General features: G+C 32.0%; 3 protein-coding genes and 2 long non-coding RNA genes across 9 annotated transcripts; 4 read left to right on the top strand and 1 right to left on the bottom strand.

Moving 5' to 3' along the window:
* The first annotated feature begins 13,060 nt into the window (after positions 1-13,060).
* On the top strand, positions 13,061-25,242 carry LOC134711075 (uncharacterized). The gene is made up of 3 exons (XM_063571502.1): positions 13,061-13,404; positions 24,477-24,562; positions 25,004-25,242. Exons 1-3 carry the CDS (start codon positions 13,172-13,174, stop codon positions 25,240-25,242), a joined length of 558 nt encoding a protein of 185 aa, XP_063427572.1. The 5' UTR covers positions 13,061-13,171.
* Positions 13,956-23,737, top strand: LOC134712591 (uncharacterized). The gene is made up of 5 exons (XR_010106301.1): positions 13,956-14,352; positions 14,778-14,845; positions 15,227-15,502; positions 23,190-23,257; positions 23,639-23,737. It is a non-coding gene; the product is annotated as an uncharacterized LOC134712591 (long non-coding RNA).
* A 1,174-nt stretch (positions 25,243-26,416) lies between the features above and the next one.
* LOC134712590 (uncharacterized) lies at positions 26,417-75,608 on the top strand. 5 transcript variants are annotated; one of them, XM_063574300.1, is made up of 29 exons: positions 36,105-36,671; positions 40,489-40,574; positions 41,418-41,658; positions 42,169-42,297; positions 44,844-44,950; positions 46,569-46,661; positions 47,501-47,551; positions 49,889-50,016; positions 50,572-50,669; positions 51,678-51,793; positions 52,198-52,304; positions 52,720-52,803; positions 53,356-53,445; positions 53,734-53,869; positions 54,408-54,490; positions 56,176-56,214; positions 59,179-59,239; positions 59,542-59,604; positions 59,845-59,984; positions 60,749-60,835; positions 61,514-61,597; positions 62,009-62,083; positions 62,725-63,452; positions 64,354-64,383; positions 65,847-65,890; positions 69,056-69,170; positions 69,597-69,693; positions 71,899-72,070; positions 74,044-75,608. In XM_063574300.1, the coding sequence occupies exons 1-29, from the start codon at positions 36,361-36,363 to the stop codon at positions 74,229-74,231; spliced, it is 3,783 nt and encodes a 1,260-aa protein (XP_063430370.1). In that variant the 5' UTR covers positions 36,105-36,360; the 3' UTR covers positions 74,232-75,608. The 5 variants fall into 5 exon arrangements, with proteins under 5 accessions (XP_063430375.1, XP_063430370.1, XP_063430372.1 ...); XM_063574303.1 differs by having other exon boundaries at positions 36,107-36,671; positions 71,959-72,070; XM_063574302.1 differs by lacking the exon at positions 56,176-56,214 and having other exon boundaries at positions 36,106-36,671.
* A 9,993-nt stretch (positions 75,609-85,601) lies between these two features.
* On the bottom strand, positions 85,602-89,049 carry LOC134712588 (uncharacterized). The gene is made up of 2 exons (XR_010106300.1): positions 88,821-89,049; positions 85,602-85,816 (listed from the first exon to the last, which is right to left on the bottom strand). It is a non-coding gene; the product is annotated as an uncharacterized LOC134712588 (long non-coding RNA).
* A 6,184-nt stretch (positions 89,050-95,233) lies between these two features.
* On the top strand, positions 95,234-122,603 carry LOC134712587 (BTB/POZ domain-containing protein 7-like). The gene is made up of 9 exons (XM_063574299.1): positions 95,234-95,427; positions 99,955-99,994; positions 110,267-111,445; positions 112,159-112,367; positions 113,017-113,092; positions 114,361-114,671; positions 115,694-115,865; positions 117,270-117,634; positions 118,316-122,603. Exons 3-9 carry the CDS (start codon positions 110,317-110,319, stop codon positions 118,466-118,468), a joined length of 2,415 nt encoding a protein of 804 aa, XP_063430369.1. The 5' UTR covers positions 95,234-95,427; positions 99,955-99,994; positions 110,267-110,316; the 3' UTR covers positions 118,469-122,603.
* Positions 122,604-123,336: the final 733 nt, after the last annotated feature.

The following is a 123,336-nucleotide window of genomic DNA, read 5'->3' as shown; positions in this document are numbered from 1 at the left end:
AATGTAATTTAGACTAGACGACACCATGTTTGTTATGAGCATCTGCCATCTAAACTAACTATAAACTAGAGGCTCTCAAGAGCCTGTGTCGCTCACCTTGGTCTATGTGCATATTAAACAATGGACACAGATAAATGCATGACAACATTGTTGGTTTGGTGATGGTGATGTGTTTGTAGATCTTACTTAACTGAACATTTGTGTGCCACAATTATCTCTATTTAGACTGCACTCGTTCTATTTGAGAAGTCAAAATGCGTTGACTGTATATTTCTATGTCATATACAGTCACTGACCTGATATCACTTTTCCTCATCCTTTCTTTTGCAATTATTGGAAAAAACATATTCTATTTGTTAATATTTTTTGTTTGTAACCTATAAATAATTATGTTTTATGCTTATGGTTGATATTTAAGTCCATACTCAAACGATTTCGTTCACCATCGAGTGTGAGTTTCAACAGGTAAATATGTTCATTTCATTGTGCTGTATATTTCTCCGCGAGCATGATATGAGGCCCTTTTAAAGGAGATATTCCCCAATATTTAAATCAAATAAATAACCTTAACGCATTAAACAACTATTGAAAATGTTGTTTTAGATTGCAGTATAAAGACAATAATAGTGCATTGACTTGACATATCAACTATATAAGGATTCGGCCCGAAACGGGGAAATAGCTCTGCACAGCCTCGCATTTCCCCGTTTCTAAGTCTCATCCTTATATCGTTGATATGTCAAGTCAATGCACTATTATTGTCTATCTATAATGAACTTGGCCCAGTAATAACATTGGAAGATATTTTGTAAAAATTTACAAGAAATTATGAAAATTGATAAAAATTGACTATAAAGAGCAAAAAGATCTTCACCTGATAAACAATTTAACTCTCTGGTTTCAGAGATATAAGCCAAAATATACATTTTACCCCTATGTTCTGTTTTTATCCATGGCGGCCATCTTGGTTGCTTGGCTGGGTCATCGGACACATTTTTTAAACAAGATACCCTTATGATGATTGTGACTTAGTTTGGTTAAATTTGGACTAGTAGTTTCAGACGAGAAGATTTTTGTAAAAGTTTTCGGACGACGGCCGACGCCAAGTGATAAGAAAAGCTCACTTGGCCCTGTGGGCCAGGTGAGCTAAAAAGGAAGAGGCGGAAGACATTTGTCTCCCAAGAACTGCTTGCAGAGAAAAGAACTAAAGAACGAAAAAAGTATCAAGAATTCAAGATTTAAATTATTTGTTCCGCATGAATGCACACGGGTTTTAAGGGGATTATGAGAGGTGACCTTAGGTGACACCCTTCGCTCAAAAACAAGATAAAAGTCTATGGGGCGCTAGAAGTACATATTTGCCTAAACCACCAGGATATTCTACTAACACATTTATGCAGTCTGTATGTATGGTGTCTCTGACTGTTAAATGCAGTCTTTATATATGGTGTATGTGGTTATAAGATGTTGTCTGTGGTTGTTAGATGTAGTCTATTTATGCATGTTGTCTGTGGTTGTAATATGTAGTCTAACTCTTCATATATATAATGATGTCTGTGACAGTTAGTTAAAGTCTGTACATATATGACGTCTGCGGTTGTTAGATTTAGTCTTTACATGGTATCTGTTGTTGTTAGATTTAGTCTATATATGGTGTCTGTGATTGTTAGATTTAGTGTTTATATGGTGTCTGTTGTATTTAGATAAAGTCTGTATAGATATGATGTCTGTGGTTAGATTTAGTTTTTATATGATGTCTGTGGTTGTAAGATGTAGTTTTTACATGGTTTACATCTATTGTTGTTAGATGTCTATAAATGGTGTCTGTGGTAGTTAGATAAAGTCTGTATTGATATGGTGTCTGTGTTATGTAGATAAAGTCTATATATATATATTGTGTATGTAGATATAGGAAGATTTGGTGTGAGTGCCAATGAGACAACTCTCCATCCAACTGTGGTTGTTAAATGTAGTCTAATTATGGTATCTGTTGTTGTTAGATGTAGTCTATATATGGTGTCTGTGGTAGTTAGATAGTCTTTATATGGTGTCTGTGGTAGTTATACGTCTGTGTATATATGGTGTATGTGGTTGTTAAATGTAGTCTTTATATGGTATCTGTGGTAGGCAGATGTAGTCTGTATATAGGTGTTATACCACCAAATCATGGTACGTCGCATCCGGTTGCATACGAAAGTAGGCCTAAAAAAATATTCCCTTGAATTTGACAGTTGTAGAAAATTAACCCTGCATTTCAAAGCACTAAAATTTTTCTGAGTCTTAAATATGTATGTTGGAAGTCTGAAAGCATCATTATTTTTTTTATTTGATGGTCTTATAAAATATTTTGGAACGTTCTGGTTACATAGCTACCAAAGCAGGTAACCAGTAAATAACAGTGTAAAAATTTACTTCCCGTGTTGGTTACTTTCTTATATGCAATGAAATGTAGCGTGAAATGTTCACTGTATCACTGGAAAGGATTAAACTTTATACATGCAAAGTATTTCTTTGGTTGAAATAAAGGTAAATTCTGTACACTTTTTTTTAAAGTGCCAATTTAACAAAGACTAATAGGGAAAAATCAATGGTGGTATTACACCTATATATGGTGCATGTGGTAGTTAGATACAGTATTTATATGGTATCTGTGGTAGTTAAAAGTCTGTGTACATATGGTGTCTGTGGTTGTTAAATGTAGTCTTTATATGGTATCTGTGGTAGGTAGATGTAGTCTTTATATGGTGTCTGTGGTAGTGAGATAAAGTCTGTATATATATAAGTTGTCTGTGGTTGTTAGATGTAGTCTTTATATGGTGTATGTGGTTGTTAGATGTAGTCTTTATATGGTATCTGTGGTAGGTAGATGTAGTCTTTATATGGTGTCTGTGGTTATTATATGTAGTCTTTATATGGTGTCTGTCAACGTATAACAAAAAATAGGAAGATGTGGTGTGAGTGCCAATGAGACAACTTATATGGTGTCTGTTTTTGTTAGATACAGTCTGTATATGGTGTCTTTGGTTATTAGATGCAGTCTGTATATGGTGTATGTGGTGTTAGATACGGTCTGTATATGGTGTATGTAGTTGTTAGGACAGTCTCACTCTGTATTTGGTTTCTTCGGTTGCAAGATGCATTCCGTATATGATGTATGTGGTTATTAGATAATGTCTATATATAACAAAATAAAAGTAGAACATGTGGTATGATTGCCAATGACACAAACTCTCTAGGGGGACCAAAACAATGAAGTGTTACAACTTTGAAATCGTATAAGGGTAAACGAGGAGTGTAAACGTAATAGTAAATGTATGTTTTCAATTATTTAGTGACAAGGATTGACTTTTAAAGGTATGCAAAGGAAAGTAATTGCTTTTCATATGTTTATTATTTGCAATCAAGTCTATACGATATGGCAGCGAACACAATCATGATCATGATGTGATGTGATTTAAACCCACTAAAATGAAGCAACGCTGATCTTTATTTTTAACTTGATACTCCGAAAGGTTTTCGTGCAGAAGGACACAGGTCACCATACCAAGTCCCATTAACTAGTACGATTGGGCTGACCAATATTTTCCTATTGAACAATTACTTGCTTTGAATCGAATGTTTATCCATAGTACGAACATATAATATGATAATTGCATGTCTTTTGCTGCATGGACTTCTGATGCACGTAGTTTTACATTTATTTCAAGGTAGCACTGTACAGTTAGAAAAACATTAATTAAAATTGAACCACAAAATGTTTCATCATCCTCCATTCCTATTTTTCAAATACATTAACCTAACTGTTTGTGTTATACATGTTCAAATGTATCTTTCATAGATTTTATTTTCAAAAGTTAAAAGAGTGAAATATAACTCCTGTTTTGTGTCTCCATGGGAACATTTTGCATTAATTTACGTATTAAATTGCAAAAAGAAGAGTGAAAATGTCACATATTCCCCCAAAATTTGAATCAAACTAGAAGTTTAATGCCTTTCAGTGATACCTTTTCAGTAACTATTGACAATAATCTACCAAATGATCAAATAAACAAGAGGCTCTCAAGAGTCTGAATCGCTCACCTATTTTTTTTTGTTTAAATCTCTCATCAATGATTATTTTGGCTTTTCAATTTATTTAAATGTTCTTTGAATCGTCCTATTTTCTTCAAAAGCAAAAAAAAAATCATTTTCTCCTATTTCTATTTTAGCCATAGGAGCTATGTTTCTTGACATACAAGGAAATAAAATATAAAATTTATACTAGTTACTCTGAAACTCATTTAGCCTACGTTTGGCTGAAATTGATACAGCAGTTTCAAAGGAGAAGATTTTTTAAAGTAAGTCAACTTTTTTGATTGAGTTAAGTCTGCCAATTGATATTTTATCGTATGTTTTTCTATGTTGTGATGTTATGCTATTGTTTCAGAAAAAGGGAGAAGGTTTGGGCCCATTAAAACGTTTATTCCCGCTGCAAATGTTTGCACCTGTCCTAAGTCAGGAATCTGATGTACAGTAGTTGTCGTTTGTTTATGTAATATATACGTGTTTCTCGTTTCTCGTTTTGTTTATATAGATTAGACCGTTGGTTTTCCCGTTTGAATGGTTTTACATTAGTAATTTTGGGGCCCTTTATAGCTTGTTGTTCGGTGTGAGCCAAGGCTCCGTGTTGAAGGCCGTACTTTAACCTATAATGGTTTAATTTTTAAATTGTTATTTGGATGGAGAGTTGTCTCATTGGCACTCACACCACATCTTCCTATATCTATTGATGAAAAAAGTCTTTAAAGGGCAATAACTCCTTTTGTTCATATTGACTTATTTGTAGATCTTACGTACTTTGCTTAACATTTTTGCTATTAACAGTTTATCTATAATAATATTCAAGATAATAACCAAAAACTGCAAAATTTCTTTAAAATCATCAATTCAGGGGCATTATACCTGCAAAACCAGTTACCCGATTCGGCGGAAAATTTCAGGATAGGTAGACCTTGACCTAATAAATACTTGAACCTGTTGTCTTATTTGCTCTAAATGCTGGAAGTTTTGAGATATAAGCCAAACACTGCATTTTAACCTGTTTTCTATTTTTAGCCATGACGGCCATGTCTTTTGACAAAATAGAAAATAAAACACAAACTTTATTTTATACACTTTACTGATCATTCAGTTGAAGTTTGGTTGAATTTGGTTGAGTAGTTAAAGAGGCCGGAGAAGATCTTTTTAAAGTTAGCAAATATGATGAACAAATTGTGAAAAATTGTCATTTAAGGACAATAACCCCTTGAGGGGTCAATTGACATTTTTGGTCATATTGTAGATCTTACTTTGCTGATAATTTTTGCTGTTTACAGTTTATCTTTATCTATAATAATATTCAAGACAATGACCAAAAACTGCAAAATATCTTTAAAATTACCAATTAAGTGGCAGCAACCCAACAATGGGTTGTTTGATTCATCTGAAAATTTCAGGGCTGATAGATCTTGACCTAATGAATATTTTTACCTGTGTCAGATTTGCTCTAAATGCTTTCGTTTTTGAGATATAAGCCCTAAAGCTGCATTTGACCCCTTTGTTCTATTTTTAGCAATGGCGACCATGTTTGTTGATAGATCAAAACTTCGGATACAATTTATAAACTAGATACCATAAGGAACATTCATTTAAAGTTTGGAAGTATTTGACCTAGTAGTTTCAGAGGAGTAGATTCTTGAAATAGTTTACGACGACAGACGACGACGACAGACGACAGACGACGGACGACGGACAATGACGGACGCCAAGTGATGGCATTAGCTCACATAATTGACATGGCTATGCCAGGTGAGCTAAAAATGGGTGTCTCTCACCCCATTTTTGTAGCAAAATTAATCACAAAGTTCGTGCAACAAAAAGTTGTAAAAAAGATAACAATAATTGACAAACCATTGCCTGGTTTGGATATGCAAAGACAGACTGTCATACAGACAACAGCCATATTTCATACATTAAATACTCTTGATGCTCACTATGAAGGCTATTTTAAGCATCTTAATCATCAGCTATCCAAAAAAGAATTTTATTGAACACTACCTCTTATATTTGAAAAAGTGACCAAAATACGAATCTACACACCGAACTGTGGAGTGCTACCTAAATCATAGTTGTGGTTTAAATAGGAAGAACTAATGTACATGAATGTCGTGTATATCCAGTACTTAGTATATCACTGTATTGATCATGAGTTCTTTCTGTAAATGTATTAGTAAAGTGCGTTGCTTTCAGCTTAGTCCATTATTATGCAAATGTATTTTTTTTTAAACAAAATTTGACAAACTCAGTGGCAGATCCAGAAATTTTCATGAATGGGGGCCAATTGAATGCCTAAGTGGGGGCCCGCTCCGGTCATAATTCATTCATTTCCTGTATAAGCAAATACAATTTCTCCCAAAAATAGTTCATGCATGTAGGTTCTCAGATACTATCAGATACAATCTCGTAAATTTAAACCAAATCATTCTGAAAAGCACCTAATGTGTTACTCTCCTCCTCTTTTTCTTTTAACTGGCATTTAATTTCAGGTATTTTATAAGAATCATTTGGTAAAACACAAAAACACACTAATACATTTTAGTGTTTGGTACAGGTAAAATTGAGAAAGGAATGGGGAATGTGTCAAAGCGTTAACAACCCGACCATAGAGCAGACACCAGCTGAAGGCCATAAATTGGTCTTCAATGTAGAGAGAAACTCCAACACCTTAATGCGTCCTTCAGCTGGCCCCTTAAAAAATATGTATACTAGTACAGTGATAATGGACGTCATACTTAACTCCAAATCATACACAAGAAACTAAAATTAAAAATCATACAAGACTAACAAAGGCCAAAGGTAGAGTGTCGCTTTGCTACAGTTGAACATAGCACAGTTTAATGCTGAATAAAGGAGAGAACTCTTTTTCTTAGAAATATAGGTAAACATTCAAACAATCTGAACTGTGTCCACACTTGTTTCCCTAGTAAAACTTGACATGTGTTTTCTTTAATAAGTCTATAGATGGCTGCTTGAAGACGTAATATGCAGGTTGAAAAAAACATAAATAGTTAAAACGGCTTAAACAGACAAATCTATGTAACAATAAAGCAACATTAGGTAATATGACTCTAGGCATTTCATTTGCCAGGTTATTTCAATACCAGCTTTTATGTACTGTGTAACTACAATAACAGGCCCTAGATACCTTGGAATCGAAAGTGGATAATGGCAAAATCTAACGATTTGTTAGACTTCATACAACCAAAGTATGTTTTATTGTGCAGTAATATTAAAGAATTGACACGAATATTCACCATTCCAATGTTAAGGAAACATTTGAATAATTGGTCTTGCACTGATCTACCAACAGACATAAAACAACATAGATTCAAAGACGTTGAATTAACGAGAGATAAATCGTACTTTAGAAAAACAAAAACCCGCTCAAATCACAAATGAACATTAAATATCTTAAATTGATGCTATAAAGGTTTCTTAATTTTTGTTACGTTCGAAAGATGTGTTTTTCAATACTGCAGTAACCAATCGGCATTGTAATGAGAAACAAACGTGTTTCTCTTCTTCTCGACTTGTTCGTGCATTTACCTGTTTACATTAGCTTCTAAAGACGAATGAAAAGCAGCTCTACAGATATTTGTATCTCACTTAATAAGTCAAAGTTTGGTGACTATGTTACGTTGAACGCATTGATCCCATCGATCAGGAAATAAAAGGATAAAACATATATACAATTAAGTCTGTCTTATATCATAACTTACATCTTTGATTGACAATGAGGGTCGGTTAATAACAAATCTGTTTATTTTTACTGGTTTTGTATATGTTCAGCAATGTTAAATGACGTGTATTGTATCAAATCATATGAATACCCTGAAAAATACCAAGGGTTTAGACTCAAAGAAAACAAGTAAGATTACCCCAGTTTTTTTGTTGAATACAAGTAGGTGCAATTTGGGTACTGTGACGTTATATACCTTCCAAATATCGTGGTTTATGTGAAACCATGCCCCCTTTTATACTCAGTGACGTGAGTGACAGACATACTGTATCATACATGGTGTTTCTCTTTAATTTAGCTACACTCTGTCCAGTTCATTACGAATGAAACGGATTGGTTGAGTTGACAGCAAATAAGATTTGATTGTACTTAATATTTTGTTAATGTATGACACGTTAAACTCGATGGTCATTTTTAGGGAAAAGTGTTTGGTTATTGTAACAGATATGAAAAATGACTGAATGATACTCAGCTACATCATGAAGGAATAGACCAATATGGTATATTTAAATGTGACGAACTGTTATCAATTTAATGATGACTCAGGCATAGGAAAGACTTGTTAAAAGAAACAGTAGGCATTTATTCTTTGCTATTTATATAATACTTAATACAACAGAACATTTTCATTCAATATTTACATCGATTCTGACAAAAAAGAAGCATAATCAACGAAAAACAAGAAAATTAGTATGTACACATTATGCACTTCAATGTTGTTCTTTGCATCAACAGATCAAATATCTTATGCGAATATATATTCGGGTCCATATATTCGACAACATGGTGAAATAAAAGATAATTATCATGATGAATAAACGTTAAATCTGTAAATGTCTATCGATTTAACAAATGTTGTGATATTACGCCTGATAATAAGTTGAACAGTTCTTTGGCCTGTGTTGGAGTTTCAATGACATCGAATTCTTCGATATCTAAAAACGTGAGAGTATTTATTAATTGTCTAAATTCTTCTTTAGTGCCTCTAGGTAGAACAGCATCCGTGTATATATCAGTTAAGTAATTCAATACAACTATGTCGCACGGCAATTCATAAGAGCAGTCATATTTATCGTAAATAAAAGGTTGGTAGTACATAACGTCAGGTATACCATGTGGACATTCAACATTTCTTTGAGATCTTATTCTGTGTAAATTCCATGATTGTAGAAACATGTCTAAATGTCTCTGAATAAGTGGTAGGAAACAAAACCGTATGCATTCAAGATGCACAGGGTCGTCATTGTTGAGTATGCCTTCATCTACCATATCTTTAAACAAATTCCTCCAAAATGTTGTGAAATTTCGCATCAGAAAACTCCATAGCATTTCGATATTTTGGTTGGACGTTGATCTTCCTATTGAAACACTTCTATGTCCTGCCATGCTATCATTATGAAATGATATCAAAGCTATTTGAATACGTTCAACTATAACATTTTCAGTTCCTGCATCCATGCGTACTACCCTTGGAACCCTCTTGCTTGTCTTCAAATACTCAAGAAAATGTCCTGCAACTATACGGGGATTTTTATTTGAACTTGTAGCCTTCAGCCAAAGTATCTTTCTTGAAAAACCGTCGATTCCACCATGGACAGATATTCCAAACGGCTTTAACTTATCATATCCATCGACGTGGATGCAAAAGCTCGGTCCGTTACTTGTGTATCGTCTTCTTGTAAGCCTATGTCTTTGTATCCTTAAAACGCCGTCTCCGTCAATAGCTTTCAAAACTATCCTAACCGTGTGTTGTGAAGCTCTTACGCCTAGGCAGCGAAGTACATTCCATAAAGATCGATAACCTATATTGGTATATCCTGCATTTCTTAACTGTAAAATTTTTGTAACAATATCAGCAATAGCACTTTTAACTCCTCTTTTTTGCAATCTCAAACGTTTTTTAATTCTATAAAATGATCTTTCGCTCAGCATTATATGATGTATGTTTAGTAAAAACCCGAGTACTTCTTTTGTTGTAAACGAAAAACTTGTATAGTATACAACTAGTTCGTCTAATGATGCATCTATGTCTGGATATGGAATAGCACTGGCCTTGCAGAACAGGAGAAGAGCAAGTACCATCTGAAACATAAAGGTGTACAACTTAGAACTTTAGACTGCTATTTTATTGCATTTGTTACACTGAAATGGTCTTATCCGATGTATAGTAAACTTGGGGAAGATGTTCGGATAGCTTTAAAGATTAGATCAAAATGAATGTATGCAAAGATATTTATCAGTAGATAACTGTAATATATTTTAAGCTGCGACGGCAGCAATTCGCGATTGGATGGTCGCAAATTAACTTTACTGGCAACGCGTTGGCAGAGCCAGTAAATGGGTATTTGCGATCTTCAAATCACCAATTGATGCCGTGAAGCTTAAAATAAATATTGTTATCTTCATTCTTATGAAACTGAGAGAAAACTCAAATCATAAATTTAAAATCTGCCATGCATCGTATGCGCTTGTGTGTACATTATCATAACATCTGTCAATTGATGCCATGAAAATTAATGACGTTATCCTATCAAATGGAACTAAACTACTGAACTCCGATGAAAATTCAAGACGGAAAGTCCCTTATCAAATGACAAAACTCATCAAACGGATGGACGACTGTCATATTCCAGTTTTCAAATGAAGAAAATGTAGGATTGAACCTGGTTTTATAGCGTTAAACCTCTCACTTGTATGACAGTCGTATCAAATTCCATTATATATAAAACGATGTACATGTATGAACAAAACAGACATAATAGATCAAATAGTCACAATATTGGTATAGCAGTCATACTTGTGTCACAATCTCAAAACAAACAAATATTTAACAAAAAGTCACCTATCAAATTAAAAACCCGCAAAGGGTTGCTAGCGAACTCGTACGAGCTTTCTAAAAACTGTTTTTTCTTCAATGCCAATTTTATAGGTCTTATTTTGAGGTTAATGTTGGAGTATGTAAATGAATGTTGAAATATGCAAATGACTTAAGGTTAATTTTGTTCTACCGAACAGATCATATTGAAAATCTATCACGATGTTAATGTTGATTAAAGAAAGGTTTGTGTGGAAAATTTGGATTGTACTTTCCACCGTTTCTTAATCACAGTTACCTTCTTGACCAGACTAACATCCGCCCCTTTTTATTTTTGCTTATTTCTAACTTCCTCTGTGGTAGGTTTTTTGACATAAAAGTAATAATTAAAAACATTTTAAATTAAACCACGGAAAGTCATGAGCAATACAAATCTATTTCAAATAATTCATGCTCTTAGTAGTTCAAATGTAAAGAAACTGTATTTTTGCTCATTTTGATATGCATGCAAGGTGTATAAACTAAAGTTGATTATTGTCCTTTCTTCCTTTCAGGCTGAATCGGAACCAAACAATTTATTTAATCTATTTCCCTTTGGATCAGAAAGCACTACTAAAAAATATTTTTTGATGACACATGTAAAATTGTATATGATTTGATATGGTTAACCATATATGCCTGTTATAAACAGGTCGGGAACTCTAGATTTTCTGACGTGAGAATATTTTGCATAGTAAAATGTAATAACTTCCAAAAACAGAAGGCTGATATGGCCTTAAAATACTGACCAATCGACTCAATAAACTACAATGCATTGTAGGCTACTTCGAGTTTACTATGACTCGGAAACACGTGGAATTAGTAGGAAAACTGTCCACTATTATAGTTTCTCGGACTCTCAGAATAGATGGTGTTGTTCTGTGAATATGTCTAATGTAAAAAACATAACATAATATTCAATTTGCATGTTCAGATTAAAATAAGAATTGTTTACTAGCTTCACGATTCTATTTTCCTTTTCGCCTTGTAAAAGTAGTTGAACTGTTTTTTATACGCCTGTCAAAATTTTGACGGACCTATTATGGTATATAATTGTCGTCTGTCCGTCCGTTTTGTTCAGTGGTTTAGGTTGATCTTGCAGTTGCGAATAAGAAATGAATACCCGTTGATAAGGGATGGCAAAGTCCATGTTTTGTTATGGCAAACCCCAAAAAATATAAATTTCAATCAATATATATATGAAATAAAAGGTGCACAGAGGCATTATATTATAAAGAATTTGTGAAAGTTTTATTAAGTGATTACTATATCATGACCCCCACGTTTCAAGTGGGTGGTATAAAAAGAACAGACAGTAGCTATTATGTTAATACCATGAACTATTTACTTACCAAAAGCATTGTTCAGAATGAGGGGTAGCTTCCTTTGAATGTAGCCTTCTCTAGTCAAAAGAATTCATACGGGAGAAAATGGTCTGGTTGATTGGGTGTTGATCATAACGAAAATGGCCGTTTAATGGCTGCTCACGCTACATATGTAAATTGAAATGTGCTATCGCCATAATTATGATGACTTAGCTTTAACTTCCGAAATTTAAAGCGAAAAAAATCGTAAATCGCGTTAATTAAGTGGTACTGTTTTACAGAATAAAATCATCGCAATAACAAAGACGTCTTGTTGTTAGATATAACGAAATATTGCCATAAATAAGGCGACTTGTGGTATATATATAGCAAATATTGCGATAATTAAGTCTTCTTAGTGTTAAATTTAACAAATCATTGCGCTAAATAAAGTGCCTTGTTGTTAGATACAGCGAATTATTGCGATAAATAAGGCGTCATCTTGCAATATACAAAACATTATCGCAATAATTATCAAATATGGTTTAGTTATAAACAATTACACAAGGCAGCTCCAGGCTTCCGTAATATAAGACATCTCATAAACTATAAAATATATCTCATAAAACTAATTAAGATATCTTATAAACTATATAAGATATCTTATGAACTATATTAGATATCTTATAAGCTTTATGAGATATCTTACAAAGTTTATAAGATGTCTTGAAGTTATAATAAATAGTAAAACGGCTTGCCATCAATAAATTCAAAGTGCACATTTGTTAACAATCACTGTTTTACATCGCGTTTTTGCTGTGCCGAAGTTCTCACGAGAGGTCTTGTAGATAAGGTCACTGCATACGGTAAAATATGGGCGAAATAGAGTACGAGGAGACAATCATTAGTTAAAAACAGTCCATTTTTGAAGATTTTGATAAGATAACGCATTTTATTTCACTATAAAAACCACTTATAATTGTTCAAGTTATAGAAACACTTAGCCATTCAAGTATGTAATATTCAAGTATTATATGACATTAAACAATTGAGTATAAATTCACATAGTATTTCCTTATGGCATTATATAAAGGATTTAACCTGCACCAGAGATAAATAATTCAAATGATTTTATGTATCAGAACATAATTTATATCTTTACTATCTCTATTTGGACCATTCTATCTTGTAACACATATGTATATGTATGGATCACTGGGTTCTTTCGTCGTTTCTGCATCTTGGGCCATTGAAAATTACCAGTTTTCATTTTCGTGGGTATTTTTGTTGATAATTGGGTTGTCTGTATTATGGAAGATCAAGAATATTGTGCAAAACAGAATATATCGAGAGGAGATAAGAAATCACAGAAAACAAGCATTGGGACAGCGTGAAACAGCAGAATGGCTCAACTTTATTATAAATAGATGGTAAGAGATATTCAAAATATTGAAAAGGGGCGGATTCAAAACTTCTGTAACTCAGTGGAGGGATGAATCCAAGATTTCAGAGCTGTTTAATATATAATATGTATATAAGCAATTATGGGATATACTGTGGGTCGAGGGGGTTCAGGTCTTTTAATCTTTACTTTTTGACGTATTATTATATAACCTGTAAACCCCATTTGTATACCATTATTTAGAAATTGAAACAAGAAAAGTACATTTTTATTATATTATGTTACAAAAACAAAGAATTATTTGAATCAGGAATAAAACACCTAGTTTGCATAAGGACCGACGGTTTATCTAAAGATGTGTGTGATAAGAATGATTACTGTTATACTTTATCACCTATTATTGACATCAAACTTACATACAAGAGAACTGACTAGTTTAATCTGGGACGAATAAACTTTAAATTTACAAATTGATATAAGATAAAGGAAATCAATACGGTTGAAGTTCAATTGGCAACCTATCCACGATTGCCCCTCTCAACATACAAATAATGCATTCGGAATAAGATAAATGTGGTAGAGTGGAATTTAGCATATTTTTGTAAATGTAAATTTGTATATATTGATTAGATATATTGGAATAAAATGATTGTCATACTATTGATATTATTAGTTACAAATTGAATGGTATTTAATTTGTCTAGTCTGATTACTGTTAAACTGACCAGTGTACCTGTTTGTCTATGTTACCTTGATTTCTATATTTAGAATCTTAATTAAGGCTATATTTCTTATGGATAGTGATTTTGGTCACATGTTCTTTTTGGAGGGAAAATTCTATTGTTCTGGACACTCTTATTTCAACTGTCATAGTGAGAAGATAGATTTCACAATTTTGGAGTGTGCAAATGGTCTTATATGAATTATTGTATAGTTATTGCTGAATCTTTTGGGAATTCATATTACTACTTTACAGGTCAGTTGTATATACTTTTCTCACATTAATTTAATAGTTCTATAGTTTTTAACAGAGTATGCAAGATTTGGTTAGATTGATTGGATTGAATGGAGAAATGAATCTGTAGTATGAATATGACCTTTATGAATGATAAATACAATTAATTAACCATAACATGCTTTAAATCATTAAAGATTGATAAATGATTAAAATATTAAATAATTACTAAATAATAGGTTATAATAGAGCATGGGAGTGCAATTATATTAAATAGAAAGAAAGAGTTTTCTTGTGTATAAATTAGAAGTAAATTAAATAGTTAAATATTCATTTTAAACCTTTATTATGTTTTAGTATCTAAGGGAACAGATTTTCTTATTTTTGGTATGTGTTCATATTATAGACATGGAACACAGTAGTTATAAATTTATATTTATCTTCAGGTTAATATTTGATGTACATGTAGCCAATACACATATGAAGTCTTGTGACCTTCAAACTAGCACTTGAGGTAAGCAAAGAGTTGTATTATGTTGTTTTATCATTTGGTTAGTTATTTGCTTATTTTGCTTACTTTGCGTTGCTGAGTTGCTGCATGTAGATATTTTAATGTTTTACCGTTTTGCTTAGTTTATTACTATTTATGGAATTCATGTAGTATATATTATTTACATGGTAACAGAATATTTATTGCAATTAAGTTTATGAGATGCATAAACTAATACATGTAAGACGCAAGTTTATGTTGAGTCTTTGAGATAGAATTATAGCTGTGAAAGGGAATATTATTTTATTAAGGATGTTATACAGTGCAATGTACTTGTTCATAAACATGTCAGAGTTATCTATCTTTGCACCTGTATTTATAGTATTTTATAATTATGTTTTGTAGGGTCTTTATACGAGACAACCGTTTACTAAGACCTTTAATAAAGAATCCATAATACTACAACCGAGTCTTTATGATGCCCATTTCCACCCGGTTTCAATGGCGCCCAACGTGATTTAGAGCTCTTAGTGACAACGACATAAAAAGACATTCCCGGGATCAGCATACCGTTTCTAGGATTTACCGAATTTACCAACTTCCGGAAATCGAACAAGACGGCGGAATATATGAACTTTGCAGATTTATTGATAGTTTACAACCTTTTTGTGTCTTCAAAAGGTTTGACATTTACTCTATTACATTTGTATTATATGTTATTTGTGTTTTATGTATGTTTACTGTCATTTGTATGGAATATTGAGTGACAATAACTTTGTTAATTGAACGTAAACAGGTTGAATTTTTTGTGCAGAATTTGTGGTTGATTTTGTGACTAGTGAATTACAGCAAGTGTTGCTTATTGTTTTAAACATTACGCATCGATTATACACCACACTTGGGTAATTGTTAATGAGACTTGGAGACATTTAAAAAATTTAAAGTCACTTTGTAGATCTTTGTGGACTTTGTTGACATTCATCGATACTTGATCCGACCCCCCTTAGCGGACACACCCACACTTAAGTCAAGGTCACTGAACCGGAAGTAGCTTTGTTTACATTACACAGCTGTTTGTAGGGTATTGAAAACTTGGTACACATTGAAATTTCTTGGTTTGATAGGGTATACTAGATTGAGACTTGCAATTATTTGTTCGTATTCATGTGAATTATTTTCATAAAAGGACTTAGTTTCTGAAAATAATTTTTCTGTGAATATTTACGTATAGCTTCGTACATACATACACATTCACATTCACACACACACATTTAAATTTTTTTTATTATTTACATTACTGTTGTGTGTTGTCAGTATATATTGTGTAGTTAGTATTGTTGTATGTCATATGTATAACCGTACTCATTGTTTGTATGTGAATTTTGTACTGTAGTTTAGTTTATTTATCAGTTACATTGTACTTTGTCAGTGTTAGTGTGTAATCGTTTGTGAACACGATACAATTTATACAGGGTATATTATAAATATTTTGAAGGTATTTAAACATAAATAAAACTTAGTTTAAACTTACATAAATAATCTTGTAGTCTAAACTTGAACTTTATATATATAAAATAAAATTAAACCACTTTGACTGATTGAAAGTTGAGCGAGTCATATCATAATGCATGCATCCTACCCTGAACTAACATTTTGCTCTTGATAACATACCAAGCACACCCCACATACCTTATTAGCATTATTTATTTTCAGCTGGTGTTACTGTCTGTCAGTATTTTTTTTTTTTATTTTGGTGATCTTTGATTCTAGATTGAGTTTTCGGTTTAGGGTTTAGAGATTAGGTATCTTTGATTGCCCTAGGTCATTCAGTTGATAGTATTTCTTAGTCTTTAGTCTACATTGATATACAGATTGAGGTACTTGTATTTGTGTATATATATTTTATTTCAGATTTTGATTTCATCCGTTGTACATTTTGATTTGATTCGTCCGTATTATTTTTGTTCGGATATTTTTATACTACTCATCATGGCAGAGCCAGAGAAGATAAAAGAACAGTATGATACTATGTATAGCACTTTCCAAGCTATGGGTCTCAACCCCAAGGGAGATACTGCAGAGGACTTGGATAAATGGATTAAGGATTATATTGAGCACCAGAAAGAATACAAGTCAGTAGAAAATGTACTTTTGTCTCAACCACCTATTGCTGCATTGAAAACAGAAACAGGAGCAGTATTGAAAGTTGCCCCTAAGCCAACAGTTACCATGTCATCATATGCACCCAAGGTTAGGAACTTTTCTGGTGGAGATAACAAGGGCGAGATTGCATATGACATATGGAGATATGATGTGAAGATAGCATTAAAGGATCCCACATATACCAAAACACAGAAAGAGTTTGCCATCCGTCGTTCTTTATCTGGATCAGCTGCACGTATGATAATGTACCAAGGCTTGGATAAACCTATCAACGACTTATTGGAAATTTTAGACAGCGTTTATGGAAGTGTAGACAACAAAGAACAACTTCTGTCAGAATTTTACAGTGCCCGCCAGAAGGAAGATGAAGATGTAACAACCTGGAGCAATCGTCTTCAAGATATTTTAGGAAAAGGAATAGAAAAGGGTATTATTCAGTATCACGAGATGAACACCATGCTTCATGCCATGTTATGGACTGGACTGAGACAGGAGTTAAAGGATGTTAGTGGCCATAAGTATGACTCAATACAAGATTTCAACCATCTCAGAGTTGCTCTTAGACAAATAGAGAAAGATCATCAGCCTAAAAAACCCATCAAGCCTAACACTTCTAAGGCAGCTACTACTTCACCTGAATCAAAGGATGTTGAAGAATTAAAAGGTATGGTACAACAACTGACTCATCAATTTACAGAATTACGAGATCAACGCCAACAGGAACATGCACCATACAGAGGTAATGGTGGGTATAGAGGTTCTGGTAGGGGAGGCCGCAGAGGCTGGAACCAAACCTCAGGACAGAACAGCAATTGGCAAGGACAGAACAACAATTGGCAAGGACAGAACAACAATTGGCAAAATCGAGGAACACATGATCCGGTACAGCAAGATCCTCAACAACAACAACAAAGGAACGACTACCCTATAGTTTGTCATCGTTGTGGACAGGAAGGTCATATAAAGATAGGTTGCAGAACAAGAATGGACCATTCGAGGAATTTAAACGCCAGGAAACCTGTACAGAGGGGCCGGTATTAGGTTTGAGCAAGAGGAGTTATGGTCCCATGGTTAGAAACAACATTGTAAAGAGTATTACACCTTTAGGCATCTTTGGAAAACCAACTGAAGCTGAAATATTTTTAAATGGACACAGGTTACCAGCATTATTGGATACAGGTTCTACAGTATCAACTATAGCGGAATCATTTTATCAGGAATATCTTTCGGAATCAGCACCTTTAAAGAAATTAGACTCTATTTTGGAAATTGAGACAGCAGGAGGAACGCAATTACCATACGCTGGATTTATAGAAGTGGATATTAAAACACCAGGAAATAGCAACATCAGTAGTAAGCATGTATTGCTTGTAGTACCAGATAGCCGTTACAGTCAACATGTACCAGCATTAATAGGAACCAATATCTTAGATCACCTTATATTGGAACTTCAAGAACAACACGGAGCTAGATATTTACAGAATGCAGCATTGACAACTCCATGGTACCTGACATTTCGCTGCATATCAATGAGGGAAAGGGAATTGTCGAGTAATAACAACCGATTAGCTGTTGTAAGATGTCAACAGGGAATTACTATACAACCAAATACCATGAAGGAAGTAACGGGATATGTTGATAGAGAAATTCCATACTGTACAACACCATCTATCTTACAGTCAAGCGAGTTATCGAAGGAATGCAAAGATATCGACATTGAGCCAGCATTACATCAGTATGAGTACAAGCAGAATGGAGCGATAACCGTTAGAATGTCGAATACAACCACACGGACTTTCACCATACCACCGAAGTCGATTATATGTGAGATTCAACCAGTAACGATTGAGGAACAACCCAAACCAGAAAAAGATGATGGAAAAAGTTTATTAGAGCAAGTTGATATCACCGAAAGTGACCTTAACACTACACAGTTACAGGTAGGTAGACAGTTGATTGTCGGATATTCTGACATCTTTAGTAAAGGAGATCATGATGTAGGTCACACCGATAGAGTGAAACACCGTATAGATTTATATGAAGAGAGACCTTTCAAACAGGCATATAGGAGAATACCAGCATCCATGTATGACGAGGTCAGGTCACATTTACATCAACTGATGGACATAGGGATTATTAGACCTTCCCGATCACCTTTTTCATCAAATGTCGTCCTCGTTAAGAAGAAATCAGGAGCCTTGAGAATGTGTGTTGATTACAGGAAATTAAACAATCAGACAAAACGAGACAGTTATGCTCTTCCACGCATTGAAGAGTTGTTGGATTGCTGCCAAGGAAGCACGTTTTTCTCAGTTGTCGACATGAAGTCCGGTTATCACCAAGTAGAAATCCTGGAAGAACACAAGGAACGAACTGCTTTTTCTGTAGGACCATTAGGTTTTTATGAGTTTAACCGGATGCCATTTGGATTGACGAACTCTCCAGCAACATATCAAAGACTAATGGAGGATTGCTTAGCTGATTACAACTTAAAGATCTGTTGTATTTTTATTGATGACATTATAATTTTTGGAAAGACATTCGAAGAGCACTTGGAGAATTTACAGCTGGTTTTTCAACGCATCAGAGAGGCCAACCTGAAGCTGAGTCCAACCAAGTGTGATTTTTTTAAAAGGAAGGTAAAGTATATTGGTCATGTAGTATCAGAGAATGGAGTAGAGATTGATCAGGACAAGACGGACAGAGTAGTCAACTGGCCTAAACCAACAACACCGGAGGATGTACATAGATTTTTAGGTTTTGTAGGATACTACAGGAGATTTATAAAGGACTTCAGTAAGATCAGTAGGCCATTGACAAATCTTATTCCTACACCACATAAGAAGAACAAGAGAAAAGTCAAGAGTAAGAAGGACTGGATATGGAATGAGGATCAGGATAAGGCATTTCAGACTTTAAAGGACCATCTTGTTTCTGCACCTGTACTTGGTTTTGCTGATAGTTCGCTTCCGTACGAGATACACACTGATGCGTCTGGGGAAGCACTTGGAGCAGTTCTGTACCAGGAGCAGGGAGGCATGAAACGTGTTATTAGCTATGCCAGTCGTGGTTTGAACAAGGCAGAGAAGAATTATCCGCCACATAAGAGGGAATTCCTTGCACTCAAGTGGGCCATCTGCGACAAGTTCAAATACTATCTGTATGGCCAACAGTTCACAGTCCTCACTGACAACAATCCAGTAACGTATGTTTTGACCACCGCAAAATTGGATGCAACAGGACATCGTTGGTTGGCAGCACTTGCAGCATTCAACTTTGACATACAGTATAGACCAGGACGAAACAATGCAGATGCAGATGCTCTTAGCCGTCTTCCTATTAGCATTGAAGCAGTTCAAGCCATCTGTAATTCCATGGTTTCGAGGTCCCATATTGAAAACCTGACACTCAACCCAGAGTTAGTATTGGATGACTACGACCCAAGAGGAACAGGTACCGGCAACCTTATTGACTGGGAAAAGGTTCAACATTCAGATCCTGACGTACACCGTATAATTGAATACATCAGAGAAAAGAAGAAACCATCACGTAAAGAGGTTGGGCCAAACCCTTTACTCAAGCAGTATAACCACCTGAAGTTAATAGATGGAGTATTACATCGAGCAACATCTATAGATGAAGAAGAAAGACATCAGTTAGTATTGCCCATAGCACATGTACCAACTGTAATTCAAGCTATCCACAACGACATGGGTCATCCTGGTAAAGATAGGACCATATCTTTGATTAAAGACCGTTTCTACTGGCCAGGAATGTACAGTGATATAGTAACTTGGATTTCAGAGTGTGGTAGATGCATCAGAAGGAAGACTCCAACCACTCAGCGAGCACATTTAGTGAACATCACAACTAGTTCGCCACTAGAACTAGTCTGCATGGATTTTTTGACGCTGGAACCATCTAGAGGAGGGCATCAACACTTGTTAGTGATAACAGATCATTTTACTAGATTTGCTATGGCCATTCCAACAAGAAACCAGTTAGCAAAGACCACAGCTGAAGCATTCTATAATCACTTTATTCTCCACTACGGGATACCAGAGAGAATACATTCAGATCAAGGACCCAACTTTGAGAGTAAAGTTATTAAAGAACTGTGTAACATCACTGGCATGAAGAAATCAAGAACTACCAGCTACCATGCAATGGGCAATGGAATGTGTGAACGGTTTAACAGAACACTACTGGAAATGTTAGGATCCTTGGAACCACACAAGAAAGCTGCGTGGAAAGATTATGTCGCTCCACTTGTTCACGCCTATAACTGTACGCGTCATGACAGCACTGGACAGACACCTTATTTACTTATGTTTGGTAGAAATCCAAGATTGCCAATTGATGTGGTATTTGGCTTAAGAGAGAATGAGAAAGAACCAAGCTCAAAATACATCAAAGAGTTGCGACATAGGATTACTCAGGCACACGAGCTAGCCACTGCAGCAGCGGATAAGGCAAGGACCAAACAAGGGAAGGCTTATAACACAAAAGTTAGAGGTGGTACAATTAAACCAGGAGACAGAGTGCTGGTGAAGATAGTCGCCTTCAAGGAAGGAAAACACAAATTGGCTGACAGATGGGAGCATGACCCCTATGATGTCATCAGTCAACCCAATAGCGACATACCAGTATTTTCGGTGAAAAAGGAAAATGGTGAAGGAAGAATTAGAACTCTTCACAGGAACTTGCTTCTTCCTATAGGAGTAATTAGTGACACACCAACACCTGCTCCTAGGTTAACCCGAAAAAGACCAACACCTGCCAAGAGGAGAAAAAAACAGAAGGAACCGATCACCAGTAATGACTTCTCGGAGGATACAACATCTGATGAGGAATCAAACTGGGGATATGTCATCAGAGAGGAACAAGGAGACAGTGATTCAACCATCATTGAAAATTTACCCCTAGTTCAAGCTGATGGATTACAGAATACAGAGACAGGAGGGGACGCCCAATCTTCAGAAGACACAATTAGTGTTGATGAGGACCTGATTTCTGAAGATGAAAGAAGCGCTTCGCAAGATGAGATTGTTCAAGAAGATACACTTGAACAGGATACTTCTCAAACAGATACAGATGATGAAGATGAACTGGTTCCTGTACGTCGTTCAGCCAGAGAGCGGAGACCACCACTCCGGTTTACCACTGGTGAATTTGATATGGCAAAGTCTGCAATCACCACCATGTCTGATTGGGAAAAGAAGATCCAGTGTCTGAAAGCTATTTCAGACCAGACATCTTTACTCCAAGATTTACAGACAGAGGCAGGTCGAACCATTCTGGACATTTTGAAGTCATCTACCAATGCTTCTACGTAGCAGGAAATGCCGAGACGTCATTTTCCGGCTGGGAGGAGTATGTGGTAGAGTGGAATTTAGCATATTTTTGTAAATGTAAATTTGTATATATTGATTAGATATATTGGAATAAAATGATTGTCATACTATTGATATTATTAGTTACAAATTGAATGGTATTTAATTTGTCTAGTCTGATTACTGTTAAACTGACCAGTGTACCTGTTTGTCTATGTTACCTTGATTTCTATATTTAGAATCTTAATTAAGGCTATATTTCTTATGGATAGTGATTTTGGTCACATGTTCTTTTTGGAGGGAAAATTCTATTGTTCTGGACACTCTTATTTCAACTGTCATAGTGAGAAGATAGATTTCACAATTTTGGAGTGTGCAAATGGTCTTATATGAATTATTGTATAGTTATTGCTGAATCTTTTGGGAATTCATATTACTACTTTACAGGTCAGTTGTATATACTTTTCTCACATTAATTTAATAGTTCTATAGTTTTTAACAGAGTATGCAAGATTTGGTTAGATTGATTGGATTGAATGGAGAAATGAATCTGTAGTATGAATATGACCTTTATGAATGATAAATACAATTAATTAACCATAACATGCTTTAAATCATTAAAGATTGATAAATGATTAAAATATTAAATAATTACTAAATAATAGGTTATAATAGAGCATGGGAGTGCAATTATATTAAATAGAAAGAAAGAGTTTTCTTGTGTATAAATTAGAAGTAAATTAAATAGTTAAATATTCATTTTAAACCTTTATTATGTTTTAGTATCTAAGGGAACAGATTTTCTTATTTTTGGTATGTGTTCATATTATAGACATGGAACACAGTAGTTATAAATTTATATTTATCTTCAGGTTAATATTTGATGTACATGTAGCCAATACACATATGAAGTCTTGTGACCTTCAAACTAGCACTTGAGGTAAGCAAAGAGTTGTATTATGTTGTTTTATCATTTGGTTAGTTATTTGCTTATTTTGCTTACTTTGCGTTGCTGAGTTGCTGCATGTAGATATTTTAATGTTTTACCGTTTTGCTTAGTTTATTACTATTTATGGAATTCATGTAGTATATATTATTTACATGGTAACAGAATATTTATTGCAATTAAGTTTATGAGATGCATAAACTAATACATGTAAGACGCAAGTTTATGTTGAGTCTTTGAGATAGAATTATAGCTGTGAAAGGGAATATTATTTTATTAAGGATGTTATACAGTGCAATGTACTTGTTCATAAACATGTCAGAGTTATCTATCTTTGCACCTGTATTTATAGTATTTTATAATTATGTTTTGTAGGGTCTTTATACGAGACAACCGTTTACTAAGACCTTTAATAAAGAATCCATAATACTACAACCGAGTCTTTATGATGCCCATTTCCACCCGGTTTCATAAAGATTTGTTTTTAATAGTAAATCCTTATAGAATTAAAACATGCATATTTTGCAACTGCCGTCGTCATAAAGTTACACAAGAACTTGCACAAAAGTTTCCAGAGAAATTCTACATTCAATTCTATGTCATGTAAAAAAGAAGATGTGGTATGATTGTCAATGAGACAATTCTCATCAAAATGCCAAATGAAACAGAAATTAACAGCTATAGGTCACCGTACAACCCTCAACAATGAGCAATCCCAACACCACAAAGTCAGCTATAAAATTGCATTTGTTTTATTTGTTAAACAATTTAAACGAGAAAACTAATGGCCTAAGTATTCAATAAATTAATATGCATAAAAATCAATGAAAAACAAATATGCAAGACAGCAACAAATTACAACAACTGAATTTCCGGCTTCTTGTCCGGGACACACACATACATACAAAACTAGTTTACTGGTGTGTGAACTATTCCCATCATGACATGTGTACAGGAAATTAAAACAGAAGTACAGTAAGGCCCACATTTAATGTGGGGCAGGCCCTCCCCCTTTTTTGAGAAAAAAAATGGTTGACTTTATAGAAAATCACTGAAGCGTGACGGGAGCGGCCTCCCTCCTAGGCAGCCAGTGGGCCCACTTATGTAAATTTCTAGATCCGCATCTGGTGTGCACTCATATATAAATCATTTTTATTCAAGAGTTCCATGTGAAATGCATTTGTTAACTAGTTGATATATATTATACTTGTAGGTGGGTGTTTAATGCTGATGCTATTAAAGACGAAGTAAAGAGAAAACTTGACCGCATATTATATGCGAGTAAACCTTTTTATTTAGGTAACACCAATTATTTCAGATAGGGATTACAATCCGGCGGCGGCGGTGACGTTGACGGCGTAAACTTTAAATGTATTTGAACTAAATGTAAAAAGCTAAATTATTTGTTAAAAGCTACCTAAGACCTTCGGTTACTGACTTAATGTCTATCATATGTTGATTGTTCTTGATCTCATTTTCATGGTTAAGTTATTGTTAGAAAAACAATTATTTCGAGAGGTGAATTAAATACTAACTTATTAAGATGATAGATGTACTTGGTATATATATGGGTTCCTTCCCAGGCCTACATATCCGTCAGTTAGAGTTCACCTCGGCCTCATTTCATGGACCAGTGGAAAATGTCAAGTCTGTATTTCAGATCCTATTTGCAGAAGGTCAACTTTATTTGATGTATTGAACAATGTTTTGTTTTTGTGGTTAAAGAATCATATTTTACAGGTAAACTTAATTTAGAAGTCTTTACTTTTGGTGATCACACTCCCTCCATTAAATATGCCAGAACCTTCGAATACGTGAACGAAGTGACAGGAGTCCGAAACCCAGCTACATGGAGTAATATCAATAAGACACCTGAAGGACTTGGCAAACTGTCATCATATCAAATTGGCTGTGAGGTAGATACACAGAATCTATTTGACCAGTTCAAGATGGTTTTTGTCGCTAGAATAAGAATGTAAGAAAAAGTTTATTTAAATTCTCGTGTTGAATATTGCACTTTTTATAGTGTATCCATTTGTTTGCTCACTGTGTCCTTAATAGGGCAAGTGTTAGCTGTAAATTTGTTATTATTTGGCATCCGTAGTCTGTTGCCAATTCACGTTTACAAATTCTTTCCCTCTCAAGACTACTGGGCCATTGAAACATGACTCCGTGTCAGCAATAATTATAGTGAATCCTGTTTTAAAATTATCAGGCTTAATCCGTCTATAGATGGAACATAGGGATGAATACAAGTACATCTAATAAATTCTATCTTACAGATAGAAAATATCTGACTGGGGGGGGGGGGGGGGGGAGGGGGTCATAATTTCTACCAAACTGATAGACAACACCTCGTATAAGTTATCGGCTATAAACGACGAATTTTGACACTATTTTGCATTAAAGTCTTTACCTTGAAATTGAAAAGTGACTACAGTAGATCGAGAGCAACTTACAATTATACCAAGTAGAAATTCAAATGTTACTTTCATCAAATAAGTATAAATCGTTTAAAATGAATTAACCAAGATTTCGTATTTCTTATGACAAGTTCCAGTAAAATTACAAAATAATGGTAATAAACCAAACAAAGAGCTGGTATGAAGCAAAACAATATTGAATATGTTAGACGGTTGTACTTTAAAATGGCTGGATCGCAGCAACGACGATGCTTTATTCAACTATTTTTTTACTTTTAGCTTGAAAACTATATTGAAAAGAGAGAAAATTTAAAAGCTAAATTCACCAGCAGCCAAATTCACCAGCAAGACAAAATCAACTAATAATTGATCAAAACTGGCATGCCCTTAGATGACATTTTTTTGGAAAAACTGTACATTAATGTTCTTGTTTAAAATGTCTGGATTGCGATACAACTTCTTTTAGGAGATATTAATAGTTTAATAAATGTGTCTTTGACAAAAAATGTTTGAAATTGCATCTAAAAGAATTAAAATGAAAAAAAAGACAACATCCAATGACATAACTAAATCAGTTTTTTCTTGTTTGTAGTATATTTTGCTGCTATAATTCTCAACTGAATCTGGTATATACATATATCAGATTCAGTTGAGAATGTATATATATTTATTTACAGGGCCAGTTTAGGATTTAAGATATCAGTTGAACAGCTGAGAATGTCTGAGGTTGTTTTACACATGTCAAAAGACATTCCATTCCCTCACATATTAAAAGCTAGTTTGTCATTCATTGATAAGTAAGTATAAACATTAGTTATTGTCAAAGTAATCCCCCCCCCCTTTTCTACCAAAGGAAAAGATAGACTGGGTTATCCCTATTACGAAATATGTTTTGTTCCTTTCAGACAAGTCCCTTTTCAATTTCATAATTTTCGAATTTTTTTTGTACAGAATAATAAAAAAAATATTAGTAAAGAAAGATAATGTATTCTTGCAAGTCTAGCTTTCTTATGCAGTAACCTGTGACAATGGTACAACATGCAAATGCTACTAGTTGTTTCTATTTTAATGTTTATATTTAACAGGCTATTATTTGAACTTGGATTTATTTTTAATTATGGAATTTGAATAATTTCTTGTCTTTGAAATTTTTAATAAATTCCATGTTTATTTGGTATTATAATGTTTTGATTGGTTCATAACACTTTCCATACAATGTATTTTGGTTAGATAGTGTTGTGTGCAGCACAGTACATTCTATTGAAAATGAACTATCTTCTTTGTAATAGAAAGTGTTGTGCAAAGCACAGAACATTAAAGTACAGAATAAACATGGAATTTATTAAAAATTTCAAGCACAACAAATTATGCAAATTCCCCAATTAAAAATAATTCCAAGTTCAAATAATAGCCTGTAATTTTTAGTTTTGTTTTTAAATGGTGAGGAAAGGGGAACAGGCATATTAACTTGAGTTATTCGTATAATAAAAGAAAAAAATGTTTCAGATTTAAAATATGTAGTGTTTTTTTGTGTTTTTTTTAACTGTACCCTTTACCTGTGTACAGACCCAAAGTGCAGTTTAATCTAAATGTTCTGAACAACACAGTCAACCTAACAGACATACCAGGGTTAGAGAAATGGATATATGATAAAGTGGATGAAATAACTAAAGGTACATGTAACTTTTATGCTAAATTTCATTTATAATAGGCAATTAGGTATTGCAGATTCCAACAATAATAAATTCATCAGTCTGTCCTAAGTATGCATGTGACATGGTGTATTTTTCGTTCAAATTTAATTCTCAGGCACCAACCCCAAATACTAATATACATTCATTTATTAGAAAGAAAGATAGTTCCGAAAGTTCATAATTAAAATAAATTATTATTTATTTCTTCATTTACATAGAAAACTTTTCAATTTACGGCCCAAGATAAAGATTTATTTATATCTTATATAATAGGTTTTAAGTTAACATTTTGAAGCGTTTAAGACGGAACTAAGTTTTTATTGTATTTACTTTGAATCGGGATTGTAGATTCCTTACGGCTTATTTTTAATACTTTTCTAGAATTTTAGCAAATAGTCTTTGTCATGAGATTAACACTTTGACTCAAACCTATTTAGCTTTGGCAGATACAAACTTGTAGACAGAGATTTAATTAAGCTGCTATTGTTATCTGCCTGAAATGTAGGTAATTTCAATTAGCACTTTTGATCAGGGCACGCTATTTTAGGACCGCCCTTATTTTTAAGAAATGACAAATCCCCCCTATTTTTCTAAAAACCTAGAAATCCGATTGGTTAAACAGAAAATAATCCTAGAGGAAATTGAAATACTATTTCTTGGGAACAAATCACTTACTGATTTGTTTCCAATTTATAAACATCTATATTTCAAGTTTCTCTTGGATTGTTTTCAGGTTAGTGAAATTACATTTATTTTATTGCATTATGAAATTCTTTTTATATCTATTTAAAAGAAGTCTTGAGACATAGAAAAAGAGTTAGCAATAATTGTAAATAATGTGCGCTAGATATGTGTATATAGATCAATTAATTATCCTTCTTTTTATTGCGAATACATGTTCATTTTAATGAAAATTAAGAGTTCAAAGCCTATCTATAAATAGCTAGATTAAATCAAGTCCGATAACTCATTTCTGTTATGATAAAAATAGAAAAGGCGCTTTGTAAATGAAAGCAAGTTTTTACTTAGGAAAAGATGTTTAGAATCATGGTAAGACTTGGTTGCCTAAAGCCGATTGGCAGAATTTCTATAATATTATCTATAGCAAGGTTGTCTTAATATTCTATGCGTATAGAATCAGTTTTAGTCTAAATATTTGTGTAATAATGTTGGCCTACAGGTAGCCATTGTTTTACTCTGAACTGAAGCAATAGAAACTGTACTGTTATCAGCTGATATAAGAAAATGAATATACTATTTTATTCCTTCAATGTTTTATCCTGAATAGTTTCCCCAATGACAGATTAAAGAATAATAGTAATTTCATCCCATGTTGAAAATGATTATCTCCCCTTATTTTTGTTTAAATCATCAGTTGTAAATAATTAATCTAGTGTATATAGTGTGTAATGCATTTTTAGTTAAAGAATCATACTCATATCTATGTTATTCACAGTACACAATAACTTATCACCCTTTTAGCAGAATTTATACCTTACAAGACACCCATGCATAAAAGTATGATTATCTCCCCTTAATTAGAAATGTATCAATTGTCAAATAAGTACTTATCTTATGAATAGAATTTTAAATACTTTACAAATTATAAAATGTAGGTCCACTCTTATCCGAATTTTAATAAAGGAGCTAGTCCCTCCCTTATTTATTATACATGTATTTAAATCCAGAATCTTTATGATTGACCCTTCATGTTCATAGGTTATCTTTGCAAGGTGTGTCTTTTGTTTGTTTGTTGTAGATAGTTTTTGTTTTTAGTAAATTTTTATAATGAGGAATGTTTAGTATTTTAAATACCACCCAGTAAAGCTGAAAACTTATATTTTATTAGGTACGCATAAGTATGTTGCATTTGTTTCTGAATTTCACTTTATCGCTTTTTTTTCAGTAGTATTCACTACGTCTTAATGTTGATTGTTTGAGTTTCACAAATTAATGATAATGATGTGTATTACTATATAGATTTTGCTTTATACATCACAAATATGTATGTTTATATGGATCATTGATAATATCCATTAACCCATGATTTTAGTTTATAGCCTTTGTATTGTACTTGTATTACTTTTTATATATGAAGCACTTACTGATTTGTTTCCAATTTATAAACATCTATATTTCAAGTTTCTCTTGGATTGTTTTCAGAACCCCAGTGAAGGATCGCATTCGATTACTGGTATACCCAAGTTAACCCGACACAACACCCTTATCCATACAAACATCAACATCCGCAACAAACAAGCGAAATTCACACTCTGTCACATGGATATATCGAGATTTATATCACGCTTTTGTTTACAAAATATGAAAAAGCACTTCATATAAGAATACTAGTTATCGAGTCGATATTAAGAATTGAACGGTGGACAGTTAGTGCGGGAATTTTTCTTGCTACCTGATTGGAAGATATTACGAGACGTGAATAATCAAAGTTTATTGATTGGTTAGGACAATCCAAACCTAGTAAATGTCATTCAATCCCGTAGATCGGATTTGTCCTCTCTTTTTTGCAATTATATTTTGCCTGGTCAATAATCGTTCATACACAGGTAACTTTTATCTATAAATAGTCGAATCTTCTTGAGTTTCGTAAACAACAACGTTGAACGATATATACTTCGTCATAACGTGTGACCTCATGTGTGTGGTAACATTTGTTGATTGATGCACGTGGCTATTTCTAGTAAATGAATTAATCTACAAAGCGAGAGCACTTTCCATTTTCATCAGCTAAGAGTCGACTTTAGCCCTTTTTGAAAGGCTAATGCTTGTAGTAAATTATACATTAAATTTTACCTTTCAGACATGGTATATCCTGAAGAGTTATCTGTATCTTGTGCTGTTGAACAGTTACACGTGTGTCAGTCGTGTAGTCGAGAAAAATGATCGTGAAAGAATAACTAGTGTTGGTCAAACATGTTTACTTCAAAAATCTATGAATCAATCTGCCGTAGTTTTAAAAGTTGAATAAATCAAAGTACTGAAGTGCTGAACATCGGATGACCGCAAGTTCTATGAATCAATCTGCTGTTATTTCAAAAGTTGGAAAAATCAAAGTACTGAAGTGCTGAACATAAGAAAATACAAAAGGCGACACACAATAAAGAAAAATCACGTTTTGTAACTATATTAGTCACATTCCAATACTAGTATATCATGAGATATATGAATTTTAATCTTAAAAAGTTGGACAGTCAAGCAAAATGTATTTATGTTATTACTTGAAACAGTTCATACAATTTAATAAAAAGTATATTTTTGTTGATTTTGTTTTAATCAAAATTGATCGTGAAAGATCATTGAACGCATTATTTGGATCGTTAAAGACAAGACATGACCAGACTTAATGATAAGAAAACAGTAATTGTGTAATTAAGTAAGAACGTAAATCATGGCTTTATTTTTTGTTTAATATTTTTTGTTTAAAAAAGAGAGATTCTACCACTGCATCGAGTGTGATACGATAATTATCCACTAGAGACTGTTAAATTTTCAAAATTAAAACGCGAGGCTTGCCGAGCGTTTTAAATATTTAAATTTTAATTCGTCTATATATCAGCCCAACAATATTGGTTCTGAAAATTTGCGTTAGCTATTTTTTTCCTTCCCTCGCCGGGTTTCAAACTTATGCTACTGTGACTGCATCTTATACAAATTTCAGGATCCTTCACAATAGATAATTCAGCTGATCTGTAACTATTCCATCTATATGCCTTGTGTATCATGTAAGTGTATTACGACGCTAGATCAAAACTGATGAGGAAAGGTAACAACTGGCAACCGACAGCTCTTTTTTAAGGGCCTAAGTGGTCGAGTGGTCTAGCGCGTCGGTCAAATTGCAATGCGATTTGGTGCCACGATATCTCAGTAGCATGAGTTTAAATCCCTGTATGAGAAGAAAATATATATGACTTTGCATAAAATTCAATGGGCATCAGATGAGACAATATTATCTACTCAAACAAAATAAAACCTATGCAGGACGGACAAATACCCTTATATTTTTATAAGACAAGAGTGCACACGCTGAAATGTCTCGTCTTCTTAACTAATCATTGATATTATGCTGATAGTCCTAAATATAAAGTTTTACTGCAACTATAACGTAAACTTAAAATGATCTAAGAAATAAGGGTCAAGGTCAGATAAACCAAACAAGAAACACAACTCACAAGTACACTTTGCAACCATTCAACACACTAAATATAGTTGACCTATTGCATAAATAGTTTCTAAGAAACAGACTAACCAAGAAAACTAAACATTGACCAATGAACCGTGAACATGGAGTCAAGGTCAAATAAAACATGCGAGACTGACATGCACATCATAAAATATTGCCATATACCAATTAAAGTTGACCAATTGCATATAGCATTAGAAAAAAAAGACAAAAAATTAATCTTGACCACTGAGCTATGAAAATGAGTATAAGGTCAGATTACACATGTCAGCTAGACATGAACACCCTACAATCATTATATACACCAAATATAGTAGACATATTGCATACAGTATAAGAAAAACAGACCAAACACAAAAACTTAACTATATCCACTGAACCATGAAAATGAGGTCAATGTCAGACGACAATTGCCAGTCGGACATGTACAGCTTACAATTCTTCCATACAACAAATATAGTTGACTTATTGCGTATAGTTTAAGAAAACAGACCAAAACACAAAAACTTAACACTGAGCAATGAACCATGAAAATGAGGTCAAGGTCAAATAAAACATGCGAGACTAACAAGTACATCTTCAGTGTTGTCATACTGTATCATGAAATTAGGTCGAGGTCAAGTGAAATGAGGATCTTGAAAGGTGCGCACACACCAAATATAGTTATCCTAATATTATAATAAGAGATAAATTAATATTACATTTTTTTTACTTTTATTTCAAGTAGGCATTGAACCATGAACATGAGGCCAAGGACAATGATCATGTGACAGGCGGAAACTTCGTAACATGACGCATCTATATACACCGCCGGATCACTATATATGTCGAGCTTTCTACGTTAAAATTCACAGCCTCGACAAAAACTAGTGTGGTACTATAAAAAAATCCAACCCAATGACATTGAACCATCATAGCCCTTAGACAAACAAAAGTGAAGCGGTATAAGTCATATGAATCCAATCTGTCGATATACCGATCACAAACATAAATAATCCCTTGTTTAAAGAAAGTGGCAACAACCTGCATGAATTTGCTAAAAAATATTGCAAAAAGAGTGCAAAGATGTCACATATTTCCCAAAAATTTTGCCATAGTAGAATTTCCATCCCCTGGAGTGATACCTTTTCTGAAACTGTTTACAACTTAACATATATCTATCTTAAAAATTAAAAATGAAATCTTCAAAATTAAAACTGCATTCCGAATGCAGTTTTAATTTTTAGGCGCAAATGAAAGGATGGATTTTTAAAAAAAATGGCGCAAATGCAATGCGCCCCAAATTGTAAGTCAACATGCAGCCTTCTAACCGGACACCGCCCTTTGAATACTAGCAAGCTATAAAAGACCTCGATATGAAAAATGTAAAACAGTTTGAACGCTAAAAAATAATGACCATCATGATTACTGTAAACAAAAACAACTCCAAAATATGATTAACAGAACATACGACTGAATTGCAGGATCCTGAATTGTGACAGGCACATACAGAAAGTGTGGGGTTAAAACATGTGTGCGTAATACTAAATCTGTTGGATGTGTACTGATTGAAACTTAAGTGTGAGAGAACATATGTAGTTTTAAGTTCTAAATTGCTTTAAAATAGCTTTCAGTAACTGAGAGTTTACTTATTTCGGTGATTGAAGTCCATATTTTTTTTTATGTTACTAGCTATAGTAGTTTTTGTTCAGTGTTCCTTGTGTCGATCTTTTGAGTAAAACCAATAGCTATGTTTAAGGTAGATGTTTTTTTTTATCGATCTAATGAATTAAGCACATTTACTTGACCCGTTTCTGCCTTTCGCCAGTATTCATCTAAAAAAGGAATAAGAAAATCGACGTGAACCAGAACTTGACTATAGCTCATACTGAATGTGGCAACATCCCCTTAAACATGTAACAGTACAAAATAAGAACACATTAAAAATATGAACAAGTGGCTCAATTTAAAAGATCAGTACGAATCATACATACTTAATAAACCAAGTGACTTAAAAACAATAGACACAACGCACCGATATAATATGTATGTACTGGTAAATGCCTCCGATATCCGAAGAACCCCTCGAAAGCTGCGAGGGTACAGTGGCATCCATGTACACTCCCTAACGGGATTAATGGAGATGTGTCACTAACGTATATTTATACGACAATTATTTTTACAAGGACAAACAATCCCCACCCAATTCAACACAAAGGGAGTGCTAGGACACCGGGAAGTCTGTTATTGTGGTGGAGGAAGCCGAAGTACTCGGAGAGAACCACCGGGTCACTCGGTGGAAACAGACAAACCAGAGAGATATCAGAAGATTGATCTCCAGGTCAAAGTAGGGACACTTTGACCAACCGAGGCCCCCAACGTACCCATTCTAGTTTTAATCTCCGGTCTGGGTACCAGAGATGTGTGTGAGAGGGTGAAAATTACCCTTCTAATGTACTGATATTTTTAGCACCCCGAGTGAGAATCGAACTCGGGACCTTCAGCACTGTAGCCATCGGTCTTAACCACTAGACCACGAACTCACAATAATATTACTCGCAGTAACTAAAAGCTGGTTCAAAGACAGTGTCGTGTATGTTCTCAAAGACTAAAATATCACTCAGTACACTGACACCAAAGGTCTCGGTCTATGGAAGAGGCGAATCGATAAAAACGTTTCTTATATCACATAGCGATATTGTCTAATATCAATTGTCAATATGCAGACATTCCATGCGGAAAATGTTATTTTCGGCAACGAAAAACTAAGAAAATATTAACTTTGTAACTTATTGTTCAAATAGAAACGACAATTGAGTCTAAATATACATTCAGAAGTTAGTTAAAAGCAAAAGTTTATGTCCATGTAAAATTTGAAGTGCTGTGTTTTACTTATATACATAAATAAACAAATGTTATTAATTCTAATATCGGCAATGCGATACTTTTAAAATATCATAACACTGTTTTTGTTATATCAATATTAGTACTTATTAGTATTAATATTAGACTGCTGTACACGTATTTTGACAATTTTACATATTATGTCTGTTTTGTTCACGCATCGTTGTAAACATAACAGAATTTTTGTTAAGTAGATTTGGTCCAGTCAAAAAAGATCAAACTTGATTACGTTGAAGCTGTCAAACTGAATGTTATACCCCTTAACACAGAATTGTCAATATTTTGAGTTAGAGCTGGTAGCATTGGTAGTTATTTGTTCCAACAGTAGTACACTACACGGTAAGATAGAGCATGCTTATTTCGTAGTGCATTTCTTTCTCAAACACTAAATTCAAATTAAAACTGAAATCGCACAAGCTCTATCTCAAAAAGATTTTTACAGTGTAGTGCACTCCAAACATTGAAATGACAAAAGCCAAATATTTCCCAACAGAGCAAATATTAATAAAAATCACAACCCTGACAACATGCTCACCTTCAATATATGTAACAGCCCAGGGGCGGGTCCAGGTAAGGGCGTAATGGGCGTACGCATGCAGCTATAGCAAAGGTAATGCATAAGCAGAAGATGAATGGCTAAATAAAAATAAAAGTAACTGCAAAAAGATAAAAAAAACAACAACAAAAAACCACAAAAAACAAAACAAACAGCAGGCTTAGAGATCAAGATATGGGGCAGCAAGTAAGTGCATTATTTACAAGAACTGCATGTACATTTTTCTGAAAAACACCAGTTGGAGATAAAATTTTTGAACTGGCAAAAAGTTGATAAGCTCCTTGCCTCACGAGGCAAGGAGTTCCAGAGTTTTGCTGCCTCATAACTTAAGCTTTTCTTACCATACCTTGTTGTTTTTGGCCGTGGTATATCTGTTATGCCCTTGTACCTGAAGTTATATGAATTTAATTTTCTTTGATATTTACCAAATTATGTAGGAATTCTGGATTTGATTTATTTACTATTTTATATGTCTCTTATGTCATGGTTCTCAATCTTCTGATTTTTAGTGCTGGTAGCTTTGACTGTTCAAGAAGTGTATCATAGGAATTTGTGTAGTCGTCGTAAATAAATCGGAGCTACTAGTGCTCTTTCTTGTATTTTTTCTATTTTCTTTGTGTTTTGTTCACTGCAGAAGTGCCATGTAAGAGGACAGTAGCTGAGGTTTGACATGATAAATGAGTGGTATATTGTAAGTTTAGAAAGTCTGGTGAGATGAGTGCTAATTCTTTTTAGTGCGTTTAGTTGTCGTGCAGCTTTTTTACAAATATTTGAGATGTGAGTGTTGAAGTCCAGTTTAAAGTCTATTAATTGTTACACCAAGAAGTTTCACTTCCGCATCGTCACATTTTATGTTGAATCCATTTAAGTTGAAAATAATATTTTGAGTGTGTGTTTTTTTTTACAGGGTCTATTGAAATTGCCTGCTGAGGCCGTTTATGATGTATATGCTGGTTTCAACTTTTGGTAAAGTTTTACAACACCTATAGCTGACGCTTATAAACTTTATTAAGCCTCAGTTGAAAAGTTCAACTAATTGTAATAGAAGTTGGTAACAAATGGCGTGATTTTCTTCTATCGTGTCATTTTATGTTTCAAAAGTTTTATTCACCGTCCTTACATATTTTACATATTTCTCACCTGTACGATTACAGGTAGAAACGTATTTCGAAGGTGAAGGACGTTACTGGAAAAAGTTGAAGTTCTAAAGCAAAGGATGCAATCATGGAAAAAGTTTACTGGTGCTAGTGCATGATATAAAAAACAAGTCGCTGGTGGTCAAGTATTTGTAAATTCATGAAGCTATGAAAATCGTAGGCTAACATTTTTTTAAAACAGCCATGCGACGACATAACAAAAATCGTGAATCGGAGATTGTAAACACTGAGTCAAGGGACACAACTCTATCAAAACTTTTAGGTGTTTATATACTTGTTTGTTTTGTTGTTTCTGCATCTTGGGCCATTGGACATTACCAGTGTTCATTTTTATGGGTATTTTTGTTGATAAGTGGATTGTTTGTATTATGGAAGACCAAATTAACGAATATAGTGCAAAACAGAATGTGCCAAGAGGAGATAAGAATTCACAGAAAGAGAGCACTTAGACAGAGTGAAACAGTAGAATGGTTCAACTTTCTTATAAATAGATGGTAAGGAATATCTAATAGAATATTGAGCTATTTTTCAACGCATATAGGATCCTAAATTAACACTTGCATACCAGATCAATTTGTATGTTTGTATCTGTGTATTGGTTTATGTTCTGCTGACTGCATGCATCATGTTTCACCAGTTTGCAATACCTGTATTTGAATTAAGAATATGAGCAAAAAGATACAAAAACAAATAAAAAAATTAAAAAGTGTGTTGGTAGAAGACTTGTGATTTATAAAACATTGTTACTTTTCCTCAGACAATTCAACTAGCTCACTATTGTAACTTAAACAGTAAGATGAGTGCTAACAGTGCAATTAATGCGTAAATTATATTAATATTGGTTCAATCCAATGCACAATGATGCAGGAACATATATATTGATATACTGTTCCCAGATCCTATCCAAGTTATTTAATATATCGAATTCGTCATGTACTTAACTTAAAACATGACTTCATCTGTCTTTCTTTAGATACAATGTATAAATGTATGTAGAGATGATGGAAAATTGTTGAACTTTTCTATTAATGTCCTAAATGGTTACATTTTGGCTCAGTTTTACTTTGAATGAATGAATGAATGAATTAATGATTTACAGATAAAGTAGTTTTTCTAAATATTTTAAAAACAAACTTCAAAAATGTGTTCAGAAAGTTTATCAAAAATAATTTTTGTACCTTTTAGCATGGACTGGCGCATACATGTATAATATATTTTTTTCACAATTAAAGTCCTACTAGCATGACATTAGGGTCAACCTTGGCTTAAAACAATAAACAAACAAATTTAAAAGAATAAAATTGAGAATGGGACAAAAGAACAGTACATGTTCTTCAAAAGAAAGAATTGCTTGATTGATAGAATATATTTAAAAACTGAGACAAATCAAAAAAAAAATCATACATGTAAATTTGTATTATTAATGATGACAAATTTGTCTTGTACACTTACATTGTACATGTACTTGAATATGATTTATACTGACATTTGCTTATTTCTGAATATTAAGCAATTCTATGATTGATTATGTTGGTTTTTTTTTTAAATCAATTGGTTATTTGAGCTCTAAAGAAATCTGTTTCTATGATATGTTTGTACATTGTATATACATGTATAAAAAAACTTGTATACAAAATATTTTTTAATAAAAGACCATTTTTAAACAGATAACTCATCTGTAATCTTAAGGAAGTACACCACTAATTCATGGTCCCATTGCTTTCTATGTTAAATTCCTCCGTTTCAAGCAGGCACACCTCTTTTATTTTAAGTTCAAATAAAGTGGCAATCATTGCATATCAAAGCAACACTTTATGGTGTCTTGTACTGAAAAAATCAACATACCTTGCATGGCATATAAGAAAGAACTGGTTCCCGGAACTTCAGATGTACCAAAACAGGTACTTCAGATCTGACAAACAGACAAAATGTACCCTCTTTTTAAAATTTGGTGCAGTTTTTTTAATATTCAAAACTAAAAGTCCAAAAGTGTTCTACAATGATCACCAGTCCTTCAGCTTTCATTTGATACCAAAAATACCTAAATATTCTACATATTTTGAAAGTTACAGTGGTGCGAAGGAACTATTTTGTGTTAAATATGTACTACTTTCTGGTATGTGCTTTCTGGCCGGGCCTTAATTAGTGGTGTTACACCTTAAGTAATGTTTCTTATAAAAGTACAAGTACAAATAACATTATACAGCATACATTTTGTATGTTGTAAGAACATGAGCTCTTTTAAATGCCACCCTTAGAAATTTTCTTGTTTGATGGTACCTACCCATGCCTTGTATGGTTGGGTAGGTAATTAGGGATTTTTGGCCAACATTATGTACATATAAAGTTACATGTTTTATAAAAGAAAACTATCAATTGGATGAAAAAATCTTTCAAAAAATCAAAAAGCTTTTTGTCTGACATATTTTTTTTCTGGGTGGGCTGCTATATAGCCGAGTGTATATTCCAGTCAAACTAAGATTTAACCTCAAACTAACTGCAACAGAAAATGTTTTAGTTATGATCTATAGCAATATGCCCTTTTTATACACAGAAAAAAGTCCTTTAAATCTAACTTGAGGAAAACTCAAAAACAGCTTTTTTAATCTCAAAAACAGCATTTTTAATTATAATTTCCTATGGAAATTACTATTGGAAGGGGAGATAACTCTTGAAAACATGAATCTTTTTTGGTAAGTTTTTGGTTGTTTTTCTTGAAATTTAGGTGAAGTATGATACTTTGATGGGATTATACAAAGTTTGTATTTGACTAAATTATATAATCTTCTGCTCATGAAATGTACAAAACCGAAGTGTTAATGTATGGGTAGTTTTATTTTTTTCATGCATTTTTCAATAAAGTTATTGCAAATTTGAAGCTTTGTAACAGTTTTGAAAAAAGAATGGGAAAATTTGGTATGGTTTATATCTGTATACTATATTTTTTCAGCAACTTACTTATCTAAACAAACTTTTAACTACAAAAGAAGAATACATGCTTAATTATTTTTGATAAATTTAAGATTCTTTAACTTGACATGTTGAAAAATTCAATAAATAGTCAACTAATGAATCAGGCCAGTAGCCAGGAATTTACAAAGGGGGGTTCGTTGGACTCACAAACTCGACTTTAACAGTCACAATTCAAACAGAACATTGACTTTAACAGTGCTTATTTGTTTTCAAAGGGGGGTTTGCCCGTACCCCCCTGGCTACGGGTATGTGAATTACGATTATAGATTGATAAGATATATAAGAACATCTTTAGAGTTGTTTGTTTTACTCTAAAGACTGCTAAAAAATCAAAAATCAATACATTCTGATGAATAGAAGTGGTAGAGTTGTAATTTTGAATCAATTTTTATTGATATTTCTGCCTTTTTGCAAGAGTTATCTCCCTTTTCAATGCAAATCTCAATAGGAATTTTAAATGGTAATTTTTTTAGTCTTCCTCAAGTTAGATTTTATGGGACTTTTTCTGTGTATTTTTGGGGTTTAATGCTAGAGATTAAAACTTAAAAATCTTCTGTTGCAATTACTTTTGGGTTAGGGTCAAATTTACTGTATGCTAGATTGACTGGACTAGTAGGCAGGCAACATTTAAATTTGATCTTTTTTGGCCTTACTGACTGATATATAGCTACATGTACACAACAAAATCAATCAAATAATAGCAGCAGATACATATAAAAACATATACATGTACATGTACAAGCAATAAAGGTTAATTGTTCCAACGTTAACATGTTTATTTATACAGTTATGTTTACTTTCTTTATCGACATACTAATTACATGTCATCACTACATGTAGCTCATAGCCTTAATCATTTAATTTATGAAAAATTAATATCTGAATGTATAGTTTTGCCAAGGGATGTAAAAATGTAAAAGTGACATAATTATTACATGTTTATTTACATTAAGACAAACATACATGAAATATATCATTACTGCCCCTAAACTTGACCACCCTGGATCTGCCAATGACACATGGCCCTCCAATATTTCCTCTTTACTGTGTTCTGCTTGAGGGTTCATTTGATGTTTCACCTTTTCTAGACTGTTCACATGCCATGTTTCCCTATGTTTTGAGTCATGTTTTGAATCAATATGTTGAGGGGCCCCTGCCTGACCACCACACTTTACATAGTGTCACAGTTTTCTGTTCCTATATACAAAATTAATCTGCACCAGTATTTGTCCTTATATCTATAGGTTCTTAATTATCTAGTTTCATGAATATACATTTATTTTGCTGCAGAGTTTTATATTTGAAGTGTTATACTTGCTATATACATTTTACTTTCAGGTGGGTGTTTAATGCTGATACAATAGAAGAAGTTGTAAAGAAGAGACTTGAAGACAGATTATATGCAATAAAACCTTCTTATTTAGGTACCATCAATTTAGTTCATATTAATGTATTGTATTTTTGTAAAATGTATTTTATTATTTTTTTTTTCCATTTCCAAGGAATTATATAGAACTTTAAATATCTGGTAGTGTGGCATTTTTTCTGCTCACAAGTTTTAACAAACAAAGCAATATCTGTTACTGTAAATTCAGAATTATTGCGTGCATCTATAATTTCGAATTTGTCATTTTACACTTAAATGCGATTTTAATTTTCACAATTTTGAGAAAAATCCTGTTTAATTTCTATAAACATTTTCAAAATTTGAGTTTGAATTATTGCGTTTACAACTCGGTCGCCTTTTTTGCAATAATATAAAACTCGCAATAATTTCTGAATTTAAAGTGTTTTATAATATTATAGAGAAAAAAACATGAATTGTGTTGTGACATATGACAAAATACATGTGGATTTTTTAACAGAGAGTTGAAAGATCGCAAAGAGACATTAAACATAAAAAAATGAAGAATAAACTGACAATTCCATGGCTAAAAAAGAAAAAGACTTACAGACAAACAAAAGTACTGATTTACAAAACACAACATAAAAGAAAAAGACCTACAGACAAACAAAAGTACTGATTTACAAAACACAACATAAAAGAAAAAGACCTACAGACAAACAAAAGTACTGATTTACAAAACACAACATATAAGAGTAAAGACTGAGCACCATGAACCCCACTCAAGATTTACGTTGATCTGTATCAGCAGACAGCTGGATGTTGTACAGTCATTCATACATTTATCTTTATTGCTATTCAAGGGAGATAATTTTACTTTATTATTAATTTTAATATTGAGTTTTCTAATTTTATTTGACAGATAAACTTAGTTTAGAAGTCTTTACTTTTGGTGACCACACTCCTTCCATAAAATATATCCGTACCTTTGAGTACATGGATGGAGTGCCAGGAGGCAGGAAACCAGTTTCATGGGTTAATATCAATACGCCACCCACAGGACTGGACAAAGTGTCATCCTATCAACTTGTATGTGAAGTTGATACACAGAATCTATTGGACCAGTTCCAGATGGTTTTTGCTGCTAGAGTGGGTAGAGGAAGGTAGAAAAGTTTTTCTAAATTTTTATGTTGAATATTACACTCAAGTTTTATAGATTATCCAATTCTGCTAACTGTTAGTTTCTTCGTTATAAGACAATTTTTATTAGAAGTTTGTACAATTTCATGAAAAATAATTTATAAAAATGGTCAGATAGATAAAAACTGTTTGTCCTTTTCATTTTTAGCCATGGCGTTGTCAGTTTGTTTTAGATTTACGAGTTTGACTGTCCCTTTGGTATCTTTGGTCCCTCTTTCATTCATTTTTAGAATGAGGAACTTACATTAAATTTAGATTATTTTATAAATTTGAGTTATAAAATGATGATGTATGTCCACAACTGATACAACATTGCATCTTTGGACAAATTATAAAAATGATTAGATGAGACAGATTTTCATGCATCCCGGAATCTGACTGGACTGAGTGAAAATCCTGGTAATTTTGTTTGCAGTTTGCTTATATAATTCTCACATGAACAAGTTACATTATTTAGAAATATCTATTTACAGGGCTAGTTTAGGATTTAAGATAGCAGTTGAACAGCTGAGAATGTCTGGTATTCTACAGGTTGTTTTACATATGTCAAAAGACATTCCATTTCCTCACATATTAAAAGCTAGTTTGTCATTCATTGATAAGTAAGTATAAACAAAACTTATTATTTATAAATTGTTTTATCCTATAGTGTTTTTCTTATATAAAAGTCAACAAAGAAGGTCTGATACCACAATTATCGCCCCATGAATATAGTCCCTTATAATGTTGACAGTGGGTTACTTGCCAATTTTTTTTTTATACCTCTTCCAAATTTATTTCTCCATGTTTAATGTCTCAAATTGCAAGTAAATTACACTAAAAAAAATTGGGTCCAAAATTTTAAAGGAAAGTAGTGATTTGGTCCAGCTGAAAATGTTTAAATATTAGCACTGCAGAAGCTGTCAAAAGATTTCAAGACGCCCTAAACATAGAATTGTCCATATTTTGAGTTAGAGCCGATGAAGTTTTCTATAATTTTGATATAATTTGTCCCAAAAGTAGTACAACACACTGTAAAAATTTCATTGAGAAAGCGCCGGTGGGATTTTTTTAATTTCTTTTATGTTCTAAAAAAAATGCACTACGAAATAATTGTGGACTCGCACCAGAACATTTAAAGGTATACATGATATCACAATTTTCTGTCTAACTGTGTCAGAAATATAAAAGTAGGACATGGCTCCATTGAATCTTTAATATATTTTGTTTGATTTTAAATATTTTTAGGGTTTTGTACTGAACTTTTTTGTTTTTTTTTACTTTTTGGAAATAGGCATACCAAATTTAGTTATTTATGTAATGATTGAAGAAAAAAATGACTTAAATTAAACTTTAACTTGGTTTTTATACGTCTTAAAATTTGAAAAAAATTTCGTCGTATATTGCTATCACGTTGGCGTCGTCGTCGTCGTCCTCCGAATACTTTTAGCTTTTGCACTCTAACTTTAGTAAAAGTGAATAGAAATCTATGAAACTTTAACACAAGGTTAATGACCACAAAAGAAAGGTTGGGATTGATTTTGGGAGTTTTGGTTCCAACAGTTTAGGAATTAGGGGCCAAAAAAGGGCCCAAATAAGCATTATTCTTGGTTTTCGCACAATAACTTTAGTTTAAGTAAATAGAAATCAATGAAATTTAAACTCAATGTTTATGACCACAAAAGGAAGGTTGGTATAGATTTTGGGAGTTTTGGTCCCAACAGTTTAGGAATTAGGGGCCAAAAAGGGACCAAAATAAGCATTTTTCTTGGTTTTCGCACCATTACTTTAGTATAAGTAAATAGAAATCTATGAAATTTAAACACAAGGTTTATCACCATAAAAGTAAGGTTTGTATTGATTTTGGGAGTTTTGGTCCCAACAGTTTAGGAATAAAGGGCCCAAAGGGTCCAAAATTAAACTTTGTTTGATTTCATCAAAGATTGAATAATTGGGGTTCTTTGATATGCCGAATCTAACTGTGTATGTAGACTCTTAATTTTTGGTCCCGTTTTCAAATTGGTCTACATTAAGGTCCAAAGGGTCCAAAATTAAACTTAGTTTGATTTTGACAAAAATTGAATCGGTTGGGTTCTTTGATATGCTGAATCTAAAAATGTACTTAGATATTTGATTATTAGCCCAGTTTTCAAGTTGGTCCAAATCGGGGTCCAAAATTAAACTTTGTTTGATTTCATCAAAAATTAAATAAATGGGGTTCTTTGATATGCCAAATCTAACTGTGTATGTAGATTCTAAATTTTTGGCCCTGTTTTCAAATTGGTATACATTAAAGTCTAAAGGGTCCAAAATAAAACTTAGTTTGACTTTAACAAAAATTGAATTCTTGGGGTTCTTTGATATGCTGAATCCAAACATGTACCTAGATTTTTGATTATGGGCCCAGTTTTCAAGTTGGTCCAAATCAGGATCCAAAATTATTATATTAAGTATTGTGCAATAGCAAGAAATTTTCAATTGCACAGTACTCAGCAATAACAAGAAATCTACAATTGCACAGTATTGTGCAATAGCAAGTATTTTCAATTGCACAGTATTGCGCAATAGCAAGAAATATCTAATTGCACAATTTCAATTGGAGTTATCTTTCTTTGTCCATAATAGTAGTTGAATCAACTTAAATCATTGTTTGATACAATATACAATGTATATTCACTTTTACTACCAACTGATAAATTAAAACAATCTTTACCATTCAGTGATAACAAGCACTTTTTTTACATTTTAATATTTTATGATGTATTTAAATTAGTAATTATTGTTGCAAACTCCATTAGAAATTTGAATTGAGATCGGTTTTGGAATAAAGGAAAAGGGGATGTGAAAAAAAAATTGAGGGGGGGGGGGGGGTCAATTTTTCTCATTTGAAATTTCATAAATAAAAAGAAAATTTCTTCAAACATTTTTTTGAGAGGATTAACATTCAATTTAAATTTTAAGTTTATTAGACCACATTCATTCTGTGTCAGAAACCTATGCTGTGTCAACTATTTAATCACAATCCAAATTTAGAGCTGAATCCAGCTTGAATGTTGTGTCCGTACTTGCCCTAACCGTTCAGGGTTCAACCTCTGCTGTCGTATAAAGCTGCGCCCTGCGGAGCATCTGGTTCATTTATGAATTAATTTTGCCCTCTATCTTTGTATAGACCTGAGGTACAGTTTAATCTAAATGTTCTGAAAGCAGTGAACCTTACAGAGTTACCATTGTTGAAGAATTGGATATACGATCAGGTGATGGATGGATTGGCTAAAGGTAAATACTTTCTTTTACATGTAAATGACATTCATGATGTACATGAAGTATTGTACAAGAATCTGCAGATAGTAGCCAGATACCATTAAAATACAAAATTCTTAAGGTGTAATACCACCAAATCATGGTACGTCACACAGGTTGTATACGAAAATAGGTTGAAAAAAAAAATATTCCCTTGAATTTGACAGTTGTAGTTATTGCAGTAAACCATTTCTGTGTCATAATAAAATTGAGAATGGAAATGGGGAATGTGTCAAAGAGACAACAACCCGACCGCACCCGGAGGCATCCTTCAGCTGGCCCCTAAACAAATATATACTAGTTCAGTGATAATTAACGCAATACTAATTTCCAAACTGTACACAAGAAACTAAAATTAAAATAATACAAGACTAACAAAGACCAGAGGCTCCTGACTTGGGACAGGCGCAAAAATGCGGCGGGGTTAAACATGTTTGTGAGATCTCAACCCTCCCCTATACCCTTAGCCAATGTAGAAAAGTAAACGTATAACAATAAGCACATTAAAATTCAGTTCAAGAGAAGTCCGAGTAACATATGTTTTGGGTATTTCAGAACACTATTATTATTTTATTTGGGATTTCTAAAGACTATTTTGTAATCTTAAGGTTACATGGTGACTAAACATTGTACACAGATAAAATAAGGGGAGAAATTTGATTGGTTAACTTCCAATGATTGTTATTTTCTTAAATGCAATGAAATGTTATGTGAAATTTTTTTCTATAGTACTGGACAGGATAAAACTTTACTCATGCCAAGTATTTCTTTATTTGAAAGAAAGATACACTCTGCACATTTTTTTGAAAAGTGCAAATTTAACAAACACTAATTGGGGAAAATCAATGGTGGTATTACACCTTAAGGTGGCTGGGGCGTCTTAATTAAAACTGACAGAATTTTTTGATAACTTGTCAAGATAAAGCTTTTATCATGCTTTTTTCAAAACTGTATAAAAAAGTATGGGTCACCGGACTTTTTTTCACGCTACAGGTTGCGCAAAATTGTCAGATTTTGTATAGATTATTCATGGAAAATTAAATTTTGTGTGATAAAACGAAAAGGTACTATAAGAACTTTAAGATAAAATGTGAGAATATTGCTCTTATAACATGCTTTCAAATAAGCAAAAGAAAAAATGGGGTCACCGAACTTGTTTTCTTGATACATATCAAAATAGGTAAATTCATAACACTTTCTATTGTAAAATTTTCTTTATCAGAGTTATCTCCCCTTATTTGGCAAAGTTTGAAAAAATCTAATCAAACACAAGCAAGGCGTTTTTACAAAATTACAACTGAAGTTATGTTAAAACACACAATTTTCTATATTTATATCAAAAGTCTTTTACATAATTTACATACAACTCTCAAAATTTGCACATTTCATCAAATATATAGACCAAAGATATCTGCTTATTTAAAATCCAAGATGGAGGAAGACACCCGAGCCACCTTAAAGAAAGGTTCTACATGTATTTTTACTTGTAGATGTATAAAAATGCTTCTTCTTTTGTTTTAGTTATAGCAATAGTATTATGACATTTTTTTTATTGATGACAAACAAGTAAATAACATTGACTTTGTGGTTTCAGCCATGGTAGATCCTGGACAGATAAATATTCCTATAGCTAGAGTTGGTGCTGTACAGTTAAAGAAACCAGGGGAAAACAAAGCACAGAAATTAGGTATATTGTCATTGTTTGATCAACAAAAATAAGCATATTGGTAGACCATTCTTATGTGAACAATCCCGTCAATTTTGTTCACATTTCTGTCATGTTTTTTTCGTGACAATATAGAGCGTCAGTATTTTGCAATTTCAATAAATATGAGAATTATCAATATGAGTAAAAGCTGATGCTGGGTAAAAGTCATCATGACACCAACCAAACCAAAGACACCCATAATGAAAGGACAACTGTTTTTCTGATGATATTTTTTTTTTTTTTTTTTTTTTTATACACCTAATCAATTCTATTTTAACTTTTCGTAGAGCTATATTTAAGGAATGACTGTAATATTTTTTCTGTCTATGAAGAAATAACATAAAAATTTTGGTGCACACTGAATAATGCGTGTAGTGGGTTATTTAACAATGTGCACCACATTTTTATGTTATTTCAAATAGGCAGAAAAAATATTACAGCCATTTCTTATAATTTAATTCTAAATTCCATTTTAAACCTTAGAAAACCATAAAAAAACGTTGATGACGTCACAGTCACATGACTTAATTATGTCTATGGGCTCATAACAAAATAACGTCAGCCAATGGGCAGACGCGTTACATCAAAAATTAAATTATATAAAAATAACACTTTTTGAAACCAAATTTGCTCATTTGAGAACTAAGGTCAATGTTAGGTAAAGCCAGCTCAACAATCAAAACATTTAAACAACTAAAAAGAGTCTTCAAAGCATTTGATATAAATTAAAATTGTAAATCCATAAACTATTATGCTGTACATAATGTCTATCAGATCAATTTAATATGAAGTAAAATACAAGATTATTTTTTTTACAGCACAAGGAGTTCTGACAATACATATTCTAGGGAAGCCAACTAAGAATGGAGGTATTGTTATAACTTTATATAATTAACATAGTGGAAGAGTATAATTGTAACTATTTAAATAAATAATCAGTTTTGAATTTTGTACATGATGTGTATCTAAACAATTTCCATGTGTATTAACAAGGTCTATCACAATTGATAGATTTAAGTGAAGTTCAGATTGTTGATATTTATTTCAAAAGAACAAATCCAGTCTTAAACCCTTACCATAGTATTTGTAGGTTTTTATACGACCGCAAATTTTGAAAAAATTTTCGTCGTATATTGCTATCACGTTGGCGTCGTCGTCGTCGTCGTCGTCGTCGTCGTCGTCGTCGTCGTCGTCGTCCGAATACTTTTAGTTTTCGCACTCTAACTTTAGTAAAAGTGAATAGAAATCTATGAAATTTTAACACAAGGTTTATGACCATAAAAGGAAGGCTGGTATTGATTTTGGGAGTTTTGGTCCTAACATTTTAGGAATTAGGGGCCAAAAAGGGCCCAAATAAGCATTTTCTTGGTTTTCGCACTATAACTTTAGTTTAAGTTAATAGAAATCTATGAAATTTTGACACAAGGTTTATAACCACAAAATAAAGGTTGGGATTGATTTTGGAAGTTTTATTTTCAACAGTTTAGGAATTAGGGGCCAAAAAAGGGCCCAAATAAGCATTATTCTTGGTTTTCGCACAATAACTTTAGTTAAAGTAAATAGAAATCAATGAAATTTAAACACAATGTTTATGACCACAAAAGGAAGGTTGGTATTGATTTTGGGAGTTTCAGTCCCAACAGTTTAGGAATTAGGGGCCAAAAAGGGACCCAAATAAGCATTTTTCTTGGTTTTCGCACCATAGCGTTAGTATAAGTTAATAGAAATCTATGAAATTTAAACACAAGATTTATGACTATAAAAGGAAGGTTGGTATTGATTTTGGAAGTTTTGGTCCCAACAGTTAAGGAAAAAGGGGCCCAAAGGGTCCAAAATTAAACTTTGTTTGATTTCATCAAAATTGAATAATTGGGGTTCTTTAATATGCCGAATCTAACTGTGTATGTAGATTCTTAATTTTTGGTCCCGTATTCAAATTGGTCTACATTAAGGTCCAAAGGGTCCAAAATTAAACTTAGTTTGATTTTAACAAAAATTGAAACCTTGGGGTTCTTTGATATGCTGAATCTAAAAATGTACTTAGATTTTTGATTATTGGCCCAGTTTTCAAGTTGGCCCAAATCGGGGTCCAAAATTAAACATTGTTTGATTTCATCAAAAATTGAATAATTGGGGTTCTTTGATATGCCAAATCTAACTGTGTATGTAGATTCTTAATTTTTGGTCCAGTTTTAAAATTGGTCTAAATTAAAGTGCATAGGGTCCAAAATTAAACTAAGTTTGATTTTAACAAAAATTAAATTCTTGGGCCTCTTTGATATGCTGAATCTAAACATGTACTTAGATTTTTGATTATGGGCCCAGTTTTCAAGTTGGTCTAAATCAGGATCTAAAATTATTATATTAAGTATTGTGCAATAGCAAGTCTTTTCAATTGCACAGTATTGTGCAATGGCAAGAAATATCTAATTTCACAATATTGTGAAATAGCAATTTTTTTTTTAATTAAGAGTTATCTTTCTTTGTCCAGTATAGTAAGCAAGAAATATCTGCAATAATTTTTTTTAATTGGAGTTATCTTTCTTTGTCCAGAATCAACTTAAATCTTTGTTATATACAATATACAATGTATATTCACTTTTTACTACCAACTGATAAATTTAAATAATCTTTACCATTCAGTGATAACAAGCAGTTTTTTTACATCATGTATTTAAATGAGTAGTAATTGTTGCAAACTCCATTAGAATATTTTAATTGAAATTAGTTTTGGAATAAGGGAAAGGGGGATGTGAATAAAAAATTGGGTTAAATTTTTCTCATTTGAAATTTCATAAATAAAAAGAAAATTTCTTCAAACATTTTTTTGAGAGGATTAATATTCAACAGCATAGTGAATTGCTCTATTAAAGAGAAAACAAAAATTTTAAGTTCATTTGAATACATTCATTCTGTATCAGAAACCTATGCTGTGTCAACTATTTAATCACAATCCAAATTTAGAGCGGAATCCAGCTTGAATGTTGTGTCCATACTTGCCCCAACCGTTCAGGGTTCAACCTCTGCGGTCGTATAAAGCTACGCCCTGCGGAGCATCTGGTTGAATAATGTTACATGAACTGATATATGATCTGCTCCTTTCTACATCATTGGTATAAGGTTAAAAACTTAGAAATATATATATGTCCAATATATGTTTATGAATAAGAAACCCAAACTAACATGTGTTTGCTTTTTAAATATAGATACAGAAGATGTGCGTTACTCCACATTACGACTGGGAGAACAGAAACGTACAACACATGACGAGTTGGCCATCAATGAATGGGATGATATCTGCTCATTCTTTGTTTATAATCTCAAAAAAGAAAAGGTAATGTAAAATGTTCCACAGAAATATGTACAATAACTTTTAGCCAAGATAAAATTAACATGACTGTTTTTATTTTCTTGTTTTTAAAAAAGTTTATAAAGTTTTCATTTCTCTGTGATGTTTGCTTTTATTTGACTGTCTTTTGAAGAAGATTTAAGCATGTATAGTGTTTTTTTCTTAAAACTGAAGATTGTTTCATCCATTGATCATTTTGGTTTCTTAATACATGCACCAAATATTGACATCTATTACAAAACATTACAGAGTTTTCACATTGTTCAAGGTTGTACAGATCCCTGTAATTGCTTACATCCATTTCATTTGAACTTGGTTGACAATGGTTTCATTGGCAATCCTGCCACATCTCGTCACTTTTATATCTATACCCAAGGATATCAATAGTAGTGAAGTATCAAATATATTTATGGTTAAATTGATCAGACAACAGTAAATACATCTATATTATGACTGAGAGTAAAGAACTTTACTTTAAGGGGATACCCAGAAATGAAAATATAGTTTACTTATTTTGAAAATGACAATTTTATATTTCAGATAACATTAAAAAGTAAATGTCACAGACTGTTGAGTAATGTCACACTACAACAACATGTAATAGAGTTGTCTTCCTTACCATTTAATCTGCAACAAAAGTAAGTTAATATATCACACTGCAACAACCTGTGATAGATATAAAAAAAGAAGATGTGGTATAATTGCCAATGAGATAACTCTCCACAAGAGACCAAAATAACACAGCAGTTAACAACTATAGGTAACCATACAGCCTTCAACAATGAGCAAAGCCCATACTGCATAGTCAGCTTTAAAAGGCCCCCAAAGGACAATGTAAAGCAATACAAACGAGAAAACTAACGGCCTAATTTATGTACAAAAATTGAGCAGGAAACAAATATGTAACACATAAACAAACGACAAATAAAGTTGTCTTTTTTGCCATTTCTTCTCCAACAAAAGCAAGTCAATATGTAATGGATCCTGACTAAAACTGAATTGCTTTCTGTCATTAGCAAAAAAAGTCCACTGAAAAGAGCAGATTTTATATTTGTATTTTACTTTGATCAATTATTATTGGATCTGTATCACAGCTAGTGAGCTTTCAGTCCCTAGGGTAACTTTCTCCCTGTACTCAATATTACAGGCATTTGTTATGATTCACCTGCGACTGATACAATTAAAGCTGGGACATATTCATGGTTGATCTGACAACTGCAGCAACTGATTAAAGACATTGTTAAAACTTTGTACTTTTTGTCTTCTGTGTTTTTGTAAGGGTTTTAATGTGCTTTGTATCAGTCCGATGAGTTCAGCCCTTTTTTTACTGATCTGTACAGTCACACCATTGTCCCAGGTTAGGGGAAGGGTTTAGTGTCCACAAACATGTTCATCCCTGACACATTTTGTAGGTGGATTGAAATATCAATGTAAGGGTCAGTCAAAAATAAAGGAATTACATTTACCTGAAATACAGTCTGAATAGCTTACATTAATTAAATGCAAAAGACTGGTAAGGGTTTAAATCTTCAAGAAAATTTTTTTTTTCACAATTAAATGACTAAGTCATCTAGTCAGTTGATGTTACCTTAAATTGTAGTTAATATAAATTGATACACTCAAATACTTTATTGTTATGATTTCAGTATAAATACAACAGTAGAGAATACTGATGGTAGTACATATGAACTAAAGTTACAGTATACACCACTTCCTCAGGTAGATCTAGAAAGACAACCAGATATACAAACATCTGATAACAGTAAGTTTCTCTTATATTTCCTGATAAGAACAACACATTAGATAACATTTTAATTCAAGAATCAATAAAATAAAGAAAAACAATGTAATGAGTTTACAATGTAATTGTTTGCTTCTGTATGAAAATGTATTGTACACTTAATGCTGAATTAACCAATGGAATGAAAAGAGAAAAAAAAAACATGTGCATTGTTAAAAAACATTGTGTATAAGATTTACTATGGATACATTTATTTGTGTGCATTGAAGAAATATTGTATACATTGTACTCATGGATACTTGAATTTGTAGTTCTTACAAATTATGCATCCAAGCCATAACACAGATATATAAAAAAAATTAATATGCTTTTAATATATACTGAATTAGCATGCCTTTATAATAATGTTGTAATTTATACTTCAGAATCTGGTGTAATGTATATATGTATCCATGGAGCCAGTAACTTGATAGCTTCAGACAGAAATGGGACCTCTGATCCTTACTGTGTGGCATTCTGTGACAGGAGAAGAGTAAGTTCTGGACAAATATGTATATGTCTATTTAAGGAGGTACATAACACTACAGGGAGATAACTCTGTAAAAATTAGCTAAATGTTTAAATCATGTTGTATTGTTAAGGAAATATTAAGCTTTTGATGATAGAAATCAGTGATTGTCATACTGCTATGTACGTATCCAATGAAATTTTCCCCATTAACTGTATTGTTCAATTATTTTGAAATTTTTATAACTTTCCCCCAAATCACTACTTTGTCAAAGTTTTAACAGAAAAGCTCAACAAAAACATGAAAACCTTTCAATTTCTCTTTCTTATATTTTTATTTATCAACAAAATGCTTTTTATCTTGCCTTTTTCCAAAGACTATTCTTCACAAAATAAATTTAACAATTCTCTAAGTCAATTTTTTTTATGATTTGTTGTAGTTGTTAACCACGCCTTTTGTGAAAAATACGTTAACACCAAGATGGGATTCGAGTGTGGAATTTTTTGTCAAAGATTTTACGAATGTAAGTACAACCTAGTTTACCTTTATTACAATTTTTACTTTTAATTTATTTCATCTATTTTTGACTGGTTCCTTTTGAAATACTTAAGAAGAAATGACAGTTAAGTCTTTTTATCAATCTATTTCTTTACAAATAATAGTATGCTCATGGTATTGTTAGAATCATCGATCTTTAATTGTTGAAAGAGATTTTAATTTATATGGGACTTTATTTGATAGTTAGAGTAAAAACAATCAGATACTGTATATATGTTGCTTTTATGGTCATTGGAAAATTGTCCTGATGAGGCCACCTTGCAGGCCAAACTTGTGGACCATAGCAAATAAAGTTTCAGACCAATTAAAGTGTTGATGTCAATTAGGAGTATATTATAGCAAAAATATTTAAATATATTTCCAATTTTAACCTTAAAGTTCAATAAATAGTAGCTAAATTAAAAAGGACACCATTACCTGAGTGAATTGGTGCCAAAGTTTCTATTCAAAATAAGAACAATTTCTAAAATAATAATTAGCAGAGTGAATGTGTATAATGTATAATGGTTTATTTCAGGTTACGTTGTCATTCTATGTTTTTGATTGGGATGGAACCAATATTATAGAAGATGATTTCTTAGGATCAGCTTTCTGTACAGTATCAGAGGTGATTAAGTAACAATACCAATGGACAGCATGGGTTTATTTGAGGTTACAAACAGTTTTCTACACCCCAAGTAATACACTGAGTTAAGATTTGTCTTGTACATGTATTATACCTGTTTATACAGTGATAAAAAGATACATACAGAAAATATTAATAAAAAAAAATTGTTTACCAGTACTTTATGGTCATTTGATCCCAATATTTGCGAAAAGATTTGTGTAACATTTGAAGATATCTTTACTCGTATATGTTGATTCTTTTCTCATACACCATATTTTTTGCCTATAGGAAGAGCCTGCAGTGATAAGGAAACAGTTGACCTTGGGATACAACAAATCATCTGAAGGTTATGTCACAGATGCAGCTTATGGAAAGATTGTGGTCTCTTTAGTGTTTAGACCTGTTACTTCAGTAGAGAAATCAGGTATGAACCCTTTCATTCATATCCTTCAATTTAGCTTGTCCAACTATAAATTCAAATTTAAAACTGAATATTAAAACAGGAAATTAATAAAAACTAGAATAAAATTCATTAATGAAAATTAATGGAGTTTTCAGGTCTAAAAAATAACCAGATTAAATGGAAGTAGGGATAGGTATTTGTGTATGGCTAATGGTCTTTAATAGTTAGCATTGAATGCATAGAAAACCAACTAGTCCCCTCGGTCATATATACATGTCTTACTCATACTATAAAGTCGGGATAGTTTCAGAAGCAAATGATTACTAAATATTCCAGACTTTAAAAAAAAACTATTTTCAAATAGTTCCTTCTTTGAAGGTCAATTTAACAAATATATTTATGATATAATGTAGCTTTAATTTGCAGAAGAATTTAAGCCATATAGTTTTAATGGAAATATGGCAGTCATTTTATTATTCATCCTAATCAGTGATATTGCTCCTGTATAAGTCTGAGAAGTGTTGTACCTAGAAGACTTATATTCTCTTTGTTTTTACAGAAAGATACAGAGTAGCAAGCTTGAGTGACAGCGGGAAGAGAGATTACTTGTATAATGAAGATCTTGTATCCCCTTCTTCTGCTGTGAGTAAAATGGAATATGAGCTAGATACTTTGTGTAATATTTAAGTGTTGCCTTTAGAGTACTGGTAGTTAGCTTTGTATATTCATAAATTAGCTTAACTTTCTATTTACAAACTGTTTAGTTTAAATTTAGGTTTCTAAACTCACAGAATCACTTGCTAAAGTGTTTAAACTAAGCTTTCAAAAAATATTGATGGCTAACATTTTCATAAAATTTGTGGTTATACATCATTAAGCTGACATTACTGTATCAATCAATTAATCACCAATTAATCAATCACAATCAATCAATCGCAATCAATCAATCAATCAAAATTTAGGTCACACAGAATTGTTGCACAGATATATTACAGAAGCATAAACTGTATGGCTGTACTAGTAAATAGTCAATTTAGTGAAGATATAGCCTGAACATTATACTGCTGTGTATGCTATAATATTATTTATTTAAATGGAATTATTACAAAAAACTCATTTAAGGAACTTTAAAAAACAGATTAAAGTCTTTTAATTTATTTAAACAAAAATTGATAACTACCAGTATTGTCAAGTCAGCACTAACATGGCTTTTCATTATCTTTTATTCTAAGTTGAATGTACATCATTTTAAAAAATGTTGTTGTTGTGTTCACTTCAAAATTAAGATATTTTACATTTTGTTCCCAAGTAACTTCAAATAGCATCCATTATACAGAGGAAATTTGTTGATTGCATCTTGTTTATGAAATTTACAGCATATATAAAACCTGAAAGAAATTCACTTCATCTAGGATTCTGTATTCTTTTTCTGTAGTATCTGAATATTATTTTCACTGTTGATTTTAAATGTATACTGGAAGAATTGTAACACAAAATGATGAATTTTTTTTAACCAAGAAACAGACATAATTTATAGCAATTAAGTTCAGTTAATGTTTATTCAGATAATCTGCTAAAAAAACAGGTTATTTAACATACTGCTGATGTTTTTGATAACATTTTGAATTGTTGTGTTTTGTTCTAACCTGGGAGGTGTTATACAACAAACCAGTAATCACTTGCTATTGCCCTTTTCCAAAAATTCATTTCTTAAATTATGAATATGACTGTAAGCTTATGATTTGACATCATTAGTTACACCCTTTGGAATGAAAGACTCATTTTTTGGATAAAAATATATAAAACTTAATAAGCATTAGTCTGCAATATTCACAATTTGTAATAAAAAAATTAATAAGTATGCATTACATACATCAAGCTCATACCTCCTCTTTTCCATGTTTTAATGCCTAAGCACATGCCATGGAGAACTTGTCTATGTAATATGTCTGGTCAGTATGATACCTCCAGGTTCTAACTTTTGTTACACATAATCATTTGTTTATACATTGGTTAACGTACTGCATGGTTATTCCCCCTTAATGCATGATTCACTTACTAAATATCTCCCACAAATAGTAAAAAGAAAAAAATTGAATATGCTGTACTCTAATTTGAGATGTATGCTGGTCTTATGATAAAACTTAAAATGAATAACAATTTTAGTCAGAAAATCATCTTGTTTTGTTGCTTATGTGTATATGTTAAAAATGTGATCAATAAAAAGAACTTTAAAATTGTTTTAAAACAGTTTTTATTTTTGCATGAATAACATTGATAATTTTTTATTTTGATCATATATTTATACTGCTATATTAATTATTCAGCCTACAACATCAAGATCATCCTTTCATCGGAATGACCAGGTATACAGTATTCACAATATCAATGTTTTCTTACAAACTCTTAAATTTAATTTATTACATGCAGCCATCTCTTTTCTAGGTGTTTTATAATCCTGTTTAATGATATAAACTAAGAAGTTGTTTTAATGGCCTTCAGTAAAAAAAATTGTAATATGCAAATGCATAAAACGGTAAATAAACAATTTAATTTTTCAAACAAACAAAGAAAGCCAGAATTGAAAACATTGGTATATATGGTACATATAAAAAATGAATAAATTCCACTAGTAGATTATAATAATGACAGTTAGGTACTATTTATATAACCTTAAAATAATTCGGCTAATTAAAAAATATTGCCTTGCATGTGTATACAGAATAGCATGGTTAATGGTACACTAAAATATATATTTTTTATATGGAGACTAAAAAAGTGACATTTACCTATGTACACCATTGCAATTATTTAGCTTATATTTTTGTTTATGCTGCTTTTTAGCTTACACATTATATCTAAAACAAATATACTTTTACTTGGTCCTTATTGTCCATAACAAGACATCTTTGTAAAAATAGAAATTATATGTCATAATTTATTACTTCAGCAGCTGTCAAACATGGTCTTCAAATCTAAAATTGACCTTAATTTTTTTTCTACCTGTTTGAAAAATTGCTAAAATCTGTGAGTAGTGGTGAATCATTTTAGCTATTGTTTGGAATCTCATTTATGGTATGTGCTTTGAAACACTGTGTTCTGTGAGTCAATGTTACTTATAAAACAGATTCCTCTGAAAATTTAGTTACACCATGTAGATAATTGCAGCCTTAGCCAAAAATGTACCAATAGTAGTTTCACTGTGTAACATTTTATACAGCCTGCTTACTATAAACATGGTTAAATGTCACTGTTTTAAAATGGTTTAATAAAAGCTTTGATCATGCATTTAAAAACCTTCATTGTTGCTTTGATATATCTTTTGAGGCAAATTATATTTTTCCTTTGAAGTATTCTAATTGGAGTTATTTCCCTTAGTAGTAATGATTCAAGGAAATCTGATTTAATTCTTGTTTTTCAAAGAAAAAAAATGTATTGTAAGTTTGATAAAAAAAAATCCTGTCTAGACCACACGTATGAGTAACTAGCATACAAAACTTAAACAAATGAAGATTGTTCAGAAAACAACCTTTTTTAAATCTAGCAGTCAGTGAAACAAATTGAATTTGTTTGGTTTATCAGGGAATTCAGGATTATTGCTCATGAACATTGTGACACAGGGAAATAACTCAAATATGAAGTGAAAAACCATCTGTTATATTTATTTTTCATAAATGTAAAATGATATTGCATACTGGTACATTTGATTTATTTGTAAATTCTTCATTTTAAATCTCCATTTTCTCACTATCATCAGTTAATATTCACTGTTTTTACTCATATTTGTTTGTCATTCATATCATGTTATCATTATCACACTTTTCCCTTCCAAGGAGGAGGTAACTCCCACAGAGGTTCACGCAGAGGTAGGATATTGCATGTGCTAAGTGTTTGTTTTAGTGTATAACATTGTAGATATCAATGCAGTTAGAAGAATGAACTTATTGGACTGTAAGAACATGATGTTCAATATAGGTTTGACTTTATGAAGGTTATAGGTTTGACCTTATGAAGGTTGTTGATATGTCATTGGTGTTTTGTATGAATGTTAATATGTCTGAATGTAACATATTGCTTTGCATGTTGGGTAAATTGTAGGCATAAATTAAAGAATCCAGTAAAGCTATTGTACATGTATTACCATTTATAGTTCCGATGTTCCATTAGATAAAATTATTAAGGCCTTCGAGGATTTCATAGTACCGGTAGTGTTAAAGGTTTCTTAGTAAACATGAATTGAATGTATTATTGAATTTATATGTGACGATAGTTGTTCCACATTTAAAAAGATATTGTATGTAAAATCTAAAAAAAATAGATATTTCAGTTTTGTCTAAACTATCAAAGAGAAATGATTCTAAAATATTTTTTAAACAAAATGCATTTAAAGCATTTTTTGGGGACTAAAAATTTTATATGCTTTAAAAAAAGAGGATGTCCTAATGATGTCAAATCAAAGAGCTGTTGAAACAAAGTACTTTTTACTTAAATTAGATTTAAACTGTGAATGGAGAGATGTGATTAATTGGCATAATTTGAGGTAAAGATAATAAAGAATTACTTCAAGCTCAGCACATATCAATGCCTATCTTTGAACATATTTTTACAGAAGACAGTTGTTGACAATAAATTCAGAGGATTTCTATGAAATTTTAAACAAACCTGGTCCTGGCCACATTTTGTGTTTTATGTATAAGCTCCCTCATGATAATCCTATCCTCTAACATTCTAACTGTGATTTAAAATATCTAATAACACTTGTATAACACCTGTAAATATACCTGTATAACACCTGTATAATTTTGTCTTTTCTGTAATTGAGAATGTCTGAATTAATATATATGAACAGAAGATGTGAGATGTGCAATCAAATATCTTAAAACCCTCTTGTGAGATTAAAGGGTTCCGGAATCTACTTTTAAAAATATGTGTCTTATAAATATACAAATTAAACATCATGGCTACTTTGAACTGTAAACTGTAAATATATACCTGTGCTATATATAACTAAACAATGATACTGATCTGTTAAAAAAAAAACGTTTGGAAGAAATGAAAAAAAAAAGATTTTTAGAATATTTAAACTTCTTTGAATTGTGTTTGAATACCAACTTAGTAAGTTCAAGTATATTAAAATTTGTAGTGTTTGTGTCAAATCAACAGTTTCATTGTGTTTGACTATATGTTTTGCATGTACTGATTTAACTGCTATAATTTGTGCTGGTCCTATTTTAGTTTCATGTTTTGCATTTACTGTTTGATTGTTATATTGTACTGATTTGACTGTATTTTGTTGTTGGTACCAGATTTAACAATTATATTTGTTTCAGGGAGGAGGACCAAATCATCAGACATCTAAGAAAGTTACACTGGCTGAATTATACCCAACAAGTAAGTAAATATTGATGGATTTCATTTTTTAATATGAATTACTCACTAACAGCACAAATTAAATTTAAATGTAACCTTTTTTGGGGGAAATAGAAGGCTATTAAATAAGGAAATGCTGCATTTACATGACATCTTCAATGAAAAGTAAATAACATTGAGATTTGAAATTTAGCATAAAGGTTCCCTATTGGAATTTTGAAAACAAGGGTTAATTATTGGTTTATTTTTGATAAACTAGCTTTGATAATGGTTGACTATAAATATGTGATTTGTATGTATCAGTTTCTCTTCTTTATTTTCAGCTAAAACTATGGTAGATTTGACAATTCTTCAAGGCAGAGATTTGATTGCAATGGACAGAAATGGTAATGTTCCATGAGATTTTACTATGCTGCTGTTATTATTTTGTTATCTTGTTTCTTGAATAAACTTAATAATGTTTGCTTAAGACCAAAGTTTTGGGAAGACGAATACAATGTATATGCAATTTTTTAGAGCAATAACATATGTGTTGCTCACAAAAATCAGTATCATATAAAAACTGTTTAAGAATTTTGGTGTTTCCATATGAAAAACCTTTGCTTAATGAATTATTATTGATTTAGGATTTAGTGATCCCTTCTGTATAGTAAAGATGGGAGAGAAGAGATTACTGAAGACCACAGTGAAGAAGAAAACATTATTCCCTAAGTGGAATGAGAGTACTACATTTGAATTCAATGATGAAAGCCAAATGATTGAAATTGTAAGTTATTTTAATAGATCAGTTTAAAGGATTGTATAGCTTGTTCCTCAAAACTGTGAGGCATCAAATTACAACATAATGTATTGTCTTAAATATTAATTGGAATTTAAAAAGAGAATATTTTCAGAAAGAAAATTGTAAAAATTTAAAAGTAAGAGAAATAAATCTATATTTATTTTCATTCTGCTTAGAAAAAATAGCTGTCCACAAAATGAAAGTAAGTTTGTCTACATAAAGTAATTTGTAGTTTGGATGGCTACTGTATGAAATTGATTCATTTTGCCTTACTTCAACAATGTCACAGAGTCAAGAATAAGGTTTCCTGTTTCTTGTCATTTCATTGTTATTATGCAGGAGATGTGTGGAATATATCAATGAGACAGAAAGCAAATAACACAAAAAACAAAACAAAATAAATCTGGAGGTAAACTAACAGTTTTTAATTATAGACAAATGCTCATACAATATGCCATGCTAAATGTCTGGTACAATTGTGAATAAAGATATGATATACAGCAACAAACTACAGCCACTGAATTACAGGCTCCTGACTTGGGACAGGCACATACATACAGAATGTGGCGGGTTAAACATGTTTGGTGGTGCCAAACTCTCCACTAACATGGGACAGCGGTGTAACAGTACAACATAAGAACAAATTATAAAAATAAGTTGGGAAGGTCCAAACTTATCAGATCTATAACAGAACACCAAAACTATGTCTAACATATACATAATATTTGATAATTCAATGATTTTTTTAGCTGCTGTATGATAAAGATTTTATATCAGATGATTTCCTGGGAAAAGCTATGCTATCTCTTGATAAACTGAGAGAAATTTCTTACAAGGTAATTATGACATTTTTTAAACCTTATTTCAAGCAGAGTAGCTTGCTTACTCCTTTACATCATTCCATCTACAAATGTAAATGTATGTTATTGTTTTCATATTTGTTTAAAGCTCATTAGAAAATCTGTTTATATATTTGATATTATCCTGAATTCAAATAAATATTCAATGAATAAGAATGACATACAAGAGAGACAACCAAACCATACAATAAAACCAGATAACATTAAGACATACTAGCAACAAAAATAAAGTACATATGTATTGTATATAATGCTCTTAATTGTAAAATGCCTATCGTGCTATCCTTCCATTGTACATTATAAGGATAGATTTCCTCACAATTGGGCATCTCATTGGTTTCAAACTTGACATTTAGCAGTAAATTAACAAGTTGTGATGTGTTAAGTACTTTCAAATTTCTAGTTTGCATGTTAAGGATTTTCACTTATAAGTGACATGTTATGCTTACCTGATTCATGCATTATGATAATTTGAATTTAAAGAGCATACATGTATTTGTTAACTCAAAATTAGATGCAGTTTCTTCATTTGAATTGGCTATCACAGATTAAGGTATTTTAAGGTTCATATATAACATATGTTTATGTCTAGCTGCACTTTTTACCTCCACCTAAAATAAACTTTGTTGTAAGTTGTTCCCCTTGATATTACAGGACTCATCAGAATGGATAAAGTTACAAAGAACTAAATCTGGTATGTTACAGATCAAGTGCACTGTTACAACAAATGGAGTTCCTGTAAGTTTTTACACTCAATCATTATATTTATTTAATTATTAGTTTTTAAAATGTTTCCAGTCTTTTTTAGTATACCTCTGTTAGAAGGAAACTATTTTTAGTGTTCAACATACAGCATTATCCTGTTTTATAATTGATTTTCAATTGTCAGCTAATCAAACATTACAAATGGACAATTTTGCTGTGATTTACTAAGTGATGAATGCTTCGGAAAAAAGTTTCTTAAATGTATGATAGTGGATACCAAATTAAAAGTTAAGCTCTGTTATGACCAGATGGGAGAAACTATTTAACTTAGATGTTTAGGGGCTTAGTTAATTGGAGTAACTTACAAAGATTATAATAAAAATATGATGTTCTTTTGTTTGTTCTTTTATAATATTTGAAATAATTGTATAGTCTTTTTTATAGATGAAAAGAGATAATGATACCAATTCAAATCCAGAAAGTGAGGTGTTTAAATCTGAAACTACTCCAGCATTACAGGTAAGTGCCCCACAAGTCCCCCATTTATAAGTGACTAGGTATTAAAAAAAGGAATTATATGACATCATTCATATTCAGAGAAATGATTATACCTCATTGTGTTAAGGTTACTTTAAACTGTGAATGGAAATGGGGAATGTGTCAAAGAGACAACAACCTGACCTTAGAGCAAAAAAAACAGCCTAAAGCCACCAATGTATCTTCAACACAGTGTTAAAAACATGCAACCGAAGGTGGGTTTCCGTTGGCCCTTTTACAAAAATGTGTTCTAGGTTAGTGAAAATAGACATCATACTAAAACTCCAAAGCATATACCGGTAAATGAATTGAAATTAAATATCATACAAGCCTAACAAAGGCCAGAGGCTCCTGACTTGGGACAAGTGCAAAAATGCAGTGGAGTTAAACATGTTTCAGAAGCAGCCTCCCCCTTTTCTTGGAAAAATTTGGTTGATTATATAGGGAATCACTGAAGCATTGAAGCATGACCCAAGTGGGCCCCCTCTTAGGCAGTCAGTGGATCTGCCACTGTGTTTAGTGAGAAGAAATGTGCACTTATATAATTACTTATCTAATAATAGCATGTCAAAATTTTAAAATGCTTAAGTAGTTTGATTGAGGATATTATTTTACTTATGTAGGCTATGCCTGATAGATCTACAGAACAAAATCACAAAATGAATGGTCAAGTTAGGAAAGATATGAAACCAGACATCTTACCACATGTTGATGAACTTGATTCTAGACATCCTATCAAGGAGGAAACTGTGGTAATGAGACATGATTCTAAAGTGTCATCTCAACCGCCTCCAAGTCAGGAATTACATGATGATGGAACATCAGCAGAACCTAAAAAGATAGATACCTCGCTACAAAATGGTAACCATGAAAAAACTGAGAGCCCTCCTAAACAGAGAAAAAGTCAAACTTCTCCTCACCAGAAAAGAGTAGAGGGGGAGAATCAGAGGACACCTAAACAACTTGGAAGTCCTGTTCCATCTGAACAAAGTAAGTCCCCAACTGAGAGTAGGGGTAGAGTACAGGGAAGAGGGAGAAACTCCTCCCAACATGTCGAATCTCAGGCGGATGGTAGTCCCTATCAGCCAGGTCATCCTCATTACATCCGTCACAGTAGTCCATCACGACGTAGTCATAGGACATCAAGAGAAACATTGATTGATAACCCATCGACAGGTCCCTCTGTAGACTCATACCGATCATCACCATCAGGGCAGGGAGGTCGTAGAGGGAGAGAGAATTCACAGAAGTCACCATTGATGAGGTCCCAGTCAGACATGACAGTAAACAGTAGACCAGGGTACACATCATTAATGCTTCCTGATAGAGAGGGCATGAAGCATGGGGACTCGTAAGTTTTTACTACTAGGAAAATATAAGTAATCATATCATCTTTTTTTTCAGACAGAATTTATTGATATTTTGTAACTCGTTTCACTTTCCTATATTAGTTTAAAAAAATTAAAGATTTTTTTTTCAATCCCAATTTGTATCTGCTACTTCTTAACCAATTTACAGAATTTTGAGAAGCTTTCACAGAATCTTACTCACAATATTATTTGCACCTCTTATTAAATTTCTTCATCTGATTGGTTTTTGGGGTTAATTTTGTCATGACATGCCATATCTGCACACTACATTATACATTGGTATTCTGCAGTAGAAAAGGGGAGTATCAATTTCTGTAACTAGCTATTTCTGGTTAATCTCCTCCTTGAGATGTGGCAGAGGAACTAAGAATTAAGATGTACTCTTTATCTATCTGCTTAAGTTGTATATTTGCCAGTATATCTATTCCTCGTTTGACTTTCTTGTACAGAACAGATTTGAAAACTACTTCTTAGTCACTGACTACTTATATATACTTGAGTGACTTCAGTTAACTTTGATTCTCATGTAACTTTTGTTGTTTATTAGTGATATTTCACAACTACCGGTACTAGAAAAGTAAGCAGGAGAAATAGTTCAATTATTTAAAAGCAGAGGGACAGAAAATAAATAATAATAAAAATCATTGTAAAAATATGTCAAATCATTTGGAAACTCCAGTTGTATTAACCTTCAGATTAATTGCTTTTGAAGCATGATTGCATTTAAGTTCATTAAGCTAATATTTATCTGTTTTATTAACTTACTAAACATTCCCATGGTTTCAGCTTTATTCCAGTAGTAATCCTGCAAATGTTGGATTGGTGTGATAATGTAACAATGTGAAATCGATTTATAAAAATGCTAACCTGATTTAATTTCAGAGGGGGTAATAACTTCTTAATTAATAGATGGTAAGAGGATATGTATTGAATCGTCACCTTTGCAGATCTGCGTCACTGCATTCCGCAAATTGTCTTATTACTAATACCTACTTACCAGTACATTATAAATACATACACACCATCCCATGCATGCATATTCAGAGAAAGTCTTTTAAAAAACATAAAATTACTTATTTTAAAATTTATGATCTTCTTCTTGTAATTCTTTCAACATCATATAATATCTTGTTTTCTCTAACTATTATTAAAACAACTGTGAATGTATTCCATAACACTTTTGTTGTTGCCAACAACACAAATAACAAAAAGACATCTAGAGGTCACTTACATTCTTCATTTATATAAAATATGTTATATATTTTTGATGGTTGAACAGCTAGACAATTACATTTTCTTATTATCTATGGTTAATAAAAAAAAAACACTAATCCGATTAAAAGCTTTTAAGATGCAGGTAGAAACAGAGAGACAATTTTATTTTACAGTTTTTAATGTGATATAAAAAAAAATGCTGTAGTATAGTATGGTGTAACTTTGAAATACATACTGGTAAAAAACACTCAAAACTAACAATACTTGTTTGGAAAAAAAAATATTCAAATTAAATAAGACTATTCTTTAATAAAACTCAGGTCAGTAAAACAACCTATACATGTGTTAAGAAATTTGTTTTATGTTTTGATATTAGACCTAAAATTTCAATACAAAAAATCTATTTTAAAAGCCAGAAGTACCAAATTATCTCCCTTTTAAGATGAAAGATATATAGAAACCTTATATTTTTGGAATCAGTGTAAAGTTAGCTATCATTTTAAAATTAAACTGGATGATTATGTCCCTTATTTCAAATGAATTAGATAACAAAAACAGTTTGTTTCACAAGCTAATCTTTCTTTTAATGACTTAAGTGAGTTTTCAACCTTGGTTCACTTTTTTTTAGATTTTTTTTTATTCACATTTTATGTTCAACAAGTGTGAGTTTGTCAGTGGAAAGACCATGTATTGTTCTCTGATTGATTGGTTTTTAATTTTATGTACAATGCTTCAAAACCCAATATGGTTGCTTTTATGGAAAACTGTATCGTAATACCTTGCTTTATGGCTTTATGTTCATGTATTAGGGAAGAATTAAGTTTGTTCCTACTTTTATATTTTTCAATGGTGATCAAGGGAAAAAACCTTGGTGTATCTTGCAGTTTTGTGTGGAATTTTCAGTGATAAAAAGAGGAAATTGCTATGCGAAATGATATGGCAATTGCCACTTTGAACACATACTGTCAAACCAGTTTTTCTTGAAATTAGTAAAACAAATTATGACTTAGTAAAGTTTTAGGATTAAACATTTTGACTTTTAATTTGATAAACCTTGTTGCCCATTGTTGACTTTTATTATGATGTTTATTGTTTTAAACTGTACCAAATTTATTGTGTATTATGCTTAACTTATATTGATACCTTTTTTTATATTTAAGGATGAATTCATTTACATATAGAGAAAAGGATGACTCCTCTGATGGTATGTTACCCTATTTATTATTGGATTTCTTTCAAGTTGATTTTAGAATTAAAGTACAGTGGACTAATTAATTATCATGTATATCAATATTTTAAGGATCTAGATTTTTTTTTCTTCATGGGTACGTTTTCATGAAACTGCATAAAAACCTGCAGAAAAAATATTGTTGATGGTATCTTCATGGGGAGTAAGGGAAAGTAAATGCTTTATGAATAATAATATCCACAGTATTTTAATGAGTTTTATATACTTTTTTTCTTTGCAGTATTTGATATGCATGATTATATTTATACTGCTTCTGTTCTGAGGGAACTGTTAAATTCAAATTATTATTAACCTCACACTTGAATTTGGGGGTTCTCCATAAACTTTCTTTTAAGATGTGTCAATTTCATTCAAAAACAATTTTTATGGTGGGAAGTAAAAAGATTATATGTTTGAATGTTGAGTTGAAGGATAAACACAATAAGGGTACACTATAGGAAAATGAAAAGTAGGATTTGAAATCTCAAAACTCACTGATCATCCCATTTCTTCTTGTTTCTAAAGTTCTCAGAATAAATAATATATTTTCCTACAATGTACAAAATAGTATATACTGTGTACCATTCACTGATGATACAGGAAGTCATGTGACCATATTCACACATTTTATTATTTTGACCAAGAAAAACACACACAGAAATGTTTTTTCCAGTCGAACAATTATTTGTTCATTGAATGCATGTATGCGTAAAGTCTGAGCACTTTTTGATTGAAAGAGTTATTGCAAGAAAGATTCAGTTTTTTTTTTATTTCTATGCTTATAGTGACCTCTAGTAGAGAGCCCTCTATTATAAGTACAGAAAAATCAGGCAAGTACGCTTGGCTTGTGTATATGTAGTGCTTACCCAGATTTATAGATGTGATACAGTTTGTACTCCAGAAATTAACCAGAATCATTACTGATAGTTTAAGCTATATTTCAATCTTATACTGTGGATTCATCATTATTCATTGGATACCAATTTTTTAGTGGATTTTGTGGGTACAGGTGAACCATGAGTTTAAATTTCAACAAATTACATATTTTCCATAGGCTTGTATGCTGACTTTAGCAGAACCACAAAGTTAAATGTCCACGAAAATGTAAATTTTCTTCAATCAATGAAAATTGGTATCCACAAAAATGAATGAATCCACAGTAGGATTGTTTCATTGTATTTACATGATAGAATAGAACTATTAACTTTTTATGCTCTCAGTGACATAAAATATACAGTATGTCACCATTGTATAAGTACAACAATAATAAGTTGATAAACAAATTTATAGTGCAAAAAGGCCGATTGTACAGACACTTTATATTGACTTATACAATGTATATTATAGAGAAACTACTTGTACTTGAAATTGATTGTACTGTAAATTCAGAAATATTTGCAAGGTTTTTATTAATGTGAAAAATGCGCCAAAGATGTAAACGCAATAATTTAAGCTTGTATTTTCAAATATTTATATGAATTGAACAGGGTTTTTCTCAAAACGGTAAAAATTAAAATCGCATTTAAGTCTTAACTGACAAAATCGCAATAATAAATGCACGCAATAATTCTCTGAATTTACAGTAGATTATAGATTATAGATATTTGTATAAAGAGACTATTTCTTAGAATTTTTATATTGTCCACTCTATGTCCAACATATGAAATATCAGTCAAAATATTTCTTCTTAATACTGGTAAGCATAACAGTATATCCATAAAAGAGGACAATTCCAAAAGACTATTAAAAAAAAGAGAAATAACCATTAGAAAAACAGCTTTACTTGTATACAAAGCACAACTATAACTAACAAACATCAATCTTACACCAAAAATAGGAGGATCTCAGGTAATTCTAAAGGGTAAGTAGATCTTGCTCCACAGGTTGCACTCATAGCTATATTGTAGTGATGCTCATGTAAGTACAAGCTCAGTGATAAACTGAGATGTCACATTGGACGGAAAGAGAATGGGCTTCGGTATCAATTGGTGACAATTGGAACCTTTCCTATTATCAAACAAAATCAAATTTTTAACAAAGTTGGATCATTTAATATTAAGTGTATAGTTAATACTAAATACAAGATATTTGTACCAATATTATAATGAAGAACAACATGGTCTAGTTGTATCAGCCACCCATAATGATTATCAGTCTCAGTAACAGTTCAAACGGTCAATTACCCCTTGATGTTTTAGCTTGCTCTGCTATTAGATAGCTACCTATGTCTGAATGAAATGGTGACTGTACTAATGTGTCTATAAATTTAATTAAAAGGTTCAATTAGGAGGGTTACCTTCAGAGCTTTACATTATAAGAAATTAAATGATGAACATGATGGTAACTATAGTGTCTTGTTAGTGGTTGCATGTGACTCTAGCCAGCACTGCTTGTCTACACGGCAAATAGGGTAACTGACAGCTTTCAAAGTACACACAGTTTACACAAAACACCCCAAAGAGAGATAGCTTTTTTTTTGTTGTTGGTAATTTGAAAATATATATTATATGTCTCTGAAAAAAGCAGTGAGAAAATTGCACAAGGGATATTGACAGTGTTTTTAAAATAAACCATAGCACACAGTTTACTTATTATTTCACACATGTTTAACTTTAAATGAATGAGACCAGTTTATAAAGAAACGAAAATTCTTGTAACTAAATTAAGAATTTTTATACAAAACAAATTAAGATATGAAAGTAGATTCTACACCTTCATTGAGTGTAGAATAATGCTTCTCTTTTCAACACAGTTACCTTTTTTTAATTGAATTGTAGAGAGTATAAAAATATTGTTTAGCTTTAGAACTAGTGATAGAATCTGTTTCTATAATGAGTTTAAGACAAATGTGTATACATATATATGCAAATTGTATCTGTATTTTCTCTATATGGCGTAACTGGCATGGCCTAATGTTTTTATGATATCACAATAGCACAGTTTGTGGAAGACCAACTGTAATCAAGCACACCACACGTACATTGATCATAAACAAATTATCAATAGTACAGGGAAAGTATAAATATGATCTGAATAAAAAAAAGTTACACATTTGAAAAATTGCTGTCAATAAATTTTGAAAAACATTTGGCATGTACACAACAATATTTAGTTTTGATTATGACCTGCTTTTTACTTCAGAGAGTAGTAGTCTTGTAGACCATGATAAAATGTACAGTATTAGTGGTGAAGTCCTGGAAGTCAGAGGACTACCAAAATCTGTTAGTAATTTCTACTGTAAAGTTAGACTTCAAAAGTAAGTATTATAAGTACAAAACCATATTTTACCAGTATCTTTGTCTGTATAAATGTATTTTGTTTTGTTTACTGCCCCTAAATTCTTAAAGCATAACTTAAATGTGAGTCTCCAATTGAAGATGCATAATGCCAGCTGTTGAAAATGTTTGGGTTTATGAAATCCTTAGAAATCATTATGATATGGAAAAGGCTATGCAGAAAAGTCTGTAGATTTGTATTGTTTTGCCAAGTTGTTAGTTGAATATTGTTCCTCTTGTTAACCATATCAGAAACCTCATTTGGGCAGTAGAAAAGTACAGAAATTTAATGATCAAGAAATAGATATAGTGAAGTATAGTTTTATTTCCTTGAGCAAAGCCATCAGGAATAAATGATATGCCTATTAAAAATAGAAAATATATTTTGTTTTATTATTACCTTTCAGTCCACATACAAAGTTTAGATTTGGGTCTAACAGTAGAGTGATAGGAAAATCAAATTTAGTCAAAGCTGACAATCCTGAAGTTAATGCTATATTTGAGGTAAGATATAAAATAATTTGTTAAATAACTGTTACCATTGTCCTTTTACTATTTTCTGTCTGTCCAATGAAAGGTTTAAGTGGAAAGGAGTTTATTATTTTAAGAAAAAGTTGATGTAGGACTGTAATTACTGTTAGAGGTAATTTATTATTATTATTAATATACAATATTTATATAGCTCATTATATAATTTGAAAAATTACCCTAAGCGCTTAACATGAATAAACAAAAAATAAGATACATAAGTTTAAAGCAAAATATACAATCACATAAATACAATTTCTGAGCAGTGGCGTGTAAAATGAAAACATTGATTGTCGGTTAAATAGAATAATATAAAAGAATGTACAACCCACACAAAAAATATCAAAAATTTAAAATTAATTAAAATGAAAGAAAAGTAAAAAGTTTCAAAAAAATAAAAATGAGTTAAGAAAAATTAAAAATTTCCTCTGTATAAATTTAAAATAATGATTATCATTAAACCACAGTGACTCAAGTATTAAAAATTATTAAGTAAAAGTTCACAATACAATCAACTGGGAAAACAAATTGTTCATAAATTTCAAAATTTACAAAAGATCAATGAAAGCACTTCGGAAAAAATATGTCTTAAGATCCTTTTTAAAAATGTCAAGAGATTGTTCAATTCGTAAGGATGAAGGTAAGCTGTTCCAAAGAGTTGGTGTGGCAATATCGAACCGTCGTTCACCATAGCGTTTTGTCCTAACATCTTTTGGTAGTCATAACAGCATGCTTTTCTCCGATCGCAAGGCTCTACCAGGTTTGTAACGTTCAACTAATTCCTGTAGGTATGATGGTGCCTTGCCATGAATTGTTTTAAAAATGTACAGCAGGAGTTTGTACTGACAACGAAAATGAACCGGTAACCAGTGCAATGAAATGAGAACAGGTGTTATTGAATCGTATTTTCTCTTACGCGTTATTAGCCGTGCTGCTGTATTTTGCACACTCTGTAGTTTTGTTATTACACAGCTATTTGTTCCATATAACAGCGCATTACCATAATCTAGTCGTGATGTGATGTAACGAGTGAGCACACTAGAGTCTTACATGCCTCATCTGTAATCGGGGATCTAATGCGACCAATATTTCGTATCTGATGAAAACATGCTTTTGTCGTTGCACTAGCTTGTTGTTCCATGCTGAGTGTTTTGTCAAAATAAAATCCAAGATTTTTCACAAAAGAAGCATCAGTCAATATAGTTCCATCGAAAGTTAGTTGGAAACTGGATAGTTGCTTTAGTTGTTGTTTTGGTGCAAACACAATTAATTCGGTTTTGTCTTGGTTTAATTTAAGCATGTTGATACTCATCCATGCACTAATATCCGACAAACAGTTTTCAAGACGATTGGAGAGGTCCGACCAGTCTCCAAGAGGTTTAATGACTTGATACACTTGCGTGTCGTCAGCGTATGAATGGTAAGACATCCAATGTCGCCTGCAAATTTCTCCGACTGGTTTGGCAAACATACAGAAAAGTTTTGGTCCCAACACAGAGCCTTGTGGTACACCAAAGCCGAGTCTGATATCATCCAATTGTACCGATCCGATAGAAACACGCTTAGTTCAATCTGTCAAATATGATTTCAACCACAACAGTGCCTCATCAGTTATCCCAAATGAAAACTCTAAATGATTGAGAAGTATTGTATGGTCGATAGTGTCAAATGCAGCAGATAAGTCAAGCATAAGCAAGACGACACAACAGTTATTATCAAGTGCGCACACAATATCATTATGGACGCGCAAGAGAGCGGTTTTCGTAGAATGGTAGGCACGATAAGCTGACTGAACATGATCATAGAGAGAATAAGACGTGATGTGATTCTCAAAACGAGTGGCAACGACTTTCTCATTTATCTTGGATATGAATGGTAAATTTGAGATCGGCCGATAGTTTTTTAACACTTCTTTGTCTAAACTCGGTTTTTTCAATAGTGGTCTCACTACCCCTTGTTTAAAAGGCGTTGGAACACACATTTCCGATATCGATCTGTTGACTATACTTGTAATAGCTGGTAACAAGTAGTCCAAGCACCTTATCTCTTCTACTTAGTATATTGCATAATTCCTCACAAAGTTAGATAGTCAGACATTGTTCTTTTTGTATTAGCATTTCTGAATAGTGAATAATGAAATGAAGACACAAGATATTTGTATTGTTTGATTTTTATTTACAGGTTGACAGAGGAGCTGGTACCAGTGTGGATGCTTTAGTTATATTTGATTTTTATTTACAGGTTGACAGAGGAGCTGGTACCAGTGTAGATGCTTTAGTTATATTTGATATAAAAGATGGCAAGAAGCAGCATGTGTCACAACATTCCTTCACAATTGGTCTGCTGTTCATGGGTAGGTTACAAATGGATAAAAACTTATATTCCTGACTTGGTACAAGCATATTTTCTTATGTAGAAAATGGAAGAAAAAACAGATTTTAAAGATAGCTAAACCTTTCACTTGTATGACAGTCACATCAAATTCCATTATATTGACAATCTGTGTGAACAAAACAAACAAACATGTTAGGTAAAAATGTCACATTGAGTGGAAAATCAAATGTAAGGTATGCATCTGTTTTACCATTTGTTAGGGCGGCGCCTTTAGGCGGGTCGCCCTATATTGATCAGTCTGTCAGTCCGTCCGTCTGTAACACTTTAACTTTGTGTCCGCTCCATATCTAGAGAACCATTATGATTTCATACTTTATACTTTACATGTTTATTAACCATCACCAGAGGGCGTGTCATGATGTATGTACAACTTCCTAGGTCAAAGGTCAAGGTAAAAAAACTTTGGTTTAAGTTGACAACCCTGTGTCCTGTGGTGAAGATCGTGTCCGCTCTATATCTTGAGAACCATTATGATTTCAAAGTTTATACTTGACATCCATTTTAACCAACACCAGAGTGTGTGTCATGATGTATGTACAACTTCCTAGGTCAAAGGTCAAGGTCAAAAACTTTGGTTTTAGTTGACAATCCCGTGTCCTGTGGTGAAGATTGTGTCCGCTCCATATCTAGATAACTGTTATGATTTTATACTTAATACTTAATATGTTTATTAACCAACACCAGAGGGTGTGTCATGATGTATGTACAACTTCCTAGGTCAAAGGTCAAGGTCAAACACTGGTTTCAGTTGACAACCCTGTGCCCTGTGGTGAAGATCGTGTCCACTCCATATCTAGATAACCGTTATGATTTCAAAGTTTATACTTGACATCCATTTTAACCACCACCAGAGGGCATGTCATGATGTATGTACAACTTCCTAGGTCAAAGGTCTGTCTGTCTGTTGATCTGTCCATCGCTAGCAAATTTGATCAACACTATATTTTGAGAGGACAGCTGTTAATATTATTTCATACTTTATACCTGACAAACATTTTCAACTTAACATATATATTAACCAACACCAGATAATGTGTCATAATGTATGCATCCTAGGTAAAAAGTCAGTCCGTTGGTCTGTCCATCTGTTCGTTGTTCTTAACAAATTGTGTCCACTCTACCTCTCGAGAACCGTTAATATTTCATACTTTATACTTGGTGGGTCATAATATATTGAAGGCATAATTCTAAAAATATGTGACAAATATCAATTGGGCAGCACCTTTAAACATATTGTTCAAACATCAATCCATATATCCAGAAGTCACCTTAGAGTAGTCAACAATGAGTTCACATCATGCAGTCATATTACTATTATACTATGAAAGTAAGTTGAGAATATTTATCAGTTTTAACTTAAAATCTTAGAATAAAATCACACATGAGACTATGTAATAACTTCAAATAATGCTTCATATCAGATTATCCATACAACTTATTTACCCCACGCTATTGACAGGGGGCCCACAGAGATGGCTCCCATCTCAATGGAATCTAGTTTATATTATTATCGTGATGGTTATTTGTCCTTTGGCCACTTCAGCCTTGTAATGTTTTGCATAGTTAACATGTTTGAATATTGCCATTTTAATTTTTTTAACACCTGCATTTCACTATCAAAATTACATTCAACCAAGACATATTTGTGTCAACAGTTTAGTTTATCAGTTTAAAACAGGAAAAGGGCATGTTTCTTTTTGATCATTATCATTTTGCTTATGAATTTTATCATACTAATACCTATGCCATATGGTATTGTGTGGGAAGTTCACAGTTCTTTGTTGTTCTTCCTTCTCCTGGTCATAAATAAACACCTAAAAAAATGTCCTACACATGTATAAATATTTGTCATGTTTAGGCAACAGCATTCTAAATGTTCATTTACATGGTTAACTGATTTATATCATAATCTAAATACTATTCTGTTAATAGATTACCAGGAAGGTGGAATTACCAAATGGTTAGCATTGGGTCGTACAGGTGTAGAAGTTCTGGTTCACTTAAAGAAAGGAAATCCAAACCCAAGGTTGATGAGAAAACATAATAGGCATAGTATGAGGATGCCAGGAGAGAAAAAATATCAGCAAAATGATGATGATTACAGACAGCAATACCTTTGAGCTACTGCGGCATTGTTTATAAGAAGCATTAGATTCTCTGTTATTTTATTATTAGATAATACACTTGTTTGCACATAGAAACGTTATTTTACCAACATGTTTGATACAGTAGGATTTAGTTTGGAATGAGTTAGATGTATAACAGTCAAATTGTAATGAATAATAGATGGTTGTGTTGATATAAATGGGAGACAACTATACAGGTTTATTTTCATCTTATGATAAACATTGCTTTATGTATCCTATCTTTTTGCCCATATAGATGGAATCAAAAGACAACAAACAATTTAGGATAAAAAGCTGATCAATTTAAGCATCTGGCAGGCTCAGGGGCCCCCAAAGTAGATTTTTTTGGAGTGGAATCTGTAAAAAGTCTGTATAAACCATAAATATAAACCATAAATATAGCTTTATTATTTTCAATAAATAGTATAAACATTATTGACCAATGAAAACAAATCATTTTTTACCGTAAAAGTAGTAGACCAATTTGTTGTAGACCAAGTTTTGAGAAGTTTTACCCATTATTGCTTGTATCAGCTTTTAAATGATTCTGGGCATTTCTTCATTCTCTGTACTAGACATTTCGAATAAGTATTTCTTTGTACCAGGCATTTTAAAAGAATATATTTTTTTCTTCAAGGCATTATAATTGGATATAATTTCTTAGTACTGGGCATTTTTAATGGACATAATTTCTCGGTACTACAACAGTCTTGTTACATATTCTTTAATGTTTACTTACCAGTTATATCTTTTACTATGTATAAATTTATATTACCAATAAGAAAACAGAACCAAAGAATGATGGTGTTTTTTTAGATTAAACTTAACCTGTATGGAGTTTTGTATTCATTTCTAGAACAGATAATTTTCAGGTAACAATGTGCAATAGTTGCTATTTTGTCACACACATATAGCTATATAATACTTACTCAGGGCATTTGAAAAAAAAGTTACAGAATACTGTAAGTAAAGAAATAAGAAAATTTATCAAAATGTTGTTTGATGCAGAAATAAATGACAAAAAGATTGTGAAATATCTCTCTGTTTATATTGTAAAATAGGATAATAAAGACAAACTGTAGTTTGAACAAGAATCTACACTGTTAACTATTGATGAAATTATATTATTTGTATATGTTAAATTGTTAAAAGATATTTATGATAAAATATTTATACTTGTATGTGATATTTTGTTGTGCTCAATTGTTATATATTGGATCTGCTGAGTATTAGATAAAGATGAGCCGGAAGCATGCTGCATTGTCGGTTTGATTAAATGAAATGCAAATTACTATTTGATTTTAAAAAAAAATAGTTTAAATTTGTAAGATGTATGGTAGAAAATGAATAAAAAAACTTAATATTAATCAATCAGACCTGTCATTAAAGATGTTGACGCCCAGTGATAACATACCATCCACCAGTTTATTTTATTTTATATATGTGTCATAACTTGTATCAAATTGTTATAGTCTAATCTGTTAAAAAGTTTCAGGAAGCAAGTCTTGTCAATTACTGTTACTAGAATTCACAGTGGTAATTGCGCAACTACATTATATACTTTTATATTGTATCCAATCTTTCATTAATGTTAACCATATTTGAACAAAGGTGGATTGTGTTGATTCAGGTATATTAGCCAATTATCATCACCTGACCTCATTTACATGCCTCAGAAGTCTTGTTAAGTTTCGTTATAGATTTTTGAATGAGGTTTGATCCTCAGTACAGTAACACCTAGTACATGGTTAACAGGATTTGATATGAGGATTGGTTGTAAGTAGTATATGGGGCCTTTTTGTCTCATTTTATACTCCTCTTGTTAGGTTTAACTGTTGAAATTGAAAGTTTGTCAGAATTTATCATAATAGGTCAGCAATGCTTTTTTAGTGAATTTGTTTTAAGAAGCATATGTGTAACTGAGCACTTAAGTTTTCTTATGATTTTTGCTGAAAGCAAAATTATAGGTTAACCAATGAGTATTTATAAGAATGGTTATTTTTTCTGAATGCAGATAAAACCATCAGTTTCAGCAATTATATGGATAAATAAATGTATTGCACATTTCTGAAGTAAACAAAAAATTCTACAAACTTCAGATAATAGAACAAAATTCTGTAAAGATATTAACATCACAAATGCAGTGTGTTTCTTTGAGCATGCCCATGTGTCAGTTTATCCATCATATTGATAGATTGCACTACAAAAGTGTTGCATAATTGATAGAAAATATATAAGAATGCTCGCTATGTTTTGTTCTTTATATGATAGGCAGCAATTTATACAGTTATGCTTGACAATAGTTAGTGAAACTTGTTCTAGAAAAAACATTATTAAAATTATACCTTATTAAAAAAAATATATATATCTCCCTCATATAAAATAGCTAATAAGTAGTTTGATTTATTATATGTTAAATTTAACTTAATTATGTAGTAAAAATTTAGTTCGGATGTAGAATTGGTTCTAGAATGAATTTATAAATATGTTTTTGTATCTTTTTATTTATCAACTGTTAAGTTTATTTTGCTATTTATTGTGTTTTATACAATATTATGCCTCATCTTTGCTTCTGTTTGTAACGGCTACTGTAATTGGTGAATAGAATGATTGTAAGGTATGCATATCTGTCGGGAAATTTTGTTTTATTTTCATTGTTCATTACACAATGTTAAGTTTTTATAGTTTTGCCTGTTTCTCAGATACCATAACCCAATAGGTCAACTATATTTGGTGTGTGAATGATGCATGGTGTTCATGTTATATGGTAGGAATTATCTGCCCTCGACTTATTTTTATGGTTCCTAGGTCAATGTTCAATTTTTATAGTTAGATCTCAGATACTACAAACAATTAGCTAACTATATTTGGTGTTTGTTATGAAATTCAATTATGATAATTTAATGAAAGTGGGACACTTCAGTGTGGCCACTCTAGTTTTTTAAAAGGAACAGAGAATGTCTTTGAGATAAAACGTGCCTCTGTCATACAAAATTATAATCCTGGTACTTTCGAGATTTACATGTAAGATGTTTAAAAAAGAAATAGAGATGGAATTGATAGTTTTAAAATTATTAAAATTAAGATGAAGTAAATATCTAGTAGTTCTGTTTTTTCACTAAAATTGGTACAATATGTTTATATCCTCCTTTTTTATAAATGATTTTCTGCTTTTTTATTTTGTTTGTGCCATAAGAAAACAATGTCTCACAGATTATTTTTATTTATATAGTATTATAACCTTTGCATGAATACATGATGTTATAGATCATTTTTGTCCATAGTAAATTTGCTTAAGCCCTGGTCACAATGGACCCACAACACATCTATGCAGCGCCACAACATGAAATTTGGTCAAATCGTGGGTCATCTGTGATCGTTGTACAACAGTCGCACGATATTTCATCATTTTTATATACTAGTAGTTCGAAGTCAAACGCGCAAGTGACCCACAACTATTGTGCGACAGTGGAACGACAGTAACACAAGCATCCCATGACATGAAAACCTGAACAATAGCCCCAAACAAATCACGATTGTTGTACGACTGTCTCATGACCGACTTGCGACAATGACAGTACAATTACAATTCTTTTTATCTGTTGTGTATCCATCATGGAACCATTGTCCTAGCTTAGGTGACCACTCGAAATATTTTTTGAGATTTTGGACAACTATTTTATAGATCTTCCACAACAAAAAATTGTATGATCTGTTGTGACTGGGGATTAACATTCATTCATATTCCCAGCATTAATGAAGTTAACTTGACTGTAAGGATTCTCAAATGAGACATGTCCTTTTTACTGAAACAAGTACAGTTTATAAGATTCTTATATTTTTCCTAAGTAGATCTGTAATGAGAGAAATAGTAAGGTTTGTGTATTAAAGCAGGGGGGAACATTTGTAAGTGTCTATTTCATAAATTTCCAATATAATACATTTTTATTTTAAGAGGTGATCTATACCCAATGGGGATAATTCACAATAATGTAATTTTGCTCCCAAATCCTATCTTTGACACAAATTTTTTGTACATTTATTTATTTTTGTCCTGCCTATGATGAATGTTTCAGGTTGTAAGACATTGTTATTCTAATTCAGTGACAGCTTTAATTAACTGTATAAAGCATAATATTTCAGAAGGTTGAAACAGTATACAGGCTATGAATGCCTTATGGTCTGAAGTTTCTGTTTTACATGTGACAGTTGACCTTGACCTCATTTTCATGATTCAAAGCTTGCTTAAACATTGTTACAGTTTCTTATGCTATTTTCTATTTTAGTGATAGATTAAACTATTAATGGTCTGTCTGCAGCAGTCACTCTCACTTTGACCTCATTTTGTATCTCATTTATCAAAATAAAGTAAATTTATTTGGTAGGTCAGTTTCAATATCACTACATATAATGGGTCAACTATATTTAGTCTGTGAATTGGTACTAGAAGTATATGTTCATCTGACAGAAGACTACCTTTCCCTGGTCAGATATCAATGTGTAGGTTGCTACCATATGCTTTAATGGAATTTTAGTCACTCTTAAAGATAGGTCTACATTCGGTCTGTATTATTTTGATATCTCATTGAGGCTTAACCTTATATATATTGTGCCATGACCAAGACTTTTTTCTAGCTTTAGTAGGTACAATTCTTAGTTATGTTTATTATGAGTGGTCTTCATTGTAAGGTTTTAAGACATCATTAGACCTTGACCAATACTAATGTAAGTGTTTGTCCTTTGGATAGTTTCCCATATGATATGCATTAAAGGAAAGGATATTTAGTCTGTAAAAATGTTGTACGATCTACTGGTATATGTCTGTAAAAGGACATGCTCATTGATTAATGTAAATTTCTTTTTTCATACATGTAATGATATTGATATAGTGAATTATTATATAAATGCATTATTTATAGGAATTTTCAATTTTGTTTAATTAAATAATTGATTTATTTTCTACATATGCATGAATTAGTGAAAAGGTTGCTATTAACAAACATTTAAAATAGCTTTGAATATATTAAATCAACCAACACATATTTACACATATCATTTTTTTTTTTAAAGTTTTTAGTTAAAAGGTGGAATTCATATAAATTCCTAGGATTTTTTCCTGGTGTTGTAAAGAAATATACAAACAAAGATTGTCTTTAATGGACAACTGATTTCTGAAGCAATATTTGTACATTTACCAATTTTTTTTTCTATATTGTTACTTTTATATATTTACATTGTGATATTGTTTTAACCTTTCCATTTTGTGGTTGTGCCTTTTCATACATAAATTTATATAAAAGTGATACCCATTTCAAATTAAAATTATATATATTTATCAAAATAGTTTTTCTTCTTATAGCCCAAAGTCTTTGTTTAAACTATTAATTGGCATCTATTCACATTTGCAAACAAAAATATATCTTGTCCTCTAAAACCAGTAGGCTTTTCAAACCAAAGTTTTGCCAAAACAACTTTAGAATAAGTTTTCTTCTTACATTTTACATGAAGATGTCTTGCCATCTATTCAGGGGCAGATCCAGCCATTTAAAAAGGGGGGTTCCCAACCCAGGATAAAAAAGGGGGGGGGGGGGTACCAACTATATGTCCCCTTTCAAATGCATTGATCTGCCCATAAAAAGGGGGGGGCAACCTAGATTGGCCAATGCTATTCATATTTTATCATTAGCCCTTTTATTTACATTCAAAGATCTTTCAGAGCTTTCTTCTAGGCTAATTATTTTCCCCCTTTTTCTGTACTTTCACCAAGATCTCTTGCTGAGGAGCTCATCCGGCATCTATAATTTAAGAGCTTTTAAAACTTCTCATTGCATTAGGTAAAATAAGTACTGTAATTCAGAAATTATTGCTTGCATTTATTATTGCGATTTTTTTGTCATTTTGGACTAAAATATGATTTCACAATAGAAAGAACTGAAATCATAACATCTTGTTACCCATAAATGGCAGCAATAGTAAAATAATCTTTTTCATGCAAATAATACAAAAGTGTTATTACAAGAAGAACCATCAGACAGTGGAACACATAGAAGCACAAATCTCAAATGAAACCTTAAACAAAACAATGCATACCTCACAAAAACAAGCATGCTGAGAGTATTGTATGGCATAACATAGACCCCAACAGGTTAAACAAGAGTGCACACACTGAAATGTCTCGCCTTCTGTACTAATCATTGATATTATGTTGATAGTCCTAAGTATAAAGCTTTATTACAACTGTCACATAAACTTAACATTAATCAACATAACTAAACAAAGACCAATGAACCTTGAAAATGAGGTCAAGGTCAAATGAACCATGCCAGGCAGACATGTAAAGCTTACAATGCTTCCATACAGCATATATAGTTGACCTATTACTTATAGGAAGAAAAATAGACCAAAACACAAAAACTTCACACTGTGCAATGAACCGTGGAAATGAGGTCACAGTCAAATAAAACCTGCGCGACTGACATTAAGATCATAAAATATTTCAATACACCAAATATAGTTGACCTATGGCATATAGTATTAGATAATAAGACCAAAACTCAAAAACTTAACTTTGACCACTGAACCATGAAAATGAGGTCAAGGTCACATGACATCTGCCCGCTAGACATGTACACCTTACAATCATTCCATACAACAAATATAGTAGACCTGTTGCATTTAGTATGAGAAAAACACACCAAAACACAAAAACTTAACTATAACCACTGAACCATGAAAATGAGGTCAAGGTCAGATGACACCTGCCAGTTGGACATGTACACCTTACAGTCCTTCCATACACCGAATATACAAGCCCTATTGCTTATAGTATCTGAGATATGGACTTGACCACCAAAACTTAACCTTGTTCACTGATCCATGAAATGAGGTCGAGGTCAAGTGAAAACTGTCTGACAGACATGAGGACCTTGTAAGGTACGCACATATCAAATATAGTTATCCTATTACTTATAATAAGAGAGAATTCAACATTACAAAAAATCTGAACTTTTTTTTTCAAGTGGTCACTGAACCATGAAAATGAGGTCAAGGACATTGGACAGGTGACTGACGGAAACTTTGTAACATGAAGCATCTATATACAAAGTATGAAGCATCCAAGTCTTCCACCTTCTCAAATATAAAGCTTTTAAGAAGTGAGCTAACGCCACCGCCGCCGAAGCCGCTGGATCACTATCCCTATGTCGAGCTTTCTGCAACAAAAGTTGCAGGCTCGACAAAAATCATCATACTGGAACAAAATGCTAACCACTATGAACAAAATGCTAACCACTATGAACAAAATGCTAACCACTATAAACAAAATGCTAACTAATATGAAAAAACTAGTATGAACAATCTGAACGCTAACCAGTATGAACAAAATTCTAACTAGTATGAACAAAATACTAACCAGTGTGAACAAAATACTAACTACATTGTAGTATTAACAAAATGCTAACTAGTATAAACAAAATGCTAACTAGTATGAACAAAATGAATGCTAACCAGTATGAACAAAATGCAAACTAGTATGAACAAAATGAATGCAAACTAGTATGAACCGAATGAATGCAAACTAGTATGAACAAAATGCTAACTAGTATGAACAAAATACCAACTAGTATGAACAAAATGAATGCTCACCAGTATGAACAAAATGCTAACTAGTATAAACAAAATGCTAAGTGGTATGAAAAAAATTCTCACTTAAACTTCTAATGGTGTAAACTATATAACACATATCAATTCAATATAATCAAACCTGACAAAAAAAGTGTGGAAATCTGATAAATTAAGTGAATTTTCAAAGTCCAAGTACCAGCATTGCAAAATATTGTCAGACAAAAACAAAATTAAAATTGATCTGTTACTTGTTAGATATAACTATTAACCAATTATGGTATCAATATCTTCAAGCATGATGAAGAAAGTGGAAAATTGGTTATTTGAATGAATTCTAAAGGTCCAAGGACCATAGCTTGCACAAAATCATCAGATCAAAACAAAAAATCTGGAACTTGATCTGTTACTTGTCAAAAACAATACACCAAATATCAAATCAATATCTTAAGCTAAAGTCAGAGAAATGAAAACAATTTCAAGATGTATGGATGAAATTACAGACATACAGATGGACAAGGGTAAATCAAATGCCCCCTGTGCGACTTATAAACAAATATAATATAGTAGTATAATTAGTACAATAGTCACAGCCTCTGCTTAGGCAAGGACATAAAAATAAGGTTACAATTGAAGTGCTCCAGAATACCATGGAACTTCTGCACAACTATTGGCACCTATTGTTTGAATGGGGTACTCTAACAGGTGAAACTAGAGGCTCTCAAGAGCCTGTGTCGCTCACCTGTTAATGTGTTTACTGATGTCGGCCATCTTTGTTGGTAGGCGGGGTCATTAGAAACTTTTTTTTAAAATAGATACCCTAGTATTATGATTGTGGCCAAGTTTGGTTAAATTTGGCCAAGTAGTTTTAGAAAAGATTTTTATACAAGTTACAAAAATGACGAAAAGTTGTTCAATATTGACTATAAAGGGCAATAACTCCTTAAGGGGTCCTCTAACAGTTTTGATCATGCTGACTTATTTGTAGATCTTATTTGTAGATCTTATTTTGCTGTTTACAGTTTATCTTTATCTATAATAGTATTCAAGATAATAACCAAAAACGACAAAATTTCCTTAAAATCACCAATTTTAGGGCAGCAACCCAACAACAGATTGTCCGATTCAACTGAAAATTTGTGAGGGGATATATCTTATTCTGATGGACATTTAAATCTTGAAAGATTTGCCCTAAATGCCTTAGTTTCAAAAATTTAAAGCAAAAACTGCACTTTACCACTATGTTCTAATTTTAGCCATGTCGGCCATTTTGTTTGGTAGGCTGGGACATTGGACACATTTTTTAAACTATAAACCACAATGATAATTGTGGCCATGTTTGGTTAAATTTGGCAAAGTAGTTTTAGAGAAGAAGATTTTTTGAAAAGTTACAAAAAATGATGAAAAGATGTTAAAAATTGACTATAAAGGGCAATAACTCCTTAAGGGGTCAACTGACAATTTTGGTCATGTTTGACTTATTTGTTGGTCTTACTTTGCTGAACATTATTGTTGTTTACAGTTTATCTCTATCTATAATAATATTCAAGATAATAACCAAAAACTGCAAAATTTCCTTAAAATAACCATTTCACAGGCAGCAACCCAACTACAGGTTGTCCGATTCATCTGAAAATTTCAGGGCAGATAGATCTTGACCTGATCAACAATTTTACGCCTGTCAGATTAGCTCTAAATGCTTTGGTTTTTGAGTTATAAGCCAAAAACTGCATTTTATCCCTATGTTCTATTTTTAGCTATGGCGGCCATCTTGGTTGGTTTGACGGGTCACCGGACACATTTTTTAAACTAGATACCCCAAGGATGATTGTGGCCAAGTTTGTTAGAATTTGGCCTAGTAGTTTCAGAGGAGAAGATTTTTGTAAAAGTTTACTGACGACGGACGACAGACAACGGACGACGGACGCCAAGTGATGAGAAAAGCTCACTTGACCTTTCAGGTCAGGTGAGCTAATAATATTGGAAGTTGTCATGCAGCAGATGTTTGTAGTTTTGAAATTGGTATGGAATACATAGATAAAATAATACTCACTGTAGATTTAAAATTTTTGTGGTTTTTACTAATGGATTATTGCCAACTGGTCAACAAAAATTTGAGATTCAATGCAGTTAAGTTTGAAGTTATTAATTGCTTTACTACCACATTTCATAAATACATAGTAATACAAACATCCCAAATAATTTCTGAATTTACAAAGGGCAATAACTCCAATATATATATTTGATATTTTCGATTATAAATATGGTGAGAAATGTCAGCTTGAGAGCTCACTGACAAGACAGACACACAAATATAATTGACCAGATAGAAATTTGGTATGAGGATTACTTTATTTATTTCTGAAGAAATCAGAGAACCTCAACATCACAGTTGTCACTGGCTTGTTGTTGAGACAAGACCAATACCTGGTCTAAAGTTGGTTGCTGCATGTAATAGCATAAAGTAGTGTGTACTACAACTCAAAATTATCAAGCTGTAGACAAAATATGTGTCTTTGGGACACTTGGAATGAAATTGCAATTGCTAGACCTAGAACTCCCAAATCAATCCAAACCTTCCTTTTGTGGTCATTAACCTTATGCTAAAATTTCATAGATTTCTGTTTACTCATACTTAAGTTATTGTGCGAAAACCAAATGTATTGGGATGACGCCAACGGACGATGCATCTCCAACGTCATACCAATATACGACAAAAAAAATGTTTGCGGTCGTATAAAAATAGCTGATTGCACTCTTCTAAAACAAAGCTGTTATAAACCTTGATAGAATTTTCATGAAATCTCAGTCTGTTAAGAATTTTAGCAAATAGAGAGAATTCATATTTGATGGCCGGGTGTCTGCAGCCTAGTATTTCTATGTCCACTAGACCACATTTCAGTACAAGATAATTTTACAATAATTCACTGGTTTCTGTTGCAAACAGACAGGTGTTGCAAGGTGAGGGTAGAAATTGTGCTATATAAAATCATGCAAATTCACAATGAAAGAAAAGAATAATCAGGCAGATTGAAATGTTGATCCTAATTTATGATGTCATTCCTATTGTTGTTTGTGTCTGCTACATATACATATGTACATGTATGTTTATATACCACACATTTATTTGGTACACATTATTTAAACATCATATATGGATAAACCCCATTTGACAAAAGATTCAGTTTTGCAATACATGTACATATGAAAGGAATAAGTTCATAATTGTGAGTTCTATCATTTAGAACTTTTGAGATTTTCTGCTTTAGTTACATATATAACGAATTTATTGTACTGTCTACATTTTCTTCCAATGGTACCCTTATATAACTTTAGCTGTATAAATAATATTAAAAACTGATCATGTCATCATGTTTATTTTTTCATCACATTTCATCAAGTTGTATTGAACATTATTATCATACTTGACTTTTTATGCTAATGTATGTATGCAATGTATATGTTTGTGTTTTGTTTGATTTTCATTACGAGGGCCTCAGGGTGAAAAGGCGGGGAAAAAAAGGTTGTCGAGAAAAAAAATCTATAGCCCCCCCCCCCCCCCAGAAAATCAAATGGTTGCTGCCTAAGGCTTTAAATCAAATACAAATCCTGAGTTTGCTTGAGGATGTGGGGTTATGTTGATCACCAAAGACACACATGTAGTACCAATAGTATTGTACAGAAACTAATGGCTCTGCTTGATTGAACTGATTCTTGTCAGTTTATGATAACAATAATAAGGAATTACAAGGGGTACTTTATTTATTCACAAATCTATTTTAATAAAACATGTAGAATCATTCTGTTCAAATACAAAATGTCAATGTAAAGTTATTCCATTTCTTTTATCCTGGTTATCATTTATTGGATTGTTCCAAGTAAGCATCAGTGTAGTATGTCACCCAACATATGGGAGCACAAACAGCAACTGTTGATAAGGCTCCAGTTATCACTTTCTCCTGAAACAAAATAAAATACACTTTACTGAGCAGTCAAAAACCTGTATTTCAAGTATGTTTTATTCCTATTCTCTTGCATTTTGTGATTTGGCCGGTATTTAGAGAAGTTTCAATGTATAAGTAAAAAATTTGCTGGGTGTTGCATTAAAAACATTTTGTTTGAATTTTGATGAGCAGAAAATAAACAAGATAAAGTTACAGAACTTTGTTTATTGTTTTGAGCATGTTGAGTGAATCATTATAAATTATTATTTATTAATTTTTATTTCTTCAAATTTTATGTCACTGAATAAGACTTATTATATCTGATTTGTATTTCCATGAGCAACACAATGTGAGCCAAATGTGGAGCAGAAACTGTTTACTCTTTCTGGAGCATGGTGACCTGGCTGACCAGAGAGATCTCCACAAATTTTTCATGGGTTTTTTGTGCTTAGTCTTAGTTTTTTATGTAGTGTTTTGTAGACTTTTCTTTTTTAATTTATTTTTTGTCATGACACTGTCAACTGTTCTTTGACTTGTGAGTTTACAATTTTCTATATGCGGTTTATAATATAGTCTAGTCAATATACATGTAGCATAAATTTGACCCTAACCCAAAAGTAATTGCTACAGAATTTTTTTAAGTTTTTTATCTTCAGTATTTTACCCCAAATATGCACAAAAAAAATCCCATAAATTCTAACTTGAGGAATACCAAAAAAAATCACCATTTAAAATTCCTATGGAGATTTGCATTGAGTAGGGAGATTACTCTTGCAAAAAAGGCAGAAATATCAATAAAAATTGATACAAAATTATTTTTTACCGCTTCCATTCATCAGAATGTATTGATTCCTGATTTTTTTAGAGGTCTTTAGAGTATATCAAACAACTCTTAAGGTGTTTTTATATCTTTTATCATGCTATATCTGGATTTCGTAATTCATTAGTTGACCATTTATTGATTTTTTTAACATGTCAAGGTAAAGAATCTCAAAATTAATCAAAATAATTAATAAGCATGTATTCTTCTTTTTGTGCTTTAATGTTTCTTTAGATAAGCAAGTTGCTGAAAAAAATATAATATACAGATATAATCAATACCAAATGTTCACATCATATCTCTTGCACGTTAAAGACACCCTTGTAGATTTCGAAAAAGAGTAGGCTAATGCCGCTACAAGGCAGCACTCGCACCCGCAAAGTGGAAAGGGATTAATATAAGTTGCAAAACTTGTTTCCCAATCCACTCTAAATAAATATGTTTCAACTAAGTCTGTACGTCACTTGAAGTAGCAGGCACAGATCCAGAGGGGGGGGGGGGGGGGGGGGGGGGGGGTGGGGGGGGGGGTCAGGGGGTTGGAACCCCCCCTTTTTTTTTTGGACAATCAATGCATTTGAATGGACCCCCCCCCCCTTTTAAAAATGGCTGGATCCCCCCTGAGTAGATTTAGAGGTAAAATACAGCTGTGTTTGACCAATTGTTATGATGAATCTAAATTAAGTTAATAAGTAGAATGATATGCCGTCACATTTTTAAGAAAATTTCAATAAGTTCTCATTTTCATCTCAAAAATTTATGAAAAGCTAAAGGGAGGTTATCTTCATAAACAATTCACCAAAGTTTCATCAGAATATCTGAACAGTTTTAAGTTATTGTCCGAAAACTGGAATATCCCTGTTTTTTTTTAATACAAAAAAAACATAACTCGCATGCTTAAAATTAATCTTTTTAAGGGAGATCATGCATATATGTCAATAGATACATGTACATGATGTATAAACAATTCATCAAAGTTTCTTGCAAATTGATAATATTGTTTGAAAACTGGAAAATCCCTCCTTTTAAATGAAGACGTATATATTTACACTTGCATGCAAATTTTCTGCCATTACGTAAAATCACACAGGTTCCCAAAAACTTTGACATCACAATTCAAAGCATTTGTCATGATTTGACGTCACAATTTTATAGTGATTGTATATATGTTGCTTAATTGATCAGGTTGGGAACAAACCCCCTATATGGTGATAATACCTGTATAGAGGGATAATCCTTCTTTAGAGGGTAAAAATTATCCCTCTATAGAGGGGTATTTTTGTTTGCACTGGATTTAAAGCAAATTAGGGCAGAATGGCATTCTCTTCTTATTATGGCAGTAACCTGGAACAGTTGATGCACCAATTGATGTACTTAATTTAATATGCACATGCCCAGTTTGATGCTTATCTGACAAAATATAAAATCTATTGTTAACCATGCTTGAAAGATGTGATGATCAGGTAAAATCTACTCACTTATGTCTCACTAAACAGAATTTCTATTGTTAGATTTAACACAAACTTAAAGGTCAACTATTCCTTTTGTTGTTGATCAGGTGTTCAGATAGGTATACAATAGATTGCAAGTTTAGTCACTTTAGCAGAAAATGGGTTATCCCAATTTTTAGTAAAGTGCATATGTTGATGCATATAATGCAAGAGATTATAGCCAATATAACTAAAAAAAAGCCATTCTGCCCTTATTTGCTTTAAATCCAGTGCAAAAAAAAAAACTCTATAGAGGGATAATTTTTATCCTCTAAAGAAGGGTTATCCCTCTATACAGGTATAATCACCATCCAGGGGGTTTGTTCCCAATCTGTTGATTGAATGATTGTTGGTTGCTTGACGTCAGAAGGTTATACAGAAAGATCTAAGATTATTCAAAGACAAACTACAGTGAAATACGAAAAGTGTAAATACGTTACACCCATAGAAATGTTATATCAAAAATGTATACAAAATAAATGGGAGCACACCTCAAGTTCACCAGATATAAATATTTCACCAAAGTTTCATGCAAATTGGTTAAAACGTTTTTGAAAAAATGATGGACATGTTGACGACGGACAAGACGGACAGACGGAAAACGATATACCATAATACGTTTCTTAATCGAGCGGACAAAACAAGCTTGTTTTGTCCTTTCGACCTTGTGCGGTTGTGGATATCTAATTAACTATTCAAAAACCCTGCTTACAGCGAAAGAAATTCTGTGTCTTGGAGGTGCTTCCAGCATAGTTCTTTTCTGCAACATCAGCTGTTTTTGAATTGCTGAACTTCTGAGTAAACTGCGGCCTGTGTTGCCTAACATTTTGAGATTTTTCCTGAAGGCAACCGGAAGTGAACAACTGAACCTTTTAGGATCGCAGCAAATGAAATAAATGTCTCACTAGAAAGTACTGCTTTGATGTTTACTCGTGGCAACATCGGAACACCATTTGAATTTTTCAATCGTGAAAGTGGAAGCCATTGTAGGAGTGACGTACAGAAATATGTTACATTGATCTTTCTAAAGCATTAACTTGCATCTTTGCCCCCAGCGAGATTGTTGAGGAAAAATTAATGAAATGGGCATTTCGAAATGAGAAAGTCGAGTGCACCTTTTCATGTTCGTGCATGCATTTGATATATTTGATAAACTGGAACCACTTCCTGTCTCCTTAAATGATGCACATGTTGCAAATCATTCATTGTTATGACTGTAACGTGTTGCAATTCGAAATTGACATATTTGCAAGATGCAAGTTGCGAGTTAAGAAAGTCGAGTTGCGAGTTATAAAAGTCGAGTTGCGAGTTGAGAAAGTCGAGTTGCGAGTTAAGAAAGTCAAGTTGCGAGTTACGAAAGTTGAGTTGCGAGTTAGGAAAGTCGAGTTGCGAGTTACAAAAGCCGAGTTGCGAGTTACAAAAGTCGAGTTGCGAGTAACGAAAGTCGAGTTGCGAGTTACAAAAATATTGTTTACACCGAACTTTCAAGTTTGATTCACATTTGATAAACAAAACATGCATGTGCCCGAACTTAGTTATTCCAGTGATTGTGGGATTTGAAACAGTTATATGTGATACTTATTGAGTCTAATATAAGTTAAGTTCTGGAAGCATTAACTAAAAACAATGTATCCTTAATGGACGAGATCGATCTTATTTAATCCAATGCGTTTTCACTACAACATAAAAAGAACCGATCTGACCATAAACTACATTTCGTAAACAAATAATCCTAAAAATAGAATAGTAATGGAAATTCTGCATATCGCGCGAACTATAAAAAATTGCAAAAACATTGAGAAAATAGTTTGTCCATTGGAATTTCGTATGGACTTATTAATCATTATTTTGGATCATACATCACAAGTCATTAAACAAAGATATGTGTGTAGACTATCGCTAAATAACGAACGGCCAATGCGTTTGCAGATGAAGTTTTGCAGCAAACAAATAGAACTTATTGATTTAGAAGATGATAAAAAAATATAGCCGAATGTATGTTTACTTTTCGTATCCCATCCATCATTTTTAAACACGCAGAACATGCGCAGATTTATTTTCATATCTGAATATAACATTCATCTCGGAAAAAAACGATCGGTCTAAGCATTTACACTGAAAAAAGATCGATTCAAATAAGATTGATCTTTTTAAGACCGATTGAAGATCGATATTTTCCGTTTTCATTATTCCATCCATCGTTTTGAAAAACGTGTGTTTTTGACGCCAAACATAGGTAGTAATTTCCATGCAATGGTGAGAGATATGTACGATAAAAGTGAATTATGTGCTAAAATAGACAATGTGCTTACTTCTAATTTTTATTCCCAAGTTGGAGTAAACTAAGGGGATATTTTGAATCCCAACCTTTTCAAGATTTTTATAAATGAATTTTACCGGATGCATTAAATGAAACCCCAGATATGCTGTTGATATAAATGACCACAAAGTTGACTGCCTCATATATGCAGAGGATCTTGTTATTTTTTTTCTAGTTCCAAGGCAAGTCTTTCAACTTAAAAACGACTTGATAGTTTATCCTGTACTGTAAAATGGTGTTTAGAGGTCAATCTATCTAACACCAAAGTTTATATGTTTAACAAACCTTGGAAACTTTTAAAAGAATAGTTGTATTGCGAAAAAGATATAATAGAATGTGTTTACAATTATAAGTATATGTATCTAGGTTTAAAATGTATATTGACTTTTTAAGCATGGAAAGGGAGAGTTGTACAAAACATCACTATAAGCAATATTCAAATTGCGAACTTCATCATCTGTCAATCCCAGTAATTCTACTCTATAACATATATATATATATAATATATGACCATACAATAAAACCTATTTTAATGAATGGCAGTGAAATTACAGGAATGTTCAAAACTATCTCTGCAGCATGCCAGAAAGAACGTGAATATTTATTACAGCACCTTAAAATATGAAGGATTTTTTAGATGAATCCAATTTAAAAAATATATGAAATATATTTTAGGTTAAAAAAATAGTCTTCTAACTTTATAGCTGTGCTAGGAGAGCTTGATATATTTCCTTTATATTTTTCAGTTGTATTATCAATTATGAAATATCGGTTAAGAATTAGAAAAAAAAACAATATGAAAGATGGTTTACCATATGATACCTTTATGTGTAACAAAAACATGTTCACTAATAATATTGAATGCTTTAATTCATCCATTCACATACATTATTTTTTCAAAAAGCTGAAATATTCATAATTTGGAAGTAAAGCTCGACTTTTTTATCAATAGATATAGGAAGATGTGGTGTGAGTGCCAATGAGACAACTCTCCATCCAAATAAGAATTTAAAAAGTAAACCATTATAGGTTAACGTACGGCCTTCAACACGGAACCTTGGCTCACACCGAACAACAAGCTATAATTAAAGGGCCCCAAAATTACTAGTGTAAAACCATTCAGTATCAAGTCAGTTAAGCAAAAACTTTGTTATAATTTGGTAAAATTTGGGAATACAAAAAGGATAGATACAAAGAGTAGTAAATTAGATTTTTATTTCAAATTAAAACTTGTTTTTTTAAAGAAATGTATCTACATGAATCTTTAAACAATTGTTTGATGAAGTGACGTCATAAGTAAAATCAGAATCAGTGCCCACGATCTCAAAATAGAAAGAGACAAGATATAAAACTTTGTATATATACAGCAAAAGACCATTTTAAAGGATTTGTAAGAAATGTAGTTGAAGATGAACAACATTCCATTACAAGTTGTCCAGCATGTACAAAGATGATCTGTAGGGAGATGTTTTTCAAGGAGATATTTTTCAGTATTTTTGCTAATTTTTCATATCTCTCAAATGAGACAAAATTTGTTTTGTTATGTATATTTGAGAATGTGTCTGTACCTAAATATTTAGGGAACTACATTTTTGTATATTATTACAAGTCTAGATGTTAAACGAAATGTAAATGAATATATGTTACTTAACAATGATAATTGTAATGATTTTATAGTTCAGATACTGTCTTGAATTAAATTGAGTGACTTATTTAGAATAATATTTCGTTTCAACGTATAAAAAGAGGGACGAAAGACACCAAAGGGACAGTCAAACTCGTAAATCTAAAACAAACTGACAACGCCATGGCTAAAAATGAAAAAGACAAACAGAAAAACAATAGTACACATGACACAACATAGAAAACTAAAGAATAAACAACACGAACCCCACCAAAAACTAGGGGTGATCTCAGGTGCTCCGGAAGGGTAAGCAGATCCTGCTCCACATGCGGCACCCGTCGTGTTGCTTATGTGATTACAAATCCGGTAAATAGTCTAATTCGGTAGGTCAAATTCATGAAAGGGAAGGGGATTGTAGTTACGACGTAAGGAACATATCCGATATCATTTGTGAAACGGTTATTCCATAACGGTCAACCAACTCGTGATGGCGTCCGTAAAATTTACGAAGGGATGATTTCAACTTCACCATTTGGAACTCTTGGTTTAATAGCTTCCTTGTGCATGAGCAGTAACCCTCTATCAAGAAAATCATGATAGGAAATGCAAGCACGGGAATATCGTATCAATTGGGAGATATATACCCCGTATGCAGGTGCTGCTGGAATGTTGCTACTTAGAAATGGAAAGTTCACAATTGGAAAGCTGAAATCATCTCTTTTGTCGTAAAGTTTTGTCTTCAACCGACCCTCATTGTCAATTTCTAGATGTAAGTCAAGATAAATATGGCAGTGGCTGTTTTGACGACTCCCTTCGAGGCTATTTTACTGGCTCTAGCAGAACAGCGATTTATATAGAGTTTTGCTATTTTGCCGGTTTTAATTAAGTTAAAAATAACTTATAATTGACAATATCAAACATGTGAACACTATATACAACTCAAGTTTAAACCTAAGTGACTCAGTTTAATAAGTTACCTTCGGAGTTTAGTATGACGTCCATTATCACTTTACTATTATGCATATTTTAGGGGCCAGCTGAAGGACTCCTACGGGTGCGGGAATTCTCGCTACATTGAAGACCCATTGGTTGCCTTCGGCTGTTGTTAGCTCTATGGTCGGGTGGTTGTCGCTTTGACATATTCACCATTTCCTTTCTCAATTTTACCCAATACTTAAAAAAAAAACTTATGGAATCACGCCATGATGTAGCAATAATCATTTTGTACTTTCCAATTAAATCTTCCCTGTAAAATGGCGCAAATGTAGTTTTTACAATAGTATCTTTGACAGTTACATTTTTAAAATAAAGAAAAAAAACGGGAAATGAGTCAAAGAGACAGCAACCAAATCAAAATATACAATTCGACCAAAGGTCATTGGGTCTACAACACAGCGAAAAATCACACACATATAGGGAGCCCTGAGCAGGCCCCGAAACACAATATTAGATATATCAAGAAAATAGACGCCATTCTATGCTGCTAAATTTAAAGATGAACCAAAATTAAAACATATACAAGAGCAACAAAGGCTAAAGGTTCCTGACATAGGTCAGACACAAAAATGCGGAGGGTTTAAACTGGTTTTATTCACGCCCATCATATCCCCTTCATCTCTAGTCAATGTATAAGACATATATAATTTTAACATCCTCAATTTTGAGTGTCACTGACAAACAATAAAATTTGCGGTCCCTAACAAATATTGCCCGGCTCTGCAGCTGCCCAAAAAAGCCCACTTTAAACGAAATCTGCTGAAGGGCTGTTTTTCATATATGTACTATAGTTCAGTCGCTATCTCCCTTTACATTTTATACGACGGTGCTATGTATGAAATTTAAAAATAATTTAACTGCAAACCATCTGCTGCATTTCAAAAGGCTATCTGCTTCTTCAGAAAATAAGATACGTAGTTATTATCTAGTCCATTATATTTTTACAAGAGACTCAGATAAAGTCCAAACCACAAAAATAATCAAACAACACTATGTACAATTCTATAAGCAATCATCATTCCAAAATGTTATACAGTTACACCAAAAAATTAAAATATTTTAGTTTCCCCATTTTTACGCAATTCGACTTTTGTAACTCGCAACTCATCTTTCTTAACTCGCAACTCGACTTTTGTAACTCGTAACTCGACTTTCTTAACTCGCATCGACTTTCGTAACTCGCAACTCGACTTTCGTAACTCGCAACTCGACTTTCGTAACTCGCAACTCGAATTTCGTAACTCGCAACTCGACTTTTGTAACTCGCAACTCGACTTTTGTAACTCGCAACTCGACTTTCTTAACTTGCAACTCGATTTTATTAACTCGCAACTCGATTTTATTAGCTTGCAACTCGATACTCGACAACAAGCGAATCTCTGAAAACCGCGGATCAGTCATGATGGCTGTTCAAAACTCCTCCCTCTGAAAAACACATTTTCCCTGGTAATGTATTCAATGTTTAATAATATAAGTCAAGAATCATTTAGTTTAATGGCATGATAACACAAAAAGAAGTACTAGTACAACATAAAATGTCAGCACTAGAACCATCAAGGTCACTTTGTTCCGGTGGAACTTTTAAACCAGAGGAAGGAACAAACTAACTATTTGATAAGTTCCTCCGGAAATTTTCGGCTACCTAGTTCTTTCCGCCCGGAACTTTCCAACGCCGGAACAAAATAGCATTTACATATTACACATATACAATAGATTGTCAGTAGATAGTTCAATAGCTGAAATTTTCGTTTGTTTGTTTGTATTCTGTGTAGACAAGTTTCCTTTTAAGTGGGTCGAGTTTGCAGGAGAAAAATTAAAGGAATATAACCTTTTTCACAAGTAGGGGGAGTTGGTAAACCTGTTTAGGGCGATTTTATTAAAAGTTGGGCGATTTGACCTGCTTCCCTTAAAACATATAAGGGAGCTACCATTTGATTTTTATGGGGGGGGGGGGGGGGGGGGGGGGCTAGGATGAAATTTGAAAGAAAATCGTATGCATAAAATGAACACTTTCATGTCATGAATCATAATATAAAAAATGTGGAGATAATACATGTATTTATCAAAACTTGAAATTATTGTCACACATAATGTAAGATTTATTTGTTTTACTCCTTCTAATTATTTTAAGATGCATGTGTAAAAAGACAATAAACAAAAATATATTTACTGCTGATTACTTACAGGTTCCAGGGTGAGGCAGTGTCAAGGTAAAATAAGTTTTGGTAGCCAACTGCTGTGATCATTACCAAGGTTATTTATTCATTAATATCGTGATAAATACGTTCTGTTTTAAGGATATTTGGATTATATGGACGACTGAAAAACTGATAGAGACTATTCTCAACATTTCAAATCAATACATGACAAAATAAAAAGGTAAACATTGTTGAAGGCGTCATCATGATATCAACTACAGGGAACTACAGGTATCATCTTCAAGATCTTTACATTAGGGTACTATTAGGCAGGTGTTGTATGAAACTCGCGTTTTGGTGTAAACGTGGTTTTTTTTAATATATATTTGATCATTTTATTTCAATATAAAACACAACTGAGCATTGTTCTGACTTCTGTAATGCATGGTTACTTGGCATCAGTTTAACTTGAAGACAGCCTTATATGAGGCAGGCATTACCTGTGAAAGGTATCTGTTAAAAAAGAAATGGAAATACTGTAACGTTTCCGATTTTGGTTCTGCTGTTAGGGGTTATAGTTGTGACGTTATTTAAAGTGGTATCGGGACCGTTCTCCCTAATTACATGTTCGCCCTGAGTTTGTTCGCCCATAAAGTCCGTTCGCCCTGCATACTTTTATTTCAAAATATTAATATTAAGGGCATAAAAGTGAAATAAAACTTATTTAGATATTTGTTATGGTATAAATTCTTGTCATTCGTGAAAAAACATGGAAATATTTAAAAGTTGATGGCTTACTTTGGAGCATTAATATAATTGTTCTATGTTTGATATATTAATAATTCTCGCTTGTTAAATACTTGACTTTGTTGGATAAATAATAAAAATAATGTTTTGTTTTGATAAATAAGTTAGCTTCAAATGAGTAAAAACAGTCATTTACCAATTGTAAAACATGGAAAGAATTTACAAGTTTATTTATCCCCATATTATACTGCTTAACTTGACTTATTCAAACTGTAAACATGCCCGTATCCAGGAATTACCAAAGGGGAGGGGGTGGTTATTTGGACTCACAATTTGAACAGAAAGTTGACTTTAACAGTGCTGAGGGGGGGTCATCGGATCTGCCCAAACCCCCCTGGCTATGGGTATGGTAATTGTTATAACACATATCAATATTATAAAGAAAAATACCAAGGAGGTTATAGAGGTTACCTCCTTGATAAATACATTGTATTCAAGTATTCGATTTTTTGGTTGCAGTAATTCATTTATTGAGCGAATTTGTCATCAATAGTTATCATACTCTGTACATATGATAAACATTATGGAAGTAGACAATAATAATAAAACAATTAACCCTGGGCAATAGGTATCAGTGCGAACAGGTACCAGGGCGAACATGAATCAGGGCGAACGGACCCGGATTCCTTATGTTATGACGTCATATTCAATGTAAACAAATATACGCTTTCATCAGGTAACGTTTTTTACAAGGAAAAAATAATTTAAAAAAATGAATTTGGTATTGTGTTCCTTCCTATATTTTACTAAACTAAATAAATATATAAATTTCATTCAGAGTCTCAGGAAAACAAGACCGTAAAAAGGTGGATTTCTGCGCAGTTGCAGGATTTAAAAAAGTCTTAAAATAAGTTAACGATTTTGAGTTCAGTAAAAATATAATGATAAAAAAATCTGAAATTTTCCCCGATTTTTTGTCGAGCCTGCAACTTTTGTTGCAGAAAGCTTGACATAGGGATAGTGATCCGGCAGCTACAGCGGCTGCGGCGTTAGCTCACTTCTTAAAAGCTTTATATTTTAGAAGGTGGAAGACATGGATGCTTCATACTTTGTATATAGATGCGATCATGTTACGAAGTTTCTGTCAGTCACATGTCCAATGTCCTTGACCTCATTTTCATGGTTCAGTGACCACTTGAAAAAAAAGTTCAGATTTTTTGTAATGTTGAATTCTCTCTTATTATGAGTAATAGGAAAACTATATTTGATATGTGCGTACCTTGCAAGGTCCTCATGTCTGTCAGACAGTTTTCACTTGACCTCGACCTCATTTCATTGACAAGTAAACAAGGTTAGGTTTTGGTGGTCAAGTCCATATCTCAGATACTATAAGCAATAGGGCTTGTATATTCGGTGTATGGAAGGACTGTAAGGTGTACATATCCAACTGGCAGGTGTCATCTGACCTTGACCTCATTTTCATGGTTCAGTGGTTATAGTTAAGTTTTTGTGTTTTGGTGTGTTTTTCTCATACTAAATGCAACAGGTCTACTATATTTGTTGTATGGAATGATTTTAAGGTGTACATGTCTAGCGGGCAGATGTCATATGACCTTGACCTCATTTTCATGGTTCAGTGGTCAAAGTTAAGTTTTTGAGTTTTGGTCTTTTTATCTAATACTATATGCCATAGGTCAACTATATTTGGTGTATGGAAAATGGAAATATTTTATGATCTTTATGTCAGTCGCGCAGGTTTTATTTGACCGTGACCTCATTTTCACGGTCCATTGTACAGTGTTTAGTTTTTGTGTTTTGGTCTATTTTTCTTCAACTATAAGTAATAGGTCAACTATATATGTTGTATAGAAGCATTGTTAGCTGTTCATGTCTGCCTGGCATGGTTCATCTGACCTTGACCTCATTTTCAAGGTTCATTGATTGGTCTTTGTTTAGTTATCTTGATTAATGTTAAGTTTATGTGACAGTTGTAATAAGGCTTTATACTTAGGACTATCAACATAATATCAATGATTAGTACAGAAGGCGAGACGTTTCAGCGTGTGCACCCTTGTTTTTTTATTCTATTGTAATAGCCTAGGGGACCTCGTCCTCATATTAACCAGTTTTAAAATATGATTAAATCCAGGTACTAAGTAAGGGCACATGTGTAAATATGGTATAATACTATTATGTTTGGCCCTGGTCTGTTCCCATATAAATATATTTATGTTGATAGTATTCTGGTTTTCTACATACATGTACATGTACCTATGCCAAGATTTATTTACAAACATACATACATACAGTGGAGTCCACATGGTCAGTTTAAAAAAAATACATCATGAGAAGAAATTTGTCTCATTTAAATAAAATTTATAGTAGAATAAAATAAATATTGCTCCTGATCATTGACAGTCTGTCATGCACTAAATCACCAGACATTTGAAGGACTCTCAAAACAGGCCTGGTATTTGCCTAACTTTAGACACACATTACACAAAATCTTCAGAATAAAACCATCTTAGTACATCATGTACAGTACTGAAAATATTATGAAATAAAAGTATGTTACAATTTTTTTTCACACAATACCGATCATTGATTTTAACTGTTTAATAAAATGAATTCAGAAGTCTTAGTTTCACAGTTACACTATACTGCACTGCACCTAATACCGGTGTCACACATCAGTGTATAGCTCAGACGTACCCTGGTTGTGGTAAAAAATCATGTACTCTGTCAATATGCTAGTAATTTTGAATGCATTCACAAGAATAAATGGTAAAACAGGAAACAGGTGTCCAATGATATGACTAGCTACAAAAAGTCGACAACCAACTACTGCGACACTTTTTGTCTGTACTAGATTTAAACATTGTGACAATTGCAAAGACTCAAACATGAAATAGGTGGTCAGCCAGAACTAAACAAGTATGACGGTCTTTGCAAAGTATGTTTTCCCACTGTAACATAAATAGAATTATTCTTGTACATGTACATGTTGTCTTCAGAAAAAAACAGAAGCAGTCAAAATTGATAAATTAAAGCTTTAACAAAAATTGAGGGATGTATTTTCAGAGTCATTGCTCAATAAGTAAAACTCCTTATTTACTGAATTCTTATACATGTATATCTTAACACAGAATGGCAATTTGTGAAATTTTAGTCACATTTCTTTCAGGAACTACAAAGAAGGTCTTTTCTTAAATTTGTGGTCCAGCTTGGTGTGAGCCTATACCCTGTGATGCATTTTCATATCTATTGCTAATCAACTTTCTGTTAACCAACTCCTTAAAAAGGGTGTGGGGGGGGGGGGGTCAATTTGAAAGTGATAATTCAAGAGTTTCACTTGTTTTTTTACGTGTCTAAGTACCAGAGGAAATTCCTTTGATTATGTACTAAAATTGTTTAGTACTGTTGGCCTACAAAAAGCATTGTTTTAAGAAGTGAAAGATCACAATTTGTTTTATTGTAAACCTTGTGACATATGGATGATGTGTACACAATGTAGCAATAAAGCCATACATGTATACTGTGGATTCATTTACTTTCGTGGGTATCAATTTTCGTGGATTGCTGAAAACTTGCATATTCGTTGATATTTGATTTTGTTGTTTTGACAATCTTTGTATACAACACCTATTGAAAATATGTATTTCGTTGAACATTTGATTTCGTGGTTTGCCTGTACCCACGAAAACCACGAAAATTGGTATCCAACGAATAATAATGAATCCACAGTACCTAAGATACATTTTTGTACATGTATTACCAATCTGTGAACATCTCAGTTTCATCCATACACAACCAATCACTTTTGAATCTTGTTTAGATAAAATTTGAATGAAGTTTGATTGCCATATGGTTTAAGTTATAAATATCATCAAAAATTAGCATAAGTATCATCCATATTATAGCAGATCGCTACTGATGATTTGTCCAATTACCAACATTCAGCATTGATTGAACATGATTTACTTTTAAAGTAATTGTTCTATCTTTTTCTTTTTAATTTCAGACTGCTAGCTAGAGAGAGAGATGTTATTAAGACATTAAAGGTTGGTATTACAATATGTAATATTTTAATGATAATCAATTGATTCTAATTAAAAGTATTATTATTGAAGATTTATAAATACATTATGTGGATCAATATTATTTGTCTAACATTTTAGAAATATACACTGTGAGTGTAGGTACATCATGTACATGTAGTCAGTGGATTTTTCTATTGACTCGAGCTCAGTCAGGTGGATAATATTGCTTGTATATACACCTGTAATTCATATTCATTTCTTAATGTGAAGAACTGTAGCTAGATAAGAAACAAATGCAACCAAGAAAAATTGGTGAAGAAGCTTGGTCTTTAATTTAGATTTTGATAATCCCCTTGAACAGATTAAAATATAATACTATAGGAAATGCCATCAAACAGTATTAATGCAAAAGGGTAAAACTGGACACTCAGTCAATGACAACTGAAATGCAATTTGCACATACAAGTGTAAATGAAAACTTCCATGCAATAAAATATTGCTTTATTATTCTTGTTAATAATCAAAGTGATCTGCTATCAAACATGACTGGCCCCATTATTAAAAATTAAAATTTGAACAAAAAATTTAAAACAATTGCCCTGAACTTTTGATATACATGTAGATCCACAAAGTGAGTCCATCTTGAGGTTAAAATAAATTGAATAATGAGTATATATAAATTACATTGAATATAGTATTTATTCCAGTTGAATCAATGTTGACCTGATTATGGCTATTGAATTTGAAAGTTTCAAGAAAAGAAAAAGTGGTATTGACATAAGCACATCTCATATTCAAGGATATCATTAAGCCCTATCTGTTTTGTAGTAAAAAGAAACTGTTCATATTTTTGTCGAGCCTTCGACTTTAGTCGAAAAAGCAAGACTAAGCGATCCTACATTCCGTCGGCGGCGGCGGCGTCAACAAATATTCACTCTGTGGTTAAAGTTTTTGAAATTTTAATCACTTTCTTAAACTATACTGGATTTCTACCAAACTTTGACAGAAGCTTGTTTATGATCATAAGATAGTATCCAGAGGTAAATTTTGTAAAAACAAATTTCCATTTTTTCCGAATTTTACTATAAATGGACTTTGTTTTTTCCTGCGGGGAAACAAAACATTCACTCTGTGGTTAAAGTTTTTAGAATTTTAATAACTTTCTCAAACTATCCTGGGTTTGTACCAAACTTGGACAGAAGCTTGTTTATGATCATAAGATAGTATCCAGAATTTAATTTTGTAAATAAATAAATCCATTTTTTCCATATTTTACTTTTAAAAGGACTTAGTTTTTCTGCGGGGAACCATTACATTCACTCTGTGGATAAAGTTTTTAAAATTTTTATAACTTTCTTAAACTATCCTGGGTTTGTACCAAACTTGGACAGAAGCTTATTTATGATCATAAGATTGTATCCAGAAGTAAAGTTTGTAAAAAGATTACTCTATTTTTTCTGTAATTTACTTTTAAATGGACTTAGATTTTCTTACAATCATAAAATAGTAACAAGAGGAATATTTTTATTGATTTTTTTCCTCATTGTTGTTGAGCCTGCGATTTACAGCAAAAATAGGCGAGACACTGGGTTCCACGGAACCCTTACAAATTTTTTATATAAGATTTACATTTTGACATGTTTATACGTATACATCAAAAGTGTTCAACAACTTATCATTGCAATTAGAAGACCAATTTTCACCAATTGTATTCATTTATGCCTATTATCTTGAAAACTTGAAGTAACAATAAACAATGCAAGGACTCAATTTAGGATCAGGATTTTATGTGCATTTTAGACTAGAGGCTATTTAAGTATTATCAAGATGACCTCTGAAGACTATGTAAGGTTCTATAAACCGATAAAAACATAAATACCGATATGAATAAACAGACATATATTTTAGCTTATTTTATTAAAATTTGACCATACATACTGCTAATAATAAATAAATAGTGCTCTAATAACTAACAGTAAAAACTTTTTAACAAATGGTTGTGTAGCACTACATTTTCATAGGTTCATATTGTACTTTATGCAATTATTTCACAAGAAACACAGAAATCTAGTCATTAAAACAATCTGAAGCATATAGTAGTTGTAATCTCACAATGAGTTCATTCTTGGAGGAATGTCAGCTCCTACATAAATTGAGTCAGTATATTTTTCAGGACAAAATTGAATGTTTAATCAGTACATTATATCTTTCAAAACATATGGAGTTGGATAAAATCGGTCTATTTTATTTTTTACTTTAAAAGTTTTTTTTATACATGACACAACTTGGGTATTCACATACTTTGGTATAGAAATAAGATGGATTTTTATATGAAAAAGATATATGTATAGATAAAATTATATACTGGATTACAAATCTTGAAACAGTATAATTTTGGTTCATTCAAAAGTAAAAAGATGTATTTCTGAAGTTTTAAATGTAATAGTATTATATTTCTAGTTTAATTATGTGATTTGTTCACTAGTCAGTATTAACTTGAGATGTGTAATATAAATGCCAGGGTGTTTCATTACAAAGTTAAAAAGTAAGATCTTGTTTCCTTTGATTAAAGCGTTTGACTTGTAAAGGGAGATAATCAGTGTATTAAGATAACACCTTGTGTAATAGATGAAGTACCTAGGCTGGAGAAACCAGACAATACAAAATATCTTTATTACCTCATGTCTTTATTTGCTTTCAACTACTTAATTGTAGAAAACTAGGAATTATTTTTTCAAAGTATTAAAGGTTTTCTTACATTTGTCGAAATAAATTCAAAGACAATCACATTATTAATCTACAAATATGTGTGCCAATGCATGCTTGCAGTGTAAAACTTAAATCAGGGTTTCCGCTGGCGGTCGCCATTTTCGCAATTTGCGAAAAAATAATAATTGTGGCGATTAAAATTCGTCATTGGCGAAAGAATTTGGCGAAAGAAATATATAAAACGATTTATTTTCAGCCATCTTGTTTATTTACTTTTTTCGGGTTTCTCGGACTTAACCGATCAGACAATACTCGGAATAGACCTTGAACTCGTTAAGATTTTGACAGAAAATCAATAATCAGCTGATTGCATTCATAGCTATCAACATCAAAGGACTAATTGATAAAGGTGTTAATTATATAATATGACAAAATGAGATGGTTAAATGGCTTCTGTCATATGTCACAAAGCACGTGTTTGAAGCAAAATTTTTACGCTTCCTCTCCTTCTCTTAATGATAGTCCAGAAAAGAAAATTGTTGTTATGACGAAAAATGTCCAAAAGCAAGAAAGGTCTCCGATGGTCTAGAAAAGAAAACTGTCGTTATGAAGGGGGTCTCATTTGGGAGTTCCGATCCGGGATCCCGCTTACTGTGTTGTTAGATTCCCCTATCCCGCTTACATAATGTGCGTGAGCAATTCCCATTTTTGTGTCATTTCCCGGGTCCCGCAAGACCTCATTTCCCGTTTTCACAACATAATAATTTGACTTTCACGTTTCACGCTTACGAAAAATCAGTAATCCCGCATCACGTTTAGACCCCAATAAGACCCACTATGAAGAAATATATTCAAAAGGTTGGCATGAGAGTAACCCTTCAATGTAATGACTACATCTTACACGAGGGATCAATTCAAAGTGATAAGATGCTTCGTTTTGTTTTAAAAACCACTTCTTATTTAGGGGGGGGGGGGGGCTGGAAAAAAAGTTGAATTTTAAAAGGAAAATGTATTAGTGTTACTATGCGAAAAAAATATTAAAGTGGCGAAAAATATATTGTTTTGACGAAAGAGGTGGCGAAAAAAATAATTGACCCAGGGGAAACCCTGCTTAAATGATGCATCTTAAAACTTTCAAAGAAACACATCAAGAATGTAAGTTTAAAGCCAATACCAATTATTAAAAAAAAATCATATATAAGACGAAATTATCAATCACATTCAAATTCTAATGGATTTAGTTAAAAGGCATCATTAACATGACTGTGTGCTACAATTGTGCTTGCTATAGATCCTCAAGTTATAAAATTCAAGTCATTCAAATACATAATTCATGATTATCATGATTATTGCAAGAAACTGCAGACATTATTGTTCTGAAAGAATAAAATTTAAAAAAAATGATATACAAATGTATTTATATATAAAAAATTTCAGTAGGATTTTTGAAAAAAATCTGTTTTTTTATATATATGAAATAATAGGTGAATTTCTGATACATTTTGTGTAGGTGAAACACTTATGATTTAAGACTGTGTAGTTGAGGGTCAGGTATATGTATGTCTTTTTTACTGTCAGAAAATTGTCTTTACAGTATGAAAGATCACCTATATAAATTTACCTGACTTTTTAAAGATAAGTAAATAATTTACTGAGTCTACTGTATGTTGAGTGATAATTGAGTAACTTAATTATTTTAGTCCTATTATTTATTTTAATTAACATATTTGGATTAAATAAAGGAATATTGATTTTTTCATTGAAACCTGATTTTAATGTACACCCATTTCAGAAAGACTGAATTATTTAATTGAATTACAGAATATACATATGTTTTTTTCCTGTTTAATGATATCAGTGGGTGTTGTCAGAATGATTTTATTACATCATATACATTAGTGTATATTACATGCTTAATGGACATTCAATTAATGTAAAACCTTTTACAGTAATTAAGTTATCAACACTCGTACTTGCCATGTACATGTATGAAGTTGTTATTAGTGACAAGATTTTCTCTCTAACTAATTTTATCATTGCTTCACAAGTAGTCATCCGAGTAGGTTAGAGGTCGTATAAGGTGTAAATGAGAAATGTATAACATAAAAATATGACATAAAACTACAGGAAGTCATATAAAAGGGTTGGAGATCTTTTTTGTAAAAAGTAGGTAAAGTAAATGGAGATGGGAGTTACAAAATTATTTTTCAATTATTTAGTGCCTCAGATTTCTTGAAAACCTAAATGATTCTATTATGACCTTTTTTCAGATTATAAACAATGATAACTGATTATGAAAGTTAAACTTCCCTAAAATTTACAATCATCAAATTGGTCATTCTAAATCTAAATATTTTGTCACATAATCAAGTTGTCAGTTCTGATAAATAGAATGCATTGTGTGTTGTCTGATATCAAGTAACTCAATACGAAACCATTGGTTTGTAACACTGCAGGGAAACCATTGGTTTGTAACACTGCAGGGAAACCATTGGTTTGTAACACTGCAGGGAAACCATTGGTTTGTAACACTGCAGTGAAACTATTGGTTTGTAACACTGCAGGGAAACCATTGGTTTGTAACACTGCAGGGAAACCATTTGTTTGTAACACTGCAGGGAAACCATTGGTTTATAACACTGCAGGGAAACCATTGGTTTGTAACACTGCAGTGAATCCATTGGTTTGTAACACTGCAGGGAAACCATAGGTTTGTAACACTGCAGGGAAACCGTTGGTTTGTAACACTGCAGTGAAACCATTGGTTTGTAACTGCAGGGAAACCATTGGTTTGTTGCAGCGCTTACTGATAAATTTACCCATAGTTTTAAAAGGAAAAAACTTGATAAACATTTGAAAATATAATTTTTATGTAAAGTTAAATGTTATTATTCTGCGAATCGTATAAAGAATTAGTTTTAAATAATTATGATTAAAATTTTCAGTGTGTTAAGCTTTATTTTAAGTTAAAACAGTTTCCATGAATTTTAACCGAAGTTATTGAATTAGCTTAAATATATATGTAGATATAGGCAGATGTGGTGTGAGTGCCAATGAGACAACTCTCTATATGGTCTGTAAATTTATTGTGAAAGGTAATAGATTATGACTGAATAATTTCAAATGTGACATGTCTATCAGATATCCAATCACATATGTTGTCAAACATTGTTTTTGTTGATTTGTTAGAGTGTCGATAAACAATTAAGTCTCAAAGATATTGATTGTCATGTGTTACATTTGATACTTTTAGTAGCCTATAGAATAACAATATTAGAAATTGACTTGTTCGAACTTCGATCATATTAATTTTAAAATAATATTCCCAATTATTTTTTAACATGTTTAACATACTAGCTGTCTGGTGATCAATTATACTTCTTCCAACTAAACACTAATTCAGATCAAGTGTCTCAGAGTCAAGTGTACTTCTTGTATTTCAATCATAGATCTTTTCATGACCTTGGTTTTAAGAGGATAATAATATAAAGCTGATACTGTGAATTAAATGAAACATAGGTGGCGACAAGAAGTTTGTCTCGCTCTCATGCAGTTAAGAATTAAGAAAGGATGGATCTTTTTTCTTGTGAAATAAACAATAATTAATCCTGTCTTCATCAAGTATAAGAGAAACAGACATGGTTTGCTGTGGTCGTTTTGGAATCAAATCTTCTTTGAAACCAGAAGTAGCTTATCAAGATTAAATTTTTTGGCACAAATTTATCTTTTGAAATATGTTAACTTTCTTTCATCATAAATACACATTTTTTTTTCTCTCTCTGTATATCAGATCTCATTTATTTCATGGCCAACTTACTTCTGTTTGGTAAACATTATTTATTTTTCACATAATAAATTAATTGGAATTGAGCTGAGCTCTTTGTTTCTCTGGTCTTCTGTTTGGCAAGACTTCTTGTGGATGTAAGTTTGTTTGGTAAACATCATATATTAGTTTTGGCACTGGAAAATTAATTGTCCTACATAATGATCGGTAAAACTTATTCTATTTGTGTGGCTCTTTGAGGGTAGGAAACAAAAGGTTCTGTATTCTCCACTATATCAATAATATTGCTACCAATAATTAGTATTGCATGTAATTGAAATCTCTGGTTGTTTTAACTTGTAACAATTTATGATTCTGATATAGACTAAATAGCATTGTTTTTATTTTTTGAAGAAAAAAAAATAATTCTTTTTCAGTTAGAATGCAAAGAGGTCACTAAGGGTCTGTTCTCAGCGAATTTATTTCTCACAAGGCCTTTAATCATGTGTTAAACATGCATTTTTTATGATTTGTATAATTGCCTATTTTTCAACTGTACATGGGTTTATAAAGCAAAATATTGATATTTATCAAATTGATAGATGCTGACAGTTTTTGAGTATTTATCCCGAAACATTAACAAGGACATTTATAACCAAACTTTTATGCGAAGTAAAACATGTTATTTGTTTAGTTAAAACTTATATTTAATTTGGTTCAAGATGTGCTCCCATGTAAACTTTAACAAACACAGGAACATCTGGAGATTCATGGAATAAGTGTTCACATTTTTGTATCTAATTGTCTGCTAAAAACAATGTTAAGTGATTGATAACATTAGGATTTTATGGATATGTACATACATTGACATTCATTTTGTGAAGAGACACACATTATTTAGACTTTTTTTATCCAAATACCAATAATTTATATTGATGAAGCTGTTAGAAAAACACTTTCAGGGTGTGTTGGCCATACCTATTTGTTATTGTTGGTTAAAAGTTTTGGGGAATACATGTAAGTAAAGAAGACATTATACATTTTTTTTTGTACTTCCTTATCCTTTCACCTCAAGATTAAGTCTTGTGACAAATGTTAATTGTCACTGAATGTATGATATTTTTGTCTCAATTTGACATTTATTACACTAGTAATAATACCACAGATATTTGCTGAGGTCATTGTCTAGGAAAATTACCTCAATCATGAATGATATTTAATAAAATGTTTTCTGGATGTGGTTAAGAGGTTTTCACACATAGCTATAGTGGTAACTTGAACGTGACTTTAATCTGGAAACTTATTATTTTGCTTTAGTGAAAAGGGATTTGTCATGCTCTTTCTGCATTCATCATGTAAACTTTTTAAAATTCAATTCCCAAAAAAATGGATTTTGCAATTGACATTTAGAAGTAAAAATGTTCAATTACTGTAGATATAAATTTCATGGGTACCAATTTTTGTGGACAGAGAACCTCTTAAATTTTCATGGATATTTGTTTTCATAGAACAAATGAATTGCCAAAGTATGCTACAAGCCTATAGAAAATCGTGTTTAATTGAACATTGGAAAGTACACGAAATCCATAAAAATTAGAATCCCTTTATAGATAATAATGAAACCACAGTATGCAAACAGGTTAACCATTTAGCAGGCTAAGCTAATTGATAAACCATTCCATAAATAGGACACTCAAGATTTTGATGTTCCTGTAACAAATTATTTTGGGAGTAATTAATTTTTGCAAGTTTCAAATTCAATCCTAGTCTGGCAAAAGCCATACATACATTTTCTTTATTGATGATTGCATCTATTAGCAGTTAATTATTTAAAATGGAAGATATGATTTGATGCATCTGGATAATTTATGAATTCTGAATATTTAGGACTTTGTTCCTTGTAATGATGAAAATCAACAAATTAATTAGTGATTTATGGCCATTATAATGTGGATGATCACTCTAAAATAAAATTCCTGATATTGGATATGATTCATATTACTAATTAAACTATAATCTGTCATAATCATTACACACCACAGGACACAAATGTTGGCAATTTAAGAGAGTTTGCTTTCATCATAACCTATAATAACTATTGGGAGATTTTTAACTACTGTCAGCCGGATCCCTAAACCAACAAATTAAAAATTGTGGCCTGAGGATCCATTTACGTTTGTGGGTACCATCTTTTGTAGATTAAGAAGGAATTGTACTTTCTTAGATACTTGGATTTTGTGGTTTTGTTGGGTGTCTGCATACAACAAGCCTATATAGATAAATTGTACTTGTTGAACATTTGAATTTGTGGCTAACCTATAGTGATGAAATCCATAAAACTTGGTATCCATAGATTAGTAATGGTTACTCGACTGTGGTTCTTCTACAACAGTTATGGTTACAATTTCCTATCATTTGAACAGTTTGATTTAATGAAACAAATTGCACTTTGGTCAGAACTTTGAATGAACTGCAATAAAAGGACAGCAACACTTACTACCAAGTAACAGTAGTTAAAATTATTACGTCAATAGTCGTAATTACATTTGATGTATAAAGTTCTGTTCATTGAACCTAGATTAATAAAAACTACCTACATGACCTATATAAAACCTTGTTTAAATTAAAGTTAAGGAATAGGAGATTTTACTATTGCATATGATATTGTTATAGGTGTAAAATATTCAATTTAAGATTGGATATTTTAAAAAAAAAAATGCAATGTTGAAGATTTTAAAAGAGTTGTTGCAAACATAGATGATATTATGATACTTTCTATGTGGGTTTTAATTATGATTACAATAATATAATGTTAAATGTGTCACATATATTGTCAATGTACAAATGTAATTATAGAAGAAGAAAACTCCACCCTTGTAAATGTGTAAAAATATCTACTCAATAAGTGGTAACAGGATGACTTCTTATATCAAACACTTAAAGTTTGGCGCAAATGTAATTGAATGATTAATGAATTTATAAAATAGATAGATTTAAAAGATATATATATATGTAATTTGGTCATAGCTATGATTTAAAAAAAATCTTGAAATGTTACATACAAAATGATTTTTTACTAATGCATGAGATGAGTTCATAAAATTAGTCATAAAAAATATATTTATGATTTAATTATTTTTTTTAAAGTAATTCATAATGTTGTACTGTTTGCAGTTATACATTATCTCCTTGAATCATACAGATATACATGATATAGGACAGAGTTTATATTATACAATATAATAGAATGCAAATGACTTGCAAAATGTGTGGTTAAGAATTGAAGATATTAACTACCTGTACCAGAGAAAAACATAAACACACAGTTAAGAAAAAAGTACATGGAATCATAAACCAAGCATAAAAAGAAATGAATTTCACAATGAAGAAAATGAAGAAAGCAAAATGATATGTTAGACTAAGCACCTGATTTCATGGGAACAATGAGCAGACAAATTAAACAATAATAACACTTCATCACCTGTATACAGGTATGATACAGGTATGATTTTACATCATCAAATCTAGGTGCATCTTTTGTTATCTTTGTATATATATATATTTATATGTATGTATGCAAATTAAGTTATTTGATGCAGTTTTCATTTTTTGTGTTTTAGAAATGACTTTCAGTTACTAAGACCTATGCAGTGGCTGATAGTTCATTCAACTATGACATATAATAGCTAGTAATTTGACTAGATAAGCTTTATACAAATTGTGACTTGGAAGGAGAGTTGTCTCATTGGCACTCATACCACATCTTCTTATATGATATATATCTATTTATTAAATACATTATTTTTGCTTTTTTTTTTTAGATTAACAAAAAGACTGAAATGTGACAACAGTATATAGATAACCTCCAAGAATGGGGGCAAATTCTTCCTACATGGATTCAAGTGGGGCATCAGGGAAATCCCAACAGTTTCCAAGATTAGGCCACCAGTATACTGTTTCTGAAACTGATATAAGTGTTAAAGAGAAAAGGAAAAAAGCTTCAAAGTTTGCAACATTAAGAAAGAAGTTAATACGTTCTAGACGCCATAGTCGTTCCTTGGACTATGGAAGAGCTCTTAGAGATATGATATCATCCTGGTCTTTCAGGGATGTGAACTGTTTAATACAGGAATATGAGGCACTTGCAGCTCTAAAAGAGCTAGCTTTAGCAGCAAATGTAGCTAGACCCCCAGCAAACTCCTTCAGACAAGATCTGTCACATTTGTTCGACAGCAAATTATGTACAGATGTTGATTTAGTTTACCGTGGAGCATGTTTCCCAGCTCATAGAGCAATGTTGTCAGCTCGTAGTCCATACTTTAGGAACTTGTTACGCTACCATCCTTTTGGATCACAGGTTCCTGTCAAGTTAAAAACAGTAGGAGTTGATGTATCTTTGTTTGCAATTTTATTAAGATATTTATATACAGATTCAATTAATTTAGAGGAATTACGGAAGGACCATAGAGAAATTTTAAGAAGATTAGCTGAGGAATTTGGCTTACCAAATCAACTTGAATTTGATTTACGGACTTTATTAGAGTCGGGAGATTACTGTGATGCTTTATTGGTTTTCTCATGTGACAGTGAGTGCTCAGATTCTTTATCACATGACCTTCCACCAGAAGGTGTATGTAAAGCTAAAAGTTTGGAATTACCATGTCATAAATGTGTTTTAGCAGCTAGATCTCAATTTTTTCGTAATTTATTATTAAGGCGTGCTAGGTCAGGTGAGGAATTGACTGAACGAACATTGCAGACAACTTCATTGATTGTTCTAGATGAAAGCGTGATTCCTCGTAAATATGCGCGTGTGTTATTGAATGCTATTTATCAAGACAGCGTAGACTTATCATTAATATTACGAGGGAGTGCTAGTATGTGTAGTTTAAGTGAAGCTCAGGCAATTGTTGCGGGTAAAGGACAGATGACATTAGTTGATGAAGCGATGGAAGTTTACCAGATAGGGCAGTTCCTTGATTTCCCTATATTGTCCCAAGGTCAGTTTTACCAGGAATATACAATTACAATGTATATTTAAGAATAGAAATTTCAATATAAATACCCTTATCAAATATACGCCTTGTTTGTCTCATATGGTTTTAAGCTATAAAAGAAGTAAAGATTAAGAAAAAAAATTATACAGGTAGCTGTTTTCTGAAAAATATGATTTACTTATTTTTTGTAATTTAACAATATAGCATTTATAATAAAAAAATGTTATACTATAGGTTTAAAAAAAACAAAAAAAGTACTATTTCTTATATAGATATAGGAAGATGTGGTGTGAGTGCCAATGAGACAACTCTCCATCCAAATAACAATTTAAAAATTAAACCATTATAGGTTAAAGTACGGCCTTCAACACGGAGCCTTGGCTCACACCGAACAACAAGCTATAAATTTAAAGGGCCCCAAAATTACTAGTGTAAAACCATTCAAACAGGAAAACCAACGGTCTAATCTATATAAATGCATGTCATAGTTATTACAGTAACTTGAAATAAAATTGGAAATATCTGATGATGAAGGCATTACAGGCATGTACCATGAAGTCTAGCTAAATGTATTATATATTTATCCCCTGTTGATTGACAAAGGTTTCTACTAAATGAAAACTATGATGTATTATAGATTTCAATATTCATATTGTATAGAGGGATAATTGTTCTGTGCAGTAATGATGTTTTATTAATATGTTCTTTGTATTTAGGTTGTGAAGATATTATTACAGAGCATATATCTGTAGACAATATACTCAGCATACTAAACTGGAGTTCAGAGCCACATGGGTCTGAATGGGTTCACAGACAGGCTATACAGTTCATGAGAGAAGAATTCTTACAGATAATACAATCCCCGATATTTTATGAATTAACCAAAGAACAGTTGATAGATGTAGTGTGTTCAGATTTCCTGCAGGTAAAGAGATACATGTATATATACAGTGAATCCTTTTTATCATGACCATACTTTCTGTGTACAAAACATGTACTGTTATGTTGTATTATAATCAATGGAAAATAATTTTGATCACCCAGAATGGCCTGAGCTGTTGAAACCAGTTTTTCCCAACCTTGTATTTTAGCAGCTCCCACCCCTATACTATGGGGGCATTAAGTGTTACCCATGTCTTTCAAATGGTCTCGTCTGATGGTCCCAAACATCCCCAAAAATTGGTTCTCTAATTTAACTTTAGTTTGCCTCAACCAAATGTTATAAAACCATATACACAATGCATGTTACCATTAAACACAGATCAAGTTCAAAATTAGATGGCATCACTTTTACCATTCTTGAGTTATGCTCCTATAATAATTGATAAAATTGCTGAATCTGTTGTTTCTGTTCTCTGACTTTAGTTTGCTTCAACCAAATGTTATGAAACCTATATACAATGGTTATAATCACAAAACAGTCTTAACTTCATGGATCTTACATCTGTATGTGGTACTTCACTCATGCATATTTACAACTGATTTATTCTGTAAGTTGTATGAAATAAGCATTTACATGTAACAATCTTCAGCTGCAGTTCGTTGTTAATATTTGTACATGTATATATTTTCAGGCGGGAGAGCTGGACATTTTATCAGCTGTGTTAAAATGGGGTGAACATCACCTGGTTAAAAAGATTGAAGAGAGAGGTTTGTATTGTGGAATTAATATCATGTTAATATAGCAAATCAATAAAAGAGGCACAGGAATCTTAAATAGGATGAAAAATTAAAAGTGATGAAAGAACCAAATACAGTATTTTTATATTTTAGGTTCTTGTCTTAGAGTTTACAAGTTTTTATTAGATTAAAACGATTGTAGTAAGTAAAAAAAAAGCAAAGGTAACACCACTTTTTGACATAAAGCTTTTGGAGTTATCATCTTAACCCTTACCATGCGGTGACCGTCATATGACGGGCATACCCAAATAACCGTTATTTGGCTGCAATGGCATTCCATACTTTTAGAAGTCCACTTTATGATACTTATTTAAAAAGTTATGCATGTTCCCTCAACCTGAGGCTATCCATATTCACGTTTCTCATGTATAAGGAGCACAAATACGGACTTGGAAAATTGAAATTGGCTAAAACTCGGTTTTCTGGAGGGGTGGGCTTTACACCTGTATCTCACACAGGAAGTTCAAAGGCATAAAACTTGCAAAAATAGTGCAAAACCACGGCCATATAACTACTGATTGTAATTATTATTGAAATACGCATAGGAAACAACTACTGGTTTCAGGTCAATTTGAAGTAAAAAATCGGCAAAAATTGTGAAATTCAGTATTTTTGGTCCAAATGACCTTCTGTAGACTGCTGAACCAAGATCAGATTCACTCCGACCTAGCAACTGTTTGGGTCAATTCGTTAACTAGGGTCCACACTCTACATGCAGGCTACCGCTGGATACCTTTACCAGCATTTCTGGGTCAAGAGAAAGGATGAAAAATCGACAAAATTGACATTTTCTTAAAATAATTCGGTATGGTAAGGGTTAATATGGACTGAAATATTTGAAAACCCACTTTGAGAGATTTTAAGTGTTAAAAAAAAAAACATGCATTGTAATTGCTAATATACCTTCTTCAAATTTTTTTAATGCTCTCAGATTTGCTGTTCTTGAATTCAGCACTTCAATGTTTGAAATAAGGGATTGTTGTATCATGTCCTAGTTGTTAACAACAATCTAATTATAAGGAATTCAATATTTTAGGTTCTTAAATTTGCATTTTAAGATTTGACATTAACAGTGTATACATCATTGACTATATGAATTTTATATTATGATAGAAAGACATTTTGAATTTCAATATGTTGCAGCTTAAAATTAAAATTATAAAATGAAAATATTTCACAAAAACTTGTTATTTCAAATAACTGACAGTCCTTTGATTTGATATCACTTTTAATTTCAGAGCCAAATATACTCAGCCACACAGCTCATAGTATCAGTAAAAAAGGAGTGAAGAAAAGAGATTTAAATGACAATGAACTAAGAGACATTTTATGTGATATAATTTCATTGGTCAGAATAGATCATGTGATACCTTATAATAATGAAATTTTAAATAGTGCAATAAAAAGAGGACTTATAAGCTCTCCGCCATTACATATGATGGGAGATGAAACTTGTCAAAGTTTACCTGTGTCAACATGGATACGCACCAAATGTCATGGAACGTTTACACGACCAAGACTATTTACTCCATATTTTGAAGAATCAAAGGTACATTATCAATGAAATATCACCAGCAACAAAAAGAGTTAAAAAACAATCCCTGAGTAAAATGTTGAATATCTATCTGGGTTGTACAATAGTAAAAGATTAACACTCTTTATTTTATGCCCCATTTATCTGCATTTGGTCTGTGCGTCTGTTCATCTGATCGTCATTCTGTCCTGTTTCAGGTTAAAGTTTTTGGTCAAGGTAGTTTTTGATGAAGTTGAAGTCTGATCAACTTGAAACAGTAAACATATTCCCTATGATATGATCTTTCCAATTTCAATTTGCAAAATTAGAGACTGTATTCCATTTTCATTTTCCACAGAACATAAAAAATGATATTGTGGATGGGACATCTGTGTACTTGGGCACGGGGGGGTCTCAACATGGGATTTTGGGTACAGGTGTGCAGCTGGGATTTTAAAAACACCCCCCATTCATATATTGAATAATTGTGAAATCCCTACCTATACATATATTTCACAGCGAAATCATAACCCATTCATATATTTATCAGCTCAAATAGTACCTATATGCATATACAATCTTATTATACATCAAAAACACTACCTATTGATATATTTCCTCGGTAAAATTGCACCCCATTGATATATTTGACGGATCAAAAAAGGGACCCATTCCAGCGGCACATATGTATATACCTTTATATAGGAAGAGACCCCCCCGTGTACTTGGGACACATTCTTGTTTAAGTGTAAAAATGATCAACTTTTGAAAACAATGAAATGAGTACCAATAATATCAGGAATGTTGAAGATGAAGAAACCATAAATATATAATATATTCAGAATGTCATAAAAAAAAAAAAAAAAAAAATTCATGAGAAAATTCTCATAAACATTCTTTTACAATGTTTGCTGTGAAGTTGATAAGGGAAATATAATCAAATAGTTGATTATATCAGATGAATTTTAGTAAGACAAAAATGTGTATGTATTTTGAGGGAAATTGATTTAACACCATTTCTTGTGGAGTGAAAGAAAAATATTTTTTTTCATTGCTAGGCTGTATTAGAAGAACAGATGTCACAGGATCAGGATCAAGACTCAGGTCGTGTACGGACGATACAAATGTCATCTATACCAGACACACTGTATATGGTGGAGGACAGACAGTCCTATATACCGTTCAGTTCAGGGAGTTCTACGGTTGATATTGTTGCTGGTACTATTCCTGGTAGGTAACTGTGAGAACACCAGAACACACTCTTCAAGCTAGGATAAGTTTATCATCTGTTGTTAAATTTACACTCTGAACAGGGAATATACTGGTTTACCCATCTCATACAACCATCCTGTTACTTTTTCTTCTGTATATTTCCTACAACTAAGATACTACTAAGCATCATCATGTTTTTTTGGTAACAACTTATTAATATACTATGCATCATTTTGGTAGAATCTCTTTTTTCAATGCATATTTCCTCTGATGCCTCAGGCTTGATTTCTTGTATCTTGTTATCTAAGTTCAGTCATGAATATTTAGCAGATCCCTCAAATTAAATGGGACCTAGGTTAACGTGACACATCAATGTTTTAGATTCATCAGAAATTCAAATAGGTTGATTTTACTATGTGCATCGAAATGCATTTGCTTTATTAATAACTTTTAAATGAGTTTGTTTCAAAAATGAGAGTGGCTTGTTTGTTTGTTGTCTTCACCTTGATGACTAATCATTGGGGAACATATAATCCATGTCAAACACATTAATTTACCTTGAAAATTAAAAGAGTAGTGATAAAGATGAAAAATCATTAGAATTTAAATTAATCAATTAAAGTTGTGATACAGGATTCAGACTAAACATAACTAGATAACAGCTTAAAGAAATGCCTCATCTCCTAGGAGTTGTTTTATTTGCAAACAATTATATAATTTATTTTAAGTTGTCTTTGTAAAAATTATTGTGATGTTTTCTCAGCCATACTTTTATTAAATAATTAATTTTTCAATTTACTGGGTGCAGATAGATTGTGTAATTATGCTTTCTATGTTAACACTTTCACCGATAGCTGCCTTGACAGAAGCTTCTCCGAGAGGACGACTTCCCTGACCATTGTGACACAAGTTGGAGAATATTATATCAAATATCAATAAAAAAAATCTGTAGTTATTTATGTCCTTATTCTAGTAACATACACACAGTAATGTTTATGGTTTAATACATTTATGGCCAGATAAAAATTGAATTTGGTACATTTTGGCATTGAAATACAAGATTCACACAATTCCTCTGTTAGACCCTTAATCATAAATTTTCAACCCAAAAGCAAAAGGTTTGAACATTTTTACGAAGTTGAACAAATTCCTTACACAGTACCATGTCCATTCTAAAGTGTTTTTGTACATAAAACCTCATTTAATGACAAAATAGTTTACTAGATAACTGGCTTCAAATTTTCCCAATTCTTCAAACAAAAAATGTCCCCCTTATAATATTTCAAATTCCATATTAGATTAAAAAAACCTATTAACAATATTTATCACAATATCACAATGATGTCTTTCAGTATGACAATGATATCATCATTTTAAGTTAGTTATAAGTCTTAATCTGAATTGTTTGCTTTTCTTTCACAGTGCCTGATCAGACAACAATGAAAATGATGATAAAAAGAGAAAAAGAATTCCAAGAGAGTAAATTGACTATAAGAGCATTATCTCTACCTTACTGTGACCGTCGTGTTGTGAATTATCAAATACAGTTACGTATAGTGAGAGAATTTGGACTACCTGATAGTACTATTGAAATATTACAAAATAGTCATTTTTACCATTCAAACAATGTCCGACATCATCATCATCCTCAGCCACCAACACCTGTCAGAACTAATCCATTGTTACCAATAAAACGTAGACAGAGCCCACCACTCAGCAGACGGAGTAGACATGGTAGTCCTACAAAACCTATACAGATGGTGTCACCTACAAGGTCCCTCAAACAGGTAATGACACAAAACACAACTTATATTTGTTTAGACTAAGGAATATTTCCTTTGTGTAGCTTCCATACACTTATGTCAATACCTTGTTTCTTTATTTTAAATTCTTATTCAGCATTAATTTTTCTTTGCAGAATACTTTAAGTTGCAGTTCTATTTTGCACTGATAATATATTAATAGCGCAAAATGAAATGAACTGTAAAATTTTGACTAAACTCACACATGAACAATTATATATATAGTAGAAAGATAATAAAGCAAAACCAAAAAAAAACAACCAGTAAAAACAGAAAATAATGACTGTATGAAAGACACTTGGTAACCACACAATCTGAAGATGTCAGTGAAGAGATCATCACAAATAAAATAAGACAATATAAAAACTAAATGATGTTCTGAAAGAAAAAATAGTACCAGTTAGCTCATCTGACAAAGTAATAATATCAAGAAAATCCAAATAACTCGCATTGTAACTGAATAAAGATTCCTTGACCTGCATTATGGATTTGAAGACCATACGGTGACCTATAGTTGTTAATTTCTGTGTCATTTTGGTCTCTAGTTGAGAGTTGTCTCATTGGCAATCATACCACATCTTTTTTTTATATTAGGTAGGACATCATTGCAATAAATATCAAAAGAAATTATGAATTAGATCACCAACTATTTATTTTTATTTTCAGCCTGATATTAACCCATGTCATGAAAGTGTCTTAAGTGAAACCATGCCTGATATTGCTATGGCAACAGCATCAGTCAGCCAGGTTCACCTTCAGGATGAGTTTGAGTTGGACATAGGTGATGGAACTAGTCATCCAGGAACCATGTATATCTGACCTATATGTGTTCATTACATTTTACTTCCTTCTTTCACTATACAAAACCAGGTTAAGATAGACTGCTGTGCTATTTATACCTTAGGGATACACATACCATAAACAAATTGGTTCTTTTTTAATTTTTTCATTAAACAATACAGATCTAAAATTTGGATACAGTAGTCCCCATTTTTAAAGGAAATTATCAGCACCTATCAAGTGCATTATTAAATTCTCTTATTTAGTAATATTACAATGGCATGTTATGTAGACTATTAACACACTAGAGAGTCATGAAGAGAGGGGACTACTGTTTCATAAAGTGGTTAGATAAAACAACTGTTTAAGTAATCTCAGGTTTTGCTAAAAGTACTAAAATAATTGTAGGAATTTCTCAAAATAACATATTAAATATTTACAACTACTAAAATATTTGTATCATTCAACGATACAAATAAAGTGTATTTTATGTTAGAGATATTTTTCTTGTATGATGAGTATTTTTTGGTGTTTATCTTATATTAAGAGTGTAATGAATAAATCAAATATTGCAGTGTTCTCTTCAGATTTTGGATAGCATTGTGGTGAAACTTTCTACCTATTGTTATCACTCTGTTTTGAAATCAAATTAATAAAGTACATAGCTGATAATAGAGGATTGAGATCCCCTTTGCCCATTCTACTCTTATAGTCATGCCTTATGCATTAATGTTTTCTAAAGGAAAATAAATAACAATACACAAATAGTTTTGTGTCCATCAACCATTTTTATATGCTCCACCTTGGGGCATTTTGTTTTTCGTTCTGTGCATTTGTTCATTTGCCTGTCTGTGTCCCGCTTCAGATTAAAGTTCTTGAGTATATTTTAGCTAAATCTCTAATGCTGTGGATGAACTGAAGACCATTTAAGCCATTTATAAAGTACAGACACACTACATTGCTTTAAAAGTCTGGAGAGAACACTGTTATATTGTTATGAATGTTGTGAAGAACAAAATTAACCTATATCAGGTTCTTAACGATAAATGATAGTTATCACATATTTGATAAATTATAATGAAATGTTTTTTCAAATCTATCAACCCATAAGCTAAAATGTACAATTCATTGAGAGATGTAGTGATTATTTATAAAAATGACTAGTTTGGCTAAGTTAGGTAATTATTCTGTTACACATAGTATTTACTGTGGATTCATTTATTTTCGTGGTTATCAATTTTTTGTGGATTGCTGAAAACTTGTATATTCATGGATATTTGATTTTGGTTTGCCAATCATGTTTACAAAGCCTATTAAAAATATTCATAAAACATTTGAATTCGTGTTTCACCTGTAACCACGAAAACCACAACAATTGGTATCCAATGATTAATAATGAATCCACATTACGAAATTTTGAATATTCATTGAAGAAGTTGTCCATTAACTTACATGTTTTCAATCTCATTTTAACTTACATTACTTGGCATTCTTGTGATAACTTATATGACAATCAGTTTTGAAATACACTTGTTCATTAATTACTGTGTAAATTGTTAGATATATGTTAAGAGATTCTTATATATATCTTTACACACATGGACAGTTACTCTAAATGAGTTTTATATATGTGTAGTCAATCTTATAGATTGATGATGGTGACGCTTTACATGAAATATGAATGAATTTTCTGATCAGTAAGTTTTTTTCACTCTTTGAATGATATCAGTGATTTTATTCTCTGTCAGTTTTATTTTCCTAATGGTCAGTTCATCTCTGTATATCATCTATGTACTACCTGTTATAAATAGGAGAATGAAGCTACATGATTCATATGTTTTCTTACAAGGTTATTCAGGCTTAGGTTTTAGATAAATATTAATGATACTTTGGGAAAAAATATTATTACAAAATATATTGCTTCTTTATTTTTTTTAAAACAGGAATTTGGAGTTGAGCACTTGCTAGTGATCAATTCCTCCACACGGATTTATTGATTAGTTAATAGTAGTTGATTCCTATTAAAGATAAGTCACATGAAACCATTTGTGTCTTTAACTATTATATTGTTTGGGGTGTTGTCCAATTTGGAAATGAACTGACATTTTATGAGCTACTCCATCATTTCTACAATATTACCACTAGAAACTTCTATGAGGACCACTACACAGACGTGTGAGAATAGCAGATAACCACATCGTTAAAAACTTTATTGATTAACTTTCTCTTTTAACTATAACTAGATTCTTATTTTACTTTCACTTTCACTTTCTATTTATATCTATAATGTCGTCATAACAACCTCTATTGTTCGGCGAACCACACAACCGCAAAATTTGTACTTTACTGTTTGATTTCATGTATAATATTGTCCTGAAGACGCCACGCTTGTTGGCGAAACATGTCGACCACAATAAATTAATCACCATGCGGTAATTGATGGGTGTTGTTGTCCTTAATTTCGTTTATTATTATATTGTTTGGAAAATAAGCTCCCTATTTCTGCTCATCACATTGGTACATTTAAAAGCAGTTTTATTTGTCTAATAAAAGTAAACTTCAATTACAATGTAAGTTGTTTTAATTTTCTTCTTTTGAATAGTAAGAACAGTGATTAAGTATGTCAGAAACCATTTTCTTATTTGCTCAATCAATGTGAAATAACTTGGATGACGTATTAGGTATATGTGTTATGATTTGTTGTTTTTCTACCAATCAAACTTTATTGTTAAATTTTGTACATAATTATTTTAGTTTATATATTACATGTCATATTACTAATAGTGCTGATAGATTTATTTTATGTAGATCTTTTATGTCTAAAATACCAATATGTAGAGAATATTCATTTGTAAACATGTTTCTGGGTTTTTTTTACATTACATAATTTGAAGCATTAAAAAATGTACTAATTGGTTTATCAAAACCAAACAATTTAAAAACAAGAAATGTTTATGTCACATACTTTTTAATTCATGTATTGATAGAAATTTCCTTCTAAAATCTGTTTGAGAAAGTCATTTTGTTTTGGAAAAAGTATTCTTGCACGTTTTCATTGCGTAGAATAAAAAAATTCAAAAACTGAATTATTTCCTACATATAAGTATGTTTTTTCAGACTTAGCAGCAAGCTGTGATTATTTTTATGGATATATATTTTATTTTCATTGAATGTAATTAATTAGCTGAAAATGGGTTTTTACAAGGTAGTTTTTATTTATGTTTATTCTAATATAAGCCCTCAGATATAACATTGTCCTTTAAATTGACTGTATCTGTTTTGGCATTGAGAACAGAAACACTTATGAGAGATATTGTACCAAATTTGTAAAGTTCTAGCACTGCCTTTCTGTCTCGGTGGGTAGCATCAGTTCAGTTGTCAGTGCTTTTGTAATCTTGTGTTATTACAATGTATTCTGAATAATACTTAAACCGTAAAAAAATTAGCTTTGAGCTTTTTATTCTATGGAAAATAACTGACTCAAAGATTTTTATCCCCTAGCTTAGATTGTGTTTTTCACAGGTAGACTTTGCCTGTTTTCTGCTCTCTCTCTGGTTTGGTTGCAGTCTCTTAGACACTTTCTCCATTTCCATTCTCAATTTTAAATGTGATCTTACCCTGGCCCAGTGCAGTGTTTTTGCAATTTGATGTCGCTGGTGAAATTGCAATATTTATTTTTTCTTTTGCTTGTAGATCCTTTTTACAATCAGAAAAAAGTATAAAACATATTGTTTTGTGGTAATTTATATATGCCCCGATAATTAAAGTGTTGTGAGCGAGGAAATAATATATATACTCCCTTGATAATAAAATGGGGGAAAAGGGGGGGGGGGGTATTTTTATTCTCCTCGATAATAAAAGTGTAAGAATTCAGGTAGTAAGAAGTTATTTTCAATTGATGCAAAACAGAAAATCTGTTACTGATTCTCTTGTACTTTTATATTTCATAAACTCTTGCAAATTTGTTTAATTTAAATGGCTTCATTCATGTAATATTTCATAAACAAATGTACTTGGATGACAATTGTTCATTTAACAAACTACATCTTGTGTTCTTGTATTGTTGAAATGTTTCATTCCTTGATTCATGACAGATTGTTATGTATTTTCATATTTTTTGTTGCAGTAACTGCTTTAATCTGTTTGAAACATAAAGAATAAATTATCACTGATATGTTTGTGCTAGTTTGATTTGTGGGATTTTGTTTATCTTGCCTTAACCATGTTAATCAGCATGACTTAGATGTGCTGTTTTCAACCTCTTCGACAATGTATTAGTTTTTGATTAGGTTTGTTTATTGGAAAGCACTGATAATAATTCAATAGTAAATGGTGTTCCATTTTAATTACAACAATTGCGTTTTTCTATCGAAATTACATGCAAGCAAAACATATGTCTCTGGCCACTCCAACTTCCTCCACCAAGAAGTAATAGCTCTGAAGGTGGTGTTGTCATTGCCAATCAATCACATGTATGTCTTGTGTGTGGCTAATAGTAGAAGATTGTAAAGTGACAGACTATTGGTGTTAACACCCTTACTCTTTGTTTGATAGATGCTTACTGGGCACTATACAACATCTTACATTTAAAAGGAACACATTTTCTCCATTCTAACTCTACAACAAAATAATTTGTTAGATATCAAATAAGTAAGAGCTCCATTAGATAAACAGAAAAACAATATTTTTTTGTAGAGATTAAAAATACATTCATTATCATGTCAATGGAAAAATTACGAATAGAAGATATTTTAGGTGTACAAAACCTATTACACAACAGCTAAATTACATTTTAAAAATAAAACAAAAAATTCAAGTAGTCAATGTTCACACATTAACACATTTAGTAGATAATTAACAAATACCACTGATGATGTTTCAAACTCTGGGACAGGCATGTGAAAATT

The sequence above is a fragment of the Mytilus trossulus genome, chromosome 3 (assembly GCF_036588685.1).
Source record: "Mytilus trossulus isolate FHL-02 chromosome 3, PNRI_Mtr1.1.1.hap1, whole genome shotgun sequence".
NCBI lineage: Eukaryota > Metazoa > Mollusca > Bivalvia > Mytilida > Mytilidae > Mytilus > Mytilus trossulus.
This window is presented reverse-complemented; position numbering and strand designations above follow the sequence as displayed.

Excerpts from the sequence above, each read along its gene's own strand:
- LOC134711075 (XM_063571502.1), top strand. The coding sequence starts at position 13,172 with ATGTATATGTATGGATCACTGGGTTCTTTCGTCGTTTCTGCATCTTGG. Across the intron at positions 13,405-24,476 it reads AACTTTATTATAAATAGATG|GTGGGTGTTTAATGCTGATG; the intron begins GTAAGAGATATT and ends TTATACTTGTAG. Across the intron at positions 24,563-25,003 it reads GAGTAAACCTTTTTATTTAG|GTAAACTTAATTTAGAAGTC; the intron begins GTAACACCAATT and ends CATATTTTACAG.
- LOC134712590 (XM_063574300.1), top strand. The coding sequence starts at position 36,361 with ATGCGACGACATAACAAAAATCGTGAATCGGAGATTGTAAACACTGAG. Across the intron at positions 54,491-56,175 it reads TTGTATCCCCTTCTTCTGCT|CCTACAACATCAAGATCATC; the intron begins GTGAGTAAAATG and ends TTAATTATTCAG. Across the intron at positions 72,071-74,043 it reads AATTGGTCTGCTGTTCATGG|ATTACCAGGAAGGTGGAATT; the intron begins GTAGGTTACAAA and ends TTCTGTTAATAG.
- LOC134712587 (XM_063574299.1), top strand. The coding sequence starts at position 110,317 with ATGGGGGCAAATTCTTCCTACATGGATTCAAGTGGGGCATCAGGGAAA. Across the intron at positions 114,672-115,693 it reads CATATTTTGAAGAATCAAAG|GCTGTATTAGAAGAACAGAT; the intron begins GTACATTATCAA and ends TTTCATTGCTAG. Across the intron at positions 115,866-117,269 it reads TGTTGCTGGTACTATTCCTG|TGCCTGATCAGACAACAATG; the intron begins GTAGGTAACTGT and ends TTTCTTTCACAG.